Source organism: Pongo pygmaeus, chromosome 15, assembly GCF_028885625.2.
Source record: "Pongo pygmaeus isolate AG05252 chromosome 15, NHGRI_mPonPyg2-v2.0_pri, whole genome shotgun sequence".
NCBI classification, from domain to species: domain Eukaryota; kingdom Metazoa; phylum Chordata; class Mammalia; order Primates; family Hominidae; genus Pongo; species Pongo pygmaeus.
In genome coordinates, this window is record NC_072388.2 from 25,458,419 (window position 1) to 25,602,597 (window position 144,179).

At 34.8% G+C, this 144,179-nt stretch overlaps 1 pseudogene; it reads right to left on the bottom strand.

Moving 5' to 3' along the window:
• Positions 1-9,546: 9,546 nt before the first annotated feature.
• On the bottom strand, positions 9,547-56,518 carry LOC129013271 (ubiquitin-ribosomal protein eS31 fusion protein-like; annotated as a pseudogene).
• Between the last annotated feature and the right edge of the window lie 87,661 nt (positions 56,519-144,179).

Genomic DNA, 144,179 nt, shown 5'->3' on the forward strand with positions numbered 1-144,179 from the left:
ATTTGTCTATTTTCGCTTTTATTGCCATTGCTTTTGGTGTTTTAGTCATGAAGACTTTGCCCATGCCTATGTCCTGAATGGTATTGCCTATGTTTTCTTCTAGGGTTTTTATGGTTTTAAGTCTTATGTTTAAGTCTTTAATCCATCATGAGTTAATATTTGTATAAGGTGTAAGGAAGGGGTCCAGTTTCAGTTTTCTGTATATGGCTAGCCAGTTTTCCCAATACCATTTATTAAATGGGGAATCCTTTCCCCATTGCTTGTTTTTGTCAGGTTTGTCAAAGATCAGATAGTTGTAGATGTGTGGCATTATTTCTGAGGCCTCTGTTCTGTTCCGTTGGTCTATATATCTGTTTTTGTACCAGTACGATGCTGTTTTTGTTACTGTAGCCTTGTAGTGTAATTTGAAATAGAGAGACCACCATCCAGACAATTAAAGAAGCAAGGAGAGAAGAACCAAATAAACACAATAAAAACTGATAAAGAGGATATCACCACTGATCCCACATAAATATAAACTACCATCAGAGTATACTATAAACACCTCTACACAAATAAACTAGAAAATCTAGAAGAAATGGATAAATTCCTGGACAATACACCCTCCCAAGACTAAATCAGGAAGAAGTCAAATCCCTGAATAGACCAATAACAAGTTCTGAAATTGAGTCAGTAATTAATAGCCTACTAACCAAAAAAAAAGCCCAGGACCAAACAGATTCACACCCGATTCTACCAGAGGTACAAAGAGGAGATGGTACCATTCCTTCTGAAACTATTCCAAAAAATAGAAAGAGAGGGACTCCTCCTTAACTTATTTTATGAGGCCAGCATCATCCTGATACAAAAACCTGGCAGAGACACACCAAAAGAGAAAATTTCAGGCCAGTATCCCTGAAGAACATCAATACGAAAATCCTCAGTGAAATACTGGCAAACCGAATCCAGCAGCACATCAAAAAGCTTATCTACCATGATCAAGTTGGCTTCATCCCTGGGATACAAGACTGTTTCAATATACGCAAATAAATAAACATAATCCATCACATAAACAGTGTAAAAGTTATATTCCATTTTTATATTCCAAACTTACAAAAATTACTAGTGCACATGACAAAAATTACATGATTATCTCAATAGATGCAGAAAAAGCCTTCAATAAAATTCAACACCCCTTCATGCTAAAAACTCTCAATAAACTAGATATTGATGGAACATATCTCAAAATAATAAGAGCTATTTATGACAAACCCACAGCCAATATCATATTGAATGGGCAAAATCTGGAAGCATTCCATTTGAAAACCGGCACAAGACAAGGATGCCCTCTCTCACCTCTCCTACTGGACATAGTATTGGAAGTTCTGGCCAGGGCAGTCAGGCAAGGGAAAGAAGTAAAGCGTGTTCAAATAGGAAGAGAAGAAGTCAAAATGTCTCTGTTTGCAGATGACATGATTGTACATTTAGAAAACCCCATCATCTCAGCCCAAAATCTCCTTAAGCTGATAAGCCACTTCAGCAAATTCTCAGGATACAAAATCAATGTGCAAAAATCACAAGCATTTCTATACACCAATAATAGACAAACAGAGAGCCAAATCATGAGTGAACTCCCATTCACAATTGCTACAAACAGAATAAAATATACCTAGGAATACAACCTACAAGGGATGTGAAGGACCTCTTCAAGAAGAACTACAAACCACTGCTCAAGGAAATAAGAGAGGACACAAACAGACCAAAAAACATTCCATGCTCATGGATAGGAAGAATCAATATTGTGAAAATGGTGATACCACCCAAAGTAATTTATAGATTCAAAGCTATCCCCATCAAGCTACCATTGACTTTCTTCACAGAATTAGAAAAAAAAACTACTTTAAATTTCATATGAAAGCAAAAAATAACCCGTATAGCCAAGACAATCCTAAGCATAAAGAACAAAGCTGGAGGCATCATGCTACCTGATTTCAAACTATATTATCTAAGTTTTTAACCATCAAATTAGAAGTGCAGTTCAGAGTCTGTATGTGGTGACAGTGCAAAGAAGAGATCAATTGTCTGGTGTCTGAGAAGCCAGCTGTAGTTTCTCAGTCTGTCATCCATCCATCTATCCATTCATTCATTTGTCCATAGAAAAAAACATTTTTGTATGATTTTCTCTGCTTGACTCTAAGTTACAACGTGATTGAGCAAAGGCACTTCTAGGATCTGTCTGCAATACGTTGCATTGACAGCACAGCCAAAAACCCCATTTCCCCAGAATTGGGAACTCTCCTAGGGTAAGAATCATATCTTACTTGTATTTCTGTATACATTCCCTTGTACAGAGTAGGCCCTAAGTAAAAAATTTATATATATATATGATCTGGTTCCTTTCTTCCTCTCCAACTTTTTCTTGCCGCTCTGACTTTTAATCACTAATCTTCAGCTCCGTGGATTTCCATTCTGTTTCTGGGACTTGCCAAGCCTTATCCTAGTACGTTAGCAATTTTTCTTCCCCTTAGTTCCAATATTCTTTCTCTAGAAATGTTTAGTTTGCTAACTCTTGTTCGTCACTTCTTAGCTACAACATGAAATCCTCAGAAAGGCCTTTCTTTTCCCTATCTAAAAGGAGACACTCTTCTACTTTCTAAGACATCACTCTGCTTATTCCTTTATAGATTCCTGTAAAATTACAGTCTCACCCTGTAGAGCTCTCCTAGCTATCAATGCATTTCCAGAATCTGCCTATCATTGTTTAATTCTAGAGTTTTACAGTACATGTTTTGTTCTGTTTTGTTTAATTCCATCCTGAGTTTATGGTCGCTATCTGCAGAAAGGTTGCTATGCTGGAAGGTTATTACAAAAATGTTTTGATATTTAAAAATTCTGAACAAATTCTGTATCACTAGAACAGTACATGTTTCTTTAGGTATTTTCTTAAAAATAGAGGGCTAAAAGTATACATTTTCAATAATTATAATCTTCATATTTAAAATATTGAAGTCTATTTTCTACTATTAATATTTCCTTTGTAATACTCTGCTCCTAAGCTGCTGCCTTTCTTTTTTTTTGTACAAACTGTTATTTGTGGGTCACTTGAACTAGCAAAAACCTTAAATATGGCTAAGAAACTTACAGCATGGCCAGGTGCAAGGGCTCACCCCTGTAACCCCAGCACTTTGGGAAGCTAAGGCAGGAGGAACGCTTCAGCCTAGGAGTTCGAGACCAGCCTGGGCAATATAGTGAGACCCTGTCTCTGTAATTTTTTTTCAGGTAGGTAGACATGGTGGCATGTGCCTATAGTCCCAGCTACTCAGGAGGCTGAGGTGGGAGCATCGCTTGAGCAAGGGAGGTCAAGGCTACGGTGGCTGAGACACCACTACTACACTCCAGCCTAGGTGACAGATACTGTCTCATTAAAAAATAAAATTAAAAAAGAACAAAGAAAAAGAAAAAAAATTACAGGGAAAGTCTTAAGCATTAAGAGTATCTGAGTCAGTGACTAAAAGACTGCACAGACTGTGATAGCAACACAGATCCTATATTTCCAGAAAACATTTGAGTTAAAAACTCACTGATATATTCTGAATCAAGAAAATCATCCTGTCTATAACCCATTTTTCTTTTCCTTAATTACATTTTTATATTCCAAACTTACAAAAATGATTAGTGCACATTATGAGCAAATTACTTTCCAACCTCATTTTAATTAACGATGCTATTTTTGGAGATACCAGAGCAGTGACACACATAACTCAAATAGCTTTGATATTTATATTTTTGTTACTCTCTTTTTATGTTAAAATGACTATTTTATTCTCTTAGAATTTATCAAAATCATGACTCTCCTGAGCTCCAAGTTAGTATGCTAAGCTTTATTTTAGAGCAAATTTTTGTAATTGAGAACATTAGGGGTTTATAACGGCTAAGTCAGCAGACCTTTAACTATAGTTATAATAAAGGGCATCTCAAGCAGAGAGATCATGCTCCCAGAAAAGCCTCCACAGTAACAACTTCAAGCTAAAGAGGAACAAGAGCCCCTGATTGGCACTTTGTTACTTGAATGATCCCCCACTGATGAGGCAGAAAGGACATTAAGGATGATTTTAGCACAATCTGAAATCTCGCTGATGCCAAACTTAAAGCAGTGAAAGCCGTAATGCCATTTCTAAAATATGCTCTGGAATCATGAAAGCTTTGCTTTCCAGGACACCCAGGACATATTCTTCTTCCTACTTATTACTTGTAAAAGACTCTCTTTATCATTATGTCTCCTGTCTTCCACTGCTCAAGAAAAATAGGGAATCATCTTCATTTATATGCAGCACATCCTTTCTACCATTGATGCCACAATATAAGTGAGTTTTATTAAAAATTAAAAATATTGGTTTTACCTTCCATCAGAATAAAAAGTGAAGTCTCATTCCCATTTTCAGTCTTGTTTTCTCACTCCCATTTTTCTTGTATTGTACTTCAGGACACTGCTATTAACAGATAGGCCACATTCTCAGAGACTTTAAATTGTGTCAGCCTTTCCTGAACTCTCAGTCATGAGACAATAACAGAAGGCAAAGGACTTTTCAAAAAAATAGGTGAGGAGATGCTATGCTCCACTGGGAATAAACCTTTTTCTTGATCTTGTGTCAGAATGATGCTGAGAAAAATATATGTGGTGTCTTATCATCTTACAGCACATGGCTCTTAAAAGTCAAAAAGGCTTTTATACATTGAGGAAAGTTACAGGCCTAGAGAATTACTCCACTGTATCCAACTCTGTTTAACATATAAAATAACCAGGCATATCCTGCATGGCGTTCCCATGGATGTTTGTCGGCTACAAGGCATGATTGTTTCTCTTTGTAATGCTAACTTTCAGGCTTTTGTTAGTATTTTTGGAAAGTAGAGAAGCATGTATTCTTAGTTGCCAAAATTGGCTCCACAGAGCAGCATGCTTTGGAATGTGAAGGTTAAATTCCTTTCAAAGAGACTTGTTGGAGCTGCTCTTCTCACTCCTATTAACTAGTGGAACTGTCTGACCTTTATAAGTGCAAGTCAATATTCACACTGTCAGAGGAGTATCAGTGGGAGTAATCTTTTCAGTCCTAGAGAGAAACAGTTTGCCACAGGCAGATCATGACTAGAGAAGGGGAGTGGTGAACAGTGACATAAAACACTTTTAAGTGAATTCAAACAATGTCTTTGACACAGCTTGGAATTTTATCCAATTTTAGTTATAACAGTGCCTACTGGTCCCTCTAAACTGCAAAGATGTCATTTTGATATAATAAAGAGATAGAATTTAAAATGAAGCCTGTTAAGTTGACTCATTCCTTTTTTTTCTACCCGGGTTTTCCCCCAAATATATGCATTTCTGAAGGGCACTCAGAAATGAACATTATTATTTTTAATGGTTGCCAGTAATTCTCTTCTCCCTCCATGAAAAATCTGATACTGTGATGAAATTTTAATAATCTTGGGAGAGGGAATTCTAATTTTTTGCCTTTTGCACCACAAGTTGCCATAGGGTTTAAGTCCACAATAATTCTTTCAAGTAAGTTATTTTCCAAGGTGATGTTCACAAAAGAAAGATAAGGAAGGGGACACTATAATGTTGGTTTACATTCTGATTGGCTTTCTCTTGAATAATAAAACATTATAATTGCATTTGTGATTACCTATAGTATAGGTCTTATTTTAATTAAAAAATCTATTAGTAGGCTTATTTTGAAGATTGAGTGAACTGTTTGGTTACTATTTCTATCAATAGGTAGACTATATTTTTAAAACAAAAGAAATCTTGAGTGTTACTTAACATGTGTTTTTGGTAGTGGTATTAGTGCAGTAAGTTTGAAACTAGTTTGATCATGTATAATAGAATTGAGCAAATGATTTAATATGTTGATATTGTTGGGAATTAGGTTTCTCACCATGAAAAAACAAAGACTTGAAAAACTTAAAGGAGCTCTCTTTGGACAAATTTAGGACACACTGAGTGTCAAAATAAACAATAATAGAAATACATTAAAAAAAGGCATCATTATTCACAATAGCCAATTTATGGATACAACTTAGTGTTCATTGATGCATGAATTGATAAAGAAATGTGTGTGTGTGTGTGTGTGTGTGTGTGTGTGTGTATTATTCAGCCTTATAAAACAAGGAAAGTCTGCCCTTTGCGGCAGGTAGACGAAATTGAAGGACATATGCTTTGAGAAATAAGCCAGACACAGAAAGACAAATATTGCATGAGATCACCTTTATGTGGAATCTAAAATAATCAAACAGAGTGAAACAGAGAGTAGAATGGTTGTGGCCAGAGTCTGAGAGGTGTCGGGGAAATGGGGAGATATTGGCCAAAGTGGGAAGATGTTGATCAAAGAGTACAAAATTTAAACTGTAAGTTCTAGAGATCTAACATATAACATAATAACTATAACTTATAATAATATATTTTAGACCTGAAGTTTTCTTAAGGAGTAGATCTTAAGTGTTTCCACTATACATGAAAAAAGTAACCATATTAGGTAATGCATATACTATTTAGCTTGATTGTGAAAATCATTTTATACGAGGTACACTTATATAAAAATACCATGTTGCACATGTTAAATCTGCACATCTCTTATTTGTGAATCATACATCAATAAAGCTGGAAAAATATATTTATCTCAGTCCATTTGGGATGCTATTACAAACTACCTTGGACTGGGTGATTTATAAATATCAGAAATTTATTGCTCATAGTTTGGAAGTTGGGAAGTCTAAGATTAAGGTGCCAGCAGATTCAGTATCTGGTGAGAGCTCTGCCTAAAATATGGTGCCTGTTGCTAGCCTCATATGGCAGAATGGGCAAACAGGCTGTCTTCCTTCAAGACTCTTTGGTGAGGGCATTGATCCCATTTATGTAGTCAGAGCCCTCATGATCAAATCACTTCCTAAAGACTCTACCTCTGAATACAACCACATTGAGTATTAGGTTACAAGGTATGAATTTTGGGGGAACACAAAAATTCAGACCATATCAATATTGAATTAAAGATCAATCAATGAAGGCATACCAATAATTATTTAAAAAAAATAAAAATAAAGATTTGGAGACAAGCATATTTTTTATAAAAGTACATAAGGCTTGCCAGGCATGGTGGCTCATGCCTGTTATCCCAGCACTTTGGGAAGCTGAGGCAGGAGGATTGCTTGAACCCAGGAGTTCAAGACCAGCCTGGGCAACATAGTGAGACCCCATGTCTACAAAAAATTAAAAATTGGCTGGGAATGGCTTTTTGGTGCAATCATGTAGTCCTAACCACTCAGGAGGTTGAAGTAGGAGGATTGTTTGAGCCTAGGCATTTGAGGTTGCCATGAGCCATCTGGGTGACAGAGTAAACCTCACATCTACAAAAAATTAAAAACTAGTTTTTGGTAAACTCCTGCAGTCCCAGCTACTCAGGAGGTTAAAGTAGGAAGATCGCTTGAGCCCAGGCATTTGAGGTTGCAATGAGTCATAATCACACCACTGCACTCCAGTCTGGGTGACAGAGTAAGACCATGTCTTAAAAAAAAAAAAAAAAAAAAAGGCCAAATAAACTATTAAATATAGAAGAAATTAAAGCGATAGCAAATCACCATTTCATAATCACCATAGCAATAATAGACTCAGAAAAAAGTTTTCAGTAGATGAAAAAACAGTGAATAAAATATATTTGAAAAACAAGATATGCATGTAGGCTCAATGCACTATTTAACAAATTACTTATTAACTACAAAGGGAAAAAGTGATTTTTAGATAAATTTGGTGAAGAATATTTTAAGTGAGTTAACTTAATATTACCTGTAATATTAAACATTGATGTCACGTGCTTTGCAATGTGATGAACTAATCGCCCAAGTACCATTTGCACCTGAAATTCTTAACCAGAATTTAGAATTTAAGAAATAATAAGACAATTTAAATTAGAACAAATTCTGCAAACAAACAAACATACAAACTAGAATGGACTCTTTTATAATATCAGTATCTGTAATATTTATAAAAGAGAAAAGTTTGTGGGCAGTTTATAGTTTAAAGAAAACTAAAGAATATACGAGAACTAAATAAAATGCACAAACTCTATTTAGATTCTATATTTGTTAAAAGTTCATAACATATATCATTGGCTTAATTGATAGCGGGTAGAATTTAATATAGGCTGTATATTAGATAATGTCATTGTATCAATGTTAAATATCCTTGGTAGGGCAATTTTATAGTGGTTATGTAAGAGAATGTTCTTCTTCTTAGATGATTAATGTTTCACGCTGAATTAATTAGGGTGAAGTGTCACAATATTTGCAACTAATCCTAAAATGGTTTATTAATAGAATAGAAAAGAGAGGGAAAAAAATGTGATAATATATTAACAACTGACATATATAGTCAAAGGATATATGTGGTTCCCCTTTTGATATAAAATTTGTGAAAAATTCAAATGTTCAGTAATTTGTTTACTATGTTCTCTATTCTCTATGAAAGAATAAAATAATTTTATCAACTTTATCATATAATCTGTGGATTACTTGCATTAAGATAGTTAACAACAAATTCCCAATAATGCAACCATTTACATAGACAATTAAAATAATCATAGAAATTTAGAGGTGCAAGGGTTTTGAGAGTTAGAAGACATAGAATCATAAATTCTCACTCTTTACATTAGTCTTTTGATCATTCTTTGTCTTTCCTGCATTGTAAATCTCTATCCATTTCTTTTCAATCAGGATTCAATAAGCTCTAGTTTCCCTCAACATAAAAATAAAAAATAAACTCCTTTCTTCAACTTAAAGCCTGTCTGCTTATCCTACTCTCCTCTGTCCAACTAAACCTCTGTTCACTCTCCTCAGCTGATTCTTCTTCTACACATGGCACCTACCACTCCAGGGAATCAACTCTTGTCAGGGACACTGATGTCCCCATTGTTGATCCTATAGGTACCTTCCAGTCCTCTTCCTTTTCTTGTGTACCCCCTAAGGCTTATTTAATAAGGTTAACCACTTCTTTCTTCAGGAGGGGGGAGAAAAGAGAGGGAACAAATAAAACAACTTCACTTAGTTTTCACAATTCTCTCATTATTTTCTTTCTGCTTATTTTAGATATTTTCTTATCAGTGTTCTTATCAGATTCTATTGCTTCCTGGTTCTTCAAATGGTTGGGTTTGTCAGATGTCTGTCCTAGCTGTCTTTTCTTCTCCTAAGGTCCATGGGAAATTTTACGTGACTTATATTTTCAAAAATCATCTATATGCAGGTGCCCACAAAATCTTGTCAAAATAAATATCTGTACTAATTATTCCAGTTTACTATAATGCACCTTCTTTTGATACCTTGCAGAGATTTGAAATTAAACACGTCTGGCATTTTATACTTTCATTAATGTTTCCTATGTTAATGGAAATATTTTAATTAAAAATATTTATAAAGCGCCTAGTATAGTTCAGCTATTTTCCAAGGAACTAGGAGTACATCAGTCAACAAGGAGATAGATTTTGTGTTTTTTTAAGTTCACAGTTTTTATTAACTCATACACAATTACTTGTCTTCTGGTTTGCTGAAGCAGTAAGTCAGACCACATTTGCCACAATAATGTCTATTAAAGTGACTGGCCATGAAAACTTCAGTACTGCATTCATCTGAAGGGCATTGAAGGTGATTAATTTTGCCATTCTTATCTACCTTATACTATTTCAGGACAGCCAGCCTAACCTTTCTCTTATGCTTATTCTACTTGGAAGTGGTACAAGGCTTCTTCCTTTTCTTGGCACCACCAAGAAGTCTCAGCACAAGATGAAGAGCAGACTTATTTTTAATGTCCTAGTCAAAGTGCCCCCATCTTCCAGTTGCTTACCAGTAAAGATCAGTCTTGGCTGATCAGGAGGAATTCCTTCCTCATGCTAGATCTTGGCCTTTACATTTTCTATTGTATTGGAGGGTTCAACCTTACAGGTCCTCCCTGTAAGGATTTTTATGAAAATTTTACATTTTTGGTGGTAGTTGCACTGTAGATGGCAAATCAAAAAAGGAAGAACAAAAGAGATAGATTCTTAACATGACAGATCTCACATGAAGTCACACAAGCCAGAAACCTGAATCGCATGCTTAACATATTCCTCTTCTTTACCACCCCATTAAATCAGCATACACCCTGAATTCGCTTTTTATTTGCTCATTTCTCTCCAAGAATAAAACATTCCTATTCTTTTTTGTCCATAATATTAGGTAATCACCAGAAAAACTTTTAAACTCATGCCAATAAATTTGAATCCATGCCAATTGATCAATTACAACTTCATATTAGTAACTATGCTTCTGAAAGCCAGTCAATTAGTAGCAGCCAATTACCAATAGCCATGCTCCACACGTGCTCACTTTTGGAAGTCTGCCAATTCCTGAGCATTTAATATTATTTCCTTTGTTTCACTTTGCTTCTGTATAAAATCAGCAATTTGTTTGGTTCAGAGATACTATATCCCTACACGCACAGCTCTCCCTTGAATAGCAGGAAGTAATTCAGTTTTTAAAGAAATATCTTTATATTAAATATTGGCTTTTTCTTTACACATTTCTATTCTCATTATTATTACTTTAAAGCATATCCACCTGAGTTATTGCAACAGTCCCTTCATTGGTCTACGGGCGCTATCATTTTCTCTTTAATCCATTCTTCAAATCTCAAACAATTCACAATATGAGATCAGTATTACCCTGATAATAAAATCAGACAGAAGCATCATAAGAAAATAAAATTACAAACCAATATTCCTTATGAATGTGCCTATAGAAGTCCTCAACAAAATATAAGCAAACTGAATCCAACAACATTTAAAAAGATTAGACACCATGACCAAATGCGGTATAACCCAGGAATGATGCACTGGTTTAACATAGAAAATCAGTCAATGTACTTCATATTAATGAAATAAAGGGAAAAAATGGTCATCTCAATTGATGCACAAAAGGCATTTGACAAAATCCAATACTCATTCGTGATTAAAAACCCTTGATAATACTAGAAATAGAATACAGTTTCCTCAGTCTTATAAAGGCATTTATAAGTTAACATCATGTTTAATATGAAAGAACAAATACTTTCCCCCTAAGATCAGAAATGAGAAAAGGATCCCTACTCTTGACACTTACATTTAACATTGTATTGGGGTTCTAGTGAAGACAGTCAAGAAGAAATAAACAGAATGAAAATTGTGAAGAAAAAGTAAAACTATTACTATTTCTGTGTCATGAATGGCATGATTTGTATGGTTGTCCCTCTGTATCCCCGGGGGACTGGTTCTAAGAACACTGTGGATACCAAAATTGGCACATGCTTAAGTGCATTATATAAAATAACATAGTAATTGCATATGATCTACATTCTCCCTCATACTTTAAATCATCTCTAGATTACTTATAATATCGAATAGTATGCAAATATTATGTAAAATTTTTATGCTATATTTTAATTGGTATTTTTATTGTATCTTTTTCTCAGCAATAATTCAATTTTTGTTTGTTGTTAGTTGAATCCATGAAAGTGGAAGCTCTGAATACAGAGGGATGACTGTGTATGGAAAATCCAGGGTAATCCACAAAAACAAACAAACACCTTTTAGAACCAATAAATCAGCTTGTCAAGGCTCCAAGATATAAAATCAATATAGAAAGTTCATTGTATTTCTATACACTGGCAATGAGAAGTCTAGAAATAATATTAATAAAACAATTCCATTTACAATAACACCCAAATAATAACAAGGAATATATTTAACAACAGAAGTGTAATACCTGTACAATCAAAACTATAAAATATTATTGAAAGAAGTTAATGAAGACCTAAGTAAATGGGAATATATCATAAGGTCATAAATTGGGAGATTTATTATCATTCAGATAGCAATATACCCCAGATTGATTTACAAATTTATTGCAGTCCTTATAAAACCCCAATTATTTGCTATTACAGAAACTGACATGCTAATACTATAGCCAAATCCATCTTAAAAAGAACAAAGTTGGAGGACTCACATTTTCTGATTTTGAAACTTACTACAAAGCTATGGTGATCAAAACAGTGTGGTACAAACATAAGGATAGACATATAGAACAATAAAATCTAATTGAGATCCCCCCAAAAAACCCATACATTATGGTCAATTGATTTTTAAAAAGGGTTCTATGACAACTTAACGGAGGAAATCATGGGCTCTTCAACAAATGATACCGGAACAATTGGATATCCACACGCCAAATAATGAAGTTATACCTGTTTACCTCATTCTGTATACAAAACTAAATTCAAATGAATAAATGGTCTACATTTAAGACTTAAAACTATAAAACTCTTAGAAGAAAACATAGGGTAAAATCTTTGTGACCTTCGATATAGTTTTTTACAGGTGATAACAAAAGAATAAGTGATAAAAAATATGAATGCATTGGGCTTTATAAAAATTAAAAAGTTGTGTTCGTCAAAGGACACAATCAAGAAAGTGAAAACACATGACAGTTATATCCAGAATACATAAATAAATCTTATGTTTCAACAATAAAAGCACAAATTAACCCAATTAAAGCATACAAAAGGACTTGACATTTTTCCATAGAGAATATAGAAGTATCCAACAAACCCATAAAAGATGTTCAACTCCATTTATCACATGGGAAATTCATGTCAAAACCACAATGAGAAGCCACTTCCCACCCATTAGAATGGGCAAAATTTCAGAAAAGATAGACCACAGCAAAGAATATCATGCCTGCAGAGGAAATAGTATCCCTCATACACTGTTGGTGGGCACAGAAAATGGTATAGTCACTTTGAAAAATGTTTGGAAGTTCCTCAAAATGTTAAACCTAGAGTTACCATATAACCCAGCAAATACACTCATAGTTATGTACCTAAGTGAAATGAAAACACGTATCTGTACAAAATCTTGTCCAAGAATGTTCATCATGGCATTATTCAAAATAGCCAAAAAACGGAAACAACACAAATGGTCCATCAGCTGATGAATGGATAAACAAATGTGTATAGTCATACAATGGAGTAGTATTCAGTTATAAAATCGAATGAAGTACTGATACATGCTACAACATGGGTGAGCTTTGAAAACATTATTCTAAATTAAATAATCCTGTAATAAATAAAAACTAACTCAGAGTAACATATCTAAAATGAAAACTAACCTTATTAATCTTATCTTGTTTAACACTTTTCAACAGCCTCCCCTTATCAGCTTCTGATAACCCCTACTACAACAATCCAGACTATTCTCACTAAGTGGTTTAATGAGGGACTCTCAGCAGTTGGTCACTGCTTGCCCTGTCCCAAACTGAATCAGTCCACGAAATGTTTGTCTCTCTGTCTCTAACTTACTTCTTCCCTTCTCATTTGTCTAACAAATCCACTGATCTTTCTGTACCTTTATTCCATGAGTTACCTTAGAGTCTTTTTCCTACTCTTAGAAGCACACTTACCTGACACAAGGCAAAAAAGGGTAAAAATTAATAGTATAAGTTACTGAATGTTTGCTGAGGAATTCTCTATATAAACTCATTTCCAAATCGCTCTTAATGCCAAGAGAACACATAAACAATACAAGTAGTCAGGCTCACGTGGATAGCAAGAACAACCTGAAATTGTATATTGTCACACAATAACTCCCTGTCTCAAGTCAGCCTGGTCCTAGAGAAAGAAAGAAATGTATGGGATGGCCACAGCTTAGAATAAAAGGAATCAAGAGTACAGTAATGAAGCTCCACATAAGATTACGAAGGCCCTGCTCTTAGTAATGCCAGTGTTTGGCTCCCAATCCTTGTTCAGACTCAGACTGAATTCTGACATCTTGAGCATCGTATCCAAACTCCTTGGGATCTGGACATACTATCTTTATCTAATCTTAAATATTACTTCTACTTTTGTAATCCAAGAAAATATGGGTACTTTTCATTTTACTCTAGGATATCCTGTGCTTCTTGGCTCCTTTATATGTGCTAGCTCTGCTCTTTCTGTCTAGCTGACCCTTTAATTGATATTACTTGCTCACATTTTTCATTTTTTATTCAGTCTGACATCTTACATCCTGCCTTAAAACATGACCAAATTGTTTTTGTCCTAAAATAAATATATATTGAATGCTGGTCTTTCTCTAAACCATTTTCCTACGTTTATTCATGCAAAACATCGCATTATTGCCAGCAAGACAGTTGACTAGATATTCTAGCAAAAAATTTCTCCCACTGTAGACATCCTAAAAAATGCTAAGGAAAATATAACCACAAATTTTGTGTTCTCAAGAAAATGAGATAATTCTACAGGTGGTGAGAGTGATGAAATAGAATACAATTTTGTTATGAGGATCCTGAAACCACAGGTGTCTTGAGGCTGTTTACAGATCTTCTTAACCTTGAATCTTGGGAAAATAAAATCTTTCCTGAGATTTCACATGTACAGGTCTTTCTTTCTCCACTGGCAATTGAAATTTAGTATTTATATTACTGATGATATGTTCCAGGAATGTTAAAACATTTACTTAAAAGTTGTTATTGCCTAGTGCTGCCTAGAAGACACAAATGCAAATATTATCTGAAGGAATTCAACCTCAATTCAGAACCCGTAAGATTCCCACATGTAAAACCTACCATAGTTCAACTCACTATAGAAAATTTCCAAAAGGAGAAATAGACAAGTCACCACAATTAAGAATTAACACAAACAGGCCAGGCGCAGTGGCTCACGCCTGTAATCTCAGCATTTTGGGAGGCCAAGGCAGGCAGATCATGAGGTCAGGAGTTTGAGACCAGCCTGACCAACATGGTGAAACCCCGTCTCTACTAAAAATACAAAAATTAGCTAGGTGTGGTGGCACGTTCCTGTAATCCCAGCTACTCGGGAGGCTGAGGCAGGAGAATCACTTGAACCCGGGAGGCAGAGCTTGTGGTGAGCTGAGATCTTGCCATTGCACTCTAGCCTGGGCGACAGAATGAGACTCCGTCTCAAAAAAAAAAAAAAAAAAAAAAAAAAAAAGAATTAACGGAAATAAGAAGTAGCAAAATGAAATCTTTATCCAAAAACTTCAAATTTAAAAATTGGGAAAGAGAATATAAGCTAAGCATGTTCTAAAGATCTAACTAAATAAAATAGTTGAAGAGATAAATTAAGATGCTTTGAAAACATATCTAATAGGCAGAATTATTAAAGCAGATTCATGTAATTTCTGACTAAGCAAATCTGCAAAAAAAAGTTGGTTTATATTAAATTATTTATTGAATGATTGCTAGTAATTGAGTGATATTATAAACAAATAAATATCAGTAATTAGAGGGCTAAACAGATAAATTAAAGTATATCCACAAAATAGATTACTATGCATCTAAACCTTGTGCTATGCATCAGGAAGCTTCTTATGTACTGATTGGACACTATAGTCATATATTATTAAGTGGAAGAGTAGTGTCTATTGTATGCTACCATTTGTGATAAACGAAAGGGTGAGGACACCTATTTTAATTGCCTTATAGGTATAAAAAGGTCTCTGGTATACAGTATTAACAAAAAGTTATTATTAATAGTGGACAATGGGAATTGGATGAATGAAGTTCAGAAGAGAGTTTTCATAATATATTTTTGTACGGTTCAAGGTCATGTCATGAAAGATGTCAATCACGGTTTAACTGAAGATATACTTTTAACTAAGAGATTTTGGCCAAGTATCAGTAAAGTTGAATAAATTAACAAGGAATGTTGAGGAATCTGGAGATTAGTAACAGTGGAAAGCCATTATCATCCCTGCTATTGATGGAAAAAGGGAGAACATAATTTTGTAGGGACTCAGTGAGAGCTGCTGGAAGAAAGGATGACCTGATCAGATCTGTGATTGTAGTGGGGCAACAACTGAATCCCAAAGCCAAAGTAGAGAGAAAAAGGGAAACAACATTCACATCTCTCTTCCCTTTAGCCCTCCAATTGTCTGGTGCCTTTCACTGGACAAACTCAATCAGAGGTCAGATAACAAGGAATCCTGGTAACGTAGACCATAAGGGTATGCCCTGGAGCAAAGAGCAGAAGAGAGAAAAAGAATATATGGAGAAATGGATGACAGATGGTAATACACAGCAAAACCCCTTTTAAAATGTTTTTGATGTTCAAATTATGTGACTTATTTACTACTTAACAACAATACATTTTATATAGAAGTACACATAGAAGAAATTATTTATTATCTGGGAGTATTATCTTTTTAAGTAAAGTATTGATAAATGCAATACCATCAAAATTTAAAACTTTTGTTCATCATAAAACACCATCACTAAGTTAAAAACAAAATCTTCATATTGAGAGGACAGATTTATAATGCACATAACTGACATCAGATTAGTAGCAAGGATATACAATGATGATCTTCTAATAACTGATTGAAAATTATAAACAACCCCAAACAAAAATGAGCAAATATTTTAAAATGCAATTTAAGGAAAATGAAATGAAAGTAATCAATAAGAAGATAAAAAGCATGCTCAAGCTTGCTATTAATTATGCAAATGCAAATTAAGATCAGAATTAGATACCACGCTGCATACAGATTTTTTTTATTAATGAGAAGTCTGATGACTTTATATTAGCAAGACTTTGGCACAAAAGCAATTCTTATGCATGGCCAGTGAAAAACAGAACATTTGGAAAGCAATTTAGCAATATCTAGTTAAAGTTGAAGATTTACATTCCCTCTGAACCAGTAACTCCATCCTGAAATACATCACCCTAGGGAAACTCTCACTCATTCGCACCTGAAGACATTTGCAAGATTGTTCGCTGCAGCTTTGTTTGTAATGGCATAAATAATGGCAAATCACTTGAATATTTATTAATAGGACAGTGGAATTTTTTGCCATATTCATACAACAGAAGAATAGGCAGCAGTGAAAACGAATGAATTAGAGCTGCATTATCAAACTTAAGTGTCACGCAAAAAGGACAAACTGCTGATGATATGATGTATATAAAGTTGAACTGTATGCAAAATAATATTATATATTGTTTTGGTATAATAGTAAGGGTAATGCCATATTTAGGATAGAGATTAAGGCATGGCAGATGAATACACGAAAGATTTCACTGAAAAATTTTCCTTTTTTCTTAAACTGAGTATGATAATGTTCATTTTATCTCTATAAGTACTTAGGTATATCTGAAATATAACTACTAGTAGATAATTTTATTATGCTTTGACATATATTGTCAGTTAATATCTGCAACTACTCTATGAATGTCATATTAGTCACAGCTATTTTAGTAGCAATGACTGATAATAATATCAAAGATAATGTAGATTAACAAAAAGAAAAAATCATCTCAACTAATAATGAAATACAAAGAGGAACATAGAGCTAATGACATGTAAAAATATGTGTAAACGCAAATCTTTCTGATTATACACTTTCTATTGATTCTCAAATCCTGCATATAATTTCCAGCTCTATATTCCATTGACACCTCATACCTGCCTTTCCATTTTCTTTACTGCCTCTCATATTCTCTTTGCCATCTTCTGGGTCACTCAAGCATAAAACCTTTATATTATTTCTACTTTTTCTTGCTCTCTACATGCAGTAAGTAATTTTCATAATCCCCTAGCATTCATTGCCATCTTCCTTTTCCTGTTGGCATCACTTCTTGTAAGGCTGTTGAAATAATATTTTAACTAGATCTTTTGTTTCCAGTCCCCTTCCTCCAGTAGCTTAATTACCAAAGTAATCTTCCTAGAGCCTAAGTACAATCCTATGAAGTTCCTGATCTAACATTTCTATTGCTAGTCCAATATATTTCCAATGCCTCCAAGGAAAATTTATTTCAAGGCCCTGTCACAGTTCCTCAACTGCATCACCAATCCACTGTGATCGTCCATTTATGGTTTCAAACAAGTTCCTGCTTTGCTTCTTGATGGCCTTCCATTTCTATTTGTGAATGCTATTTTGTCCTAGTTAAATAATGTAATTGATTTGTAATTTATTGTAAAACAGTCTAATTTCTGTCTTCAAGTATCTGTGTATTAATAGATTTTTGGTTTGTTGCCAGTCACATATTTTTAACATCTCTTGAGTCATGGAATACTTTTTCTACTTGTTTTAGCCACCTGATTATTTGAGGGTGATTCAACAATTGATTTTGGGTTTCATTACATGTAGTCAGCAATACTAGGTCCTTTATAAAACAGATATAATTACATTTTAATATTTTCTCCCACTTACATATACTATTTCATGCCTTTTTGTATTACAGGAGATTATAATTTTATTTATACGGACTAATATCATAAATGAAAGCAGATTTAGACAATTTAGGTGCACATTTTGACACCCAGGTAATTCATTCAAGGCATGCACATTAGTTGCTGAAGCTCACCAGTTAGAAAGACTTTTTACTATACAGATTAAACATTCCAAATCTGAAAAGCCAAAATCTAAAGTGCTCCAAATTTTGAAGCTTTTTGAGTATTGGCTTGATGCTCACAGGGAATGCTCATTGGAACATTTTGGATTCGCAATTTCAGATTTGGGCTGCTCAGCCTGTAAATATGATGAAAATATTCCAAAATCTGAAAAAAAAATTGAAATTTGAAGCACTTCTGGTCTCAAGCATTTTGAATAAGGAATACTCAACCTGTGTTATATATTTGGTTATTGAATGCTATAGATAATAGTTCAACTTAAAAAATAAAAGAAAAAAGTCAACAAAAGCAATATTTTTAATATTTGTGGCATTTGTCACAGGCTTAGCAAAGTTAATTGATGAATTACCAACATTAATTGATCCTAAGCTTGTGAGTACAGGAAGAATGCCACTGTCACTTAACAATTCATTGTCAAGGGGATTATTCCTTTATACAATTTTTTTCTTCATTGTAAGATGCCAACGATTATAAGACATTCCAACTCTTTAATTATAGCAGGTTGGCAAAACATTTTTAAAAGTTACATTAAGTGCACTATTACTGTATAATACTGCTCAATTTCAGAAATATTTAAATAAAAAGTTATGTCGATTGTATAGTCAAGAATATGCAGAGCTTAGGAATTAGCCATTTATTTAAGAGTTTATTTAAGGGTGATTATATTTTGTACTTCTTTGTTTCTAGGTAGTATTTTCCGGTAGACAAAAGTTTTTAATTTGCTTCTTTCTAAGTAACAAGTGTAGAAGGGTGTTAACAAAGTGAAAGTTAAAGTAGGTCTCCAAGTAGGTATACTTATCTGTTAAAAAGCCATGCAGGAAATACCCAAGGATATAGGACAGGAAAAGATTCCTTTCCAATCCTGGTACATACAATTGCCCCTTTTGTACATATGTGGTCTCCATTAGAAAGAATTGGAATTTCATATGTGTGCTCCTGTACCAGCACTGAGGCCCCAGTTGTAAGATAGGTTCATTGTCTGCATATTATATGTACATTATCATGTAGAGTTTCAACGTTTTTAATACTATTAGTGGCAAACATCGATTTTCTTTACTTCTGGGGCCCTGCTAGGGTTGCATCACTATGAATTCCAGATGAAGAAGGGCTATTTTCAAGCTCATGAATGGAAGCCCGCCAAAGTTTAAACTAATATTCGTTGGGAGTGAGGAAGACCTCGGCAGTCTCCTGGAGGATTTGAAAAATATGTTTACACCTCCTGCTTTGCCAACAGTGACAGCAAAAGAAATAATTGCTCCCTTCACATAGCAAAATGAAAACATATTTAACTGAGGGGAAGTTAAAAACAAAACTGCTCAGATTACCTCAGAACAAGGCATTTTAAGAAGGCTCTTCATTTTTATCTGTTAATTTTTCAGAGATAAGAGAATATTCTTCACCACATTTTTTACTTCTCCCCCATGCTATTGTAAACAATATACCGAGCTCATAAAAATCTCTTCCCTAATTCCTTTTCTCCAGTCTTTCTAAAAAAGTAAAGTTAGAGTTTACAATTCCATAGCAAAGATATCGTTGACATGTTGTAATTAGCAAAAGGATGAAGACATGAAGCTGGATTCAGTAACGTGTTTAGCTCTTACTCCAATGTTAACAAGAGGCAGTACTGAGTTCATGGAGAGATTATTGGTAAAAGTCATAATAACCAGCCTGTTTTCCCTGTTCTTGTTCATTCAGTTCCTTGGTATAGGAAGGTAAGAGATGTGCTGAGATTTCAGGAAAACATTTCATGCATTTTATCTCATCTTTCCTCTTCTTCTACCCACTCAAGTGTATATTTATGCAACATGTCATGTTGCATTTCATGTTGCAAATTTGCCAGTCTGAACTATGAATTTCTCAGAAGTCCAATCCACAGTGTGGTTTTTAATCCATATTGAATTTAATCAGTCCTGTAGACAATTGTAAGATTGCAAATACAAGATAGAGCATAGGGGACACTCATAATAAGCCTTACAATGTACTTACAACTGTGGATGCAATATTAAACCCAAGTCTGTGTAAGTAAAAACCTATGCTCCATTTATGCAGTCACCTTTGATTTAAATTGTGTCATAAAACTATGCCAATACATATCTCTGTGAGAATTATTTAGCCTTCTGAATGGAAGAGCCCTTAGCAATCTCATACTTTTGTTACTGTCAAATTGTTTTTCAAAATAAGAGACTTAGGCCTCTTAAATTGCTTAAGTTCAAAAAATGGCAGATAATCAAAATCAAGTTTTGATAATGGCAAATTCACTAGCAGTTCAAAATTACATTGGTGAATTCTTTCTAGCAATTAGTGATAGAGAGACAACTCATGAAGTTACAAAGAGAATAGACTGCCGAAGGCCATCAAGAAAAAAAATAAGGTCTTTTGTAAACATACACTTACAGTACCTCTGAATACTCACTCCTCTATTGATCTTACAGATTGTATAGCATTCCATCCCTCTTTCCTCTGCACCCTCAGGTTGTATGCTGACTGTAGATTGTTTTCTCATTAAAGAGCATCCTTGATTTTCATTTAATTTTTAGGCTCAAAAAATTGTTGTAGTCCACAAAATACACCTCAATTAAAGGAAATGTCCAGTATTTAACTAAATAGTCAGATATGTCCAATAGTGCTACTTGTCTGTCTATAAAGAAAAATGCACATTAAATATAACAAGAAAATATTAAATGTGAGTTACTATGGGCCTTTAATCACTGTGTTTAGTAATTATGTGAGTTAGTCACATATGTAATCCTCTATTTGCTCAGAAATACCAAAGAATTTTATAAAAAGTTCTAAAACCCAAAAAGGCAAAATAATTAAAGATATTAATGCAATGTTTTAAAAAAGTTAGAACCAGATGTATACAGGGCAAATGACTTTAGAATCCTAAGAAAAAGGTTAGGCACAGTGGCTCCTACCTGTACTCTCAACACTTTGGGAGGGTGAGGTGGGAAGATTGCTTGAGGCCAAGAGGTCAGGACTAGCCTGGGAAGCATAGTGAGACTTCATCTCTAAAAATAATTTTAAAATTAGCCAGGCATAGTGTCATGTACCTGTAGTTTTAGCTGCTTGGGAGGCTGAGGCTGGAGGATTGCTTGAGCCCAGAAGTGTGAGGCTAGAGTGAAATATGATTGTGCCACTGAACTTCAGTCTGGGTGACACAACAAGACCCAGTCTTTAATAATAATAATAATAATAATAATAATAATAATAATCTAAAAGAGATCATTTCATTATTTCCATTTGACAAGGAGGAAAGCTGATAAGAAATCTGATGGCATACTATTGAACACTCAAAAAAAGAGCTCTAAGTGTCTTTGGAAGTGCAAGTAAAGGTGACGCCAAAATAAAAAGTTTGTTGAAAGATTAAATATTTAAACAAGAATTATTTCCCTCTTCTGTGAGCCATTACTCAGCTGTCAATGTCATTTACATATTTATGAATCTTATATAGGGAACATCGATATAACCTAAATGACAATCACAATACAACTATATTGGGAGGATATAGGTTTAGGAAGTGTATGTGAGTGTGTGGGGTTTTGGGGAGGGATATAAAGGTGATCTAGAGCCTCATCTTCCACGTAAGTATGCCAGTAGAAAATCCTTAGAAGTCAAAGACCAAAAAGTAGTAATATAAGTATTTATTTAGACATATTATCAAAAGAATTCATTTTAAAAGTTGAAAGAGGTTGCCTCTGGGGAGTGATAAACTTAAGTGGGAATTAAGAAATTGTTGATTTTTGTCATAAGTCTTATAGTATCATTTGATCCTTTAAACAATCTGTAACTATTACTTAGATAAAAATAAAAAAACAAATTAAAAGAAATAGTATCAAATTCCCATAAATTTGACATTACATTCCCAGAAGAGTACTTGGAGTGCTGATATTTCATATTGCATTTTAATTGTAAACACATATCCTTAATAATCAAGTGAGCTGAAGGTACATTTTTGCCCTTGTTTGAATCTCCTTGGCTTCACCAACTATAAAATAAATACTATGAAGGGCAGTCTTATCTTCTCTGAATGAATATTTTGAGGAGAGTGGACATACTATAAGATAGCAATGTAATCTATTTAGATCAACTGCAAGTAATTAAATTATAAAGATTATTTAGTCAATCTTTAGAAAAGAAATAAATGAGTCCCTCAGAGATTAATGATTCGCCTGAGGAATTTCTATTGGGGAATAATAATCATAATAAGAGGGTCCTTAGCAGTCTCATTTTCTTAACATATGCATCTGGTTATAATATTTGTATTCTCTTATTCATATCAAATAAAAATAGGGGCTACACATAAATTTTAATTCAGATTGCTTTCACAGAAATTTGAAAAGTATTTTTATAGAAATATCCTGGGATGTTTCATAAACACATCATATTGCATGATAGTTCCATTAAATTAATTTGAAAAAGTGTCAGCATGACAACTCTTTGATTCATGAAAGTTTTGAAAATACATCTCATGTATTTTTTTGTTTGTTTTATTTTGTTTTGACAAGTCATTGTTATATTAGTCTGCCACAACTTAGTCTAGATGATTGCTGTGAGCAGAGCCAACTAGCCAAGGATCATCCTTGATCTTCCTGCACACGTGCTGCAGAACCCTTTCTTCATCATCAGCTCTAGAAAATGCCATTTATCAAAGCCCCTCAAGCAAAGCATTCCTAGGGTATTGTGAAACACAGACTCAACTTTAAGAATATAGGAAAAATCTGGTTGAAATAAATATGAGGGAAAGATTCAAAGGGAGAAATACATCACAAAAAGGATGATGTATAAAATGGGGGAATATAAGGGACTTAAAGAGCTCTTTTTCATACCTCAGGTCCTTTTTGTTTTTCACTAATTTCAGAGAGAAATTTAAATATCTCTAATCCCTCTACTCATATATATATAAATTATATAAATTATTGGTAAGAAGTATTATTACTTTAGTCATATGCAAAATTTATTTTTGACAGTTAGGTTACTGTGAAACCTCAGTATTTCATGGGACGATTAAATCATCCCATGAAATATTAACTAATTAGTGCTTATTATTAGGGGTAAAGATTTGTTTAGATCAGGTGTTATAAACCTCTTTTAATAAATGTCAAGATAATAAATATTTTAAGCTTTATAGGACATACAGTGTCTGTGGTAAGTACTTTGCCATTGTATCATGGAAACAGCAAGAAACAATGCAAAACTGAATAAGCAGGGCTATGCTCTAATAAACATTTATCTACAAAATAGGCAGCCAGTTGAATTTGGTTCATGGGCTATGATTTTCCAGCCGCACGGCTTAGATGATATTATAGTCATGGAATCAGGGGTGACAAAATCTTTTCATAGATATCATAGCTATGACTTCCCAGGAAGTCTCCAAGAAGAATATTTGCAGTAGGAGTCAAATGAAAAACTAAATACCAGTTTAGGAGGGTAGAAGATGGGAAACTTTTAATGCAGAGACATGGCTCTACTTATCTGGTTGAATTAAATGAATAAGACTGTAGGCCAGAATGAGGTTTTCTTTTTTATCTATACTGAAACAAAATCTTATGCTTGAGATAGTATTGATCTCCTGGTGGTCACATGCCACAGGAATGAGAAACAGTGGCAATCATGAATAGAGAAAGAACATAGTCATGACTCCTGAAGACAGGTGGGCACCCACTAAGCCAACAATGATGAATGCAATAGAGATGGATGGGATAAAGCAGCTCCATCCACAGAACTGGTCATAGTTTAATTTAGTCACACAGCTTGATGCCCAAATAAAGTACAAGAGAGGTCATTCATGGATTTGTATGAATTCCTCTGATTTTTAGAACACAGTGATCATGATAAGTAATAAATATACTACAATAGATAATGTGTTTTGATCATCCAGATAATTAGTTCTCTTCCCTGCAGGGAAAGCCAATAAGTGGAATAAACAGAGCTGAAACTCCACCGGACAGATACAGTTAGAGAGAGGGAGGAAAGAGAGAAAGGAAAGTTTAAATAAGATCAACACAAAGAATCTTTCAAAATGTTTCCTAGCACTTGATAGTGCCTCATTATATGTTATGTATACGTCTCCCTGAGATAGATCTTGCCCTTTCACAGATTTGCTGCACATCTAACAATTTATAAACATTCCTAAGCCTCAGTTTTATTATCTGAAAGACATAAAAATATTAAATCAATCTTACCCAAAACCTATTCCTTGACACACTAGTTAAAAAATTTAATGAATTAAAAACAAAACAAACAAATAAAAAGGATAAGTCAAATAAGTTTGAAAACTCTTTTTTTGCAGTCATATTTTAAAATGAATTCATTAACTCTTACCTAGAATAATGTCATAACCTCCTTATTTCTCTAAGTTAAATCTCTACTTACCCCTCCTCTGACATTCTTCCAAGCCAGTCATCTTTTCAAAAGACAAGTATAATTTTGAAAATCCATTGCTCTAAGTAGATCCATGCCTTTTCTATTAGCTTCAAGTCCAGTTGCTGTATCGTGCTGCCTCTACCTATTCTCCAACTCTAAACTTCCATTGTTGTGTTTTTGCTCTGCTGCAGGTACTGTTCCTTGATAACTGTGTGTTCTTTACACCAATACCATCTTTCTTGAGCATGCAATTCCAACTCACTCAAATGATTTCTCTTTTGAGAAATCAGCACCCCCACTGATGTTCAACTAATTAAACTTTCCACACTCTTTGAATCTCAGAAAAGCCTGAACTGATCTCCTCCTGACTTGGAGAAATCAAACTAATATACATTTTTATAGTACTATCTACTATAGTAACATGAATCTCTGTTTTATTATCACACAGTTATCAGAGTGTCATTTTATATTCATTTATGTAATTCTCTGGTTATCAGCTATCTCCCCACTAAATCACAGGGTCTATTTGGGTAGACACATTATTCACTTTTGTGAACATATTGTCACCCTCTTGTACGGTTCCTGGAACTCTTTTCTAGTAGTAATTTCAAGTTATATATACCCAGAAAAAAATTATCAAGGATATTGCGAAGTTTTCATCCATGCATTCAATCATTCTTGTATTCATTTGTTGTGAAGCCACTTCCCACTTTATGGCCATTCATTGTGATGGGTCCTGTTGATACAGGCAAAGAATGGCAGAAAGGGTCACTATCTCATGGAAATAGAGTCAAGAGCAGGAAACAGAGTACATGTCAATATACACAGACTTATTCACGTGGTTTTAAAAAAGTCTTTAAACAAAAAATACAGGGCGATGTAAGCATATACAATTAGCAGTCTTGACCTAGTTTGGGAGTGGGATAAGAAGGCTTTGAATAAGAAGTGACATTTGAGTTTATACTTGAAAGATGATTGCTAGGTGAGAAGACATTAAACATTAGACAGACAGGTAGATTTCTCTCTCTCTCTCTCTCTGTCTCTCTCATACACACACACACACAGACACAAACACAACACAATGTATAATAAGTGCACATTTAAAGTATGATAACTGTAGTTTAGAAAAGACAATATCAGGATGTCCAGAAATGGTCTAGTATTAGAATTGAGCCATGACTTGTCTCAGATAAAGACAAAAAGTTAATGTCTGAATTTTGTCCCAGTAAGAAAGGCAATATAGTTTAGCTATTTCTCTATACTATGTATATATGTATGCAGAGATATCCACATGCACAGTTACCACAATACGGTGTGAAAAATCTAACATGCTATAAGAAAAATAGAATTCTTCAGATAATTTAAAATTTTGCTGATATAAAATAATTTATTCATAGTCAGATGATTTTAATTTTTTTAATACCCTATTTTACAACCATTATTTTCTGAGACCTGATTCTCCACATTATATTTTCTCTGAATTTTAATAAGGAATAATTTAAGACACAAGTTTTCTCCTTTGTCTACCTAGGTTTTTGCAGGGATGATTAAAGTAAATGTGGTACAATCAAGAAAGATTATTAGCTTCAAACCAAGAGTTTCTAAAATGGAAAAAAAATCTGAGTACTTTAGACTAATGAAAGAGAAGGCCAGTCTAACTTGTAAACTATTTTATAATACAAGTATTCCACTTTTTAAAAACTACATTCAGTAACTAAAACTGGACTCCAGGACTGTATGTTGAAAATTGCTTTAAGAAATAGATAAAATGATGTATTGGTAGACATATTGATAAAATAAAAATATTTTTAAATACTGTAGAGTTCTTAAAAAAGAGTTTATTACTGATATTGATTGAAATATTCAATCCACAATTTGTATTATTAGTTCTTCCTACAGGAAAATTTTTCTTCATAATTAATGGTAAGATCGGTGTTAACTCAGACATTTACTGAATCATCTGAAATTATTACAAAGTAATGAGGATTCTTCTTTTTCTTTGTATTCTTACCATGATATTATAAATCCTTGGTATTGCTCTAGGAGTTCTACAATGTTTAGCATGTTCAAAAATGAAAAAAAAAAGCAATTTTTAATGCATGTTCAATTCTCACCAAATCTAGTAAATAAAGCTCAACTGTAGTTAGCAATTTTCTTGTTTTGCTTAACTCTTCTGCAAACATGTAGATTATTTGATTGCAAAAATGGTCAGATGTGGGTTTTTCCCCTTTGAAACAAGTGGGGAGTAACTGAACAAGGGATAACATTTTACACTATTTTAAAGCAGCCTTTTGTGGGTTTTAGAAACAAACCTTGGGGAGAGTAAGAGGCCCTTGGGTGCTGAGTTGTCAATCCAGAGATAACAACGACACGTTTTCAGAACACTGCTGTTTCAGAAATGTTATAATGTGTCAGGAGTAAACAGCCTCACTCATTCTGTTAGTTCTGTTGCTTCTGGCATGTTATGATTAGAGATGTGCGTGGCTTTAAAACCAAAAGATTGAACTGCTTAACATGTTATGAACTGGAAAGCCTGGGCCAAATGGAAGCCTAATCAGCATTTTTCTTCTTTCTAAATGTAAATAGTATGATGCAGTGTCCTGTAAATGATGCTGTTTATCATATACTGTCAGAAGATGCTGCTGAAAATGCATTTCCATTTGTTTCCTTACTTGGGTTTGATTTGTAAAATCAGATTTAAACCGTGTATGAAATTGAATCTAAATTTCAAGGATAGACAACCTAATGATATTTATCATAACTAGGACAAAGTCTAAAAACAGTTATTCTAACACCAGCTTTTAGGATTTGAAAGAAAAATGTGCCTTTATTTTTAAATTTAAAATAGCTTAAATGTAATGAATTTCAGACTAATTATAGGCATTAATGTAGAAAAACCTAATCTCAGCCAAAATGCTTATGTGTAAACTGCAATTGGCATACTGAGTTACTACTGTCATCTTTTCTCTTGCACCTTCACGGCATACAAATAATTTAAAAATAAAGTGTGGTAAATATATTGCTTTGATTTATTAGTATTTTTATAATTATTATAAGCATTACATTAATTCCTCACTTGCTTGGAGAGAAGAAGACAGCTTATGAATACAGATCTTTTTGGCAGATTATCATGTGCCCACAAAGATTCAAAAACACAATTTGCCTTGTCTAGGTTCTCAGCTGATTATATCCAGTCTGAAATCAGTGTGAACCACATACACATTGCCAAAAGTCTGAAATTTTTAAGACTTCATTATGACTATTGTTACAATGACAATATTTCAAGATTGCCAATTTTAGAAATTAGGGCCGTACCATTCTCAGATGCAGGCATTAGTAGTAACACTCTTCGGAGATCCACTGCAAGTCACCAACACTCAAACACAATGGCGCTTTTCTTTTTTTCCTGTTATGCCCTCATGGGATATTTTTGAATGTTTGTTAACAAATTGCAATTATGTTAACGAGTCATTCAAATCAAGCTGATATAGTCTGTCCAGAGAATGAGAGATTGTGAGTTTTCAAATGTTTTAAAGGAAAGAAGAAAATTAGAGCTTTTCTCCTGGGAAACCCATGAGAGTGGTTGCTTCTGTTAAAAGTTGATTTCTCTAAGACATGCAAAGTGTCTGCCTGGTCTCTGCTACTTTATTCTTGGTTGAGGTAGTTATGGAAGCAGTCTAAACTGTTTTGAAAATGCTGTCAGAGAAGTGAAGCTGGTGGATAGGACCCAGTTCACCCTGGTTCATTATGAAGCTTAATCAAATCAGTTGACATTTGGAGTGGGTGTAGGTGCAGCCGCTGTCCCAGAATGTTGGCACCAGCATCACCAGTGTATAAAGATACACTGCTCTGCACAGGCTTCCTCCATGCAGTACCTAACACCCTTGGAAGTCATATCCTTTAGCCTCCAGATGTTAAGAGGGATACATGCTGAATGGACTGGAAGCCCTGGTTAAAGGTGCAGACCAGGTCAGAGGGGATAGTTGGATTTGTACATTAAACTCTTGGAATATGCATCTTATTTGTACTTTGGCCCCAGGTGTCAGAATTATTAGAAGTGGTCCTGAAACAGGAAATGTTCTTGGTATTATATTAAGACAGCATTGGATTATTTTAAAAAAATCACTCACTCCATATGTTGATGCTGACTTGGGGAAGCCTCTTTTTGTCTTAATCTCTTCACATTTACAATAAAATATTGAAAATGCTTTATTCTTCCAGGCTCTGACATTGTATGGTTATTTTCCTTTATTTTGAATACTAATCCATATAACAATAATAATATACACTTTCCATGTAGAATCCTACATTGCTAAACTCTACATGGTAGATATTTTTAAGGCTTTGGGAAACAACAGAGATTTAGATTCAATACCACTTGCTTGGAAAACAATAGCAATGTAATCAATAATTTACACAAACACATCTTATTAATAAAATTTTCAACATAGTGGGAAATGTACTTAAAATTGGGAAAATGTAGAAATATTACTTTTTGTTAGTACTTTTTTCTTTCATTAAATCTATTTTTGACGTTTTATACTTTTTTAAATTTACAGAAATCAAGGACTATAACATATTTACCTGATTTATTTTCATAAACCAATATAAGCATGGTTTACATTATGCTTCTACATCTTATTTTAGAATAGAATATAGAAGGATATAGAATATTAAGGATACAAGATATATAAGGAAATATATATATATGATATAAGTATATAGGATATTAATCCTTAATATAGGATATTAAGCTTATAGATCCTATTTTAAAATAGGATATACAAACATGATATAAATCTATTAACTTATGTAAATTCTATTTTAAAGTAAGGTATAGAAGCATAATAGATTAAAAATAGTGAAGAAAATTTTAAAAGTACAATTTATTCCACAAGCATGTATTCAGAAACTATAGTAATGGCAGACAACGTAATAAAAAACAGAAAAAAGAACACTTGAGAAGATTTATTTTTTAGAACTTAGTAGTTTTGGACAAGACATACATATAAAATTAGATAATTTTGCTACAAGGTGGTAAACAATACGTTGTAGAAAGGATAAAAAGAAGTTTGGGAATTTAGAGAAAAGTAATGACAAACTCTTCTGGGAAGAATCCAAAAAGAGATATTGTTTGCTTTCAGTGGAGCTAGGTGCCAGGGATAAATAGCAGTTTTCTGGGCTAAGAAAAGAGAAAGAACATTGCAAGAGCAAAGAACTGTAGCTACAAAGACTGTCAGGGAAAAATTAAGCAATTTCATTTATTTGGACATACAGTTGGGGGATTGTGGGTAAAAGTTTGGTAGGCAGTGCAAAATATAAAAAAGATGAAAATGGTGTTAAAAACGTTTGGCCTAAAGCTGCCTCCATCATTTTCATTCCTACATAGTGATCTACAACCTAACTCAGTTTGAAAACAAACAGCAATCTAAATTAAGAGAACATTCTTATAACAAATAGTTGAATCTCACACAATCACAGGCTACCAATTGATCAGACCATGTCCATACAAGGCAAATGCTTCATCATACCATGCCCAAATAAGGCAAACTTTGAGCCGCAAACATTCAAGCTGTTTCTGTATATCACTTCCTTTTTCTGTTGGTAAATACTGCCTGCCCATGTTGCTGCAAAGCTCTTTGAACCTCCCCTGGTTCTGAGTGCTGCCAGACTCATGAATCACTTTTTGTTCAAATAAATCCTGCTAAATTTAATTTGTTAAACTTTTATTTAACAAATGCGGAATCTGAGGGAGGGCCCCAGTGACCCTCAGGAAGACTGAGTGACCATGCACAGGTACCTGTTGAGCCCAGTGTGCCCACTAATCTTTTGCAGCAATTGGGAGGTCATGAGTGTGTCTCCTGTCAGACTCAAGTTCTGTAAACTCTCCAACTTTATTTGAACAACTTTTACTGAATGGGTAGTCAGGATTGGATTAGATTTGATAATTAAATGTATTGTGATCCAGTTAAGAGGCCTCAGGTAGGTGACTTTTGAAAATGGATTCTTCTGAATCTAAGTAGTCTAAGACTCTAGAATTTGGGACACCAATTTATGAAACACTGGCAAGCTTTGTATACAAAAATTATGAGCTCAGGAGAGGAGCCAAGATGGCCAAATAGGAACAGCTCCGGTCTACAGCTCCCAGCGTGAGGGATGCAGAAGACGGGTGATTTCTGCATTTCCATCTGAGGTACCGGGTTCATCTCACTAGGGAGTTCCAGACAGTGGGCACAGGTCAGTGGGTGTGCGCACCATGCATGAGCCGAAGAAGGGCGAGGCATTGCCTCACTTGGGAAGCACAAGGGGTCAGGGAGTTCCCTTTCCTAGTCAAAGAAAGGGGTGACAGATGGCACCTGGAAAATTGGGTTACTCCCACCCGAATACTGTGCTTTTCCGGTGGGCTTAAAAAATGGCGCACCAGGAGATTATATCCCGCACCTGGCTCAGAGGGTCCTACGCCCATGGAGTCTCCTGATTGCTAGCACAGCAGTCTGAGATCAAACTGCAAGGCGGCAGCGATGCTGGGGGAGGGGCACCCACCATTGCCCAGGCTTGCTTAGGTAAACAAAGCAGCCAGGAAGCTTGGACTGGGTGGAGCCCACCACAGCTCAAGGAGGCCTGCCTGCCTCTGTAGGCTCCACCTCTGGGGGCAGGGCACAGACAAACAAAAAGACAGCAGTAACCTCTGCAGACTTAAATGTCCCTGTCTGACAGCTTTGAAGAGAGCAGTGGTTCTCCCAGCATGCAGCTGGAGATCTGAGAACAGGCAGACTGCCTCCTCAAGTGGGTCCCTGACCCCTGACCCCCGAGCAGCCTAACTGGGAGGCACCCCCTAGCAGGGGCAGACTGACACCTCACACGGCCGGCTACTCCAACAGACCTGCAGCTGAGGGTCCTGGCTGTTAGAAGGAAAACTGACAAACAGAAAGGACATCCACACCAAAAACCCATATGTACATCACCATCATCAAAGACCAAAAGTAGATAAAACCACAAAGATGGGGAAAAAACAGAGCAGAAAAACTGGAAACTCTAAAAAGCAGAGTGCCTCTCCTCCTCCAAAGGAACACAGTTCCTCACCAGCAATGGAACGAAACTGGACGGAGAATGACTTTGACGAGCTGAGAGAAGAAGGCTTCAGATGATCAAATTACTCCAAGCTATGGGAGGATATTCAAACCAAAGGCAAAGAAGTTGAAAACTTTGAAAAAAATTTAGACGAATGTATAACTAGAATAACCAATACAGAGAAGTGCTTAAAGGAGCTGATGGAGCTGAAAACCAAGGCTCGAGAACTACGTGAAGAATGCAGAAGCCTCAGGAGCCAATGCGATCAACTGGAAGAAAGGGTATCAGTGATGGAAGATGAAATGAATGAAATGAAGTGAGAAGGGAAGTTTAGAGAAAAAAGAACAAAAAGAAATGAGCAAAGCCTCCAAGAAATATAGGACTATGTGAAAAGACCAAATCTATGTCTGATTGGTGTACCTGAAAGTGACGGGGAGAATGGAACCAAGTTGGAAAACACTCTGCAGGATATTATCCAGGAGAACTTCCCCAATCTAGCAAGGCAGGTCAACACTCAGATTCAGGAAATACAGAGAATGCCACAAAGATACTCCTCGAGAAGAGCAACTCCAAGACACATAATTGTCAGATTCACCAAAGTTGACATGAAGGAAAAAATGTTAAGGGCAGCCAGAGAGAAAGGTCGGGTTACCCTCAAAGGGAAGCCCATCAGACTAACAGCGCCTCTCTCGGCAGAAACTCTACAAGCCAGAAGAGAGTGGGGGCCAATATTCAACATTCTTAAAGAAAAGAATTTTCAACCCAGAATTTCATATCCAGCCAAACTAAGCTTCATAAGTGAAGGAGAAATAAAATACTTTACAGACAAGCAAATGCTGAGAGATTTTGTCACCACCAGGCCTGCCCTAAAAGAGCTCCTGAAGGAAGCGCTAAACATGGAAAGGAACAACCGGTACCAGCCGCTGCAAAATCATGACAAAATGTAAAGACCGTCGAGACTAGGAAGAGACTGCATCAACTAACGAGCAAAATAACCAGCTAACATCATAATGACAGGAACAAATTCACACATAACAATATTAACTTTAAATGTAAATGGACTAAATGCTCCAATTAAAAGACACAGACTGGCAAATTGGATAAAGAGTCAAGACCTATCAGTGTGCTGTATTCAGGAAACCCATCTCGCGTGCCGAGACACACATAGGCTCAAAATAAAAGGATGGAGGAAGATGTAACAAGCAAATGGAAAGCAAAAAAAGGCAGAGGTTGCAATGCTAGTCTCTGATAAAACAGACTTTAAACCAACAAAGATTAAAGAGACAAAGAAGGCCATTACATAATGGTAAAGGGATCAATTCAACAAGAAGAGCTAACTATCCTAAATATATATGCACCCAATACAGGAGCACCCAGATTCATAAAGCAAGCCCTGAGTGACCTACAAAGAGACTTAGACCTGCAAAGCAAGTCCTGAGTGACCTACAAAGAGACTTAGACTTTAACACCCCACTGTCAACATTAGACAGATCAACGAGACAGAAAGTCAACAAGGATACCCAGCAATTGAACTCAGCTCTGCACCAAGCGGACCTAATAGACATCTACAGAACGCTTCACCCCAAATCAACAGAATATACATTTTTTTCAGCACCACACCACATCTATTCCAAAATTGACCACATACTTGGAAGCAAAGCTCTCCTCAGCAAATGTAAAAGAACAGAAATTATAACAAACTATCTCTCAGATCACAGTGCAATCAAACTAGAACTCAGGATTAAGAATCTCACTCAAAACCACTCAACTACATGGAAACTGAACAACCTGCTTCTGAATGACTACTGGGTACATAACAAAATGAAGGCAGAAATAAAGATGTTCTTTGAAACCAACGAGAACAAAGACACAACATACCAGAATCTCTGGGATGCGTTCAAAGCAGTGTGTAGAGGGAAATTTATAGCACTAAATGCCCACAAGAGAAAGCAGGAAAGATCCAAAATTGACACCCTAACATCACAATTAAAAGAACTAGAAAAGCAAGAGCAAACACATTCAAAAGCTAGCAGAAGGCAAGAAATAACTAAAATCAGAGCAGAACTGAAGGAAATAGAGACACAAAAAACCCTTCAAAAAATTAATGAATCCAGGACCTGTTTTTTTGAAAGGATCAACAAAATTGATAGACTGCTAGCAAGATTAATAAAGAAAAAAAGAGAGAAGAATCAAATAGATGCAATAAAAAATGATAAAGGGAATATCACCACTGATCCCACAGAAATACAAACTGCCATCAGAGAATACTACAAACAACTCTACGCAAATAAACTAGAAAATCTAGAAGAAATGGATAAATTCCTGGACACATACACTCTCCCAAGACTAAACCAGGAAGAAGTTGACTCTCTGAATAGACAATAACAGGAGCTGAAATTCTGGCAATAATCAATAGCTTACCAACCAAAAAGAGTCCAGGACCAGATGGATTCACAGCTGAATTCCACCAGAGGTACAAGGAGAAACTGGTACCATTCCTTCTGAAACTATTCCAATCAATAGAAAAAGAGGGAATCCTCCCTAATTCATTTTATGAGGCCAGCATCATCCTGATACCAAAGTTGGGCAGAGACACAACCAAAAAAGAGAATTTTAGACCAATATCCTTGATGAACATTGATGCAAAAATCCTCAATAAAATTCTGACAAACCAAATCCAGCAGCACATCAAAAAGCTTATCCACCATGATCAAGTGGGCTTCATCCCTGGGATGCAAGCCTGGTTCAATATACGCAAATCAATCAATGTAATCCAGCATATAAACAGAACCAAAGACAAAAACCACATGATTATCTCAATAGATGCAGAAAAGGCCTTTGACAAAATTCAACAACTCTTCATGCTAAAAACTCTCAATTAATTAGGTATTGATGGGACGTATCTCAAAATAATAAGAGTTATCTATGACAAACCCACAGCCAATATCATACTGAATGGGCAGAAACTGGAAGCATTCCCTTTGAAAACTGGCACAAGACAGGGATGCCCTCTCTCACCACTCTTATTCAACATAGTGTTGGAAGTTCTGGCCAGTGCAATTAGGCAGGAGAAGGAAATAAAGGGTATTCAATTAGGAAAAGAGGAGGTCAAATTGTCCCTGTTTGCAAACGATATGATTGCATATCTAGAAAACCCCATTGTCTCAGCCCAAAATCTCCTTAAGCTGATAAGCAACTTCAGCAAAGTCTCAGGATACAAAATCAATGTACAAAAATCACAAGCATTCTTCTACACCAACAACAGACAAACAGAGAGCCAAATCATGAGTGAACTCCCATTCACAATGCTTCAAAGAGAATAAAATACCTAGGAATCCAACTTACAAGGGATGTGAAGGACCTCTTCAAGGAGAACTACAAACCACTGCTCAAGGAAATAAAAAAGGATACAAACAAATGGAAGAACATTCCATGCTCATGGATAGGAAGAATCAATATCGTGAAAATGGCCACACTGCCCAAGGTAATTTACAGATTCAATGCCATCCCCATCAAGCTACCAATGACTTTCTTCACAGAATTGGAAAAAACTACTTTAAAGTTCATATGGAACCAAAAAAGAGCCCACATCGCCAAGTCAATCCTAAGCCAAAAGAACAAAGCTGGAGGCATCATGCTACCTGACTTCAAACTATACTACAAGGCTACAGTAACCAAAACAGCATGGTACTGGTACCAAAACAGAGATATAGATCAATGGAACAGAACAGAGCACTCATAAATAACACTGCATATCTGCAACTATCTGATCTTTGACAAACCTGAGAAAAACAAGAAATGGGGAAAGGATTCCCTATTTAATAAATGGTGCTGGGAAAACTGGCTAGCCATATGTAGAAAGCTGAAACTGACTCCCTTCCTTACACCTTATACAAAAATCAATTCAACATGGATTAAAAACTTAAATGTTAGACCTAAAACCATAAAAACCCTAGAAGAAAACCTAGGCAATACCATTCAGGACAGAGGCATGGGCAAAGACTTCATGTCTAAAACACAAAAGCAATGGCAACAAAAGCCAAAATTGACAAATGGGATCTAATTAAACTTAAGAGCTTCTGCACAGCAAAAGAAACTACCATCAGAGTGAACAGGAAACCTACAAAATGGGAGAAAATTTTTGCAACCTACTCATCTGACAAAGGGCTGATATCCAGAATCTACAATGAACTCAAAGAAATTTACAAGAAAAATCAAACAACCCCATCAAAAAGTGGGCGAAGGACATGAACAGACACTTCTCAAAAGAAGACATTTATGCAGCCAAAAAACACATGAAAAAATGTTCACCATCACTGGCCATCAGAGAAATGCAAATCAAAACCACAATGAGATACCATCTCACACCAGTTAGAATGGCAATCATTAAAATGTCAGGAAACAACAGGTGCTGGAGAGGATGTGGAGAAATAGGAACACTTTTACACTGTTGGTGGGACTGTAAACTAGTTCAACCATTGTGGAAGTCAGTGTGGCGACTCCTCAGGGATCTAGAACTAGAAATACCATTTGACCCAGCCATCCCATTACTGGGTATATACCCAAAGGACTATAAATCATGCTGCTATAAAGACACATGAACACGTATGTTGATTGCGGCATTATTCACAATAGCAAAGACTTGGAATCAACCCAAATGTCCAACAATGATAGACTGGATTAAGAAAATGTGGCACATATACACCATGGAATACTGTGCAGCCATAAAAAATGATGAGTTCATGTCCTTTGTAGGGACATGGATGAAATTGGAAATCATCATTCTCAGTAAACTATCGCAAGAACAAAAAACCAAACACTGCGTATTCTCACTCATAGGTGGGAATTGAACAATGAGAACACATGGACACAGGAAGGGGAACATCGCACTCTGGGGACTGTTGTGGGGTGGAGGGAGGGGGGAGGGATAGCATTGGGAGATATACCTAATCCTGGATGACGGGTTGGTGGGTGCAGCACACCAGCATGGCACATGTATGCATATGTAACTAACCTGCACATTGCACACATGTACCCTAAAACCTAAAGTATAAATAATAATAAAATAAAATAAAATATAAAACAAAAACAAAAATTATGAGCTCATAATCTGTGTATTTTTAGAAAAAAAATGAGTTAAACTTACAAAACATAACTTAGAATTAAAGTGGCCAGAGTGGGGAAATGTTAACCAGATTAAATTGTTCACTTGCAAATTACATTAGAAAATAAAGCATCTAAAATGCCACAAAACCAATGGTATGCATTTTTTATTTTTTATTTTTTGAGACAGATTCTTGCTCTGTTGCCCAGACTGAAGTGCGATGGCGTGATCTTGACTCATTGCAACCTCCGCCTCCTGGGTTCAAGCAATTCTGTCTCAGCCTCCTGAGTAGCTGGAATAACAGGCACCCACCACCATGCCTGGTAATTTTTTGTAGTTTTTGTAGAGATGGGGTTTCACCATGTTGGTCAGGCTATTCTTGAACTCCTGACTTCAGGTGATCTACCCACCTCGGCCTCCCAAAGTACTGGGATTACAGAAATGCAGGGATTACAGGAATGCAGGGATTACTGGCCCTGCATTATTTAATCAGTACACAGGGGGTTAAAAATATTAAATGAGTCAAGATTGTCGCTTTAAAGGATTCCTTACAGACGGCAAATTTTAAAAATCCACAAATATAAGTCAAAAGTTTTAGCCATCTGGGAAGAAAGTCTAGTTGTATTGGCCAAACAAAACAATTTGGATCTAAATTGTCTTCAATAAATTGGTGAGTTCTGTATTATTGTATTTGGCACATGGCCAAATAATTTTAGAATGAAAGCAGTAAGATCTGTTTTTGTCTATAGGTTATGTCCATCTGTATGCAATTTACATACGATATTTTCCTATATTCTTTTGATATTGCCAAAATTAAATTGTAAAGCAATTCTATTTAATTGGCTTACAAAAAAAGTGCTTATATGAATTAAGTTTTCTCTCAGAAAAAATAAGAACTTCTCCAAATTATTTTTAAGTTCATGTAACTTGGGTAACCTTTGTTAACTAAGAACATTGTTGGTGTGATTAAAATAGGCATATCATCAGAGTTGTCAACATTAAGTATAACACAGATGTAGAACCTTTTCTCCACAGGTTTATTAGTAAAATAAGTTCAGGTTATCTCTACATTATAAAATTTATTAACAAAAAATAAAACAACAATTTTTTTAGAATATTGTTCTGTTCTTAATAGAAAGCTATGAAAGGTTCTTCTTTATCCTTTAGGAATTGGCCTAGAAAATTGAAATTCTAAATTTTACCAAGATAATTTCCCATGCTTCACATTGTCTTTGTTAGGTTTTTTGTCACTTAAGAAAACTGAGACCATTCTATAAAAAGAGCTAAACTATTACTACCATTATGGAACTTTCCATATTTGCCTTTCAAGTCTTTAAATTATTACTGTGGTTAAATGAATGGCTATTCTTCATAGTGACCTGTTATCCTATTTAGATCAAACGTTTTAAGCCTTAGATGTTTTTTATAGATTTCTCAAAATCAAATTCTAAATTAAGTATTTTTCTTGACCTTAAATTATCTTTAAAATTTTACAGATGGGCCCTTGGTGAATCTCAAAAGGCTATCTCTTTTTATACAAAAGATATTAAATGAATCATATTCATTTCATATAATAAATTGAGAAGCATTCTCAAATAATAAGTAATACTAAACCTTCTTTGAGTTATACTTGTATGTATGTATTATTAATATGTATTCCAGAAATTGTATGAAATTCTTACATACTTGATCATACCACTAGACTGGGTAAGAATTCCTGAACTTTAATTAAGAGACTGATTGGTTTCATCAAACTTCTAACCCAACATCATAAGAAGAATTAATTGAATACCAAAATAATTCTTTGGCAGGTTTTTATTCTAATTCAGCCAGTACTAAAAGTGTTAAATTATGTGATTTGAATTAACTACCTTGATTGATCCAAGTCAAATTTTGAATTAACTACCTTTATTGATCCAAGTCAAATTTTCTGATCTAGTTTGGATGTTTGTCTGATCCAAATCTCATGTTAAAATGTGATCTCCAATGTTGGAGGTGGGACTTAGTGGGAGGTATTAGATCATGGAGGCAGATCCCCCATGATTGGCTTAGCACCATCCCCTTGGTGATTAGTGAGTTCTCACTCTGACAGTTCTCACAAGCCTGGTCATTGAAAAGAGTGTAGCACTTCTACTTCTCCCTCTCTTGCTCCTGCTGTTGCCATGTGATATGTCTGCTCCTCCTTCATCTTCTGCCTTGATTGAAAGCTTCCTGAGGCCTCACAGAAGCTGATGCCAGTGCCTGGCTTCTTGTACAGCCTGCAGAACCATGAGCCAATTAAACCTCTTTTCTTATAAATTACCCAGTCTCAGGTGTTTTTTTATAGTAATGCAAGAACTGACTAATACAGAAAATTGATACCGAGAGCGTAGTGTTGCTATACAATATTTGAAAATGTGAAAGCAGCTTTGGAACTGCATGAGAGGCAGAGAGGTAGGAAGACTTTGTCAGGCTCAGAAGACAGGAAGACAAGGGTAAGTATGGAACTTCTTAGAGAATGGTTAAATGATTGTGACCAAAATGCTGATAAAGATTTTGGACAGTGGAGACCAGGATGAAGAGGACTCAGATGGAAATAAGGACATTATTGGGAATTGAAATCAAGGTCATCTGTTTTACCCCCTAGCAAAGAACTTGGCTGCATTGTGTTCATGCCATAGGGATGTGTGGAAATTTGAACTTGAGTGATGATTTACTGTATCAAGCAGAAGAAATTTCTAAGCAGCAAAGCATTCAAGATGTGGCCTGTGTGCTTCTAATAGCTGAAATAAGATGTGGGAGCAAATAGATTACTTGAATTTGAAACTTATAACTAAACAGGAAAGAAAACACAAATATTTGAAAAATTTGCAACCTAACCATGTGACAGAGAAAGAAAAAGCATGTTTTGTGAGAGAAATACAAGAAGGCTGTGGAGTAATCACTCGCTAGAGAGATTAGCATGACCCAAAGTGGGCCAAGTGCTAATACCCAAGACAATGGGAAAAAGACCTTGAAAGCATTTCAGAAGTCTTTGGGACAGTCTCTCCAATCACAGGCCCAGAGGCCTAGGATGAAAGAATGGTTTGTGGGTCATGTTCTGAGTCCACCACTGTCCTATACTTCCCTAGGAACCTGCTCCTCCCATCCCAGCTGTACTGTGTCCAGCCTGGGTTTAAAGGACTCCAGGTATAGCTCAGGTTGCCACTCTGTAGAGTACAAGCTGCCATAGCCTTAGAAGCTTCCATGTAGTATTAAGCCTGGGCACACAAAGAATGTAAGAGTGAATGAGGCTTGGCAGCTTCCACCTAGATTTCAGAGGATGTATAAGAAAGCTTGAGTACCCAGGCAGAAGTCTGCCATGGGGTCAGAGGCCCTATAGAAATACTCTACTAGCTTAATGCCAAGGGGAAACATGAGACGGGAGCTCCCTTATAGAGTGTCCACTGGGGCATTGCCTGGTAGACCTGTGGGAAGGGAGATGTGGCCCTCCAGATCCCAGAATTGTAGAGCCACCAACAGCTTCTGTCCTGAGCATGGAGAAGCTGCAGGCACTCAACTCCAAACTGTGGAAGCAGCCACAAGAGAATGAACCCTGCAAAGTCACAGTGAAGGAGCCATCCAAGGCCTTGGGAGCCCACTTTTCACACCAGGTTAGAGGACATGGAGTCAAGGATTATGTTGGAGCTTTAAGTTTTAAGGTCTGGCTTACAGGGATTTGGACTTGCTTGAGACCTTCTGACCACCCCCACCCCCATTTTTTTTAAGCCAGTTTCTGCCTTTTTGAATGGAAATATTTACCCAATGTATGTACCAGGATTGTATCTTGGAAGTATATAACTTGTTTTGATTTTGATTTTATGGACTCATAGGTAGATGGTGATGCATCTTAGATAAAACCTGGAACCTTGGACTTGATGTTGGAATGAGTTAAGACTTTGGGGGACTGTTGAGAAGGGATGATTATATTTTATAATGTAAGAAGTTCATGAGATTTTGAGGCCAAGGGGAGAAATAATATAGTTTGGTTGTATTTTTCCCTTCTAATCTCAAGGTAAATGTAATCCCCAATGTTGAAGGTGGGACCTAGTGGAGGTATTGGATCATGAGGGCAGATCCCTTATGAATGGCTTAGCACAATCTTCTTGCTGATGAGTGAGATCTTGTCCTGCTGGTTCATATGAGATCTGGTAGTTTAAAAGTGTGTGGCACATACCCCCTCCCTCCTTTGTTTTTGTTTTGTTTTATTTATATTTTTTAGACTGGATCTCACTCTGTCACTCACACATGGCATGATCATGGCTCACTGCACCTTCAAACTGCAGGGCTCAAGCAATCCTCCCACCTCTGCCTCCTCAGTAGCTTGGACCACAGGCATATACCTCCTTAGCCAGCTAATTTTTTAGTTATTTTTGGTAGAGACATGGTCTCATTATGTTGCTCTGGCTGGTCTTGAACTTCTGGGCCCAAGAAATCCTCCCATGTCAACCTCCCAAAGTGCTAGATTATAGGCATGAGCCACTGCAACCAGACTCTCTCTATCTTGCTCTCATTCTCACCATGTGACTTGCCTGCTCCCCCTTTGCCTTCTACCATGACTATAAGTTTCCTGAGCACTCACCAGAAGCAGATGTTGGAACCATGCTCCATGTACAGCCTGAAAAACCATGAGCCAATTAAAACTTTCTTCATTATAAATTACTCGGTCTTAGCTATTTCTTTATAGTGATCCAAGAACAGGCTAACATATTACATATGATAAGGAATTAAATAAACAGTGATATGCACCTGAATTGGAGAAACAAAATTTAAAAGAATGTAAACACAATATTAAGTGTAGGCTCATGGAGAGCTCAAATGGCCACCTGGCCCTTCCAGAGTATTTAGGGCTTCCAGTATTAAAACTTTGTACTCTGTGACTCATCATGGAGTATACAGAATTATAAGAATTATTTTAAAATATTAGTGGGGTGAAGTTTCTAAAATTTTTAAAATTATTTATAACCAATATTTGGTTTGTCAAACCCATAATCCTGGTAAGACAAAGAAAACACGTAATACAACCCTGGTACCTGCCTGATCATTTAAACACTTATAGATTTATTTTATTCAATTGCTACCTTCAATGCATGTTTCTTGTTATACAGAAGTTCTCTCATGTAGGAAAGCTGATGCTATAACAGTAGCTGAAATGTTATTAGAATATGTGTTATACTTATAGGATATTTCTGGAGAAATCTTCAATGGCAGAACTTGTTTCACAGGACATATTGTAAAATAGTTAAATAATATATTACAAATACAATGGCACTAGGTAAAGCTAATTTAATTGATTAAATTACCTTGGTAACAAGTATTACCCATTAATAGCAATCAGATCCACTCTCATTGGAAAATATAGTTTTATGAAATAGTTACTAGAAGTAACATGCCCTTAATACTAGAACTTCTTCTATCTCACACTCATAAACTCTGATATAAATTTGATGCATTATGCCAAAGGGTATTTTCACTAGATAGAAGAAGCCCTTTGTGATCCACCAACTGATGACAAACAGACTCTTCATGATCTAGAACCCAGAGATTGTGTCTTCTGGAAATTACTTCTGAAAAAGACTTACCTTGAGCCCCCTTAGAAGATACCATACAAATTACTTCTAACCACCCTCACTGCAGCAAAACTTCAATGCTTCAAGTGTTAGATCCACATGTTGGATCCATGCAAAAGGTCCCGTCCAGACTCTTGGGCCAATATACTCATTGAAGAATGTATTAGTCTATTCTCACACTGCCAGTAAAGGTATACCTGAGACTGGGTAATTTATAAAGGAGAGAGGTTTAATTGACACACAGTTCCACATGACTAGGGAGGCCACACAATCATGGCAGAAGGCAAATGAAGAGAAAAGTCATGTCTCAATGGTGGCAGGCAAGAGAACGTGTGCAGGGGAACTCCCCTTTATAAAACCATCATATCTCTTGAGACTTATTTACTTTCACAAGAACAGCATGGGGGAAACCACCCCCCATGATCCAATCGCTTCCCACCAGGTCCCTCATATGACACATGGAGATTATGGGAGCTACAATTCAAGATGAAATTTGGGTGGAGAAACAGCCAAATCATATCATTCCATCCCTGGCCCCTCCCAAATCTCATGTCCTCACATTTCAAAACCAATCATGCCTTGCCAACAGTCCCCTAAAGTCTCAACTCATTTCAGCATTAACTCAATAGTCCACAGTCCAAAGTCTTATCTGAGACAAGGCAAGTCCCTTTCGCCTATAAGTCTGTAAAATCCAAAGCAAATTAGTTACTTCTTAGATACAATGGGGGTACAGGCATTGGATAAATACAGCTGTTCCAAATGTGATAAATTGAACAAAATGAAGGGGCTACAGGCCCCTTGCAAGTCTGAAATCCAAAAGGGCAATAAGATTTTAAAGCTCCAAAATGAACTCCTTTCACTCCATGTCCTACATCCAGGTAATGCTGATGCAAGAGAGATGGGTTCCCATCATCATAGGCAGCTCTGCCCCTGTGGCTTTGCAGGGTACAGCCCCCCTCCTGGCTGCTTTTACAGGCTGGCATTGAGCATATGCAGCTTTTCCAGGCACAGGGTGCAAGCTGTTGGTGGATCGATCATTCTGGGGTTGAGGAGGACTGCAGGACAGTGGCCCTCTTCTCACAGCTCCACCAGGCAGTGACCCAGTGGGGCCTCTGTGTGGGGGCTCTTACTCCACATTCCCCTTCCACACTGTGCTAGCAGAGGTTCTGTATGAAGACCTCACCCCTGCAGCAAACTTCTGCCTGGACATCCAGGCATTTCCATACATCCTCTGAAACCTAGGTGGAGGCTCCCAACTCTAAATTCTTGATTTCTGTGCACCCACAGGCTCAAAACCATGTGGAAGCTGTCCAGGCTTGGGGCTTGCACCCTCTAAATCCATGGTGTGAGCTGTACCTTGGTCCCTTTTAGCCATGGCTGGAGCGACTGGGATGACTGGGACACAGGGTACCAAGTCCCTAGGCTGCACACAGCAAGAGGACCCGGGGCCTGGCCCAAGAAACCTTATTTAGCTCCTAGGCTTCTGGACCTGTGATGGAAGGGACTGCTGAGGTCTCTGACATGCCCTGGGTACATTTTCTCCATTGTCTTGGTGATTAACATTAGGCTCCCTGTTATTTATGCAAATTCTGAAAATTCCTGCAGCTGGGTTGAATTTCTTCCTAGAAAATGGGTTTTTTTTTCTATTGCATAATCAGGCTACACATTTTCCAAACTTTTATGCTCTACTTCCTCTTCAACTCTTTGCTGCTTAGAAATTTCTTCCACCAAATACCCTAAATCATCTATCTCAAGTTCAAAATTTCACAGATCTCTAGGTCAGGGGCAAAATGCCACCAGTCTCTTTGCATAGGAAGAGTGACCTTTACTCCAGTTCCCAACAAGTTCCTCATCTCCATCTGAAACAACTTCAGCCGGATCTTATCGTCCCTATCACTATAAGCATTTCGTTCAAAGCCATTCAACAAGTCTCTAGGAAGTTCCAAATTTTCCCACATCTTCCTGTCTTCTTTTGAGCCCTCCAAACTGTTCCAACCTCTGCCTCTTACCCAGTTCCAAAGTCATTTCCACATTTGTGTGTATCTTTACAGCAGCACCCTAGTACCTGGTACCAATTTACTGTGCTAGTCTGTTGTAATGCTGCTAATAAAGACATACCTGAAACTGAGTAATTATAAACGAAAACGGCTTAGTTGACTCACAGTTCCGTGTGGCTGGGGCAAGCCCTCACAATCATGGCAGAAGGCAAGTAATGAACAAAGTCACATCTTACATGACAGCAGGCAAGAGAGATTGTGCAGGGGAACTCTCCTTTATAAAGCCATCAAATCTTATGAGACTTATTCACTATCACAAGAACAGCACGGGAAAGACCCACCCCCATGATTCAATTACCTCCCACTGGGTCCTTCCCATGACATCTGGGAATTATGGGAGCCACAATTCAAGATGAGATTTGGATGGGGACACAGCCAAACCGTATCAAAGACCTCAAGGTGAAACTCATCAGGAAGGTTTTTCCTCAGAAACAGAAGACATCCTAAATATGGATAGTTTTCTCAGGATTACAGGTCAAGATTTCTTACCTCTGTCATTAGGAAACCTTTGTTCCCTTTCTTTTTTCCCGTTTTGTTGTTGTTGTTGTTATTGTTTATACATGGAAAGATAATGCAATAATTAAGACTTCATGATCTATAGTTTCAAGGATTCTCTGGCTTACCCTGTAACAAATTTCACTGATATTCCAAGTGCAATATTTGATTCTTTTTATAAAGTTAGGCTGTTATAGTCATAAATTTAGATTTTTTAAAATCTAATAGTAAGCAAAGTATATAGTGATATTTTTAACTTTAAATTATGCCAGAAAATGGATAAGAAAACCACAATTCAAAATATAAATTAAAAGTTTGTAGCCAAATTTATAACCCTAATCCTTTAATTATTGGTAGCCTCCGGCCATGAAATGATTCACTAATGAAGCCTTAGAGAACTATTACTAGAGCTTTCCTACTAGTGACACCTAACACACAAGGCATCTCACAGGGAACTGTCTGCTGTGCCCCTCTAGGATATATTGTTTGTCTGTGGAGCATTTAATGTTCAACGAAATATGTAGCCAAATACATGTCTTAATAACTGGAAGATAAGGGGCCAATGTGGATGAGGGATTCTGTCGGTACCACTGTCACCCCATGAACAATTGGAAGCTGAACACCTTTTAATTGTCACCATGGAATAAGGAACAATTTGCAAGCAATCATAAATCCCTGTAAATGGGCATCATTTTGTAGACACCTTCTTCCCTATTCTGTCATAAATCTAAATGGTATTATGATCAGAAATCTGTCTCAAACATTACTATAGCCACCTCTACTGCAATGGCTACAGTTGCCCAGAAAACATCTTTAAATTTTTGCTAAAGGTGTTTTAGATAACATGATTGCTTTGGACTGTCTGTTGGTTAAATAGAGGGAATCTGTGTAATAACTAAGACCTACTACTGCCCTTGGATAAATATACCTAGTATGATAGAAACTCAGAGGTAAGAAATCCACAAAAAAAACCTACTTTGTTAAAAAAAATGTAGATTCATATTCTGGCTCAATTTTGATGTATTTGATTTTGAGCTGTTCAATTTGTGGGGATTCCTATAAGGAAGCATACTTTGGACTCTTAGCATTATCCTTTTGATAGCCATTATAATAGTCTCCCTGTTATACCATATACTCTTAAGGGTCTTAAGCGCTTGAATGCAGTCATCTGTTATATGTAAAATGATCTTATTACAGAATAATCAAAAGAGAACATAAAGAAACATTCAACTGACCTGAAGCCATGAATTGTGAATTACACAGTGACACCAAACAAATTCATTATGATGGTGATGGAGAGTGGAATTAATGCCTAGGGTTTTGGTAAATCTCTCAAAATTGAGAGGCTGACAGAAATGAAAGAATTGTTAAATTAAACTAAATTTGGCCTGAGGTTGCATTTGTACTTTGAGTTCCTATGTAGTGAACTGCAACCTAACTTAGCATGTAAATAAATTGCAATCTAATTTAAGAGTATATTCTTATAACAGATAGCTGAGTCTCAACCAATCATAGTGTTACTGAAACACAAGGGGTTTGGTCTAGGTCTTGTTGCTCATGACAGAGAGCCAATGACTGAGATGGCCAGTATTGCCATTGAAGAAAGCTTTAATTAGGTGTTGCAGCTGAGTAGATGGGAGGTGAGTCTCAAATCCATCTCCCTGACCAGCTAAAATTAGGGGTGTATATAGTAGGAAAAAAATGTAACAATGCATTGGAAAACAGGGGCTAGGGAGGTATAAGGAAACAAAATGAGGAGTCTAACATCTCATTGTGTGAATACAGTTATCTAGTGAGTTTCAGTTCTTTCATACTTTTTGAGAGGCCTAGGTGTCCTTTCCTGAGGAAGGAACTCAGATAAAACAAATATAAGTTTCAAGCTTTAAGATCAGAAGGATCAATTTCTATGTTTTTATCCAAAAGGAACTGTCTATGGGACTATTGGGTCAGTTTCAATAGTAGTCAAGTTTTGTCCAATCACAAGATGCCAATTGATCAGGCTATGTCCATATAAGGGAACTGTCTCATCACACCATTCTCAAATGCAGAAACATGGATGAATCTCATATGTATAACATTGTTTGAGAAAGGCAAGAAACAAAAGAGTCATTATAGTCTTTTTTGTTTGTTTGTTTTTGAGATAGAGTCTCGCTCTGTCACCCAGGCTGGAGTGCAGTGGTGCGATCTCAGCTCACTGAAACCTTGGCCTCCCAGGTTCAAGCGATTCTCCTGCCTCAGCCTCCTGCGTAGCTGGGATTATAGGCGTGTGCCACCACATCTGGCTAATTTTTGTATTTTTAGTAGAGACAGGGTTTCACCATATTGGCCAGGCTTGTCTCGAACCCCTGATCTCTTGATCCACCCATCTCGGCCTCCCAAAATGCTGGGATTACAGGTGTGAGCCACTGCTCCCGTCCTCATTATAGTCTTAAAGTATTATTCCAAGGTTGTCCCAGACTAACATATATCAATTAGGGATACATGCAAAGGTAAAGAAATGCAAATAAGCAACCATCATAAAGTAAGAATAGTAATTACCTACAAGGCAATGCAGAGATTTGGGATCAAAAATACCCTGTTGGCAATGTTTTAATTCTTTTTTAAAAAATGTATTTACTTTTTATAGAAATGGGGTCTCACTATGTTTCTCAGGCTGGCCTTGAATTACTGGCCTCAAGTGATCCTCCTGCCTCGGCCTCTCAGTATACTGGGATTAAAGCAGTGAGCCACTGTACCAGGTCTGATGTTTTAATTATTGATCTGAGGGTAAGATCAAATAGTATATGATGTTAAGTTGGGTTATGAATGGGGTAAAAATTATACCTTGCTCTCTATGTTAGGACATTTGTCATTGGAATCCAGTTACCATGGTGGAAGGATGCCCAATTAGCCCAAGACAAGAGACTGCATGAAGAAACCATAGTGGAGAGAAACTGAGGCCTCCAGGAAACAGCCAGTATTCATCACAAGACTAATGAGTGAATGAGCTTCCAAGCTTCCATTTGCAGCCAGACACAGTGGAGCAGAGAAGCCATATCTTCCTGCCCTGTCCAAATTCCTTGCTCACAGATTTCATAAGCATAATAAATAAATGTTTTATACTACTAAGTTTTGCTATAGTTTGTATGTTCTCATAATAAGCAGAGCAGGTGATCACTTTATAAAGACTTGTGAAATTGTACTTACAGGTGTGTGTACTTTTCTGAAAATATGATCTTTTTTCACAATAATTTTTTTTTAAATCTGTATTTTAATCATGTGCCTTTTTCCGATTTGATCTTACATGGTATTTGTTATACTGGTTTTTCTTTAATTTTCACAGCTGATGGATAGCAAAACTTGATTCAGAATCACACTGCTGGTTTACGGATTCAAAAGATTCAACTCTAAAAAGCTCTTACTTCCCATTTTCACTGCTCTCATCCTTATTATTTATTTATTTACACCTTGAACAGACACAGCCTTAATATATTTTGTATGCCCATTCCAATCCATTATTATGTTATTTTCCAAAACATAGCTCTGATCATGTCACTTCGCTGATTACAAAAGAAAACAAAGGTGTCAATTTAGGATTTAAAATGGTAGATAAGGGACATATGTCGATAATCTCTTCTATTTCAGGATACAATAAAAAAATTATAACAGTAAACTAACACACTTCACAAATAATGTCAAGCATTTGCACGTAATTTATTTCAGTTAAAATTATAAAATATTTTACTTTTAAATATATAAATAAAAATGAAATTTAAATACAATACAGAAATTGCATTATAAAAAGTCAGAGAAAATAAAATTTTAAAAATACTATGCATATTGTGTGTGTAACATACCAATAAGGATACAATGTATTTGAAAAAAAATACATTAAAATAAGAGTATACTAGAAAAGTGTATTTTTCCATCAATAAAAGATATGTAATGAAAAATATGCATGAATAAGAATTTCTAAAAATTCTCAGGAAGACAAAAAATAAAATGAATGTACTGATAAAATAAAAACAAATTTGAAAAAAGCTTAACAATAACAGAAGATACAATTGAATGCTTCTGAAGAATACAGAGTGATTCTGAACCAGGAATACAGTGATAGCAGAGGCAGCTATGTGAAATGGAGGGTGGTAAATAGAGGTGTTGAACACATGGAAGTGTAATGGTTCACTCACCTTTGCCCCACCATTTCTTGTCCATTTACAAAATAATACTACTACTACTAATAATAATGCAGATTTTTTAAAAAAAAGTCATCACTAAAGAAGTTGAGCCAAAAGTCTTTGGAGAAATGGGTTAATAGAATATCTGAGTATCTGTACCACACAAAGGAATCGCCACATAATTTTGATGATACAGGTTGGGGGATTCCCTACATAATAACTAAATTTCTCACAGGTTACTATTAACCAAAGTTTACCTGCTTAAAAGTCACTGTGATTATTGAAAATAGGTGATTTTCAAAAACTAAAATACATGTAAAAAAGTCTTGCAAGACAAATAAGAAAATCAATTGCTGGCCCCAGATGAAAAGAATATTTGTAACATTGGAGAAGAAAAGTTATTTCTAATTGGTATCATTTTAAAAATTCTAGATTTTGCATATATAAAAAAGAATGTGCTTCTATAACAAATAGGAAAAATGATACAAAAATTGAAAATGAATGATGTTTGAAAAAGTGAGAGATGAATTGAGAAAAAATCTAAAATTTAGAGCAATGCAATTAAAGTATTAAAAATTGGGGAAACATACTTATACTTCAGATAGTGAAACACACAAATAGTATGAGTTTCTGAAAAGAGAAAATATAAGATTGACGTCAAAAATAATAGCAAAAAATGTATTAATAAAAAATGATGTGAGACTTAAAATTATAGGCTCATTAAGTAGAAAGGCATTAAGCACATACAAATAGACTGACTAGCACACATTAACTTCAGCTAAACAACACACAGTTTTTCCACATACCAGAAAGGAAGAAAGTGACAAATAGCTAACAGAGCTAAAAGCCCAAAACAACACAAAACAGGAATGAAAATGAAAACAAAAGTGAATAAAAATTACAATGGCATCAGAGTTTGCATCAGCAAATTGCATGTTAAAAAACAATGGACAAAGGAAATGCCTGCAAATGTTTAAATGGAAGTGATTTTTCTCTTTGAGTTGTGTGCCTTCCAAATTCAAATCTTAAAATATTAATATATTATTAAAGATAGGAAATCGTACCTGCCACATATCCTTATCTGAAAAGTTACTTGCAGACATACACCAACAAATTGAAAGAGTAAATCAAGAACAAAGAAGACAGAATATCCAAAGAAGTTTAAGTACAAGCTAGGAAGGCAATGAAAGGAAGGGAACGATGACAGTTACAAGCCTTTATATATATGCATATGTGTTATATGTATATATGTGTGTATATATGTGTGTGTATATATGTATATATATACATGTGCAAAATGTTAGGTTGCAGGTTTTATTTTGTTACCCCCAATTCAAACCTTTCTATGTTCCCCAATGCCTATCTTTTCCATTACAAACACTGAGCCTAATGTTTTTCTCATATTGTAGGTGTCTTTCAGAGCCTTCATCTCAATAATTACACAGTATTCTTTTGCACTTAGCAACTATTAATTAAAAGAATGATTTAACAATTAATGAAGTATTTTGGAATAGGAGATCTAAGCCTACCACCTTTCAGTTCAAGCAGTCATTGATATGCTGTGGAGAAGGCATCCGAAAGTTAAAGTTCTTTTTTCACTTATAAAAAAAATCCATAAAAGTGAAATAAAATCCCTGCCACCCTCACTCAGTAGGATACCACAAAGATTAATGAGGTAACGCAAAATAGTGCTTTGAGCTATTCATATGAATGGTGCTTTACAGAGGTACTTTATTGTAATTATTCTCTGCATTTACCTTTAATGCCATATCTAAAGAATTTGGGACTAGAAGGGAATGTAACTTTCCAGTACACAGAAGGTGTTTCAAAGTCATCTGTTCCAGTCTTAACCGTTAGCTATATTTTTCTTAAATTAATTAAAATCTGCATTTTATAATTCCTTTGTATTTTGGATTATTGCAATGAATTAAGGGAGGTAAGGGATTTAAAGTGTCTGGCTCTTGGTAGGACCTTATTAACTGTTTGTTTTGATAATGTTACTGTTTGCAGTCAAAACAGTTACACTAAAAATAGTTTTAGAAGTTCTAACAAATCAGGTCACAGGAGTATCTGCAAAAAAAGGGCTAAACTGCCTTTAATGGGGAACCCTATTAAAGTTGGAAAGCTGACACTTAATAGACTATCCAGGGTAGAATAAATGAATGACGATCACATTCTTAGATGAAGTTTCTTTGTTTTCTTGTTTGTGAGTGATCTATTCTCCAATTATCTCAAATTGAACTTTCAACAATTGTTTCCAATGATGGCCAGTTGAAATAGTTAAATTTGTTTGAGAAACAACATTGGTAAGTGAATACCTTTATTGAGGCCTTCCTGGAGCACAGGAGGCATAGCCCAAAGACATACAGCTTTCATTATAGTAATAAATTATATCTGTTATAGCCAGTGTTAAATAAGTTATGGGTTGTTTAATGTCTTTAAAAAAGTCATGATCATAAACCTATGAAAAGATCATAGATGGTTGATATTCTGAACCCAGGCAAAGTACAGATACATTTTTACATCTGTGGAGACCTACTTACGTTGCAGGTATACTTGTAAAATGGTTCCAAGTGATCCACACCTCCTGGTACTCATGTCCTTGTAGAATCAATACTCAAGACTTGAGTGAGAGAGAGACATGTGACTTGCTTTTCACCAATAACATATGACAAAGCAGAAGGAAGTTACTTCAGTGATTGGGTTATAAAATATCAAGACTTCTATATTGCTTACAGACTTTATTACCTTTTTGGCTTACATAATCAATAAAGAGAAACTGCCATATGAGAGAGCACCCATGGCAACAAATTAAAGGATCCTTTGCCTAACAGCCAGTGAAGAACTAAGGTCCTCAGTCTAACAATCTTCAGGAACTGAATGCTATCAGTGATCACTGAATGAGCTTGCAGTTGAATCTTTCTTTAATTAAGCCATCGGAGGAGACCACAAACCCTGGCTAATGCCTTGATTGCAGCTTTGCGGTATACTTAGAAGCAGAGGACCATGTCCAGATGCCTGACCCACAGAAATTATGAGATAAAAGTCAGTGGTTTTTAGCCATTCGTTATTGGTGTGATTTGTTATGTGGCAACAGACAACTAATGTAACCTTTTAGATTAATAAATTTGCTTGTTTGGAACTTGGTTGTTTTTGTTTTTTCAATAAATGTGTGACAAGAATTTTGAAGGGCTTGTTTAAAAATTCATTGGAACCAAGCCAGTATCTATGAGTTTTAATATTAAAATTTCCTTTTTTCTAAGGTAAAAATGTTATGTTATTTGCAATGTTAAAAACTCAAAACCTGCGTAAATAGCAGTAAACTGGAACAAGGGCTTTCAAAGTTTTTCAAGACACACATAACAGTGTTTGTTTAAATTGTGAAAGAACTCTGAGATCTTAAATTCATTTTGATGTAAATTAACCTTAGAATGTTAGCAAAAATACTAACAAATACACAAAAATTTACTTTGATGGCCTGAGTACATTCAATATTTCTAAGGATAACTTTAAACAATAATATTCCTTCAAGGCAGATTTCCTTTCAGTGGATAAACCCAACTTGGACTGATGAATAATGATCCTTCGTGTCGAACTCCCTTGTATTTTCACAACATACATCCTACTTGAAATAGCCCATGTGTTTTGTATTAGTCCATTCTTGCACTCCTATTCAGAAATACCTGAGACTGGGTAATTTATAAGAAAAGAAAATTAATTGGTTCACAGTTCTGCAAGCAGTACAGAAAGCACAGTGCCATCTGCTTCTGGGGAGGGCTCTGGTGCTTTCAATCTTGGCAGAAGGTAAAGGGTGAGCAGATAAGTCACATAATGAGGATGGGAATGAGAGACAGAGAGAATATGTGTATGGTCGGGGGGTGCCACACTTTATACAACCAGATCTTGTGAGGACAGTACAAAACCATGAGAAATTGCTCCCATGACCAAAAACACCTCCCGTGATGCCCCTCTTCCAACATTTCAACATGAAATTTGGTGGGGACATATACTCAAACTGTATCATTCTGCCCCAGCCCCCCAAACTCATGTCCTTCTTACATTGCCAAATACAATCATGCCTTCCCAACAGTCCCCCCAAATCTTAGCTCATTCTAGCATTAACTCAAAAGTCCAAAATCTTATCTGAGATAAGATTTCATCTATGAGCCTGTGAAATAAGATTAAAAAGTTACTGACTTCCAGGATACAATGGGGATAAAGGCATTAGGTAAACATTCCCATTCCAAAAGATGGAAATGGGCCAAACGAAGGGGGCTCAGGCCCTACACAAATCAGAAACCCAGCAGGGCAGTCATTAAATCTTAAAGCTCCAGAATAATATACTTTGGCTCCCTCTCCCACATCCAGGACAAACTGGTGCAGGGCTCCCAAAGCCTTGGGCAGCTCTGCCCCTGTGCCTTTGCAAGGTGCAGTCCCTGAGGTTATTCTCATGGGCTAGAGTTGTAGGCCTGCAGCTTTTCCAGGTTCACAGTGCGTGCTGCCAGTGGTTCTACCATTCTTGCATTTGGAGGATGGTGGCCTTCTTCCCACAACTCCACTAGTGAGTTTTCCAGTGGGGATTCTTTGTGGGGCCTCCAAACCCACATTTTTCCTCTGCAGTGCCCTAGTACAGGTTCTCTGTGATTAGTCAGCTCCTGCAGCAGGCTTCTGCCTGGACACACAGGCTTTTCCAACATCCTCTGAAACCTAGGTGGAAGCTGCCAGTAATCTACCACTCTTGCACTCTGTGCACCTGTAGGCTTAATACCACGTGGAAGCTTCCAAGGCTTATTTATGGCTTATGTTCTCCAAAGTAGCAGTCCAAGCTGTACCTGGGTCCCTTTTAGCCATGGCTGTAGCTGGTGCAGCTGAGATGTGGGAAGCATTGTCCCAAAGCTTTGCAGGCAGTGGGGACCTGGGCCTGGCATCCAAAGCCATTTGTTCCTCCTAGCCCCAGGACTTGTGATGGGAGGGGCTGCCGTGAAGGTGTCTGAAATGGCTTTGAGGCCTTTTCCCCATTGTCTTGGATATTAGCACTTGGATCCCTTTCACCTATGCAAATATCTCTAGCAAGTAATTGCTCTACAGCCTGCTTGTATTCGTCTCTCCAGAAATCTTTTTCTTTCTTTGCCACAGGGCTAGACTGCAAATTTTCCAAATCTTTATGCTCTGCTTCCTGTTTAAATATAAGTTCCAAATTTCAGTCTTTTTTTTTTTTTTTTGGCTTTTGCATCTGAGCATAGGTTGTTAGAAGCAGCCAGGCCACATCTTGAATGTTCTGCTGCTTAGAAATTTCTTCTGCCAGATACCCTACGTCATCAATCTCAAATTCAAACTTCTGCAGATCCCTAGGGTATAAACAGAATGCAGACAAATTATTTACCAAGGCATAACACACATGACTTTTGCTCCAGTTCCTAGTAAGATTTTCATGTCCATCTGAGTCCTCGTTAGCCTGGATTTCACTGTTTATATCGCTATCAGCATTTTGGTCACAACCATTTAATCAGTCTCAAAGAAGCTGCAAACTTTCTCTCATGTTCCTACCTTCTTTTCAGACTTCCAAACTCTTCCAAACACTCCCTGTTATCCAGTCCCAAAGCTGCTTCCACATTTTCATGTATCTTTGTAGCAACACTTCACTCCTCAGTACAAGTTTTCTGTATTAGGCCATTCTTGCATGGCTATATAAATACCTGAGACTGAATCATTTATAAGAAGAGAGATTCATTTGGCTCATGGTTCTGCAGGCTTTACAGAAAGCATAGTGGCATCTGATTATAGGGAGGCCTCAGGAAGCTTCCAATCATGGCAGAAGGCAAAGAGAGATCAGGCACATTATATGGTAAGACTAGGAGCATGAGACTGAGTAGGGAGGGAGGCACTACACTTTACAACGACCAGATCTTGTGAGATAACTCACTCACTATTGTGAGGACAGCACCCAGACATAACAGATCAACCCCACGACCCAAACACCTTTCACCAGGCCCCACTTTCAACAACGGGGATTACATTTTAACATGAGATTTGGGGGAGACATATATTCAAACCATATAATTTATATTTGACCCAACTTCTATCTGTGCTGAACAGCAGAGTGAATTCTATATGTTTTGCTACTGGCATTTTCACATTTAATAGAATTGCTTTCTGTCCTTCTGCCATATATGGAATTCACAAATTTCTTATCCCCCAATTGATCTTGTTATCAAATTAGATCTTTTCATAATTCATGTGGTAACAACTTCAAATTCCAGTCACACAATTAGTTGTCCTCCACACTTCTAATGAATTATGCCACCAGCCTACTATTTCAGCCACATTATCTTATGACCACAACCTACACATTTGCATTGCTGCTAAGTGGTCTGCCTCAGATATTTTAATAAGCTACCAACTGACATCAAATTTCAGGATGCGGCAATCATTTCTTCCCATTAAACTTATTATTGTTTTATTTTAATCTTCAGTTACTTTTCCACTTCATTTTATTCTAACCCATAAACTACCATTATATCACACATCTTTCCTTTTCAGTGTGATACATTGTATTCTTTTCAATTATTTACTCCCTTCCTAAAAGATCTTTATATTTCTTATGTTTGCCAATCCTCAGTGTAGAAGATGAGACCCTATGTCTTGGTCAAGTCTGATCATGTGAAATTGCTTCCTTTGGCCAATGCAATGTCAGTAGACATGACCAATGCCAATTTAGAGAAAATTTTTAAAAAAAGACAGGAGAAGTAAAACAGAGCCAAATACAGTTAATGCCGACCTGCATATCTGTCAGCAAAGAATAAAGCCTGTTGCCATTAGACACTGAGATTTTAGGGTTGTTGCCAAAAGAAAAGCCAACTCATATACCCGTGACTGAGTATCTCTTACTATCATCCTCTTTCCCAACCCCCTTGTTTTTTCTGCCTCACAAGGAAAATATGTATATATCCTTCAGAAGGCCTCTTTCCTAAAACATGCTTGTTCCCAAACTGGAATCAGTTCATGTTCTAAGAGCTTCTGATAACAATTACATAAAATTTATACTTTGTTGCCATTATACATTCTCAATCTCCACATACCTGATCTCTCAAAGCAAAACATTAATCTGTTCCCTTATCCTTGATCAGCAACTTTATATCCTCAATTGCTATTTCAGATGTCCTTCCCTGAAGTCTCCTACCCAGTCAAGGGACTGTTCTTTCTCAGGAGATTGCTTTGTGTCCATCTTCGCATATATGTTAGCTATCACTTAGGCGTATATTTACATCTGCATTTATTCTTTTCCTCTTTCTTCCCGTCTCTGGATTTCAAATCACTTTTCCAGCTCAAGAGTAATATAACTGTTCATGTTTTATCTAGTTACTACCTCGTTGTATCTCTTCTTGGATTTTGATAAAACTGTTATTCTCTCTGTCTCTCAAATTATAACTAGTTCATCCTTATACCTAATCTGTCCATCCTAACACACACAACATTTTGAGAGTGTGATATGTCCTTGTTCCTCCCTTCTCAATGACACCTCAACCCCCTTCACTCTGATTTTATCTCCTAACTTTCACTGAAGTCATTTTGATAAATAGTGATTAGTTCAAACTTTTAACTTTCTGAACATGACAGTTTTATTTTTATTTATTCAAATTCAGGGTTCTTCCGTTGGTTATTTAATTTATGTATGATTAATAAATGAATGGATTTTTATAATTTATTGGATTACTAATACAGATGTATCTCATGATTATTAAGTAGGTTTAGTTAGACTTTCTTAGGAAGCTCTAAAATTTCCAAAACTCTTTGTAAGCCCTATTTGACTAGGAATAAGTAATTTTACTTTAAACCATTAGAAAAATTTTCCTAAGAACAAAATGCCTGTAATGAGACTTGAAGGATAAAAAAAAGTGGACACACAAAGAAAAGGTCATTTCATGCAAAGAGAAAAACATGGGTTAAATTGTACCCAATAATGGTGGGGAGTTCAAAGTGTCTAGAGCACCCAGTGGAGATAGTAAGGGAAGTGGCAAATTAGGAGTTAAGATAATATTTGGTCACCATAGATTTCATTACTAAAGAGCTTGCCAAAGTTTTAGCTGATGATGGCCTGTAGTAAATTGGAAGTCATTGTAAGAGATTTTTGAAGGTATATTTCATGAATGGTTTATTTTTTAGCAGTGGTCCTCTGTAGATGAAGCATGCAGGCTTGATTATAGAGAAAAAAGCTTGATAGAAGTGAGGATGCAGGATGTTTGGTACAATACTGTGGAAAGATCCCTTAAAGAAGAAGTAAGGTGTGATAAGAGAGACAGACCATATATGAGGAATGATAGTTGGTGCTCAGGGCTCTTTTGCTTTGAAGGATGCTTTGAAGGATGGAAATTTGCTTTACTTTGAAGGATGGAAATAACGCAATGAAGATCACATGTGTGTGTGTATGCGTATGTGTGTGTGTATAAAACATATTATATTATGTAATATTATATAGTATTAGGAATGTCAGCAAAGGGAAAATCCCAATGCAATAAAAAGTTTTACAAATGTGCCTCATAAAAAAATGCCTAAAATTTTTTTCTGAGAATATCCTATTGTATTCTTTCCTTGAGTCTAAAACTGAAATAAACTAATATTTATTCCTGTATTACACAATGCTGAGATTGGTTACATTTTCCTTTTCCTATGCTAAATAATACTGAGAATAGCAAAAACAATAATAATAACAATAAGAAAACCTACTTGCTCCATAAAATGAATGCTCCTAGAAAACTATGAAGCAAATAAAATAACTTACTAAAAAATACAACCAAGCATTTCAAGTCTTGAATCTTCCTGTTTAATACAAAGCCATTATGTCATATACTTTGACCAAAGCCAAACATTTTCCTGACTTAGAAGATCCACCCATAATCACTCAGGGCAGGTTTTGAGACACTACTAAATCTTGGTCAAGATGGTGTTCTAGGCTGGGCAAGGTGGCTCATGCCTGTAATCCTAGCACTTTGGGAAGCTGAAGCAGGAGGATTGCTTGAGCTCAGGAGTTTGAGACAAGTCTAGGCAACATAGTAAGACCCTGTCTCTATGAAAAATATGTAAAAAATTAACCAGGCATGATGGTGTGTCCCTGTAGTCCCAGCCACTCAGAAGGCTGAGGTAGGAGTACCACCTGAGCCTGAGTGATAAAGACTGCAGTGAGCTGTGACTATGCCACTGCACTCCAGCCTGTGCTACAGAGCAAGACTCTATGTCAAAAAAAAAAAGAAAAAGAAAAAGAAAAAATGGAGTTTTACCTTACTCTAGTAAGTGTAATAAATGTAGATTTGCTTCATAGATACAATTTTCTGGAGGTCTTTTGGGAGTTGATAGTTGACTGAACTTCAGTTTATATATAGATGCCAGTAGTGTATTTAGGAGTACTATTATTATTGATTTATATTCAGTTAGCGTTGATAAACATTCACAAGATACATTATTTCAAGCAGAAACACACTAGCTTTGGAATAATCAATTTTTAGGACATTGGAAGCTAAATCATCAGAAAGAATATAGCTTTGAAGATGGTCTCCTTTCTCTGTCAATGGGATCTATGAGGAATGACTCTGTGTCTTTCATATTCACTGCATCTCTTATCTTGACTGGGACATGGTTGGGATTAAATAAATAATTGAATAAGAAAAATGAACCAATGAAGCCATTAGCATCCTAGTGAGTGACTTTAATACAGAATCCATAGACAGTGTTCCTTTATATCTAAAGTTGTAAGAAAATTGATTTCAGGAGATAATTATATGATATGTAGTTAGGCATTTACCATGACAAATTGCTCAATGGTTACCTGGTTTTCATAGAGTTGGGGGAGGATTTGATCTTGGAAAGCTGTATTACATATAGGTAATATAATCTACCTATTGTAAAATAACCATACTCTTTCAATATATTAGTCATTATAAGCAGGCCTTTTTTATTTTTATATTTTGTAGAGATGGAGTCTCGCTCTGTCACCCAGGCTGTACTACAGTGGTGCGATCTCTGCTCACTGTAACCTCCGCTTCTCTGGTTCAAGCAATTCTCCTGCCTCAGCGTCCTGAGTAGCTAGGACTACAGGTGCACGCCATCATGCCTGGCTAATTTTATATTTTTGTATAAATTTTGTATAAATTTTTATACATTTAAATTTTTGTATTTCAGTAGAATCAGGAATTCACTGTGTTGCCCAGGCTGGTCTCGAACTCCTGAGCTCAGGCAATCCACCCGCCTCTGCCTCCCAAAGTGCTGGGATTACAGGCGTGAGGCACCACACCCAGCCATAAGCAGGCCTTTTTAAAGTAAGCTGTTATAACAGAGAATAGTAAACATTGTCTCAAGGTCCAGCTATATAAGTACTTATAGTATTGACAACTAGAAAAATAATTTACCTTGAAGGATAGTAGTTTTTATTGAGAAATTTCTTTGATGGAGAGTAAGGGACATTGGCGGAGCCTAAATGGAGAGGGGAAATTAAGGAGGACTACATTTCTCTGCATCAGAAATAGAACATTTCATTTGCTTCTGTAATTTTTTTTTCACTATAAAAAAGGAAGAGAGAAAAAGGAAGAAAAAACAACCAAAAAGATGTCATGAGGACGGACACTATTTGAGCAGGCATGACAAGTAAGTAATTGTCAGTGAAGACTTGGAGAAAACCCAACTACTTTTAGAATAACAAATTCTGTTATTCAGTATTAAGTAGATTCTATTTTGGGGATAATTACCATTTTCTAAAATGTTCAATAAACTATGCAGAACACACAAATGCCACAAGTTTGTATGTGTGTGATGTGAACAGGCAGCTTTACATCCAAGTGTGTATATAGTGGAAAACATGGGTGGTATACGAAATTGATCCACCAAGTGAATGTATTTTGTGGAAGGAGAAATTCTGAGCAACAGATAATTATGAGGACGTAAGCCACAAAGTTGTTTACCCTAATCTTGAGGCAGAGGTGGGTGGACGTATGATATTGTCATATAATTTTTGTGCCATATAGAATGTGGGTTTAAGTCAATATCATGGATAACTTAAGAGTAGGGTGACATTAGATAACAGCTGAGCTAAAATTAAAATGAAAACAAAATTACGAAATTAAAAAAAACTACAAAATATCTCCACATATAGAACATGCTAAAAACAGTATTACCATACAGTATTTGTAGGTAATATATAAAAATATTTCCTCATCCTATACAAACTTAGTCAAAATTAGAGAATTGAATAAAGTATAGTCCATATATAGCATATTAGTGATTATTTATGATAATTTCATATTATAAAACATAGTATCTACTAATTCAATTTCATGTTTACCTGCTGACAATTTGTGGGTTTTTGCACATGTAAAATGTCTTTTAAGATGCAGATTTCATGGAAGAATGCAAAATGAAGAATTATACATTGAAATCCCCATATTCCAGCAAGCTATGATCTTTATATATTTTGCTATCTTGAAACATACGACTCCACCATTAAACATGAAATTCTACGCCATCAAATAATATTTGTTGAATACTCTCATTTTCTTATGTGCTTAGGCTCTTCAGTAAATATTTCATTCACTTCAATCCATTTGTAAATCTAAATGTTTAAAATCTATTTTCACAGCCAGTAGGCTATACCAAAGCAAGAAGAATAACATGTTAATTTATTTTTAAAGGATGACAGAGAAAATGGGGTATAAAGAAAGAAAGAGAAGAGAATAAAGAGAGTAAGAAAGAAAGAAGGAGAGAAGGTCTTGGTGTTGAAGACCAGATATGTGAGGGGATTAGACACATTTTGGATATATGATTACATTAATTTCAGTTATAAATTCTTAAAATAACACCTCTCAGTTTCTCTTTGTAGTAGGTTGAAATTTCCATGTCATCAATTTGTAAGCCTCAGAATGGATTACTTATGAGTCTGAAATGGCCAATAATAATTTTTCCAATTTAAAGCCAGCTATTTATCCATATTTTGGAAATAGAAATGAGTAAAAACAAACAAAAAGCTACAATTTTTAAATCGTAACATTTTGGATTAAAATCCAAATGAATAACCCTTGATTTAGTCACAATGAGAGCATTGTTTTTTTAGTACTTTGTTTTGAACGTTTTTCCTCTAGAAGACTAAGCTACTCTTTCCGTGGCAGAACACTACATGACATGATTCTTTAAATTGAATGCATCCTCAGGATCACTGGGCAGTCCCATCCAATGCCACTAAGAACAAGATTCCTTGATAAGAGATTTTGGGACATAACCCTTCCCTACATTTCGCAGCAGCTTGAAAGCAAGGTAGGAATCAGTCTAATTTACAAAATATTTGTAAATATTATACATGTTTTTAAGTTACATTAAATTTCAAGGAGAATCATTTAAGAAATCTGCACACACCTTGTCCTTAATTATGGAAAATATGACTTCAAAATTATAAAAAGTGAAAAAAATGATATCTATGTATTCTTATTTACTTTTTATGTGATAAAAGGAAGAAAAAACTACAGTTAATGATATTAAAAGACAAGAAACTTTTCATTATTAATATAACATATATATGGGATAATATTGAAACAAAGAGTTTATAGGCAATAAAAATGTATTTGAATTAGTGAATGGGAAGATTACCTGTAGTTATTTTAGCTGGGGATAAAATAGTTAAAGGCTATATGTTGACATCTAAAAATTAGATGCTTACCCGGGGAAAACTTGCTATTTTGCTTATTATAAGTAAATGCATTTTCGTAAACTAAAAGAAATTTTTTTTTAGGTTCTAAAATTAGAAATAATGACCTGTGACTATCCTCCTATCTGAAAATTCAAGTGTTTCTATCTTGATAAAAGTCTTATTCCTTACACTAATGTTACACAATGAAATGAATTATAATCACTTTTAACCTTGGCCTACATTCACCAAATGGTAAACCTGGGGGTAAAATGTTCTATATCCCATTTCCGATACTTCCAGCTGGAATCATCTAATGAACTAATCCATTTTTCTCTTTAAAATGTCCCAAAAGATATAAAATGTTCTTGTGCTTATAGTAATTTAAATTGTATTTTAAGGAATCAAAAGAAATTTGCTCTGTGAGCAGGTTTTAAAATTTGGCTTGAGGCCTCTTCTTCAGGGAACAAGCAGTCTCTTTCCAACTCTCTTTTACTGGAGTGATTTTCCCTTTCAACCTGTGCCTTTTGGCCCAATACAAATCAATGAACTCAAGACCCAATATACCATGTCTTAAAAATCCATTTAGAAAACAATTGCTCCATTCAAAGTTCATCTCCTTCCTTTATCAGAAATTGCTGGAAATGTAATTTTGCAGCAAGCATTTCATTTCTTGTCTTGAAATAGATTGACGTAAATGTAAAGTCAATGATTAGATAAATGCAATGTCTTGGGTTGATGCCACAATGCAATATTCGATGGTGTGGTCAGTACTGATGGATGTTTTGTATAGTTACTCAGCTGTATAATGGGATAAATTCCCATGACTCTATTTAAAATACCATGTGGCTCCTTTCAATTAATATTACCAAAAGTACTTTAGTATAAATACAAAAGCATGAGGGATTCCTGCTGAGCATGCAAGTGTAGTAATCTTTGCTCTGCACAGAGATTCTTCTTTTTACAATAAACTGTATCTGTGTACAATTTATTTACTGAGCCAGAGTGCATGGAGTAAATAACACTTTCAAGATTATTCTTCCTTCAGAAATCACTTTTATTGTGTTATAAATAGAAAGCCTGTGCAGAGTAATCTCTTATCGTATAGTTAAGAATTCAACCCTGATCAAGTAAATGCATGCACGCATACACACACACACACACACACACACACACACACACAATCCACAGAAACATGTTTATTGTTTATTTTAATGGCAATTAAATATATTTCTCTTTTCTATTCCCTACTATAAAGGTGCACATCATTCACTATGAAGTGGGGCATATCTTCCTCTAAGAGATAGCTTCCTCTAAGAAGTGAGGCAAGAAAACAGGGTCTGGAGGCAGGAAACATAAAGCTGATTCACACTTCAGCTACGACAGGAAATGTTCTCTCCATAGTAAATGACTTTGTAACTTTACTTCATCCTCCTCATTTACATAGGGCATACCCCAAGTAACCAATGGAAACCTCTAGAGGGTATTTAAACTCGCCAAAATTCTGTAACGGGGCCGTTGACTCCCTATGCTTGGGCCTGCTCCCACGCAGTGGAGGGTACTTTCATTTTCAATAAAACCCTTCATTTCTTCCTTGCTTTGTTGGTGCGTTTTGTCCAATTCTTTGTTCACAACACCAAAAACCTGGACACCGTCCATGGGTGACAGCCAGGAGGAAAAGGTAAGCCCAAAGATTGAGATTTATTTTTCTCCTTTCTCCTTTTCCTTTCTGCTCTATACAGAGGAATCCCTCTCTCTCTCTCTCTCTCTCTGTCTCTCTCTGTCTCTCTCTCTTTCTCTCTCTGTCTCTCTCTCTCTCTCTTTTCCTTTTCAACCCGGAACCCTTGGTGGGCAGAGCCTAAACATGGAAGCAACTACAGGTTTCTGGCTGTGGCCGGTGAAACTAAGGGGTTTCCATGTGGAGAAGCCTGACTGCCACTGCCTGGTTTGCTTAAGGGACCTGGGTCTTTTTCATTTCTTTTTCAGCGTTTCAGCGGCTATTTATAATTGCCCTGCTCCGAAGGGAGAAGGACTTCTTTTGTGTGTGTGTGTGTGTGTTTTCCATGCATGGTCCCTGATCCCTACATGCGGCACAGCAAAGAGCACACTCGCACATGTTTCAGAGGACTTAAACCTTTTCTTATGCTAAATTCTTCCCTTAAGGTTCTCAACTGGCTAAGGACAAAGAGGCCCACCTGGCATCCAGTTCTTATTATAGTACATGGCTATTCTTATAAAGCTCATAGTAGACTCTGGGAGGGAAAACCTGCATGTGACGCCTGTGCCCATCTAAAGTCAGAGACGTCTGACACTCTAAGATTGGACCCCCACAGAAGGTTGCTCTGGGGGTCTTGCAGATTTCAACCTGCCCAAAGGGGATGCTCTTGGCAGAAGTTCTGAGGTCCGGTACTAAGGCCTCCTTAGAATGTTCTCTCACAGTTGCAATGCTGTTTGGCCCCAACATTGTTTGGAATCTGGAGTTTACTGTTGAATGGGAAAGTGGAATGGTGTTGCGTGTATCCAGGCTTTCGTGCTGCGATTCTAAGCAGGGCGTCTGGTTAACGTGTGATGCCCTCCTTCGATACTGTTTGGCCCCAGTGCTCCTTGGAGTCAGGCGAGATTTGGCCTTTAAAACTCAAACTGCCGTGGACACTACTTTACCTGAAATTTTGGTTCACAGCCTTCATTGGATTATCAATTGGGGCAAAGTAAAACCGACAAGCTTATATTGCTACCTCATGGCCAAGGTTCCAAGCTATTGGATCTTCGTTTATGTGTGTGTGTACATGTCTGGATGTGTTTATTTGTATGTACACTTGTTGTATGTTGTGTCTACCAAACTGGCTTATAAATAAAAGAGCGCTCATAAATTATGTAAATAAGTCTAAGCAATTTTCAAGTTCATGTGACTTATAACTTTACTAAACAAGCTAGCTTTAAAATTCTTGGTGGAATAAAAACAAAAATGCCTTCAGAATTGTCAGCGTACCTTTTGTCTGAATGTTATGTTTGTCTTTCCTAGATATTTTAAAATGTCAGTGTTAATTCAAGCTGGGAGCTTCTTGGGGCAAGCCTGCCTTCCATTCTTTTCAAAGTCTCACTGAGATAAATGCGTATCTGATTGCTTCCTTTGGAAAGGCTAATCAGAAACTCAAAGTAATGCAACCATTTGTCTCCAGCCTACCTATGATCTGAAAGCCCTCAATCCTGCTCCTCACCTCGAGGCGTCCTGCCTTTCTGGATGAAACCAATGTTCATTTTACATATGTTGGTTGATGTCTCATGTCTCCTTTATTAAAAGTAAAAATAAAGTACAGTGAATGGGATTAATGTTTTAGGTAAACTTTTTGTGTAAAATAAAATCTTAAAGTTACTTTTGATGCTCATTTATTATCTGGGTCATTTCCAGTTAAGAAGGGGTTGTGATATGGGGAAATATTTTTCTAAAATTGTGGAATTGTTCTTATCTATAAATGTCCATAGGTGATAGTTCAGGATTTCTTGCTTTTTAGGGTTTCACAAGTTTTAGGTTACTAAGAATAAGAATTCTAGTTAACACATAATTCTGTATACAACATGTACCAGGAAGGGTTATGTTACTAGTGAAAAAAAGAATAATTTTGTCTAATTATGGAGTTACCTAAAAGTTAGTTCAAATTATAGATTTGAAAAGGTTATTTATGAAACAATGTAGTAAGGAACCATTAAGTAGGGGAGAAAGATATGGAAAAAGTTTAAATAATAAAATATTCTTAAAATCTTGATAAAGAATTGGAGACATTTGGCTTCTTAACATTTTCATAGTTAAAGCTCTTAGTCTTAATTAAAGTAAAATAAGAAGTGTTGTAAAAAATGCATTGGCAGTTTGGCAATTCTTTTTTAAATATAGTTAAGCCTGAAGCTGGATTTTGTGTAAAGCCAAATTTCACATACATTCTTGCATTGCTTCATACCATGTTTACTGTTTTGCATGTATAGAGCTAAAGTACTTATTGCTAATGTGCCTAAAATGAATTTCTTAATTGCACAGGATATATAATAATATTGGTGAACTTAAGGATATTAAATTGTGTATCAGGAATAAAATATTCATTATTTGGGTTTTGGGGGACCACGGTAATACTGTGGGCTCCAGGGTAAATTAAGTAAGAAAATTTAGGGTTGGTTTCCTGTTTATTTGTTTTGCTTCTAGTTTTTGTTCATTTGCTGTTTGTTCTCTTCTGGCTTTGCTTGTGTATGCATATATGGATAAAACCATGATTTTTTTATTTTCTGGTGGAAGACTTTTATTTGGTTCTGTGAATACTTATTTTGTTTCCTATGTATTTCTAGCAGTCATCATTCATTCCATTTATCTAGAATTCCTAAGCTATCTGTATTGGGACAGCAGGAATTAATGGAGCACACCAGCTTTCTATCTTTAAACTAACTTTTTGAATTTTAGGCTTCCTTATACTTTAAGTGTGTTGAGCTTACTTTCATAAATAGAATTGGAGTCATGTTTCTCTCTCTGCCTAGTTTCTCTAAAATTTGTAAACTATTTTTGAATATTCTTAATTAATGCAATGTGTTTGTTTGTATACTGTCAAGCAGGGTCTCCAGGGCTGCTCAGGGGGAGAGAACCCAGAAACCTGGCATGCTGGCAAAAAGGTAAGAATTTCTTACCACTCAGTCTTTCTCTCTGTGCAACTGGTTAAATACAAAGTAAAAATCACTGTCTATCTCCTCTGTAAAGTTTTACATTAATTGGTTTAAATAAGAAGAAGAGCTTACATTAAATATTTTGTCAGAAAAGTGAGAAATGTAATGCCTTTTATTTAGTTCATGTGACTTGAGTAATTTGTGGGAAATAGATGGCTTTATAGATTATTGGTAAAATACATATGTCTTCAAAATGTAAACATGTGGTCTAAATTACGTTTAAATATTAGGTTTCCTTAATGCATTAAGGTCATAAACTGCTTCTTTGGGTTTTGAAAATTGTTTAACCTGCCTGCTTTCCTGCTAGGTAAGGCCTGGGGACACGCAGTGTTGGCCATACACCTAGCTGTGCTGGAAACAGTCAAACCTTATCAGAACAAAACTTACCAGGTTTCATGTTAAAATTTGTCATATATCATGCAATTAAGACTACTAGAAACAGTTTTACATGCAAGGTGTTTAAGAACAGTAGAATTAGTGGGGTTGTTTTTGGTAAAAGATTATACAAAATTTTTTCTTCTTTAAAATTTCTGAGTCATCATTTTGGTAAAATAAATAATTTATGGTGATCTGGATTTCCAAAATCAAATTTCAGTTTCAGAATTGTCTTTCCTAGTGCCTGGCTTTTTAGGTGGATCAGAGGGCACCTGAAAACAACCAGAAGGGAGGTAAGTGGGATTATTTGACATGTTTGGGTACGTGGGATTGCCAAAATGACATTCAATCTTCTTTAGGTTATATTTTTGTAAATAATACTAATGTATTTTCTAGGATGATATGGCATTTCTAAAATTCTAATGTCTAAGTATGATTATTATGTTAAGTTATTGTAGACCACAGAAATAACCAAATTTCCTTGTATGAAGCTACTAACCCAAATAGAACAAAAAAATTAATTGAATGCCGGGAAAATACTTTGTCAGATTTTCATGTTAAATCAGCTGATATTGAAATTGTTTGAAACAGTTTATAACCAGTGCTTGATCCCATATTCCTGGAAAAACAATTACAGCATCACATACATTTGGTCATCTGGTGGTCCATTTAAACATTCGATAAACAGAATTCATTCAATTGTTATTTTCAATGCATATTTTCTAGTTGTATGAAGGCTTTCCCATACAAGAGGCTGATGTTGTAATAGTGGATTGTTATGCTATTGTGTGTTTTCACCAGATGGGGAAAACTTTTTATGGTTTGGGTCTTCTCAAGGCATCAGACAGGGACTGTCCTTGCCATCCACACTGCAACAAGACTTTGAGACCTTGGGCTTTGGGTTCGTGGTCTCACAACTGAGAGGGGTCACTCCACAGTCTTGGAACTGTACACCCATGGGAACCCTTGGGGTAGAACTTACCAGGGAGGTTTCTCCCAGGAGAAGGATGCCATCCTTGATGTGAATATCTTTTTCCAGGTTCATGGATTAAGACTTCTACTCTCATGAAACTCTTATCCTTGAATATTTTTTCTTGCTTGTGCCTCTATGAACAAAAGAAGTGGAAAGGAGGTCTCTTATGTGCACTAATTGGGTGTACTTTTATTTGTGAAGGAGTGTGCAGCCAGCCATATACATGGATAACCTTATACTTTGATGGATAAAACATGAAGGCCCAATGTATGTAAGAAACTTTAGCGGTGCATACGTTGCCTCAGAATCAGTCAAAAACAAAACATTTGTTCACTCCTCTTAGCCCACATCATGGGTTAAGGAGAGCATTGCCTGGAGACCTGCAGCATTCTAGAAGGGCATCATTTGTTGCATCCTTTTTCCATGGTTTAAGGTAAAGGAAGCAATGACTGGAAGTGTGTCACTCATGATAGGCTCTATAGCAGATTCTACTCTGCTATCGGTGCTATCGGTGCACAACAGACTTTGCCTTCTCTTATGAAAGTTGTGCTAAATAATAGAATTGGCTAAACAGAAGATTACTTGTGCAGCTGCGGACACTGTGGCCTATGAGAAATACATCAAATGTAGATTATAAAAATTCAGTTATAGGGGATTAATGAAAAAAACACTTAGTCAAGCGAGTAGACTCTTCATCTAACTCCTTTTTTAATCTATTAAATTTTGAGTGGTTTTGTTTGTGGGGACCCTGGTTGGGGAGAATGCTCCAAGCTCTTGGTGTTGTCCTCCTGATGGCCATGGTGGTGGTCACCCTGGTGCACTGCATTCTCTCAGAGGTTTTGAACGTTTGCATGCAGCCATCTCTGGAACATCAAATGGTCTCTCTTCAACTAGAATGACAAGAGCTGAGGGAGATGTGCAACCATGAGACCACCATAACCTATGAGTGACATGCTGAGACCGGAGGCACAAAGTGGTGATAGCTGAGTGTGGCTGTAAGGCCCTAAGTTTTGGTCACGACCTAATGTGTTTGTTTGCATACTGTCACACTCTCATCTAAGTGGTCACACTCTCACCTAAGTGAGAACCTGACCAAAAATGGGGAATTTTTTTAAACAAACTACTGGAGGCCATTGTTTTGGACTAAGCTCATGCACTAGGCCCCAACAGACCAAACCAAACCAAACCAAAATGGAGTTGTTTGTGCTAAGACTTTAAGGAAACACATAGATCCTAGAATAGACCGGGTGTTGTTTTGTCTCCTGCAAGTCTCTATAAGAAACATTTTTGACTGAATAGGTATCCACCCCATGAAGTTCTCATTAAATCTTTTAACCAAATTCATTTCCTCTTGCCTAGAGACCGTCAAGCTTCAGATGATCATGCAACAAAGGTTCCAGCCAGTTCCAGGTGAAGACACCACCCCTGGGTATCAAGAAGCTAACCCGTCTCCACTAGACAGAGCAGGGCGAAAGTTCCATGATCCCCTATAGTAAGGACTGTGCCCCAAGCCAGCATGAAGCAGTTACAGAAAAAAGACCATTGGTCCGTCTGCCTCCCATAAAGATTTATGTGGATCACATCTCTCAGGGGGAAGATGAGGCAGGAAAACAGGGTCTAGAGGCAGGGAACTTCAGGCCAATTCACACTTCAGCTATGACAGGAAATATCCTCTCCATAGTAAATGACTTTGTAACTTTACTTCATTCTCCTCATTTACGTAGGGCATACCCCAAGTAACCAATGGAAACCTCTAGAGGGTATTTAAACTCCCCAAAATTCTGTAACTGGACCCTTGAGCTCCTATACTTGGGTCTGCTCCCACACTGTGGAGGGTACTTCCATTTTCAATAAATCCCTTCATTCCTTCCTCGCTTCATTTGTGCATTTTGTCCAATTCTTTGTTCACGACATCAAAAACCTGGACACAGCCAGGCGCGGTGCCTCATGCCTGTAATCCTAGCACTTTGGAAGGCTGAGGTGGACCAATCACCTAAGGTTAAGAGACCAGCCAGGCCAACATGGTGAAACCCTGTATCTACTAAAAAATGTGAAAATTAGCCGGGCATGGTGGTGCACAGCTGTAATCCCAGCTACCTGGGAGGCTGAGACAGGAGAATCGCTTGAACCTGGGAGGCAGAGTTTGCAGTGAGCCGAGATCACACCGTTGTACTCCAGCCTGAGAGACAGAGTGAGACTTTGTCTCAAAAACAATAACAACAACAACAACAAAAAAACAACAACAACAACAAAATTTTGGACACCCTCCACCAGTGACAGAAGGAAGAAAAACTCAGAATAAAGGTAGCCTTTAAACCATATTTTTGAGAAACGTTTCTTTTGGGAAACGAATTGGAAAGCACAATTCATGCCTTGATTAGGAGTCAATATCATGCTAGTATATCTCTTCAGAAAATAGTTCAGGCTAATTTCAGATGTGCTAGAATTAACCCTCACAGCATGGAAGCTTTCCCTAAACAAAAGTGTGGAACAAAAATACTGACTGAAACTCTGGATACATGTGCATGGCACATAGTCTGGTAGGCTTTCCTTTAAAGACTAGTGAACACGCCTTTTCATTGGAAAGAAAAACAAATGGAAGTTTGGAGAATTTTATTATTTGAGACTATTCGTATTTCATATACTTAGAGAAGGTTATCCCAGTCTCATCCCTGGTTACATTAGCCTGTCTCAGTGTTTTCAGTAGAGGACAAGGGAAGAGGTTTGGAAACTCTCCCTGCACAGTGTGCAGGTTTTACTTCATTACCTTATTTTCAACCTGTCACTTTGTTGCTTTTGCCTCTTGTTTAGGTGAAGCTCAGTTTGGCTCTCTCTAGTTCATGTATTTAGATCAATACCAGCAAACATTTTTTCCTCTAAAGAACCAGATAGTACATGATTTTGGCTTTGCGGAACATATAGTTTTTGTGGAACTACTCAAGTCTACCCCAAAGCCTCCATAGACAATATGTAAAGGAAAGGGTGTGGCTATGTTCCATTCACATTGTCTCTACAAAGTCAGGTGTCAGGGTGGCTTTGATCAGAAAAACTTGAGTTTTCTGCTTGGTGAAAGATAAATAGTTGCAATGTGGAGAGAAACTTAACTGTTTTACACATACTACTCAAAATTCAAATTTTAACTTCACAGCTCATTACCACTTTCTGTAGTTTCTGGTTCCCACACTTCCTGAGCGTCTCTGGGATTCTGTAAAAATATTTATTTATCTCTTATTAATTTATGCCCATCTAGAAATTCTCAAGTACTGTAAGAGGTTCCTTGTTTTGCAAAGTCAGTAACTTCCCATATGCCTGTTTTCAGTCTTGCCAAAGGCCAAAGGCCAAAAAAAAAAAAAAAAGACAACCTTTCTTGACTATTTTAATCTTTCTTTCGCTTTTACCATTTGGATTTTGCACTTTACATCTGTACTGTATTTTATTAGAGTATCAGTAAGAAGAAGGAGTAAAGGCATGTCTTTAACTGCTTGTCTTCTGTCAGAAGCTGACCTCTTCTTTTTAATTTCAGATTTCTACTAGTTAACTTCCTTAATGTTTGTAACTTTTTATTATACTCATATCTACTTATTGATTATGGATTTAATCTCTTTATGAAGTCTGTCTGCCCTCCCTCCCTCACTCACTCCCTCCCTCCCTCCCTTCCTTCCCTCCTTCCTTCCTTCCCTCCCTTCCTTCCCTCCTTCCTTCCTTCCTTCCTTTATTTTTTCCTTCTTCTTTTCTCTCTCTCTCTTGCTTGCTTTTTTTTGGGTGTATGTAACCGCCGTGAATACATAGTGAGCATGACAGTCTACCGGTAGTTATTTGAACTATAACTAAATCATGAATATGAAATTTGTCTTAATCTTTTCTTCTTTTAGAATGAGATAGACGTAACAAACATGAAAACAACCAGAGATTTGGGCCTGTGTGGCTTTTTCCCTACCTAGTTAAAGAAGGTAAATTAATATGGCTACACTAGATTTCACCAAGGTGTGTGTTAATAATTAACCCAATTTGGTTCAATTTAATAACTGTGGCTATAATGAATAACAAATATTTTGATTGACTTAATGTTTACTTTTAAAAATGTTGGTGCTATTTGCACTATGATATACTTGACTTAATTGTTCAAATCAAATATTTAATATTATTCATGTTAGATATCATATGGATATAATATATATTGAAAGTTGTATATAACAAATTTTCTAATTCTGCTGTAATAAACTATTTAATTTTAAAAATTATTTGCCACTGATATTTTTGCCAATAGACACTTTACTTCCAGAGAATACCTACAAAGGAATAAGACAAATGAGAAAGGCATTTGTTTTCACTTTCCTCTAATAAAAAGAGTGAGAGGATATTTTAGAATATTAACCATTACCAAAGTTAAACTGTTCAGAGTAATTTCTGCATATCTTGAGGTTTTATTTCATCTTAGAGTACTAAGATTAATTAATATAAATTAAATTTGATCCAATCTATGGCCCACCTTTACTGATACATACTAATGTGGCAAAATATATATATAGTTTTATTACATTCATTTTATTTAGTTATACAGGACAGGAAACAGCATACTTGTATTAAGGCATGTTTATGATCTAAAGGAAACTTTTCCATCTCAGCAAGCTGTGGGGACTGATAAGTTCTTGAGCTACTCACCCATAAACCACTGTGCAATGACAAGTTTCTCTCAGTGAGATATTCTCTAGTATTCTACACAGAAACCAGCATGCTATAGATAGAACTGAGAAATAGTGTGCTCAGTCTGAGACCAATTGATCTCACGGTAAGAATTTGAGTAGATACCCTAAAACTAAAATCACTGAATTTTTATCTTGCTGGCACACACATGCATGGACAGATGATTCACTGACCTGCAGTATTAACTAGACGTTCCACCATATTTGTATTATTTTTATGGAGAACTTAGTTCCTAGTAAATTTCTTGTTTCATTGCATACATTTTTAAGAAATATGTTCAATGTTTTCTATAAAACTTGGTCTGAAATATAAGCAGAAACTCATGGTACCCCTTACAGTATTACTACCAAGAAAGTTAGGAATTTTATAGAAAAATTAGCAATGCAATTGAAATGGAAGTCTCTAAGCTTAAGATATTTTACCACCATATGCCCTATCAGGCAGAAATTGCTGACCCCACAGAATGGTGGATTGCTCTATTAAGACTTTATTAAAATGCCTACTAAAAGTGGAGGGATATCCTACAAAATGCCATATATTCTTTGAGCCTGCAACCAATAAATGGTTTTTCCCCCGCCACTATACCTGGAAAACATGAGTCCAGGAAGCAAGGCTAAATGTGGAAGTGGTTTTCACCTATTGATTCTATTGACCCAGTCACAAAATATTGCTTCCCAACTCCAGATAATTAAATTTTGTTGCTTTAAAAATATTCATATTCAAATAATGTTTTCACTAAAATAACCAACATTTTCATCAATCTACTTGCTAAGACTACCACCCAATTCTTTATGCCATTGAACCAATAGGGATGTTAATATAATTCAGTACTCCTGTCATGACATGAGTGATTAACCTTAGTTATTTTAGAACATATCTTCATTTTCCCCTCCTGATCTATTTTTCACCTCCTCCACTCAATTTTTTCCTGGGATGCTAACTTGCATAAATGATATAAAAAAATCTCTGCTTTGTTGTTGGTTTCAGCTAATGGAGGAGTCCTGGCAAAAGACCTGAAGGAGAGAGTGAAGTCAGAATATTTGTATTCCAGGGCTCTCCCTTTAAGGTTGCTTCATGCTAAATATTCACCTGCACTTAAGGCCACTGCTTCCCTGAAGACAGGTCATTACATAGAACCTTTGCTGTTTCATATTTACTTCATTGCATTGTCCTTTTAGGCATGAGCGTTTCAACAGCTCAGTTGCAACAGAACCACTGGTTATGCACTGTCCATTGTGCTTTCCACCACCCACACCTTTGTAAACAGGAAGCTTTGTAAATAAAACTCTCCTATTCCAAGTGTGCACCTATTTCCTTTTAAGACACTAATAACATTTTAAAGGAATTTCTGGTAAACAATGAAACTAAGAAAGGCTATATTTAAAATCCAAGACAGTCTCTTATGCCTCTTAGCAATTCCATGGCCAATGGTAAATTTTAAGGGACAACTGCAGTTACCCAATACAGGCAGAGTCACTAATATGTTTGTGCCTTTAGAATGGAAGGTTTGTGTCCAACAGGTAAAAAACACAACCCATCGACGACAAAGTAAAATATGATTAGTGAAAGGAGGACTTATAAATACCAAGTCTAGCCTATTGATCATTTGCAGAAATGAGCATTTATAGTAGCTATGCTAAATGTATATACATATATTTAAACATACACACATATATACACACACATATACCTATTAATACATATACATATATACACACACACATTTGAATCCAATAACAGGTATAATTTCTACTCATACCTTTACTTACTATTTTGTATAAAGTTTGTTCAGATCATTTAACTTGAAATTTTAACTTTAAAATTTTTGGATCACATGAAGGAATTAGAATTGAAATAAAAGAGGAAAAATATCACTCAGAAGTGGATAGGTTTCCATTTTAGGATTGTCAAGGGTAAGCATGTCTGCACTTGTTTAAAATGGTTGCATTTTGATAGCCAAGAATAATGAAGTTGTGATTGTTAATTGGGATGTAATTTTGGATGGAAAGAGCAATAGGGATGCTTATAGCCAAGGTGGTGGAATGTGCCTGGTTGCCTTTGACAGTGCAGCAGTACTTTCTTCTCTTTTGTACTCTCTGCAATATCACAAGGAATGCAAGATTGAACATTATGTTTTCAGAATCCTTGCTAGCAAGACTCTAGGTTAGATCCTGCCAGGTATTCATTTAGGATTTGGAAGGCAGAAAAGAAGCGGAGCCATATTAATGTACCTCCAGCAGTGGCAGACATGCTCATGGGTCTTGATAAACAAGCATCCTGGAGGAGTTTATTGAAGAGAGCTGCCTTAGTTATGCAGGCATCTTTGATCTTACTGGTGGTTTTCCTGTGATTCCCAAACTATCTAGTTTGATCATAATTAGCTGGATCTACCTTTCTGATCTTCATATTTCTGGCTCTCCAACACTTTTGGGAGCATCTAACTCCCTCAGCAAAATCTTTTCCGTGTGAAAGGTATAGAGTGGTTGCAGTTTGCCTGAGCAATTCTGATTAGCACTATTGGTATGTATCTTCTTTCAATAAATATTGATATGAAGTCAATGGCATTATCATTTTTGCCGTAGAGATCAAAGATTTCCAAGTGAAAGTCTGCACTCACATTTGTTATTTTGTTACTAGGCTTCCCTAACATTTAATATTTCACTAATTTAGCCAAAATCATTTTAATAGTATTTCTATATTTGATTGTAAATTATATCAATAAGTTATATACATATATAAAGTAATCTGTAGTCTGGTGAGAATATCGATCTATTGGAAACATCCTGTAATAGATAATTAAATTAAAAACGTTAGATATTTAATTTAATCAGCCTTTATTACTCTATTCTTGGTGTGCTGTAAATAGAAAAATAAATTATAATGCCATACTACAAGTATGCCTAGGTTCTGGGGCTGGCAAGAAGATGAGACCAGTTAGATTACTCCGGTTTAGAGTATTAGAGATGGCTTATCCCAGGTGATTTTTAGCTCAGTCCTAATGCATGACCGCAAATTAATAACACGAATTTAACCAAGCCAAAGAGAGTCTCGGTGAAGGAACACCATGAGAAATCTGGCAACGGAGTAAGAAAGAACCAGGTGTGTGTGAGAACTTCAGGCATTTTCATATTGCAGGTACCTAGCATGCACATTTCAGAGTGGTGGGAGGTGACACTGGGACAACGTAATGTGGAGATTTATTGCCATCTTAAAGCCTTTGGACTTTGTCCTAAATGCCATGTGAAACTAAAACTAAAAGTTTACTGGCTAGAAATGGAATAAATGGATTTGAGGCTCATGAATTAAACAACATCATCAAGGGTTTGTGTTACAAGCATGTCAGCAAATTTTATCTTGCTTTTTTTAAAATAAAAAGCACTAACTACAGGACACATTGAATGTCCCTTAAAATATTACAGATTAGTTTTATATGAGTAAAGTTTTGTATGGGCTTCTTCCCATAACTATACAATAAATTAGGAACCGACTGTAGTCATGAAATATGATGACAGGACTTAGACCTTTCATTGGCTAATTAAATTTAAGTTATATTTTTGAACTTTTGCTCTAGTTGGTCATTTATCACAATTATAGCAAAACATTCAGATGGGAAGCAGTTCTAACTAGAAAGCTCATATAAGATTCTTAGTTACATTTTTAGACAGTGTAGTTTGATTGTACATAAAATCATTGTGAATATATTCTTATTATTTAACTATTTATATACCATAAATAACAAACACAACTACTTGATTTTTCTTCCTTTGGCTATGCAAACAATAAATATATATTAAGTATTGCCTACAAAATATCTAGGAGGTAAAATAAAATATTTTTAAAGCTTTAATTTTTGTAAAAAAACATTTGTACATGATTAGGTAGGAACATATCCTGAATTTTTCATTAATTCTTGTAAGTTGAATAAACACATAGGTTCAAAGGGTGAATATTTAAAATTAACACAAGAAAAAAGTGTTGTAAAACCAAACCCTAAAAGTACATTTTCACATTGAAACTTATCTAAAAATGACAAGGTATTGTTATTCAGTTGTATAAAAAATGATCTATCAGTATTTAATACATAATATTTATTCCAGTTTTACTAAGTAGCTGTTAGTAAAACTTCATGCTTCCAGAAAAATGTTTATAATTCAGAATTACACAAAATTATTCTGATCATTTTAATCCTTGGTTGAGGAGGTTTTTATTATGTTTTACTTAGTTTTCTGTCATAACCAAGTGTAACTCATTAAATCTATTCATTTGGATAGCTGGTTCAGGGTGTGAGCAGAAAACATATGGGAGGCATTTGACACCTAGTATCATGTGTGAGAGACTGTTGATTAAGTTATGTCAAAACTACAAACATGATTATAATTTTACAAGTGTCTAGTGTCATGCTTTCCTTGAAATCAAAGCATGCATTAACCAACTAGAAAAATAATTACATTTTGCAGATTAAGGGACTGAAGCAAAATAGTCCATATGAGAATATTTTCAGAATGAGCATTACAGTTCTTCTATTTGAAAACATAAAGAGAAGGTGAAAAATTCTGGCCATAATTCTGATAGTATTCCTCACTGTAATTTATAGCTCTGTCAAGGTCAGTAAATTGAGTAAGTAGATGTCAATATGTCTAGTAAAATGGAGTCAGCATTTAAAACACTGTTACATTAAGGACACTATTTTCAAAATTAAATTTCATAAACTCTTTCTTGGCAAGCTCTTAACTTTTCTTGGAAGCAGCCAAAAGTGGTTACATATTAATGTGAGAGCAAAATTGTAATGCAGATGTGAAGGTCTTTTCAAAGAACAATCAATAGAAATGAGGTAACTGAATGAAAATCACAGGCTTAAGCTGTCAATTTATCGGTAGATTTCCTTTGGTAATAATCAAATTTAAAGTTGTGACCTTCAGTGGAAATAGATGTTCTGACAAGCTCTTCAAAATTGAGAGTTAAAATCTGAGACCCTAAAAAAGTCTATTATTCCTCCTCTGTGTATTTTAAAACAAACACATATACAAACTAAAAAAATACTAAATAATCCAGTTACGTGACTTGGATATTATGTGTAGTTTTGACCTGATTAATTAAAGGGCCAAAAATAGTTATTGAGATAGGGAAAAACACAAATCACATTTTAGATTTGTTTTGATATGGATTAATAATATAATTTTCTTGGACTTTCAACCCAGTACAATATCATCTTTAACTTTTACTAAGAAAATATTTGCTTTTCTATTATTGAGTCAAACTACTTCAATTTACTGTACATATCTTATCTCACGTTATTTATAGAGCATCCTTGGAGGAGTTTCTCTAATTAAATTAAAATAAATTTGCTTGGGGGCATAGGCTTTTTCTTCTTCCCGAAAGCACTGTATTTACTGAAATATTTCAAATATCTAATGCGACTCTGATCTGTGTGGTGAAATATAGGATTATATTTCTCCCACACAAATATTTTTCTAATCTAAGATACTCAGATCACAGTTCTAACATTCTAAAGATTTGGCAAGAACAATTCAATATCTGCAAACTATGATTAATTAAATGTCCACATTATTATGTTTCGCACGTTTTAAACTCTTTTTGTTGAGGTGTTAGAGACAAGGCTATGAAAAAAATATTGCTAATGGGATTCTTAGTAGATGGCAAATCAGATCTATGTGCCAGTTCTCCTGGCTCAGGAAGCAGCACCACCTGATGGTGCCCTCTTTCTTGATTCCACGGCCCAACTGAGAAATAAGTGGAGATAAAAAAAGCTATGTCATAAAATTAGCCATGAATTATGCAGTCAATAGTGTTAAGCATTACATTATAGAAAATGTTATTATGATTAAGACTCAGTTAAACATTAGAAATTTTGAGATCTAAATGTGGTCTTATTACTCAACATGCTATTCTGATATTTTTGAAGGTAAGGACAAAAACAGTAAGAATTTAGTGGAAAATAAAGACAGCAACATTTTGAAGATGATAATATTAATATAATATTTCTTGTAAAAGAGGCTTTCACGTGACAAGCCTGGAATATCATCCTAAGGAAAATTCTGTAAAATATAATGAAATGTAATTGTAAGTTAAATTCTTTAAAAGTTTGATGGCTAAAACTATAATACAAAATAATAATATACATATAAAACATACCCATGATTATATTTAAAAACTACAAGTGATATATAGATAGATTCTGATATGAATTTCTAGGTTTCTGTCCTTTTATATAAATTATTTAAAACACTAACACAGGAGCAGCACATATATGGAATTTCTTCAGGTTGGGTCTTCCGTGTTCTGCTCATTGACTTCTATGAGTCCTGAATTATTGTGTATGCTCTTCATGAAGATAGAGCCATACTGGTCTGGTTTATTGTTGAGTCCCCAGGTCTAATATAAAACATAGAATACAGAACTCACTTAGTAAATATGGTTGAGTAAACAATCCATATTTGGAAATGGCTGCCACCTTTTACATAAAGGGTAGAGCCATAATTAAATCCATAATTTCTAAAAATTTATTAAGTAACATAGTTTTGGTATTTGATATTCCTAAGAAATTATATCCGGTAATCCTTCTTTAAATGATTTTTAGTTTAATTCTTTGGAGTCTGAGAGCAAACATATTCTTTTAAATTATTTTATGTGTGTATTGTTGCTCATAATGTGGCCTTTTTGAGGGAGTGTTTCATAAGAACTTGAGAAGAATGTGAATCCTGCTGTTGTTGGGTAGTATGTAGATGTTGATTTTACCCAGTTGATTGTTGGTGTTTTGTTCAACTATGTCATCACTTATTTTCTACTTGCTGGATTTGCCCATTTTCCATTTTTGATAGTGGGGTGTCAAAGTCCCCAACTGTCACAGTGGATTCATTTCTTTCTTCTCACAGTTTTGTTAGTTTTTGCCTCACATAGTTTGATGCTTTTTTTCATTGTCTACATATTAAGGATGGTTATGTCTTTTTAGATAATTGATTCCTTTCTCATTATATTATGCCTTTTTTATCCACAATAATTTTGCTTGCTTTGAAGTTTACACTATTCAGAATAATATAGCTACTCCTACTTTCTTTTGATACGTGTTTGTATGGTTTATTTTTCTCCACTGATTTACTTTCAATATATATGTGCCTTTATATTTAAAGTGAGGTTCATTTGTAGACAACTTATAGTTGAGTATTATTTTCAGATCTATTCTGACAATCTCTGTCTTTTAATAGGTACATTTAGGAAATTGAAAATAATCAGTTCCAACTGACTATTGATACAGTTAGATTAATAACTATCATATGTGTTTACTCATTTTTTATTTGCTGCACTTGTTCTTTGTTCCATTTTTTTCTTTGACTCTTTTTCTGTCTTTCTTGACTTTAATTGAACATTTTATATGATTTAATTTTTTTCCTTTCTTAGCATATCAATTATACTTATTTAAATACTTTTTTAAATGGTTGTTTTAGAGTTTGCAATATACATTTCCAATGAATCAAAGTCCACTTTGAAATAACACTGTATCCCTTCTTAGGTAGTGCATGTGCCTAATAATAACCTAATAATCCTAATTCCTTTACACTGTCCTTTGTATCATTGCTATCATTCATTTTATTTATAAATAAATATATGTAACCCACAGTCTTTGGATACTCCACTCCATTTTACTCAGCCTGTGTTCTCTTTCTTTCTAGTTTCCAAGGTTTCTGTTGCTAATTCTCAAGCTCATAGATTTTGTCTTCAGCCATGTTGAGTCTACTGATAAGTTCATCAACAACATTCTTCATTTCTACTACAGTATTTTTTTTTTATCTCTATCACTTCTTTTTGGTGTTCAGATTTCCATCTCTCTTCTGACATTTCTTATCTGGTTTTGTATGCTGTCTACTTTATCCATTATAGCACTTGGCATATCAATCATAGTTGTTTTAGATTCCTGGTGTTATAATCCCAGCATTTCTATCATGTCTGGTTCTGATTCTGGCTCTGTATCTTCAAATTGTCATGTTTTGCCTTTCAATGTGCCTCGTAATTTTTTCTTGATTGTGAGACATGATGTACTGGGTAAGAGGAAATGCTATAAGTAGGCTCTTAGTACTGTGACAGTAAAATGTCGGGGGAATGGAAGCATTTCACAATCCTATAGTCTCAGTCTTGTAGTGAGCCTGAGCCTCAGAACTATGAACTTCACACGTGTTTCCCCATTTTGTTTTGTTTTTTTCATCTTTCTCAGCAAGGGCAGGATAGCTAGAGTGGGCTGGAGTTGGGTCTTTCCCTTCCTCCAGATCAATTAGACTCTGATAATACCCCAACAGGTTAGGATGAGGTAGACTAGTTTCTCCTGAGAGCAGGCCTTTCTAAGAACAGAGTGTTTTGGCGTACTTCAGTATCGCTCATTTTTCCCTCCCCCTGCCGGTAGCACCAGGAGATTTTTCTCCAATATTTACTCTGGAAACCTGGTTGATCTCCTAGAGGTAAATCTCACACTGTTGTGGGAGACCCTCATATGACTGGATTCATTTAGAGTTTTTAACTGCCAGACTTATCCACACTAAGCCCCCAACAATGGATCAATTACAGTACATATTTTGCTAACCCACCATGGCACTGGTCCCCATGGCGGTTTCTGCCCCAGTAAGCCATTCTTCCCTCTATTCACTTGTCTATCACTTCCATCTTGAGGGCAGCAATTTGCCCTGTGTCCTCACTGCTCTTAGGCAACCAAAAAGTGTTTTTAATTTTTCGGTCTGTTTGGTTTTTACTTGTTGTTAGGTTGGAGTGGCAATATCTAAGCCCCTTATATACAGAACTGGAAAGTGGAAGTTCTTTGCAAACGTATTTGTTGTTGCTTTTTACTGACTGACCTGAGCATGCTGGGTCCTATTTTTCTGCACATTGATGCAGCAATGGAGAATTTTGTTGTTGTTGTTGTTTTGTTTGCTTTAATAAAAATAAATAACTTCCTGAATGAAGTCTGAGTAGAAAATTGATATTCAGTAAAAACATGTATTCTGTGATATTATAAGACTTTCTTTTGCTCATTTAAGTCTTTTTTTGTTTTGTTTTTGCTTCTGATTTTCAGGATGAAAATGGTTTCTGTGGCTTTGTACTGAACAACTGATGCATTAACTCACACCAGCAGTGGGTGTCTTGTGCAGAATAAAAGGTTACCTCTCCAGAAAGGGATTCTTACAGTAACCAATTTTTCATGTCGTGGCTTCACTGACCAATTCATTCTCTAGCAGAACTATAGTGCTGGTCACAGAGCAGCAGTCCACATTACAACCTTTTGGTCACTTTGAAATACTCTTATCTGCTTCAGATAAATTAGTTTGGGTTCTATTTGGAGGGAAAAAATGGAGTTTATGGAATCTCAAGCTCATTCCCATTTTGTCATTCCATGATAAATCATGTTGGTTACAAAGCCAATTGTCCTTTAGGGGCAAATATAAAATTGCTCTACAAATGTATCAGAGCCATACATCTATTGCTCCTGGTAAATGTTTGCTTTTTAAACTCAGTCTCAATGTAGATACATTTCAGATATGTAAAACAACTTGGATGCTGGTGATAGCTAAAAATAAAAAAATACTGTCCTTTATTCCTTTAATTATAGACGTTAAGTGGTATTACTAGAGAATGAAAAAAAAAACCTTCATATTGTTTTGTAAACTCAAAAAACCCTCTTATTGTTTTGTAAACCCAGGCCCAAGTCTCAGTCATCATATATGTAAGTGGACTGGATATTTTAACTGAAGTCTTTTGTTTATCCTAAAACTTATTTGAAAAAGAATGAGACTATTTACTGACAACCACTTTACCGAATCAAACATAAAAAGCTCTCAGGTTTTGATTCTCTTTAGCTAAATAAGAATACAGATTAGTAACTTATATGGCTCAGGTTATATGGTATGTTTATTGTGCTATAAAATGCTATAATTGGAGTTAAAGGTATATAATTCTATAAACAAAAATAGGAATGTTTTTACCTATGCCAGTTTTCTGACATCTAGGTAGGCTTTGCCCATGTTTGGTAATGAAAGAGATCTATATTTGTAGCCCGTCTCCAATACATTAGCTGTAAGAATCATAGCATGTTCTGTGAAAATTAACTAAGATAAAATACTTGAAATTGCAGAGCATACTGCTTTTATATTGTAGTTTTAAAAATTGTAGGTTTATTTTGTTTTGTTTTGCAATTATTCAATTCACTGTCTTTCACCTTAGCCACAATGAGATCAGCAAGAGAGTGCTAAGATACCATGTTTTCTATTTTCACTGTGGAGGACCTTTGGCTATGAATAATACTTGTGAAATATAAAGAACAGTACCCACTTTCAATAAAGCTATAATCTCATCATGACACAAATAAATGTCTGTATGCCCAATGACACAGGAAATAATCAGCATGAGAATTAAGAGAAGCAAATGAACCACTGTGGGCCACAAGAGTAAAATAATTATAATAGCTAATATTGAAGACTATCTATTATGTCACCTAAAACAAAGACCCAAAGAAATGGATCTGAAGTATTAATAGTCATTTTACGACAGTGGAAATCAAGGTTTAGAAATGGTGTCTTGGCTGAATATGGTGGTTTACGCCTGTAATATCAGCCCTTTGGGAGGTCGAGGTGGGAGGACTGCCTGATGCCAGGAGTTTGAAACTAGCCTCGTCAACATATCAAGACCCCCGTCTCCACAAAAGGGGAAAAAAATTAGCTGGGTGTGGCAGCATGCATCTGTACTTCCAGCTACTCAGGAAGCTGAAGCAAAAGGATTGCTTGAGCCTGGGAGTTTGAGGCTGCAGTGAACCACCATCACGCCACTGTACCCCAGCCTGGGTGACAGAGCAATATGGTATCTGGAAAAAAGAAAAGAAACAAAAGAAAGGAAAAGAAGAGGAGAGGAGAAGAGAGGAGAGTAGAGGAGAGGGGAGGAGAGGAGAGGAGAGGAGAAAAGCCATCTTGTCTATAGTCACTGAGTGGTACAGCAAGATTTGGAATGTAGGAAGTCTGACACAAGAGTTTGTGCTTAATAATCACAAAATAAAATTTTCTTTTGGTTAAATATTTTTAGGCAACAAAGGAGGCATCAAGTTAATCTATATAAACCACAGAGCCAGAGCAAAGCAAAAGGTACCGACTCATTCAAAATGTGGTACTGTGGGAGCAGCCAAAGTCTTGTCCTATTATAGGGGAGGGTTTAGATTGAAATATTCAAAATGGGAAATGTAGAAATGAAAGAAGAAACCTTTGAATTCACATAATAGATAAATTAATTCAAGCTTCATCTAAAAATATGCATGCAAACATATACCTTTTCAAAAATTATGACCACAAGTTTGCAGAATTATTTTGCAATTCTAATTCTTTAACATCTTTCTTTGCTTCAAAATTAGCTGGGAACTTCCAGAATCAACTGTCATTGATGGAATGTTATAACAGTAGTGCTATGGCTTACTGCATAGGGTACCTCAATTCAGTGAAAACTGGCCCACTATACTGATAACTCATTATCATTATGGTTACTCTGAGGCAAAGCAATGTAATAAATTTCTACTTGAACCTGCGGAAAAAAATTTAGTACAATTTAGGAATGTGCTATTTATTTTGAAAGTTTGTTTTTCATTGCTATATTACATAAGATTTGTACTAATAATTTTAAATTCATATTCTAAAAGTACCATTTCCAGATATATTAGCTATAGTTTTTTGTTGTTGTTGGAAAGATGAGACCTGTTTGAGTCAGGAAGGAAAGCTTTTTCATATTACTATTAATATCTTAACATCATACAGCACAGAAGGCTGTGTCCATGTAAATAGTATAGATGTAAAAAGTTCATAGAGATTTTCAAAGAAATAATAACTTTGAATAAGACTCTAGCTGTCCCCCAGATTAATATTAGCTCATGTAATCCGAACATATTCCATTAACTCTATGGTGATTTCATTTTCATGAGCTATTCTTATATTGACTTTAATGTATACCATCAATGATGAAATTCAGTCATCCATGCACTCAGTTAATCTGTTGTGCAGGCAAAACAAACAAACAAGAAAACAAACAAACAAAAATTATTCTCTTTCTCTCTTTGGAGACTAGCTGCATGCATTAATAAACGCTAGGAAACTTAAACATACATTCAAAGGGAAACAAAAATCTATTTGAATAAGGCCGCATCCTATGACAGTTTCTTTCTCTCTAGATATATTTTTCTATATATCTACATATATATTTCTCTCTGTGTATATATGTATGTATGTGTATATATATAGAGAGAGAGAGAGCAAGAGAGAGAGGGAGAAAAGAGAGAAAGGACTTTCAGAGGATACAGTCTTATCTAAATAATTGTTCTCTCTTTTTTGAATATATGCTTATCAAGCACCCTGGTGCTTTATTAATGCCTACAGTTTTATTCTGTCATATACTCTTCACTTTTAAATGATAAATTGATGAAATTCAATAAAGCTTCCTTAGAGTTCTTTTATTCAGCACCTGTTATTTTTGGCACTCACGAAGAATTTTGTATTTAGTATAAATTATCAAACCAAATTACATAAACACATCTGCTCATCTAAGATACTTCATAAACAATAAAAGATGGTTACAATAGGCTGGCTAATTTCTCAACAACATTAATTGTGAAAATTCTCTGTTTTTAGAGTACAAAGGCAAGATTATACTTTTCAGTAGGTAAGAAGTTGAAAGTATTTGCACAACACCTTTACTCTGTTTCACTCTTTTAACAGCAGCGTATTAGATTATAACTGTTTGATTCTGAAGGCAAAAGCAAAATATGAAAATCTAATTACACATAAAAGCAAAGATAAGATGGGAAGAGACTTTGAAAGACCAAATTAGTCATTTTATTTATAACTAGAACATATTTGTGCTTATAATACCTGATGATATGCATACTTTTATAAAAAGATAGTGATTATACGAGATCTTGAGTTTGTTTTCCTTCCTGTAAGGAGCTTTCTCTCATTGGCTTTATGTTATTTTCATTAATGAAGGAAGACTTCATTGATGTCCCTCAGAAAAACTTTCTTCAAAATCAACCACTGGAAACTTGAAATCTATCTAATCAAAATATTCCACTTTAGGAGCAATACCCACTCATTTTATTACTATAAGCTTCATGGTTTCAGAGGAATAGCATTTAATATTCTCTTTGAATCTGATTTTTCAAAATCAATTAATGCTTAATTCTAATTTCAGTTCTTCTGGGCCATTGATTCTTTTCCTCATTAGGTTCTTTTAATCACTTGACTTCCTCAAAAAGCTACAGTTCAAGTTTCTAACAGAAAATTTTATTATGAAAAAAATTAAATAAATATAAATGTAACTACCTAAATATGCCTTCACTATTAAATTTTTCCCCTGCATTTGTATAGTGTAAAGAACTGTATACCGGACAAAACAAAATATTACCAATTCTTTTTGCGTGTATCTCTTCAACCTTCAAGAGCAACTTTAGTGCAATCTGGGACTTTATAAAAATAGTAAATAGTAAATACAACGTTAATTGTGACCAAGTCCTGTCATAAGGAGGACTTTTATTCAAGGTATTGAGACAGACTAAAAATATCACTTTATACACTGTCAAATACATGAATACCTATTTTCTTAAATGGTGATAGTCCTTCACTTAATTTGGATTATGTGCATGTGTGTAAATTTTGTTGTCATCTCTATGGAAGGTATACTCATCCTTTTTATTTTGCTTAATGTCTCAAAAATATATCTTCATAAATGTTTCCATTTTGAGAACATTGTTTTACAAGGTCATTTCTAGAACTAATCTCCATATTCTGTCAAATCAATTCAACAGTCTGTAAGATCCATAAACTACCAGAGATTTAAAGGCAAATAATTATTGATCAGGCTTAGGGAGACTGACAAAGTCAGTGGTGATTGACTTAAAACACTCATTTAGTCATTGATTTATTCTTTCAACAGCTTGAACACCTTCTATGAACGTAGCAAATGGCTGAGATGTTTGCATGGTCTTATGAAGTCTATTATCTCATGTTATGACATTAAGAATCTGGAGCAGCAAAAATAACGTATCTCTTCTCATCATTCTTTTCTGTCCCCTTGCCTGCCTCACACAAACACATTTTTTCTTATTTTATTAGTTCATAAAAAGAGATGAAAATTTACTTGATGAGAAATTATTCCTTTAATTGATGAATGTCATTGTGAATCATTACTTCTTTTTTCATAGCTCATTGCTGGTATACCTATTAAAATTACTTTCATATGTCTTTATTTTCTTATCAATTTTATCACAAATTAATTTATATTCATCCTCTTCTACCAATCGTCACAAAAGTTCCCAGAAAGCGAGGTATTTTTCAAATCTAAAAAACTTTCCCTACATAGCACCACACAACGGTCTCAGATGGAATGGAAGTTTGTCAAAGAAGAGCCAAGAGCTTAATAAGAATAAATAATATTCAAATTATCAAGTCATCTGGAGAGCACTTTCTTTCTAAGACATGTTTCTATAGATCTATTTTCAAGAACAAAGATAACTCTTGCTTTTTCTAAGTCATTTATCTACCTTACTGCCATTTAATGTCTGTTCTCTAAAAAGCTCATGGCCAAATGTTTTTCCATATATATATGGAAAAGAATATATATATATATGAAAATATATTTTTATATATATTTATATATATTTATATATATTTTATATATATTTTATATATATTTATATATTTTATAAATATTTATATATTTTATAAATATATTTATATATTTATATATTTTATATATATTTATATATTTTATAAATATATTTATATATTTATATATTTTATAAATATATTTATATATTTATATATTTTATATATATTTATATATTTATATATTATATATATTTATATATTTATATATTATATATATTTATATATTATATATTTATATATTTATATATTATATATATTTATATATTTATATATTTATATTTTTTATATATTTATATATATTTATATATGTATATACATATGTTTATATATATTTATATACATATATTTCTATATATTTATATATTTATATATATTTATATTTTTTATATATTTATATATTTATATATATGTATATACATATATTTATATATATGTATATACATATATTTATATATATTTATATATATTTATATATATTTATATATGTATATACATATATTTATATATATGTATATACATATATTTATATATATTTATATATATTTATATATATTTATATATGTATATACATATATTTATATATATGTATATACATATATTTATATATATTTTTATATATTTATATATATTTATATATATTTATATACATATATTTATATATATTTATATACATATATATTTATATATGTATATACATATATTTATATATACATATATTTATGTATTTATATATGTATATACATATATTTATATATACATATATTTATATATATTTATATATGTATATACATATATTTATATATACATATATTTATATATATTTGTATATTTATATACATATATATTTATATATACATATATTTATATATATACATATATTTATATATATTTATATACATATATATTTATATACATATATTTTTATATATTTTTATATATAGTTATATATTTATATATATTTATATATATTTATATATATTTATACATATATTTATATATATTTTTATATATTTATACATATTTTTATATATATTTATATATTTATATATTTTTATATATTTTTATATATATTTATATATATTTATATATATTTATATATATTTATACATATTTATATATATTTATAGATATTTATATATATTTATAGATATTTATATATATTTATATATTTTTATATATATTTATATATATTTATATATATTTATATATATTTATACATATTTATATATATTTATATATATTTATATATATATTTATATATATTTATATATATTTTTATATATTTATATATATATTTATATATTTATATATATTTATACATATTTATATATTTATATATATTTATATATATTTATATATATTCATGTATATTCATATATATTCATATATATTTATGTATATTTATATATATTTACATATATTTATGTATATTTATATATTTATGTATATTTATATATTTATATATATTTATACACACACACGCACACATATACATATATATTGCTCATAGAATTCTGAAGAGAACAGGAAGGCACTGCTGGAAGGAAATACACTCTTGATGGAGAATAGTGTGTTACCATTCTGTATATAATGTGTTACCAACTGTATATGAAATTCAAACAGGAAGCACAACCTCAACCAAAAGAACAGGCCTTCAATTTTGGAAGTTCCAGCATAGGAAAACTACTGTGAGATGTATTCTTGAGACATCATGCAGCTTCCGCACTCCTGATATTATATCAAAGTACCTAATTTTGTCAAGCAACTTTAAGATAGTTTGATTCGGTCTTACAAAAATTCTTTCACATAATCCTAGAGCAACACTGTAAGAAGGGTATTACCTCAAGTTTCCAGAAGAGGAAGGTAGCATCAAAGAGACTAAGAAATTACCTCAGGCCACACAGTGAGTAAGTGGAGGACTGATATTGGAACATAAATTTATTTGATTCAAAATCTGTGTTTTTCCACTGATATATATGTTTACTAGATTCAGACAATTACTAAAAATGAGTTAGGTGTTATTACAGAAATAAAGATGAGTCAGCTGGTGTTTTCACGTCTATTATTATTACTTAATGTTATTATTTATTATAGAACATATGTACTGTAAAACTATTTTCCTAAAATTTTGACATATATTTATCCAAAAGCAAGCAAACATTTCAGACTATAACTGTACTCCATAGTGGTTCTTAACCTTCAGTATGAACCGGAGTCAGAAGAACTTAAAAAATCTAGATGCCCAAGATCAAATGAAACATTGTGATTTAATTAATGTGAATTGAGAGGTTGATATAAAAACTAATGTGAATGACATATATATGAATATATATATATGCACATGTACATATATATTTCCCAGGATTGAGAATCACAGAACCACCATATTTGTAATGCAAATGTGCACAGTATATGATGCAGAAAGAGCCCTTTAATAATGATTTTTGATGTGCCCTATTTCTAGAGTAGATTTTTGAAAATATCGATTTTTTGATTATCTGTGAACATCATAAGTATGAACAGTATATGGTGAGTCTCCCTTTTTTAGTAAAGCACAGACGGAATAGGTTAGGGTATTCTACAACAGCAAACAGCCCCAACATCTGAGCAGCTGAACATAATGGTTCATTTATCATAGGTGGTAAATCCATGGTGATTCCTACTACCTATTCAGGACCTCAAAACAAGATGGAATTATGCTAATTGCTTCTATCTTGTGATCTCCTTGATTACTGTGATGAGGTAAGAAATTACACAAAGAGCTCATCTCCACTATTTGTCAGAATATGTGTGTGCCAATCATAGCCTATTGATTTGAAATATTCACAAGTCATCACGTAACTACAGGTAGGTTAGGTAATGCAGTAAAAAACATGGAATATGAGATTGACATGACAGTACTATCTCTGCCACAATAACTGAACTAAAGGGACACTTTCATTTACATTTAATTAGAGAGATGATATAGATGACAGATAGAGATATAGACAGAGATATATAGATGATAGATAGATAAATGGAAGATAGAAAGGAGATAGATGGACATATGTTGAGGTGCTGAAAAGCTGTGAATAACAGTACAACTAACAGAATTCTGAAATGATGTCCCACAATAGCTGCACTGACCTGAAGGTCCAGGATTTTAGAAAATGTGGAATGGTTTGTTTTGTTTTGTCTTCCTGAATGAACTGCTATTTTTGTTCCTGTTTTCTTTCTTGAAAAATTATCCCTTGCTATTGATAGGATTTTATCTGTATTTTAGGGTGAAATTAAAGCAACCAGCTTACTCTTTATAGCTCAACAAATACATGGTCTGTCAAATGGCAAAAATAGTGCAAGTCAACAAATGGTTATGAAACTCAGGTGATTTACTGAACAGTATTCCACTGTGATTGGTTGATGATGATAGAGATGAGTTAAAGTTGGATCTCCAATTAGTTCCCCTTAGATGAAAATAATAATCTTGCAATAAGGGATTACAAGGCATGAAACATTTATATACTTCCCATCCTGGTAATTGTGGGACATGCCTGTAAGTTATGGAAGCACATACTTCATTTAGATAATTTGTTTAGAGTAGCCAACTCTAGCTACTCTCTGGTATATACTTTCTAATGACTTTCTAAATTTAACCGAGAGTTAAATATGGAAAATATTTGGCTAGCAAAAAGAATCACTATTTTGAGCAACAAGCATAGGCATATTATTTTTTCAGTGTCAGATGCTCAAAATCAGTGTTTTATCAATTAGCAATTGGATTTTTCTGCTAATGTTAGATATATTTTAGGGAATGCTGTGTACTAGAGGTTTTCCTCTTTTGAAAAACCTTACCTTACATCCATTCCTTATTCTGTTATTATTTAGCTTTCTATTAAAAAAAAATTCTAATTTTCTATCCGATTGCTCAGTCTGATTCTCAATAAATTATTTCATCTGGATAGTTTTTGAGTTATACAAAGCTGAACCAGAAAGAGCTCCTCACTTCAATAGTTAACAATCAACTGATGAAGAAAGCCAACATGATTACTATAATGTAAAACATATGAACATCATGTATAGTAGTATGTAGGCTTAGAAAAAAAGTATTTGATAAAAGAAATGGTGGGATGGTGGCATTTAAGCTGAACTGTAAGGGTCAGGCAAAATGACTAGAGCAGTATCAATGTAAGTAATTGGATAGATATGGAGAGACGTATAAGGTGTTGGGAAGATTAAGTGATTCAACTTAAGTCAACAAAGTCTGCATGAGCAGGAAAGTATATGTTACAGCTTGATTAAGAAGTATATACTATTTTGTTTTTAAGGTTTAAGCTCATTCTATAAGCAAAGTTTCTTGAGCTATGGTTGATATGATTGTGTCAGTCTTTTAAGAAGTTAATAAAATATGGAAAAGATGTGTAACAAGAAAAACTTCTAAGAGGTTATTGAAGTGTCTTGTAATAAACGATGAGAGGTGAAACTAAATCAATACCATAAAAGAAAGGAGATGAATGCCAAATACATTTGTGGGTAGAAGCCCTTATCTATTTATCATGGAAGAGAGTGAGAAATTTAAAAAATAGGTTGTGGATTTAAGCATGGGTGATCGTGTGTTAAATCAGTGCCTTTATCAAAGACAAGATAATTTAAAATACAGACTATATTGTGTGGATGAATACAATGAATTCAACTTTATATATTTCAGAATACGGGTTTGGAAAAGAGAATTGCTTTAATTCAGCAGTCAGGACTTTCCTTACCCTGATTAGTCAAATTCAGTGAATCCTATTCCAGCAAGATACAGTGAAAATTCTGTACCTCTCTGAGGTCAGATTTGACTTAAACCAAAGGTCCTCAAATCTCTTATGTGCTGTATCTGATTTTCTTGTCCAAAACCTTATCTGAGTTTGACTAAATTGATCCCCAGCATGAGCATACTTCCCGATGTCTGACTGCTAGACTGTTTCTGAACAACATTTCCTTCTTGACCTCTACATTTTTCAAACTTCTTTATCTTTATCTGTACCATCACACCAGCTTGCTATTTATTACTTTTGTTAGTACCTCTTTCTTATATCTACTTCGATTCCCCTGGACCTGGATATCACTATTTTATTCTTAACACTGTCTTTGACCCAGACACAGGGCTTTCACCTCACTCTTAGATTATATAATACATAACAAAGAAACATCACGGTAGAAATTTAAGATAGAAACAGACCACCTTGAGAAGCCTATGAGGCCAATTCACTACCTTAGTAACTTTTTTATCTAATTGGAGGCCATAAATAACATCTTAGGATAGAATTGACCAAAAAAAAGGGCCTCATTTAGATGCCTGGTAAGCATGAGCATTTGAAAAAACTTAAGTTATTTAAAAGTATTTTAAATAACAATTTTAGTTCTCTTTCATACCCTAGTCAGACATTGAAAACAACTAGTATTAATTGGCAAGGGCATTTAAAAGCATCAATTTATACAATTCTTGTAAATCAGTATGTTCCAGGATACATAAACTCATGTATGAAAGTTGCAATGATCCTTACATGCTAATTCTGTAATTTATTTGAGGATAGGATGGCCACTTTTACTTTTTCAGTTCTGCTGTATGTATCTACTGCTCTAAAAACAATAAACACTAAATGATGGGTTTATAAGTGGGACTTATATCAATAAAATACATACATTATCTTAGCCTGAATTTCAGGCTATTTTTTCATGTGCTTACTTTTCTGATGAATCATAAAACAAACAGAATCATTTGAAATATAGCAATGCTCTCCGTAAAGCACATATAACTCCCAGAGGATGGGATTTATGTTTCTTTGAATGACAGTCAACGCTGTAAAAATTTAGTTAGAAGAATTGCAGGTCAGAGATCTTGGATGTGAGTGACATTGGCAACATAAAGAAATGATCAGGGAATAAGTTTTTTTGAACTTTGTCAGTCAATTTTTTTGAAGTCAGAAGTCTTATAAAGAAACATAAAGGAATAGTTTGTCAAATGCAGTTATATCCTAGAAAAATGGAAACAATATAAAATAATTAAAACAGAAAACAAAAGACATAAGCTGAGTGTGAGCTCACAATTAGTGATAAAAAGAATATTTTTCACCTTTTATTTCGATACGACTTTTGACTTACTGAAGAGTTGCAAAGATAGTACAGAGTTCCCATGTGCTCTGCTTCTAGCTATTCCTAAGGTTAACAGCTCACATAATCTGGTGTGTTTATCAAAACTCAGAAATTAACTTTAGTAAAATGTATTAATTACAAACTTCTTTTTGTATTCAACAAGTTCGGTCACAAATTTTTTTTTGCTGGTCTAGGATTCAGTACAGGATATCATGATTCACTCAGCCATCAGGTCTTCTTAGTCTCCTTTAATTTGTGATACTTTCTCAGTCTTTCCTTGCTCTTGTTTTGGTTTGGCTTGTTTCCGTTTTTGTTTTCGTTTTTTATCTTGGCATTCATTTTTTATGCCTACCAGTAGAGTAAAATGTATTTCAGTTGAATTTCTCTAATGCTTTCTTAAAGAATGTGGTTATGGTTTTGGGGTAAGAATGATAGAGAGATGAAGTGCTTTCTTTTCTTACATTGTATCAGGGGAGAGTTTCGTGATAGTAACATGAATGTTACTGGTGATTTTAGCCTTAATCACTTGGGTAAGGTGGTATTTTCCTGGTTCTTTCCTGTAAAGTTTTGATTTGTCCCTTCCCATATTTTATTTATTAAAGAAGCAAACCACTAAATCCAGCCACCACTTAAGGAGGAAGAATTAAGCTCCTCCACCTCCTTGAGGGAAGAATATTAAATAATTTGTGGAGATATTTTAAAACCACTAGAGTAATTATTAAATATTTTGAGCAAGATCCCTTGAGACCGTACGCATATCTTATTCTCTTTAAAGTTTTGCTCACTCATTTTAACATTCATCAGTAGATCTTGCCTCAAAGTTGACATTTCCTTTCTTTCTATTACTGCAGTACATTCCAAGATGAGCTTGTATTTTCTGTCCTAGCTTCAGACTCAGCCATTTCTCCAAGAATCTTCTATAACAGTTTATCAGAGAATAGTATTTAGAAGCCAAGATATATGTGGGTGTTAGCTGTGATAATTTCTACTGAAATTTCATTGTTTCTAGGCCATCTTAGCACACAGAGCTAGGACATACATGTATATATACTAAATGTATGTATGCAAATAAATGTATAGAAACATTTCTTTAAGTATCCATCTGTACCTCTCTCTCTCTGTCTTCCAGGGCTTATTCTAGCTTTCTCCCTCATTATTTGTGACTTCTACCTCTTTCCATAGTCACCTAGTTTCTATTTTCTACAATTTACTTATTTATTTGCTCAACTCTAGTATACAAGTAATTTCAGAATTATCAACTAGGGTACAATGTTTATGGACATTTCTTTTTGTATTTAGCTCTACGTTATTGGATGAGGATGGGTTAGGGTAAGACCCTGCTTAGAGCCTTTAACTTTTCTAACTCTTTTGTACTATATGTCTAATTTGAAATTTATTTAAAAATTATATAGGTAAAAAATTGAAAATGCAAAATCACAAATTAAATCTCTTTTACTGAAACTGCCATTTCCCAATTATGTTATATTTATCTCAAGCCAGAAGAGGAGGATATGAAAAGATCATTTTCTATGCACTGTGCTCTCTAGGGATTTGCAATATAATATGTATTTATTTTTCCTATACTTATATGATTGCAAGCCTTTAATAACAAAAGTCTAGTGAAAAACACTTCATGGGCCTGAGATAAAGGTACTTCCTTGGGGCATGTAAGGACCACGACTTTTAAGGACTTGAATCTCAAAAGCCTTGAGTAATATAATTACAATGGGGTTATTGGATTGTTTGCCGAATGCAGTTCGGTTCTAATAAAAACTACAAGCACAACAAACTCTACCCAGATACCTAAAAGATAAAATTAGACCACACTCATGCTTAGAAATAACCTCTAATTTTGGGACACATTTTCTCCATAATACTTTCATTTATTTGATTGGCATTGGATTTGGTGGCTAAATCAGGAAAATGTTTTATTTCAATTTAGAAGATTCTTAAAAGAGGGCTCACATTCTAGAGCCTTAAGTCAAGCTAGATTTTTCATTCATACTACTCACATTTAAGTCTTTTAAAAAATGAATTGTATGTCCAAAGCTTTTGCTAAAATGCATAAGGTAAACGTTTGCAGATATATCTGGTCTGGAATTAAATTTCCTCGACAATAAGTATCAGGTTAACTGGTCAAAGTATTGCATTCTCTTTGATGCCAAAGTTTAATATCTTGCTGCTTCCATTAATCCTCTTTTTTCCTCATGAAACAATTTTCATTTATTTACTCATTTCAACATTTTTATTTGTATGTGAGACAGTAACTTTGACCAGGAATTGCTAGAAAGAAGAGACTGGACCCAACTCACCCCTCATATGTCCTAAAACTCAATCTGTGCATTACCTTGTGGCACTGTTTGACAATATCTATTTCCAAATTCTGCAGTTTAGCCCACCAAATGTCATATTATTAGTTAACTGTAGATTTTGAATTTTCTTACAGCAGTCTATCCTCATCACTTCTGTTGCATTAGATCCTTAACGTAAATTATATTCATAGAAAGTTCATTGGTAGAGTGGAGAGGAACGTCCCAACCTGTCTTTAAAGGATTGTTCTAAAGGTCCTTTTTGAGTGACATTGAGCTGGCTCATTATTTATGTTCCCTGAAAATATAAATTGAGGTATCTAATTTAGAGAGTTTCATGAGTGTCAAATGTGATAATAAATGAGGTTTATATCATACAAACCTACCACAATCTCAATTTAAATGAAATTTCAGTGATTGCTCCTCATACAAATGCTTATCTACCTTTCAACACTGAAAAATCATGTGAAATCTAAATAGTGGACAGTGGCCTTTCTGAAATTCTCTATACTAAAATTAGTTCTACTATACAATGTAATGAAATATTTGGTAAGACATTGGAAAATTCAAGTTCAGGGAAAGAAGGGCTCAGTAAATTATGCAATACTCCCTATTTTTTCTGCTTTACATTTCTGTGTTTTAATTAGTATTCTCTATTTGATTATTTTCTATTTGTTTTATACATTATATTTGAAAGTAATTGAAGAAAAAAATTAATAGTTTCTAAAAGTAACTGAAGAATCCATTTCAAAAGCTACCATATGACATATTTTCAACATGATTAAGGCTTTTTTCATTTGCATGCTAATTTATGCATGTAGATACAATTCTATGTAGGTAAAATTCAAATTTTTTAAATGTTGATATTAAGATTTTGTGCCTATATATTTTCATTAATAATCCTGATTTTTTTCTTTTCTTTTCTTTCTTTTATTTAATATTAAGAAGATGTTTAAGATTGATATGGTTTGGCTATGAGTCCTCACCCAAATCTCACCTTGAATTGTAATAATCCCCATGTGTTGGGGGAGGAACCTGGTGGGAGGTAATTGAATCATGGGGTTTGGTCTTTCTTGTTCTCTTCTTGTCATAGTGAATAAGCCTCATGATATCTGATGGTTTTATAAAGCAGAGCTCCCCTGCTCATGCCCTCTTGTCAGATGCCATGTAAGATATGATTTTGCTTTTCATTCGCATTCTGCCATGATTTTGAGGCATCCTCAGCCATGTGGAGCTGTGAGTCTATTAAACTTTTTTCCTTACATGTGCACATATATTTATTGCAGCACTAGTCACAATAGCAAAGACATAGAATTAACTCAAATGCCCATCAATGATAGACTAGATAAAGAAATGTGGTACATATATACCATGGAATACTATGCAGCCATAAAAAGGAAAAAGATCATGTTGATTGCAGGGACATGGACTAAGCTGGAAGCCATTATCCTCAGCAAACTAACACAGGAAGAGAAAAACAAACAATGCATGTTCTCACTTATAAGTGGGAGGTGAACAATAAGAACACATGGACACAGGGAGGAGAACAACTCAGTGGGGCCTGTCAAGGGGTAGGGTTGGGGAGAGAGAGCATTAGAAAAAATACCTAATGCATGCTGGGCTTAATACCTAGATGATGGGTTGATAAGTGCAGCAAACCTCCATGGCACATTCTTACCTGTGTAACAAACCTGCACATCCTGCACATGTACCCTGGAACTCAAAATAAAAATAATAAATAATAAATAAATAACTCTGCCTTGGGTATGTCTTTTTAGCAGCATGAGAATGGATTAATACACTAAATTGGTACCAGTAGAGTGGGGCATTGCTGTAAATGTACCTGAAAACATGGAAATAACTTTGGAACTGGGTAACAGGCAGAGGTTGGAACAGTTTGGAGGGCTCAGAAGAAGATAGGAAAATGTGGAAAAGTTTGGAACTTCCTAGAGATTTGCTGAATGACTTTGGCCAAAATGCTGATAGGAATATGGACAATGAAGTCCATGTTGAGGTAGTCTCAGATGGAGATGAGAAACTTGTTGGGGAGTGGAGTAAAAGTCACTCTCGCTATGCAAAGAGACTGGTGGCATTTTGCTCCTGCCTATAGATCTGTGGAACTTTGAACTTGAGAGAGCTGATTTAGCGTAATTTGTGGAACAAATTTCTAAGCAGCAAAGTGTTCAGGAGGAAGCAGAGCATAAAAGTTTGAAAAATTTGCCCCTGACTATGCAGTAGAAAAGAAAATCCCATTTTCTGGGGAGATATTCAAGCTTGCTACAGAAATTTGTATAAATAAGTAACAAGGATCCAAATGCTAATCATCAAGACCGTGGGGAAAATGTCTTCAGGGCATGTCAGAGACCTTCATGGCAGCCTGTCCCATCACATGCCTGGAGGCCTAGGAGGGAAAAATTGTTTCCTGGGCCAGGGTCTGCTGTGTACAGTCTAGGGACTTGGTGCCCTGCATCCCAGATGCTCCAGCCCTGGCTAAAAGGGGCCAAGCAAGGTACAGCTTGTGCCTTCACTTCAGAGGGTGCAAGTACCAAGCATTGGGAGCTTCCACATGGTGATGAGCCTGCAGGTGCACAGAAGTCAAGAATTGAGGTTTGAGAACCTCCCCCTAGATTTCAGAGGATGTAAGAAAACGCTTGGATGTCCAGGCAGAGGTATGTTGCAGGGGCAGAGCCCTCATAGAGAACCTCTGCTAGGGCAATGCAGAAGGGAAATGTGAGGTGTGAGCCCCCACACAGAGTCCCCACTGATTCACTGCCTAGTGGAGCTATGAGAAGAGCGCCACCATCCTCCAGACCACAGAATGGTAGATCCACTGACATCTTGCACCCCACATCTGGAAAAGCTGCATACACTCAATGCCAGCCAGTGAAAGCAGCCAGGAGGTAGGCTGTACCCTGCAAAGCTACAGGGGCGGAGCTGTCCAAGGGTGTGGGAGTCCACCTCTTGCATCAACATGTCTTGGATATGAGACAGGGAGTGAAAGGAGATAATTTTGGAGCTTTTATATTTGACTGCCCTGTTGGATTTTGGAGATGCACGGGGCCTGTAGCCCCTACATGTTAGCCAATTCCTCCTGTTTGGAACAGTTGTATTTACCCAATGCCTGTACTCCCATTGTATCTAGGAAGTAACTAACTTGCTTTTGATTTTATAGGCTCATAGGCAGAAGGGATTTGCTTTGTCTCAGATGAAACTTTGGACTGTGGACTTTTGAGTTAATGCTGAAATGAGTTAAGACTTTGGAGGATTGTTGGGAAGGCATTATTCATTTTGAAATGTGAGGACATGAGATTTGGGAGGGACCAGCAGCAGAATTATATGGTTTGGCTCTGTGTCCCCAGCCAAATCTCACCTTGAATTTTAATAATCCCCACATGTTGTAGGAGGGATCTGGTGGGAGGTAATTGAATCATTGTGGAAGGTTTTTTTTTTCCATGTTGTTCTTGTGATAGGGAATAAGTCTCACAAGATATGATTGTTTTATAAAGGGGAGTTCCCCTGCACATGCTCTTTTGCCTGCCACCATGTAAGAAGTGACTTTGCTTTTCCTTCACCTTCTGCCATGATTGTGAGGCCTCCTCAGCCATATGAAACTGTGAGACCATTAAACTTATTTCTTTTATAAATTACCCAACTTCAGGTATGTGTTTATTAGCAGCATGAGAATGGACTATTACAAGAAGTTACGGAGAAATTACCAATTTTATTTAGAATTTTTTTTTCTAATGCTTGTTTCTGGTTAATTCTCAATGCTAAACTAGACAGATTAAAATAAGACAATTTAGTGTTCTATAAAAAAACCACAATGTATTAATAATTCCCCCTACTTTACTGAGCTGGCATTATCAAAGTTTTTATATTATTTTGATACTTGAGAAAATTATTTGTTTCCATGAAAAAATGAATACAATGCCCAATGATAGTTTATATTCTCATGGTGATTAATTCAATACAATATTTGTGGAGTATTTGCCACATGCAAAGTGGGTTACTTGGTGCTGTGGATGTAGCAAGGAACAAAGGAGATCTGGCTCCTGCCTGTGTGAAATTTACAGTCTATCTATTCTACTGAGGCAATCAAATACTTAGTAATTATGAGTGACTTAGGTTGATCTCTGGAAGGTGACTTGATGGAAACTGTGGATGGGTTGTTCAGCCAACATTCCATCATCCTTATGGAGAACCAGCTTCACAGACTTTATTAGAATAGTTTTAAATGCAAATTTGGTTCTACCAATAAAACAGAATCATATGAGATTTGGAAGGTCTTTTATTTTCCACTCTTCGGCTCTTGATGGTCAAAAGTCATTTGTGTGATTGCAATGTCTTGATTCTGGATTACTGACACCTAACTAGTTTAAGAACTAAACTAATAAATAATAATTCTTAAGGAGCAACTCATGCTCCCCTTTTCAGGTAGTTTCTTAGAGGTAGTAGTATCCCTGATTCATTGATTCTGTTTTGTTTTGGGAGGTTTTCCTCCATGCCCACCCAATATTCTAAAAAGACCCACTTTTGCTGATACAATCCCTTCTTCATGTAGATAGCTAAAGAGGTTCCTGTTATCATCAATAAGCCTTGGGAGCTATGGTTGACTAAGAATTAACAGTCAACTTAGTAGACAGAATTTTAGGCAGTGAAAACATTAAGTGCAAAGGCTGAGAGACAAAAAGGCACACAGACTGTGTTAGCAAAGGAAGGGTGCTTATGTGGCTGGGCTGCAGAGAGGCCAGTTAAGTATGCCATTCCAGGAGAAAGATGCAGATCGCTTCTATGGATGCAGGATTTTGTGTGTTGATCCCCACACAAAGGGCAGTGTCAGACATAAAAGTTGTTGAGCCTAGAAATAATATGATAAGTTATTTTTTAAAGGTCATTTTAACTCAGGATAAAAATGAATTTAAATGACTTTAGAATAGTGCTGGGAAATGGGTTATGGATTTTTTACAAATAAACAATGTAGAGATAATGGTTACATGGACTAGGATGGTGGCAATCGAGTTAAAGAAAACTCCATGAATTAAAGAAATACTTAGATATGAAGTTCATAGGATTGTTATTTGAATAGCCATGGAAGTTAAATGTAAATGAGGTATCAAAGATGATGTCAGGTTTCTGATTTGTAAAACTGAGTTGAAGGTAGTGACTTTTGCTAAGACATGGATCACAGAATACCAAGATTCTTGAAAAAGATTAAATGTTCAGATCGGGACAAGTTGAATTTGAATTGCCTGTGGAAAATCAGAGAAAGAAAATACATATTTAAACATTTATACATTAGTAGTCAAGACTGGTTAAATGGTGAAACAGCATAAACATAAGCATAAAATGATGATGTCACCTTAAATATTAATCACAAACAGTAAAAGCAAATTAATAAATTATTATAATTTTAAAATCTATATTTTAGATTATTGGAAGGTAAAAAAATAAGCAAAATAAATAATTAAATCATAATTTTAAATTAATGAATGAGATGTCATCTAATTTTTATTGTCTCCAAGGAAATAGTTCAGGTTTATACATGAGTATTAGACTAGGAATATTTGTGTCCTAAAAAAAATCAACATAGAGTTAAAAAGTGCCTTAAATAAAACAAAACTAATATAACATGTTTTTAGGTTTATGACTAGGCACAAAGTGATGTTGTTCATTTGTATTATTAGGTAGACAGACAGGAGAAAATAGATATTTGGCTGTTTACAAATTAAAAAAACAAGTCTATTATAAAAATCAAAACTCCATCTTAGTACAAAAATCATGTGATTATTCTAAAGTCAAACATTTAAACTACTAAAAGGAATAAAGATAAAATATAAATTAATTTTTAAAGAGACACCAAGATAATTTCCTTTCATTCGTTTGCTCACATTTTGTCTTTTTATGTCTTTCACTCTCTTGGCAGAGCAATAAAACGCTTTGACATCTTCTTGGCCTAATAAGATGTATACATCAAAACCCACACTGCCAGTAACATTTCTCATATTTCAGAATGTAACATTTTAATCATAAAGAAATAATAGAATGAAGAAAGATATAATCTTACATAGGATGTGATGACATTAATTCTCACACTAATAATTTGTATAAATCAAGGTGAAAGAATATAAACTACGTAAAATACTTGAGAGGTTTAAGAAAATTTACGGTAACTTACTTGGTATCTAATGAATTTTTAATTCATGCAAGTTTTAATAGAAGGCATATAGCAAGCCATTTCAAAATTTATGTTGAGATACACTCAATTACAATTAATTCACTGCACCACTGAAGCAGAAAACAGTTGACTTTATGAATATTAGGAATAGTGTCTGATTGCATGGTGCCATGTCCATTACATTTGACTTCTGGTACATTGTGTAGCACCATGGAAATAAAATTGAATTGAGATCAACATAAAGTAACTGCGACTATATACACAATGGCTGTTTTGATGTAATTTAATAAAATTAAGTGCTGCATTTTTTTAAGATAACTTAATTTGTATTTTTTTGTTTTGTGCTAACATGCATTTGAATAAAAATAAGATAATTGTATACTTAAGCATAAGCATGAATTTAAAACTACAAAAATATTTTTCTTAAGAAATTAATTGCTATTAGTTTGGATATTTTAAATAGCTGCTATTTTGATAATGAGCATTTTAACGTATCTATTGAAGGTGATTTTGATATTTTTCATACGTATTAAAACAGATCATTTTGAAGTTTAAATATGTCATTAAATATACTTCAATGACATTTATCGAATTGATTGTTGCCATAGATGTGAAATAAATTTTGCAAAAAATCAATTACTAATGATAGATAATTTTTATAAAAGTTATTTTATAACTTTTGCATCATTGTTTGGGATGTAATGATGTAGAGATTCTTGCTTCTACTTTTTTTTCCTTCACATTTTATTTTAGATTTACAGGGTACACCTGCAGATTTGTTACATGAGTATATTGCATGATGCTGAGGTTTGGACCCTGTCACCAAAGTAGTGAGCATAGTACCCAGTAGAATAGTACCCAATAGGTAGTTTTTAGAGCCTCTACCTCCTCTCTTCCTCCTCCATCTAGTAGTCTCCAGTGTCTATTGTTTCCTTCTTTATGCTCATGTATATTCAATGTTTAGATTGCGCTTATAAGTGAAAACCTGCAGTATTTGGTTTTCTGTTCCTGTGTCAATTTGCTTAGAATAGTGATCTCTAGCTGCATCCATGTCGCTGCAAAGGACATGATTTCATTTTGTATTATGGCTGTATAGTATTTGATGGTGTATATGTATAATATTTTATTTATCCAATCCACCATTGATAGGCACCTATATTGATTGCATGTCTTTGCTATTATGAATACTATTGCAATGAACATACAGATGCATATGCCTTTTCGGGGGAAGGATTTATTTTCCTTTGGGTAAATACCTAGTAATGGGATTGCTGTGTTGAATGGCAGCTCTGTTTTAAGTTATTGAGAAATCTCCAAACTGCTTTCCACAGTGGCTGAACTAATTTACATTCCCACCAACAGTGTACAAGAGTTCCCTTTTCTCTGTAGCCTCACCAGCATCGATTATTTTCTGACTTTTTAATAATAGCTGTTCTGACTGGTGTGAGAAGGTATCTTACTGTGGTTTTGATTTGCATTTCTCTGAAGATTACTGATGACAAGCATTTTTTTTATGATTTTGTTGACTGCTTGTATGCCTTCTTTGGAGACGAGTAGGTTTATTTCCTTTGCCTATTTTAATGGGGCTACCTTGTTTTTTTCTTGTTGATATGTTTAAACTACTTATAGATTTTTGTTATTAGACCTTTATTAGATGCATAGTTTGCAAATATTTTCTCTTATTCTGTAGGTTGTCTGTTGACTCTGTTGATAATATCTTTTGCTGTGCAGAAGCACTTTAGTTTAACTAGGTCTCATTTGTAAATTAACTAATTAATTTATTTTTGAGATGGAGTCTCACTCTGTCACCTAGGCTAGAGTGCAATGGTGTGATCTCAGCTCACTGCAACCTTTGCCTCCCGGGTTTAGCGATTCTCCTGACTCAGCCTCCCGAGTAGCTGGGATTATAGGCATGTGGCACCACACCTGGCTAATTATTTGTATTTTTAGTAGAGACATGGTTTCACTATGTTGGCCAGGCTGGTCTCAAACTCCTGACCACAAGTAATCCACCCACCTCGGCCTCCCAAAGTGCTAGGGTTACGGGTGTGAACCACCGTGCCTAGCCCCTATTTGTAAATTTTAATTTTTGTTCCTTGCTTCTACTTTTGAGGAAAATTGCATAAATGCAGTTGTTTTTCAGATGTTCTAAAGGAAATAGATAAGATCACGCTTACATGTGGAATCTAAAATAGTTGAACTCATAAATGTAGAGAGTACTATGGTGGCTATCAGATGCTGGGGCCATGGCAGAGACGTTGGTTAAAGAATACAAAAGTTAAGTTAGATAAGACAAATATGTTCAAAAGATCTATTGTACAACACGGTGACTACAGTTAATAACACCGTTGTATTCTTAAAAATTGCTAAGAGAGTAGATTTTAAGTTTTCTTAATATGTGAACAAAACAGTAATAAGTATGTGAGGCTATATATGTTAATAAGCTCAATTTAGTCATTTCGCAATGTATACATATTTCAAAATATGTAAATGACAAATATATACAGTTTTATACATTCCACAATGTGTATATACTTCATAACAATATCCTGTACATAGTAAATACATACAATTTTATCTGTCCATTAGAAATATATATAAAATAAATATTAAAAAGTACACTCAGTAAAAAAGTAAAATGTATTTCTTCCTCTTTTCTTTAATATTGGCAATCATTTCTTCCCATCTATGTACACATATACTATGATCATCATTAATAACATGGTAAAAGATAGTGATTAAATACCTAGTATGTTCTTGCCACTCATTTAGGCAATGTAATGATTAGAAAATTATTAGGAAAATATTTACATGATCATATAAACTCAGTTTAGTGTGAATATTTATTGCCTTATCCATTCATTGTGTGCTGCCTGAATAAGCAGGTTCGAACCAAACATTGAGATAACTGCTGGAAAAAGTTTATACATTTCCTTTTCACATACATTTATTTTATTTATTAGATCTTCCTCTATCAAAGCCTACAATTTCCTCCTAGTATTTAATGGTTTATATCCAATATCTTTAGTGTTCTCAATGTCACTACATATTTGCCCCATTAGATTTACCCATTCAAGATAATTTTGAATGCTTTCCTAAATCCGCATACTTTTTAAATCAAAATTTGTGATGTTGCGTTGCTTATGTTTAGAATATTCCTCCATAGACAATAGTCCTGAGTCCTTTAAGATCTGTATTCTGAAATTACCCTCCCATTCAGAAATCAGCACCTCCCTCTCTGAATTGCTTGAATTCTGCCATGGTCACATCCTAAAATGCTTGAATTATAATTATTTATGCACAAAGACTTACAGAGAATTCGAGTTGAGAGGAATATCGGAGCCCCTTACTCCGCAGATGTGAAAACTTGCATTCTTGGGAGTGAAGTGACTTTGAAATAACAGATTAGAAGTTCACTTTATCTAAACATCCATATAAATAATAAAATCTTCTCTGAGTTCAAGGTGAGATTACTGACAGTCCTTAATATATATTAGTGACAAAGGCCTTCACAACTGTAAAGACGGCCCCAGGTCACAAACACAACAGTGGAGCCACATCCTCTCAGTCTCAGTTAATGTTTGCATTTTCTTCTACCACAATGAAGTTTTATATTTTAATCAATTGGAAAAAGATCTCTCACTTCCTTTGCAAACTGGAAAGGTAGCATTACATTTTCCTCAAAGCCAAATAAAAATGTATTATTCTATTACTCTATTTTTTTCTTTTTCTTTTTTTTTTTTGAGATGGAGTCTCGGTTTGTTGCCCAGGCTGGAGTGCAGTGGTGCGATCTCGGCTCACTGCAAGCTCCACCTCCCGGGTTCATGCCATTCTACTGCCTCAGCCTTCCGAGTAGCTGGGAATACAGGCGCCGCCACTGCGCCCGGCTAATTTTTTGTGTCTTTAGTAGAGACGGGTTTTCACCGTGTTAGCCAGGATGGTCTCTATCTCCTGACTTCGTGATCTGCCCGCCTCGGCCTCCCAAAGTGCTGGGATTACAGGCGTGAGCCACCGCGCCCAGCTAATCTATTTTTTTCTAAATTCTAAAAGCATGACTTTTATGGATAAAAACATCATTCCTTTTTTACACCAGGTGCTTTTAAGGCACTGCCAATATGGCATTACTCTCTTGTACAACCTAGTTATGCTGTGCTTAAAAACTATGGGCCAGGCTCGGTGGCTCCTGTCTGTAATCCCAGCACTTTGGGGGGCCCAGGTAGGTGGATCACTTGAGCCCAGGGATTCTAGATCAGCCTGGGCAACATAGGGAGACCCCATCTCTACCAAAGAAAACTGAAAATTAGGCATGACAGTGCATACCTGTAGTCCCAGCTGCTCAGGAGGCTTAGGCAGGAGGATCGCTTGAGCCGGAAGGTGGAGGTTGCAGTGAGTTGAGTTCATGCCACTGCACTCCAGCCTGGGTGAAAAAGCGAGACTCTGTCTCAAAAAAACAAAAAACAATACCAACGAAAACCCAAAACTATGGATGATTCCATTTTAACTTCTAATATATATGTATGTATGTATACAAATATATATATATATACTTTCTTTGTGTAAAGACATTGTATATTAATTTTCAGTTCTCTATTACATTGAACACTGTAACTTTGAAAAAAGTGTCAGTGAGATATATATTGAAAATACATTAGATGACATAGGACAACAAGTTGAATGACAAAAGGAATAAAATATGGATAAATTCTGGATCTATATACAAATAACACAGTAAAATGTGCACAATGCAGATTTGCAGTTACTACTGCAAAATGACTGATAGTGAGTGAAGAGATTTATCCTCATGAGGTATTGTAAGTGATGGAAAAAACCAATCTGCATTCATTTAATTAAATGCATTTTTAAGCAACAAAATATTTCAGTAAATCTGAAAACAATAGGAGGTTATTTCTATGATCCAGGAATATTCATGGACCATAAGTATTAAAAGATGTAAGGGAGCAGTGTTACAGGAGGCAGAAAATAAATAGTAAAGGTCTATATTCAGCTAGTATGAAATTATGCAGATTTGTAGATGATATCCATAAATCACTGCATCACAGAAATTTGGAGCTGGAAGGAAGGTTTGATATAAACTGTACCAAGGATTAAAAAAAAAGACCTCCGAAATTTTAAGAAACAAAAATTTATGAGTTTCTGTATTTTCTTACGGGAACTTTCTTCAGGTACTCAAGTGATGTGTACACAAGAAGGAGGACCAGAAACTAGTTCAATATTTTTATTTTGTGCAAGACATTTAAAATTTGAAAAGAAGTGAGCTGCCCAATTGTATGTTTGCACAATTTCTAAACACACGTGTTTACATACATGCACACATATGAGCAAAATTGATAGTCATATTTATCTTGTGCCTATTAATCTTGATAAATTTACTAATTATAAAAGTTTATCTGTAATGTACTTTGAATTTTCTAAGTACACAAACTTGCTATCTGTAAATGATGATAATCTTAGTTATCTGTTCCTTTTCAGTTCTTACTTAAACACGTTATTTTTCTTACCTTACAACCCTGTCTAATATTTTGCTAGACAATGTAAAGTATAAGTGGAGATATTGGAAATCCTCATCTCACTCATGGAAAATATTTTAACATTTCACTACTAAATATAAAATTTGATGTATGCACTTTATGGATATTCCTATTTTTAGTTTAAGGGCATACCTTTTTAAATTTAAAGTATTTATCATTAACTGGTGTTGGATTTAGCATGTACTTTTTCCATATCTATTGAAATTATTATATGTTTTACTATATTCAATTAACGTCTTGAATTACTGAATTTTTGAATGTTAAACCCAATTTTTCATTGGAGAAAAATGCACCATGTTCATGATATATTTTTTTCTTTTCACATACCATTGGAATTATTTTGTTAATATTTTAGTTAATTACTTTCTTATGTATTCATGGTAGCAATTAGACTGTAATTTTTTTATTGTAATTTCCTTGTGAATTTTGTGTGCCATTTTTTTCTCTCATATAAAGAGTGGAAAGTATTCCACATATTTTTATTTTATAGAAGAACCTATTTGTGAATTTTCTTATCTCTTCCTTAAGTATTTGTGATAACTAATTGGTAAAGGCATTTGGGACTAAGATATTCTTAGGGAATATTTTTAATTAATTGTAAATTTATTTTTACAAGCAGATACAGATTTACACAGGTTTCCTCTTTATGCCAATTACAGATTTGTTTTCCTAGGATTTTTCTCATTCTTATAAAGATGCTCTTAATATTTTTCATTAACTTTTTGATGTTTGTAAGACACATAGTGCTTTTTTTATTCCTGATATGAGAAATTTGTGCCTCCTCTCCCTCTCTTTCTTTGTAAAATCAGAGTTGCTAAGTGTTTATTGATTGTATTAACATTTGCAAAAGGTGAAATCTGGTTTAATTTTATTTATATTCCGTACATTTTTCTATCTTATTAACTTCAGTATGTATGATTTCTTTTTATATTTCGGGTTTAATTTGTTGTTTCTTTTCTTACTTCATGAAATATCATTTATTTCAGCCTTTTATTTTCTATTATTGTGTGTTTTTAAGGTTACACATTATTCTTCTAGTAGATTTGTTATAATCAAATTTTAATTTATCATATTTTCATTATCATCATTTTCAAAATCTCATAATTTCTATTGGAATTTTTTCTACCTATATATTATTTAAAATTTATGTTGTTAATTCTCAGCTTTGGGTTTTTAAAATTTTCTTTTTATTATTGATCTTAATATTTTACAACTTTTGGCAACTAGGTTTGTGGCCAGTATGCAGTCAATTTTCCATGGATACTTTAAAAAATAAATTTTGTTTTGGCTATAGATATTTCTGCATGTAAAACAGGTGAAACCTGATAATAATTTTTTTCAGTTCTTCTGCATATGTTTATATATTTTGTTTGCTTTTTCCATTAATTATTGAGAAAGTAATATAAAAATTCTCACTCTAATTTTGGATTTGAATTTTTCTTTACATTTTTATCAATAAAAATGACATAATTTTAATAGATTTTATTTACCAATTACATTTTTATAATTGTCATAAATTTCTGGTAGTTCCTATCATTGACTCATTTATTATTATGTAATGTCCCTATTTTTAAGTACTGCTTTCTTTTGCTTGGTGTATTTACAGTATGCATTTTTTAAATCTTCCTACATTTAGCTTTCTTTTCTTACATTAAAGATGCGAATCTAATAAGCGGTAAGGTCATTGTTATTTTCTGATTTGCTCTATAAGCATTTAGCCTATTTAAGTTCATTATAATTACTTACTAATTTAGATTTATATCAGCCATTTTAGTATCTGTTTTTAGTTTGTCCCACTAGCTTTTTCCTTTTTCTCCCTTTGAGATGTTTTCTCTATGAATTTTATTTTGATATTCAGCTTGTTACTATTATTTTCATAGTTGTGAGTATAATTTTAACAAAACTTTCTGTCTACATGGGAAATTGACCTGAGGTTAACGTCTATGTACCTGTTTTCCTAGAAGCCTGATGATAACGGCATTTTAGTGTCATACTAAGTAATAAGCTCCTGGAAGCTGGATTAAAAGGACCATTTATGAATTACAAATATCATGTTGGAAGACACAGCTTTGATTTTTCTTGTATGATGAATGACATACAGAGGTGTTTCATTGTGGGGGTCGAGGATTATGCCCAGTGCTTCTTATATGGAACCTACAGCTTCTAAGATAGAAATGTTTCCACACTCTGAAGTGCTGCCTTACATCTCAGCATTCATTTCGTAGTCCTAAAAATTGCCCTTGAATTTTGTAAGAATTCCCACTGAAGAGACATACCTAATACTACCCTATTGGCATGCTGAGTGTTCCAGCAGATTGGGTATTGCAGTAGTTGCCACATAATTACAATATGAATCTTTAATAATAATAATGTAAAATCACTTCTCAAATAATGCCATGGCCTTGGAATACTTTAACTTTATTTGTCCCATCTTTCTTTTTTGCTGTGTTTGCCATGCATTTTAATTATGCATTTGTTTTAAACATTGCTATATTTGTTATTTACAGTCAGTATTAGGCTCTTGATTTACTTCCTGCATTTCTGTTTCACTCTCAGATCGTTGTCCTTCTGTGTAAAGACTTTGATTTAATATTTGTATAGTTTCTGTTTACTGGCAGTGAATTATCTCAATTTTTATTCATCTGGAATTTTTATATTTTGATTTTTTATTTAGTATTCAACCTTGAAGGATATTTTCACTGGCTATATGATCCTATGCTTGCAGTAGGTTTATTTTAGCATTTTAAAGCTGCATTTTATTGTTGTGTAGGCTCTATGATTTCTTTTAGAAGTCAGAAGATCAATTACACAGCATGACGAATATAGCTATTAGCTCAGTACTGTACATATGAATTTTGCTAACAGAATAAGTTTATAATGTTTTTAATCACAAAATTCTTAAATATTTGAAATGATAAATATGTGAATTAGCTTTAACCACACCAAACTATATTAAAAATTATAACACCACTTTGTGCCCCATAATTATATACAGCTATAATTTGTCATCAAAAATTAATAATAGTATATAATTCCTTACAAAAAAAGCAACCATAAGTCTATTTTTGCTAATTTTTTTATATATCTGGTGACTCTTCTGCCTCGTGATCATGGTCTTCCCCTTATTGCTTTGTACAAAACATCCTTAAATGCTGCAGGGAAGGATGGCAAGTGGAATACCAGCTTACTTCTCTGTGATCACTTTCTCATTTTGATATTGACCCCTCATTTCTCATTACCTCAAATTCCTCATATATTTTATTTCATTAGTCTTTACTTTTTCTTCCTGGTAATGTTGGTCTGAAGCAAAATAATTATGTATCCATCATACCTAGAAATGGAAATCTGTACTTATAAGCAAAGTCTGTCCTTTTACGTTTGTTGGTTTTACTTTGTTGCTTAAAGTATGATCGCCTGAGAAGTCACCAAATAAAGGTAAAATGGGAGCCATAGTATATTCTTTGCCTGGCTATATTTGCTATTGTCAAATAATGGAATTTTGTGCCAAGTCATTGCCTTGGGTCCTTACTGGATCCAAACTGCTTAATTTATTCCTTGGGTCTATTAATGATTAGTTCTGTGACCCGGTTAACATCCTTTAGGTCTCTGTATCTCAGTTTATTTGTATGTAAATTAGGGATACTAATTTTTTTAACTATGGAGTTTTTGTGAAAATTAAATTGTTTAATGTGTATTGTTACCTATTTTGATGATGGCAATAGTATAATTAAAACATTAATAGCTGTTGATATCACATATATAAAACAAAAGTTGGTGTTACCCTGTAGAAGAAAGTTATATATGTTATATATTGTTATACAGTTCTATATCTTTACCTATACTAATATATGTATTAATGTAATGCCTGTGTTGTAGCAACAAATTTCTATACGTCATTTTTATAACGTAGTCAGAGACAAAGTATACACTTTTATTCCAATCAAAGTTTGAAGCTAATATTTACATATACCATGTTTCCCCTTATTTTTGGCATATTGCAGGATTATTTTTAAAAATATTATACTTGAACTGCTAATAATATTAATTCTAAATATCTAGGAGAATATTTATATATCTGAAAATTTTATTATAAATTAAAAAATATATCATTGTGCTGCTTGAATATATTCACTAACAAAATTCTTCTGTTATCTTGTTCAGCTGTTTTCCTCATTCAGTACTAAATGTTTAAGAAGAATTGCTAAGCTATGAATTACATTCTCTGGCATCTCTATGAAGTTCTCTGGAATGAAAATATCAATTTAGTGCAGCAGTTATGCAATTTCTATGCATTGAGCATAAAGTAGCAGTTTTCATTAGCAGGTTTTCACAGTCAAAACTGTTATTTCTCTACCAACGTTTCTAACTCAAAATGCAAGCTGCTTGTTTGTAAACAGAGAAATTGGAACTTGTCAATTATGTTAATCATCACTTATAAAATTTCTTGAATGTCTCATAATCTACAGAACAATTGAAAATTCACTTTTTATGCCTTGTCTACAACTATTTAGTTATCTGCCTATCTATCTCAATATTTCTCTCATTTTGATTAAATAATGAAGGAATTTTTTTTCAAGCCATGTTTTTCAGTCATTAATGGTGTTATTAAGGGATTTAGCTGGGTTTTGTTTTGTTTTTTGTCCCTGAATCAAAGTACTTTAAGAGCTCCATGAATGAATAGAAGTGATAGAATAAGCTACAGAAGCTTAGCTTACCCTTACTATTCTGTGTAATATCTGGGCTAGAAATTTGATAGGTATAATGTCTTTCATTATATCATATTTCAGAGGCATTTAAGATGTGTAAAGTCTAAATCGCTAATTTAATACAACATTATAATTTTATTGTCATTATTTTCTGTTAGATCAGATTAACATAACATTTTAATTGTTCATATCAATGATAATAAATCTTACTTTTTTATTATTATACTTTAAGTTCTAGGGTACATGTGCACAACGTGCAGGTTTGTTACATATGTATACCTGTACCATGTTGGTCTGCTGCACCCATTGATTCATCATTTAGCATTAGGTATATCTCCTAATGCTATCCCTTCCCCCTTCCCCCACCCCACCACAGGCCCCAGTGTGTGAAGTTCTCCTTCCTGTGTCCAAGTGTTCTCATTGTTCAATTCCCACCTATGAATGAGAACATGCAGAGTTTGGTTTTCTGTCCTTGCAATAGTTTGCTGAGAATGATGGTTTCCAGCTTCATCCATGTCCCTACAAAGGACATGAACTCATCCTTCTTTATGGCTGCATAGTATTCCATGCTGTATATGTGCCACATTTTTCCAGTCTACCATTGATGGACATTCGGGTTGGTTCCAAGTCTTTGCTATTGTGAACAGTGCCTCAATAAACATACGTGTGCATGTGTCTTTATAGCAACATGCTTTATAAACCTTTGGGTATATACCCAGTAATGGGATGGCTGGGTCAAATGGTATTTCTAGTTCTAGATCCCTGAGGAATCACCACACTGACTTCCACAATGGTTGAACTAGTTTACAGTCCCACCAACAGTGTAAAAGTGTTCCTATTTCTCCACATCCTCTCCTGCATCTGTTGTTTCCTGACTTTTTAATGATCACCATTCTAACTGGTGTGAGATGGTATCTCATTGTGGTTTTGATTTGCATTTCTCTGATGGCCAGTGATGATGAGCATTTTTTCATGTGTCTGTTGGCTGCATAAATGTCTTCTTTTGAGAAGTGTCTGTTCATATCCTTTGCCCACTTGTTGATGGGGTTGTTTGTTTTTTTTCTTGTAAATTTGTTTGAGTTCATTGTAGATTCTGGATATTAGCCCTTTGTCAGATGAATAGACTGCAAAACTTTTCTCCCATTCTGTAGGTTGCCTGTTCACTCTGATGGTAGTTTCTTTTGCTGTGCAGAAGCTCTTTAGTTTAATTAGATCCCATTTGTCAATTTTGGCTTTTGTTGCCATTGCTTTTGGTGTTTTAGACATGAAGTCCTTGCCCATGCCTATGTCCTGAATGGTATTGCCTACGTTTTCTTCTAGGGTTTTTATGGTTTTAGGTCTAACATGTGAGTCTTTAATCCATCTTGAATTGATTTTTGTATAAGGTGTAAGGAAAGGATCCAGTTTCAGCTTTCTACATATGGCTAGCCAGTTTTCCCAGCAACATTTATTAAATAGGGAATCCTTTCCCCATTGCTTATTTTTGTCAGGTTTGTCAAAGATCAGATAGTTGTAGATGTGTGGTATTATTTCTGAGGGCTCTGTTCTGTTCCATTGATCTATATCTCTGTTTTAGTACCAGTACCTTGCTGTTTTGGTTACTGTAACCTTGTAGTATAGTTTGAAGTCAGGTAGCATTATGCCTCCAGCTTTGTTCTTTTGGCTTAGGATTGTCTTGGCAGTGTGGGCTCTTTTTTGGTTCCATATGAACTTTAAAGTAGTTTTTTCCAATTCTGTGAAGAAAGTCATTGGTAGCTTGATGGGGATGGCATTGAATCTATAAATTACCTTGGGCAGTATGGCCATTTTCACGATACTGATTCTTCCTATCCATGAGCATGGAATGTTCTTCCATTTGTTTGTATCCTCTTTTATTTCATTGAGCAGTGATTTGTAGTTCTCCTTGAAGAGGTCCTTCACATCCCTTTTAAGTTGGATTCCTAGGTATTTTATTCTCTTTGAAGCAATTGTGAGTGGGAGTTCACTCATGATTTGGCACTCTGTTTGTCTGTTACTGGTATATAAGAATGCTTGTGATTTTTGCACGTTGATTTTGTATCCTGAGACTTTGCTGAAGTTGCTTTTATCAGATTAAGGAGATTTTGGGCTGAGATGATGTGGTTTTATAAATATACAGTCATGTCATCTGCAAACGGGGACAATTAGATGTCCTCTTTTCCTAATTGAATAGCCTTTATTCCTTTCTCCTGCCTGATAGCCCTTGCCAGAACTTCCAACACTATGTTGAATAGGAGTGGTGAGAGAGGGCATCCCTGTCTTGTGCCACCTGTCAAAGGGAATGCTTCCAGTTTTTGCCCATTCAGTATGATATTGGCTGTGGGTTTGTCGTAAATAGCTCTTATTATTTTTAGATTCGTCCCATCAATACCTAATTTATTGAGAGGTTTTAGCATGAAGGGCTGTTGAATTTTGTCAAAGGCCTTTTCTGCATTTGAGATAATCATGTGGTTTTTGTCTTTGGTTCTGTTTATATGGTGGATTATGTTTATTGATTTGTGTATTTTGAATCAGCCTTTCATCCCCAGGATGAAGCCCACTTGATCATGGTGGATAAGCTTTTTGATGTGCTGCTGGATTTGGTTTGGCAGTATTTTACTCAGGATTTTTCCATCGAGGTTCATCAGGGATATTGGTCTAAAATTCTCTTTTTTGGTTGTGTCTCTGCCAGGCTTTGGGATCAGGATGATATTGGCCTCATAAAATGAGTTAGGGAGGATTCCCTCTTTTTCTATTGATTGGAATAGTTTCAGAAGGAATGGTACCAGCTCCTCCTTGTACCTCTGGTAGAATTCGACTATGAATCTGTCTGGACCTGGCCTTTTTCGGTTGGTAGGCTATTAATTATTGCCTCAATTTCAGAGCCTGTTATTGGTCTATTCAGGGATTCAACTTCTTCCTGGTTTGGTCTTGGGAAGGTATATGTGTCCAGGAATTTATCCATTTCTTCTAGATCTTCTAGTTTATTTGTGTAGAGGTGTTTATAGTATTCTCTGATGGTAGTTTGTATTTCTGTGGGATCGATGGTGATATCCCCATTATCATTTTTTATTGCCTCTATTTGATTCTTCTCTCTTTTCTTCTCTATTAGTCTTGCTAGCAGTCTATCAATTTTGTTGATCTTTTCAAAAACCAGCTCCTGGATTCATTGATTTTTTTGAAAGGTTTTTTGTGTCTCTATCTCCTTCAGTTCTGCTCTGATCTTAGTTATTTCTTGCCTTCTGCTAGCTTTTGAATGTGTTTGCTCTTACTTCTCTAGTTCTTTTAATTGGTGTCAATTTTAGACGTTTCCTGCTTTCTCTTGTGGGCATTTAGCGCTATAAATTTTCCCTACACAGTGCTTTAAATGTGTCCCAGAGATTCTGGTTTGTTGTGTCTTTGTTCTCGTTGGTTTCAAAGAACATCTTTATTTCTGCCTTCATTTCCTTATGTACCCAGTAGTCATTCAGGAGCAGGTTGTTCAGTTTCCATGTAGTTGAGCGGTTTTGAGTGAGTTTCTTAATCCTGGGTTCTAGTTTGATTGCACTGTGGTCTGAGAGACAGTTTGTTATAATTTCTGTTCTTTTACATTTGCTGAGGAGTGCTTTACTTCCAACTATGTGGTCAATTTTGGAATAAGTGCGATGTGGTGCTGAGAAGAATGCATATTCTGTTGATTTGGGGTGGAGAGTTCTGTAGATGTCTATTAGGTCTGCTTGGTGCTGAGCTGAGTTCAATTCCTGGATATCCTTGTTAACTTTCTGTCTTGTTGATCTGTCTAATGTTGAGAGTGGGGTGTTAAAGTCTCCCATTATTATTGTGTGGGAGTCTAAGTCTCTTTGTAAGTCTCTAAGGACTTGCTTTATGAATCTGAGTGCTCCTGTATTAGGTGCATATATATTTAGGATAGTTGGCTCTTCTTGTTGAATTGATCCCTTTACCATTATGTAATGGCCTTCTTTGTCTCTTTGATCTTTGTTGGTTTAAAGTCTGTTTTATCAGAGACTAGGATTGCAACCCCTGCCTTTTTTTGTTTTCCATTTGCTTGTTAGATCTTCCTCCATCCCTTTATTTTGAACCTATGTGTGTCTGTGAACATGAGATGGGTCTCCTGAATACAGCACACTGATGGGTCTTGACTCTATACAATTTGCCAGTCTGGAGCATTTAATTGGAGCATTTAGCCCATTTACATTTAAGGTTAATATTGTTATGTGTGAATTTGATCCTGTCATTGTGATGTTAGCTGGTTATTTTGCTTGTTATTTGATGCAGTTTCTTCCTAGCATCGATGGTTTTTACATTTTGGCATGTTTCTGCAGTGGCTGGTACCAGCTGTTCCTTTCCATGTTTAGTCCTTCCTTCAGGAGGTCTTGTAGGGCAGGCATTTGCTTGTCTGTAAAGGATTTTATTTCTCCTTCACTTATGAAGCTTAGTTTGGCTGGACATGAAATTCTGGGTTGATAATTCTTTTCTTTAAGAATGTTGAATATTGGCCCCTACTCTCTTCTGGCTTGTAGAGTTTCCACCAAGAGATCCACTCTTAGTCTGATGGGCTTCCCTTTGTCGGTAACTCAGCCTTTCTCTCTGGCTGCCCTTAATATTTTTTTCCTTCATTTCAACTTTGGTGAATCTGACAATTATGTGTCTTGGAGTTGCTCTTCTCAAGGAGTATCTTTGGGGTGTTCTCTGTATTTCCTGAATTTGAATGTTGGCCTGCCTTGGTAGGTTGGGGAAGTTCCCCTGGATAATATCCTGCAGAGTGTTTTCCAACTTGGTTCCATTCTCCCCGTCACTTTCAGGTACACCAGTCAGACATAGGTTTGGTCTTTTCACATAGACCCATATTTCTTGGAGGCTTTGTTCATTTCTTTTTACTCTTTTTTCTCTAAACTTCTCTTCTTGCTTCATTTCATTCATTTGATCTTCAATCACTGATACCCTTTCTTCTAGTTGATCAAATCGGTTACTGAAGCTTCTGCATTCATCACGTAGTTCTCGTGCCATGGTTTTTAGCTCCATTAGGTCATTTAAGGACTTCTCTACACTGGTTATTCTAGTTAGCCATTTGTCTAATCTTTTTTCAAGTTTTTTATCTTCTTTGTGACGGGTACTAACTTCCTCTTTTAGCTTGGAGAAGTTTGATCACCTGAAGCTTTCTTCTCTCACCTCATCAAAGTCATTCCCTGTCCAGCTTTGTTCCGTTGCTGGTGAGGAGCTGTGTTCCTTTGGAGGGGGAGAGGCGCTCTGATTTTTAGAATTTTCAGCTTTTCTGCTCTGTTTTTCCCCATCTTTGTGGTTTTATTTACCTTTGGTCTTTGATGATGGTGACATACAGATGGGGTTTTGGGGTGGATGTCCTTTCTGTTTGTTAGTTTTCCTTCTAACAGTCAGGACCCTCAGCTGCAGGTCTGTTGGAGTTTGCTGGAGGTCCACTGCAGACCCTGTTTGCCTGGGTATCAGCTGCGGAGGCTGCAGAACAGCAAATATTGCTGAACAGCATATGTTGCTACCTGATCGTTCTTCTGGATGCTTCGTCTCAGAGAGATACCTGGCCGTGTGAGGTGTCAATCTGCCTCTACTGGGGGTTGCCTCCCAGTTAGGCTACTTGGGGTCAGGGACCCACCCACTTGAGGAGGCAGTCTGTCCATTCTCAGATCTCAAACTCCATGTTGGGAAAACCACTACTCTCTTCAAAGCTGTCAGACAGGGACATTTAAATCTGCAGAGGTTTCTGCTGCCTTTTGTTCTGCTATGCCCTGCCCCCAGAGTTGGAGTCTACAGAGGCAGGCAGACCTCCTTGAGCTGTGGTGGGCTCCACCCAGTTCGAGCTTCCTGGCCACTTTGTTTACCTACTCAAGCCTCAGCAATGGCGGGCGCCCCTCCCCCAGCCTCTCTGCCACCTTGCAGTTAGATCTCAGACTGCTGTGCTAGCAATGAGTGAGGCTCCGTGGGCGTGGGACCCTCTGAACCAGGTGCAGGATATAATTTCCTGGTGTGCCATTTGCTAAGACCCTTGGAAAAGCACAGTATTAGGGTGGGATTGACCTGATTTTCCAGGTGCTGTCTGTCACGGCTTCTCTTGGCTAGGAAAGGGAATTCTCTCACCCCTTGCACTTCCCGGGTGAGGCGATGCCTCGCCCTGCTTTAGCTCTGGCTCTGTGGGCTGCACCCACTGTCCTGCACCCACTGTCTGACAATCCCCAGTAAGATGAACCCGGTACCTCAGTTGGAAATCCGGAAATCACCCGTCTTCTGCATCACTCACGCTGGGAGCTGTAGACTAGAGCTGTTCCTATTCGGCCATCTTGGAACCCAATCAATAAATCTTACTTTAATATTTATTACACATCAAATGCCACTAGCATGTTAGATTACCTTTGTTTTCTCATTATATCAAATCAGTTTTACATCTTAAAGTCTTATTATATATATTTTTAAAGAATCTGGTAAACAAAGCAAAACCTATATATAAAATATAATGTGATATTTGATTAGAACTCAATGTCAGCATTAATTGTTTAAATCAAAGTTAATATTAAAATCATGTATGCTATGGAGAGTTATCTCTTCAATAGCTTCTGCTTTCCTAAAAGAAAACATATCTAGAAAAGCAATACAAGTTTAAAAGTGAAACATTTTTTGTATTACTCTCCCTGTCTTTGTTCAAAAATACTTTTGTCTACTTAAAAAAATTTTTTTATCATAATTTGAGTGATTTTTAAATGCTAATATCAAAAAGTAAGTTCTTTGGAGATAATTCAAAATTATACTTCATTTATATTGTTTTCAGGGAAATTTATAAAATTAGTATATCATTTATTATGTGCTGTGAAGGGATATTAACATTATACTAGTAATACTTTCACACTACCTATAATATAAATTAAGCAATCTATACTGGCTTCAATGTATAATTTATTTGCTACATTGGGGATATACTAGTCCTCAGTAATATACATTTCTAGCTTTACAGGACCCTGCAAGACTCTATGCTTTTCCTCTCCTTGAGGCAATAATAATCATCACTGTTCCCCATCCCCTATGAATAACTCAGAAGTATCTATTTAGATCCTTTGCTCATGTTGAATTGGGTTATTTGGGGTATTTTTCCCATTGAGTTGTGTGAGTTCCGTATATATTTTAAATAAGAACCCATTACCAGTTAGAAGATTTGCAAATATTTTCTTCCATTTCATAGGTTGTCTTTTCATTTAGTTGATTGTTTCCTTTGCTGTGCAGAAGCTTTTTCGCTTGATGTAGTTTGACTTGTTTATTTTCGCTTTTGTTTCCTGTGCTTTTATTGCCACATTAAAAAAAAAAATCATTGCTAAGACAAATGTCAGGGATATTTGCCCTATGTTTTCCTCTCAAAGTTTTACACTTTCACATCTTATTTTTAAGTTTTCAATTCATTTTGAATTGTATAATGTAAAATGAAAGCCCAATTTCATCCTTTTTCATGTGGATATTCAGATTTCTCTGCATAATTTATTGAAGAGACTATCCTTTCCCCATTGCTTTCTTAGTACTCTAGTCACATAACTGACTGCAGTTGTATGGGTTTATTTCTAGGATCTCTTTTTTTTTCCATTGGTCTACATGTCTGGATGTCAACATCATATTGTTTTGATTTCTGTAGTTTTCCAGTCGAATTTGAAATCAAGGAATGTATTGCCTCTAGCTTTGTTCTTCTTTCTCAACATTGACTTGGCTATTAGGGGTCTTTTGCAGTTCCACATATATTTTAGGATTGTATTTTCTACTTTTTTGAAAAATGGCATTAGAATTTTGATAGGAATTGCATTGAGTCTGTAGGTCATTTTAGGTAATATAGACATGTTAACAATAATAATATTTCAATTATTTAACACAGGATATTTTTCCATTTGCTTGTGTCTACTTCAATTTCTTTCATCAATGTTTTATAGTTTTCAGTATATAGATCTTTGGCCTCCTAGGTTAAATTTATTCCTAAGTATTTTATTATTTTTGATACTATTGTAAATGGGATTAAGATATATACATGGTCAACAGGCATATGAAAAGGTGCTCATCATCACTATTCTTCAGGGAAATGCAAATCAAAACCACAGTGAGATATCACATCACACCTCTTAGGATGGCTAATTATTAAAAAAAAAAAAAAAAAAAAAAAGATGGCTGGGCGCAGTGGCTCAGGCCTGTAATCCCAGCACTTCAAGAGGCCAAGGCAGGGGGATCATCTGAGGTCAAGAGTTCAAGACCAACCTGGCTAATGTGGTGAAACCCTGTATCTACTAAAAATACAAAAAATTAGCCAGGTGTGGTGGCATGCACCTATAATCACAGCTACTTGGGAGGCTGAGGCAGGAGAATCGCTTGAACCCAGGAGGCAGAGATTGCAGTGAGCCATGATGGCGCCATTGCACTCTGGCTTGGGCAACAAGAACAAAACTATGTCTCAAAAAAAAAATTAAAAAAAAAGACAAGAGATAACGTGTTGGCAAGGGTGTAGTGAAAGGGAAACTTGTACACTTTGGGAGGAAAGTAAATTGGCACAGTCATTATGAAAAACAACATGAAGGTTTCTCTAAAAATTTGAAAAAAATAGAAGTAACATGTGATCCAGCAACCTCACATCTTTCTAGGTTTGTATCCAAAGGAAATAAAATCAGTACCTCCAAGAGATATCTGAGCCACCATATTTATTGCAGCATTTTTCATGAAAGCCAAAGTATGAAAACAACCTAAGTGTCCACTGATAGATGAATGGATACAGAAAATCTGGTGTGTTTGTATGTGTATGTGTGTGCGTGTGTTTGTGTGTGTGTGTGTGTGTGTAAGAATATTGTCCAGCCACAAAAAGATGGGAATCCTGCCATTTGCCACAACATGGATTAACCTGGAGGACATTGTGTTAAACAAAATAAGCCAGCCACAGAAAGGCAAATACTGTATGACCTCACATAAGTGAGATGATAAAAAGGTTGAACTCATTGAGACAGAGAGTGTTTGTGTTTGCCAGGGACTACAAGGTGAGGAAAATGGAAGAGAGATGTTGGTCAAGGGGTACAAGCTTCAGTAACAAGACGAATGAATTCTGGGGACTGAAAGCGCAGCATGGTGACTGTAGTTGGTAATACTGTATTGTTTACTTAAAATTTGATGAGAGAGCAGATTTTAAGTGTCCTCACCTCCCACCCAAACACACAAATGGTAACTATGTGTGGTGATGAATGTGTCAATTAAAATGACTGCGGTAATCTACACACAGTCTAAACACTTATCAAATTATTACATTGTGCATGTTGATATACAGTCATGCATCTCATAATGACATTTCAATGATGGACTGCGTATACAAGGTGGTCTCATAAGATTATAATGGAGCTGAAAAATTCCTATTGTCCGGTGACGTGGGTGCTGCTGCAATATCATAGCACAACTCATTATTCACATCCTCTGGTGATGCTGGTGTAAACAAATCTGCTGTGCTGCCGGTCATATGTAAGTATAGCACACACAATTGTGTATAGTACCTAATACTTCCTCATGATAACAAACAATTATGTTACTGGCTTATTAGTTTACTACGATATACTTTTTACTGTTATTATAGGGTGTTCTCCTACTTATACAAAAATGGTTAACTGTAAAACAACCACAGGCAAGTCCTTCAGGAGGTATTCTAGAATAAGGCATTGTTATCACAGGAGATGACAATGAATAAGGCGTTGTTATCATAGGAGACAACAATGACACCTCCATGTGTGTCATTGTCTCTGAAGACCTGGTGGGACAAGATGTGGAGGTGGAAAACAATGATATTCGTGATCCTTATCCCGGGTAGGCCTAGGCTAATGTGTGTATTTATGTCCTAGTTTTTAACAAGAAGGTTTACAAAGTAAAAAAAAAATAAATTAAAAATTGAAAAATAGAAAAAAGCTTATAGAATAGGACATAAAGAAAATATTTTTGTACAGCTATAAAATATTTGTGTTTTAAGCTGTTACTACAAAAGAGAAAAAAGTTTTAAAAATATAAAAGTCAATACAGTAAAATAGTTACGGTGAGTTAAATTTAATTTACTATTGAAGAAAGACAATTTTTAAAATAAATTTGGTGTAGCCTAAGTGTGCAGTGCTTATAAAATCTACAATAGTGTACAGTAATGCCCCAGGCCTTCACATTCACTCAGCATTCCTTTACTGACTCACTTATTGAAACTTCCAGTCCTGCAAGCTCCATTTATGGTAAATGCCCTACGTAGGCATTCCATTTTTTTAAAAAAGTTTATATCCTATTTTCACTGAAAATTTTGTATGTTTAGAATGTTTAAATACATAAGTCTCTCTGTTTTCCAATTCGCCACAGTATTCAGTACAGTAACATGACGTACAAGTTTGTAGCTTAGGAGAAATAAACTACACCATGTAGGTTAGGTATGTAGAAGGCTGCCCCATGTAGGTTTTTAGAGTACACTCTATGATGTTTGGACAACAATGAAATCACTTAAGGGTGCATTTCTCAGAACATATTTCTGTCATTAAGCAACCCGTTACTGTATATAATTTGTGTTTGTCAATTAAATATTTTAAAATTTAAAAAACTCAGATTGATTTGAAAGCTGGTGCTTATGTTGATTTACAGCTTTTGTTTGTTTTGCCCGAAGACTCCAAATAATTTGTTTTTCCTCTGTATTTTTTTGAGATGGGAGTCTGGCACTGTCACCCAGGCTGGAGTGCAATGGCATGATCTCAGCTCACTGCAACCTCCGCCTCCTGGGTTCAAATGATTCTCCTGCCTCAGCCTCCCGAGTAGCTGGGATTACAGGTGCCCACCACAACACCCAGCTAATTTTATGTATTTTTAGTAGAGACAGCACTTCACTATGTTGGCCAGGCTGGTCTCGAACTCCTGACCTCAAGATCCACCCACCTCGGCCTCCCAGTGTACTGGGATTACAGGCATGAGCCACCGTGCCTGGCCAACTGTTATTTCCCTGTTTTCTAGTTTCTGTACACCTAGAAGGGTATCTCTCAAAAAAGTCCTAGGATCATTGGAAGCGTGTTTAATTGCTAGCAATAACAGGTAAAACCATAGATGAGCTACTGTCTTTTACAGAACATACGGCAAGAAAAGTAAGCAAGGATGGTAGATGAGTTAAAAGTTAAATGAAATAGATAGTCTTGGAATATAATATAGCCTAATTATCATATATTTATACATTTTCTAAATATGTTTTATTGGTTGATACATAGAAAGAGGATGAAATGGAAAAGTGAGATATGCCATTCTGGAAATTAGAGAAAACATTACTAGACTTACATAATTTGTTTTAATGAACTGTAAGCTTGGAGTGGCATAAGAATGTTTCTGTTGAGAAATTGGAAAATTTATCAACCCTAGAAAAGTTCTTCAATCTTACTGTGCCTCAATTTTTCTATTTGTAAAATGTCAGTCTCTCATGTACATGAAAAATTCTTATTCTCACTGTGTGATAAAATTTTTTGTAGACAAATGTAGAGATGTGGTAAAGAAAAATCAGATCTCAAGAAGTGAGAAAAAAACTAAATTTTTTTAGATGTGTGACTTTTTTATAGCAAAAAAGGTCAGAAAAATGTAAGTACAACGTTTTCTAAAAATATTTAATGTCACCTGGTGGCTTCCTGTTGACATAAAGGGATGTTTTAACCAACAATAAATGTTCCAGAATTAAATGTCTCAATCTTGCATATGGAAGACAAATGGGAAAAGGAGGAAATTTTTTGCTACTCTTTTCTGCTTTTAGCTTAGAAGTCATTGCCTATAATGAGAGTTCATTTTACCATATCCCCACAATGCACATATTTAGATTCAAAATTAGAGATATGGGGTGACAGTAAAGTTTCTGGAAGATCCTCAGTACAATGATGTGTGAATTGAACTACACTCACAAAACAAATTGTTATCACAGAAACAGTCAACTTCCTTAAGAGGCTAAATAGTACCAAGACTAGATAAAGAAAGACTAGATAAAGAAAGATAAAGACTAGATAAAAAAAATAGTACCAAGACTAGACTAGAAAGAATTCGATTAATGTTTTTAAACATCTAAAGAAAGAATATGTACATCAAAATTTTTCAAACCCTTGACAGCATGGAATCTCAGAAAAAAGAAACATTGAAAAGACAAATTAACAACTGCTTTTCTAATCACTGCCTATAGCAAAGGGTTCTGTACCCTAGGAGTCAGTTACATCTGTTATCAGATATTACTGACATCTGATATCTGGTATCTGATATTAGAAACATATATTTTAAATGTTGGTGGTGTACGAAGCTTAGTGTATTAAAATGCTGATTCATTTTACTCTAGTCCATACTTACTTACCAAGTCATTAGTGAGTTGTAATTTAGTTCTCCTTATGTCTTCTATAAACAGTGTTAGTGTTCTTATGCCTTAGAAGGTAGATTTTAAAGTATAACACGGCATTATTGTTACATACTTTAGCACCTACTTACTCTAATTATCAACATGAGTCCTCTGTCCAAGAACAGTCAAATCTGGAACTTGACGACATTATGTTAATTAATCAGTTGAAAACATTAACAATTAATTTACACACACACAACTATATATATTTGGGCTGCCTAATACGTGTGAGATATTGGGACTAAAACACGGTGAGGAAAATATTCAAGAAAGGTGTTTTTTTTTTTTTTTTTGCATCCTTGCAGTACTGCTATATGTTTAGAATCTTCTGAAAAGTTAGAATCTGTTGAAAAATTATAACTACATTCTGACCTTAACATCATAAATTCATATCCTCATTTGTACTGTGGATTGTAGTCAGGGAGTTCTATTATATTTAGTGAAAATTTCTGAAAAAAAAAATAAAAAATAAAAAGACCCTATGACACGCCACAGTGAGTGGAGATGATAGTAACATCAAGTCTTTGAATTCTCTTGGACAGTTTGTAGTTTACAAGTCATAGTGAGTCTTTACACCATTGATAATGATTTATGAATAGTCACTACCTAAGCACGAGCACTGCAGTATAAAAAAAAATCATTCTACTTTGCTACAAATCAGACCCACTGAGATTCTGCCTCCTTGTTATTTGCTTGTTTGTGAGGCCTAAATTGACTACAGCCTGCTCAAAAAGGCATCTAAATATCTCAGGACTGTCACAGCCAAGAAGAGGCTCTAGCTTTCCAGGGCATTTCAGAGACAAGTGAATGTCAATAAATTTCCTGTAAAAAAAATGCCACATTTGAAAACTTTACTGAAATATGGACAATTTATCATGTTTCTCCATGTTTACCTTAGTTTATCTGTAATGTTATTTTACTTTCATAAACATTATTCTATTTTTGTTTGAAAATTATACATCTGTGTTTGATAGCATGTTTTTGAAAATAGACATTTAATGTCAAAATAAAAAAGAAGCATGAGCAATATACCACTATTCAAATTATTTTTTAGTCCTTTGATGTTGGTTTGTTTGTAGCTGTTCAAATAGTCAATTATGTAAAAAATGTCCTTTGAGAAATGTTTTCATATAAAATCTGTAGTGCAGAGTGTAACTGACAAGGCCTATATACAGACACACTATCAGCCACTTTATGATTGATTTTGTATTTTTAGTGAAAATGACAGTTGGTTATGATTTAAAACTGGAAGCATTGGCAGAAGATATGCTAATACTTTGACAACACTTACCAAGCTAGCAGGAAAAGTGACAAGATAAATAGCACTAGGCAAAAACCCACTCAATAAATATATGACTAGTTTGGGGCTAATTAACCCTTTTATAGAAGCTGAGTCTTATGGGCAACGAGTAGTGCCAAGGCACAAATGCTGAGAGACATGGTGAGAACACTTTACATCTGCTTTTTTTTAAGCATTTTTCAAATATATAATACATTGTTATTAACTATAGTCACCATGTTGTACAAGAGATCTCTTGGACTAATACTTGCCATCTGGTTGAAATTTTGTAACCCTTGACCAACATCACCCCAACCCGCTCCGTGCCACAACACACAACCACCCCAGCCCCTGGTAACCAGCATTTTACTCCTTAGTTTTATGTGAAAACTACGAGGTCTCATGCGTCATATGTTAATTACCTGGATTTAGTCATTCCATAATGTACATGTACTTCAAAACCTCATGTTGTACATGTGACTTTTTTCTGATAATTTTTTTAAGCATTAAAAAAAGATAGGTAGTGGACTCTTTTGCAATTCAAGCAACCATAAACCCTTATCCAGGGTTAAGACAAAGCAAGACAAATCCATGGTTCTGTTATTATAAATATTGAAGAACTAGGTAGGCAGTGTTCAGGGTTCTCAGAGACATTTGCATGAGTGGAAATAGGAGCAGGTAAAGGTTGAGGGGATGCTGAGCCACCAAGGCAATGGGACCTTATATGAACTAGACAGTTCACCAGTGTCTGGCCAAGTGCGCTATTGCTGAAGACTTGAGTGCTAGTCATAGTGAGGAATTACAATATTAGCACAGGAGATTAGGACAATTGCAGACAGCACCTACCCACGAAAAGAATAGGAGCAATGGGAGCTATAGGAAATGTTTTGCCTCAGAATCTGCTCATGTGTGACTCACACTTGGGCTAGGGAACCTCAGTTTTGTTTCAAATAGAAATGATTTGGCCAAGAAAAGTAAAGGATATATTGGGTAATTGATAACCAAGAAAAACAGGGTATCATCAATTTGCAGAGGCAATGTACTTTATTTTCTATGATTTTCTAATGTGTAAACAACAACAACAATAAAAAGCTGATGATAATACTGACCCAGCATATCATACATTTGGTCCATAAAATACAACAGGAGGTAAAATAACTGATAGGATAATACAGTTGCTAACTGAGGGCCTCACCTCACAAACACAACAACGCTAAAGGCTCATTGAGATAGTGATTGTTAATAGACTTCTACCATAGAGTATTTAACTAGATTGTTAAAATGCATTAGAGTCACTTGGTGACTGACTGCAAAGTTAATTTACTCAGTGTAGGAATATACTCCCCACCCTTCCTGTAATTATAAAATTTATACTATGTACTCTTTGCTGGCTCTACATTAATTTTAAAAGTAGGTGGCATGAGAAAAAAATAATAAAGTGAGAAGTCCCAGCCACAACCATTTTCTCTATTTGCTTTGCAAGTCATTAATTCTGCAGAGTTTGAAATCTATTCTTCATACGGTTTATGTGGATTTTAGCAATGTTTTTTGAACAGCATATGGGGTGGCAATTCCAAATGATGGATAGCATTTGCAAAGATTAAAAATTAAAATAATTGAGTGTTTCCTTGGGAAAAGTCATTCAGAGAGGATGCTACCTTTAATCTAGTTTCCCTGCTCAATTGTTTATAAATTTAAATATTTTTGGGATCACTGGAGGAAAATAAAGCTCTCCAAAATTATGCTGTGATAAAAATGAATTGTATTTTTTAATGTTTCTAATGTACAGTGTTTCTCTTTCAAGGAGTAAATATCATTTAATTTACAAAAAATAATAATTTAAAGGTCACAGACTACCTTTTTTTTCTCTCTTTGACACTTTGTGCATTCATCTCATTGTCTGACTGTTTACCTCATTCATTCAGTAATATAAATTCCTTGGCATTTAGCTGGATCTTTTTTCCCCTTGTGGTTTGAAGTTCTTTCCCTTTTTTAATTAGATTGACCTTTTGGTACACTTGAATGCCCTCAACCTGACAAAGAATAACTGTTTTCTTCTAAGGCAACCAGAAATGAACAGAGAAAGAGTGAAAACACTGACATAAAATAAAACTTTTGATGCAGTGATCTGGGTAGTATAATTGTATAGTTGTTACTTTTCACAGTCACTAATATACAGAAATACCTGGTTTCCCCCAATTCTCAGAGGTTAATGTAATGAACTGCTTCATATCTTACTAAGTTAACACTTTTATGGAGCCCCTTAAAACTAATGTATTTAAAGTGTTTTAAAAGTATTTAGTAAGAGCTGACCTGCCTTACCTTTTCTAAAACCCAATGTGTAGTATGGAATAATTAAAAATATGACTCATCCTCTTGGTCATTCATTATTGTGTACATGTGCACATGACACACATATACACATGGGCACACACATACACATAACATATTTTTCTTTTTGTAAAAGTAAATTTTGAATAACATTTAGTATATAGTCGTCTGTTGAGGGTTGAATCTACACTGCCCAATTATCCTACAAACATTCAAATACTTATGATATGCCCTCCCATACATGACCCATAATATATAACTGATATAATTATAAGGCTACGTAAACTAATCCATTTTGACTAATGCCTCATGGGTCAAAGCTTGAGATATGAAGTAGGCAAGAAACAAACTCTGAAAATTTGTGATAAGTACAACAGAGTCGTAATAATATCAATACCTATTATTTTTAATTATTCTGACATTGTATTTCTATCTCCAAGTGCAAAAAAAAAACTTGTTAAAATGTATACGTTTAGAACAAACTGACTGATGCATACTCCATTATTTCAGAGTTATAATTGACCATTTAAGTACTGTAATTGCTTGGTCAACCTGGTCTGAGTACAGGAAAATATGATAATTGAATCCCTAAATAGGTAAAGCAATTATTTTAAAAAACACCAAAGATATCTTTTTCAAATTTATAGCCCAGATAAAATTATATCTGGAATATGAAATTGGAGATAGAAGAGATATTAGAAAACTAGTAAAACAATCTAATAATTTTAAAGAGTGGCATGTAGACACTGATGTCAGAAAAAAAAAAACTCTCTGATAGAAAATTATTAAAATTTTATGGCAAGCTTCACATTAAAGAGTACTGTGAACCTATAAAACTAATTTATATAAAGACTAGTGACATGAAAATATATTTATAATTTGAGTAAAAAAAAAAAGCCACATAACAATTTTAGTAAGATCTTTGTGTGTGTGTGTGTGTGTGTGTGTGCGCTCATGTGCATAGGTATATATGAAACTCAGGCATTTAGTCTATCATTATTCATAAGTTGAATTGATTAAAAAAGTTATAGATCACTGTTTTATATAATATTTTTATTATAAAATAATTATAATAAAATTTTTTCTAGTTCTGAAAAAATTGGGTAGATGAAAGATTTTTTAATGTTCTTGTGTTATTTAAATGAAAACAACTGGTGACAACATTTATGAGTCTTTATAGGCTCTCAATGCTAATTTAAGATATGTCATGCTAACAAATGCTGGTTCTAGTAATGATAATAGTAATTTTAATAATAAGTTCAAAAATCTCAACAACAATAACAATACCATGTGCTTGATTACTTTAAAGATGTTTAAATACATGAACCAAGGATGCCAAGGTAATTTTATGAAGATGTAACACCTTTTACAAAGGTGTACATTTTTCTCCTATTAGGTGGAGAAAAAAATGGTCTTTTCAAGAAATGATTCTGATACATCAGATATCCACATGTAGAAAGATGAATTTAGACCCTTAGCCTATACCACATGCAAAACTTAACTAGCATCAATAATAGCACTAAATGTAAAAGCCAAAACTAAATAATTCTTAGAAGAAAACACAGAAGAAAATTGTTGTGACTTTGAGGTAAGCAAATAATCCTTAGCCACAAAAATTAGACTACAATCCATAAAGACAACAATGAGTAATTGGATTTCACGAGAACTGAAAACTTTCGTGCTTCAAAAGACATCAGTGACAAAATGGAAAGACAAGCCAGGAACATGCAGAAAATATTTGCATGTCATATATCTGATAAAACCTTGTATCTAAAAAAAAAAATCTGACAACTCATTAATACGACAAATAACAGAATTTAAAGGTGGGCAAAATATTTTAATAGTCCTTTCGTCAAAAAAAGACATCAAAAATTATTAACATCATAAGTTATTAGGAAAATACAAGCTAAAACCCCAGAGAGATACTACTTCACAAACCGACATTGATCAGACTGTGAAGAAAAGGAAATTCTCATATTTTGCTTATGAGAATGTCAAATATGCAAGCCACATTGGAGCATAATTTCATAATTGTTTCATATTAGCAATTCTAAATCTAGCTATCTATCTGGGACAAATGAAAACATATTTTCACACAAAGCCTTGGATGCAAATTTTTCTAGCAACGTTATTCATAAGAATCAGAAACTGGAAACACTCCAAATGTATATCAGTTGGTGAATGAATAAACAAAATGTGATATATTCCTACAGTGGAATGTTATTGAATAATATAAAGGAATATGCTACAAGATGGATGAGCTTCAAGAAAATGTTGCTAACTAAAAGAAGCCAAATACAAAAATATAACATGTTATGATAATTTTAATATAAAATGTCTAGAGGAGGCAATCTATTTCTAAAATCGTTGCAGAACGATTTTAAAATGGTTGTAGAACTCTGAAAGTTTTTGAAAAGTCATTGTATTGTATACATTTTAGGGTATTTAATTATCCTGAAATATAACTGGTAAAAAAAAGTAAACCATTTAAATTTCCCCTAAGAGTCCACATGATGTGATAACTTCTATCACCACTTGCATACCACAGTGTAACAGAAGTTACAACCATTGGAATGAAGCAAGAAAATAAATAAAATGCATGAAGAATCCAAATAATCAAGTACCTTATTTTTTTAATGATATCTTTAGAGTGATGTCAGTGATAATGACAGATTAGAAAACTTTAAAACTCTATCTCTCCATAGAAAGTAACGTATACACTGGCAAAAACTGTGAGAATCAACTCATTTTTAACACTAGAATCTAATAAAAACCTTACAACAACCAGAGAATTTTTGACAAGAGAGCTTGGTGGTATTTTAACACACTCTATTACCATTCCTTAATCCCCAGCTTGGAGGCAACCTTGACATCAGCTCCTATTCTTAGTGCAGGTAGATGCAACTGAGGGAGCAATACAGGCCTCATTCTCCAAAAATTGTAATTGTGTGTTATAATCTGTTAGGGATCTTTACCTGATGGTTCCCTGAAGGGTTTGCCTTTATTTGGCCTTCCTTAGACCGTTTCCAGGGCTGAGGGATCATATGAGTCACAGGAAAGCATTTGTTGAAAGCATTTAAAGACAAATGAAATTAACCACTGACAACTGTAAATAAGGCTAACATTTAGGGCAAGCAATAGAACAAAAACCATGGGTAGGCAGAGGTTAGGGAAGGAGGTACATGAAGAAATTAGAACTTTGAAAAACTCCCAAGTATTATGTGAAACTTAGAGAGTCATGCGTGTTCACAGAGTTGGACATATACTCAGAAAAGACTTGAGAAGACCCTAAGATTTTACTATTGGCCAAAAGGCACCACACAGTAGGAAGTGAAGGCTAAAGAAGAGTTGAAAACTGTCTAGATAAGCAATAAGGCAGTGATTCAACAGACAACTAATCTGCACAGATTGGCTGACTTTTTGTTTGCTATTATATATATATATAACTTTTGGGGCTAGTCAATCGTTAGAGATAATAAATGGCTGAACAGGAAGCATGGGTTTAATATGCAAACTAACCAATTGAGAGCCATATCTCTTCTATCTGGCCCATACACCCCAGGGGAAATTATTCCTCTAAATTAATCATCCCAGGACCAGACACCAGGCAACTAGAGACCATATCTTTAGCTTAGAGCCCACCAGAAGTATTCAAACTAACCAGTCCTACACTGTTCACTTTGCTCTGCTTTGCCTTTCCTGCAGAAACCCCAACAAAGGCTCTGGCCTAATGCTTTCCCTTCACCCCATCTTCCGCCTCTTGACTGCCCCAGTGTCTTTCCTATGCTGCTGTCCATGGCATGCCATGCCTCCTGTCTCAAGGATTGTGAGTATAATAAGCTTTGTATACCTGAGCTTCTCTTATGTCTCCTCTTGTGCCTTCACACAACTAGCCATCACTAATAGAACAGAGATCTCAGTGGCCAATATGACAAAAGAATAAAAGAGAAAACACACTTCATAAAATTAGCTGGGAAAAGTCAGTAAACGAACAACAATCACAACAAGCAGCAAACACACATCATGGGGATGGGTGAGAATCTGATTTCCAGAGTTGCCGTCTTATACTATTCAAAATATCCAGTTTTCAGCAACATGAAGCATGGCCCATTTCTAAGGATAAAGAAAGCAATGAAAATTTAGTCCTGAAGAAGCCCAAATACTAGTTTTAATGATAAAATGCTTTAAAACTGTTACAAATATGTTTGAATGGCTAAAGAAAACCATGGTAATATAACTAAAGGAAACCAGGAGAATAATATTAATACAGCACTAGATAGAAAGTATTGATAAAGAGGTTAAAAAAAAGTTTAAAAGGAAGCAAATAGAACTTCTAAAGTTGAAGCACGGAAACAGAAATGAGAAAATCACTCCAGGGGTTCAACAGCAGATGTGGGCAGGCAGAAGAAAAAAGTCAGCTAACTTAAAAATAGATCAGTTGAGAGTATACAATCTGAGGAGCAGAAAGATGAATAAAGACAAAAAATAGAGCCTAATAAACTTCAAGGTCACCATCAAGTGCTCCATCACATGCATAATGGGAATCCTAAAAGGAGAGAAGAGATATACGCATAAATAATAGTTGAAGAGATAATGGATGACATATTTAAAGTCTTGACAGAAAAAAAAAAAAAAACTATGAAACAAGAGATCTGGCCCAATGCAGTGGTTCATGCCTGTAATCCCAGCATTTTGGGAGGCCAAGGCGCATGGGTCACCTGAGGTCAGAACTTCAAAACCAGCCTGGTCAACATGATGAAACCCCATCTCTCCTACAAATACAAAAATTAGCCAGGCGTGGTGGTGTGCACTTGTAGTCCCAGCTACTGGGAGGCTGAAGCAGGAGAATCTCTTGAACCTGGGAGGTGAAGGTTGCAGTGAGCCAAGATTGCACCATTACACTCCAGCCTGGGTGATGAGAATAAAACTCCATCTCAAAAAAAAAAAAAAAAATCTATATTTGGTAAACCTATCCTCTAAAAATGAAGGAGAAATTGGGACATTTGCAGATAAACAAAAACTGAGGGCACTCGTTGCTTGTAGACATGCCCTGTGAGAAATGCTAAAGAGAATTCTTTGGACTGAAAAGACAATAGAAACTAATTTGAAGACATATGAAGAAATAAAGAACATGGTAAAATATAACTCCATAGGTATTTATTATAGCCAGAATTTTTGTATTTTTGGTTTGTAAGTTATTTTCTTTATAATTTAAAAGACAAATGAACAAAATGCTACCTATGTCAAAGGGCTAACAATGTATAAAGATATAATATGTGATAATTACAGCAAAGTGGGTGGTATAAGCTATATCTCAGCACATTTTTTAATGTTATTTAAATTAATTTGGTATTAGGTCATATAAAATTGTTATAATTTAAGATAATCTAAATACTCAGGATAACCACTAGGAAAATAACTAAAAAAAGTACAATAAATAAACTAGAAGAGAATAAAAATAGCACATATATAAGAAATGGCACATACACAAATGCAATTAAACAAAATGAAGGTAGTAATAGAGAAATTGAGGAACGATCCCCCTACCCCGAATATATGGCATAGACAAAACAAACAAAAAAAAAACCAGTATTCTTATCCTTATCAGCAATCCCAATAAATTTAAATGAACTAAATTCTCAAATGAAAAGGCAGAAATTGGAAGAATAAAAAAATTAACAAAGAAGCAACTATGCTGTATACAAGAGATTTACTTTACAAGCTTAGAAAAGATCTTCTCACTTTTAGAAAAGCATCAAATAATTTGAAAGTGAAGTATGCAAGAGACACATTCCATGCCAGTAGTAATCAAAAGAGTGCAGAAACGGCTATGCTATTATCAGATGAAGTATCCTGAAAAAAAAAATTACAAGAAACAAAGGCAGTATATATTGGTAATATAGTCAACCCATAAAATCTTTAAAATTTACAAACATATACATATCCAACAACAGTCTGTTAATAGATCAAACAAAAACTGCAGGACTGAAAGGATAAATATATTGTTTTACAATAGTATTTGTAAACTTTAATACTCCACTTTCAATAATGGATAGAAAAACCAAATAGCAAAAAGAAAATAGAAGACTTGAACAACACTATAAACAAACTAGACCTAACACGTACACACATATGTAGGAGAGTCCATCAAACAACATCAGAAAATATATTTTTCTCAGGTACACATGAAACAGTATCCAGGATAGACCATATTTTAGGCCAAAAAACAAGTCTCAAAACAAGTAAGAAGACTGAAATAATACAAAGTAACTTTTTCAAGTTACTTTGAATAAAATGAAACTAGAAATCAAAAAAAAATTGCAAATATATGGGAAAAATATCCTTAAACAAGTAATAGGTCACAAAAAGAAATTTTAAGGTAAATTAGTTGAGATGAATGGAAACAAAAACACAATATATCAAAATTTATAAAATGCAATGAAAGCATTGCTCCAACGGAAATTTATAGCTGTAAGTGCCTACATTAAAAATAGAAAACAGTGGCCAGGCACAGTGGCTCTTGTCTGTGATCCCAGCATTTTGGGGGGCCAAGGCAGGTGGATCACTTGAGCCCAGGAGTTCAAGACCAGCCTGGCCAGCATGGTGAAATATTGTCTAATTGAAAACAGATATCAAACCAATAGCCTAACTTTCAACCAAAATAAAATAGAAAAAGAAGAGCACACTATACACAGAGCAAGCAATAGAAAATAGTAAAGATGGAGATTAATGAAACAGAGAATATAAAAACAATTAATACAACCAAAAGTTGGATATTTGAAAAGATCAAACAATTGACAATCATTTAGCTATACTGACCATGAACAAGAAAGAAGATTCAAAGTACTAAAATCAGAAATCTTGGGTACTTTATTCATGAACCTACAGGAATTTTAAAAAGAGATTATAAGACAGTACTATGAACATGTGTTACACCAATAAAGTAAATAATATGGATGAAATTGACCCCTTTTCAGAAACACACTAAATACTGAAACTGACTCTAAAACAAACCCAGAAAATATGAATAGATACTTAACAAGTAAAAATATTGAATAAGTAATCACAATTTTCCCAGCCAAGAAATGACCAGGGTAAGATAGCTTTGCTATTGAGTTCTATCAAACATTTAATGAAGAATTAACATCAATCCTTCTAAAAATTTTCCAAAAAAAAGAGAAGTTGACATTCATTACTCAGATACTGAAGCCAGACAAAAGCATTATAGGAAATTTAAAAAAGCTATGAACTAAAAGTTTTTATGAATGTAAATGCAAAACTTCAACCCAATTCCAATCCCAGGCACATATAAAAATGATGATAAATCATGAACAATGGGTCTTATTACAGGACTGCAAGAGTAAATTAATGTGTGAAAAGCAATCATTATGATACACCACATAGTGCAATAAAGGGAAAAAATTGCCTGATTACCTAACTTGATGCAGAAAAAAAAAAAACACTTTATAAACATCAATAACCTTCCGTGATTAAAAAACAAAACAAAACAGAAAACTTGTAATAGAAGGGAACTTCCTCAATATGCTAAAGGGCTTTAAATGAAAAATCCACAACTACTCAGTGATGAAAAACTGAAAGCTCTTCCCCAAGATCAAAAACAAGACAAGAATACCCACTTTTACCACTAGCACTTAACATTGTACTGGAATTTCTATCCAGAGCAACCAGGCTACGAAAATAAATAAATAGATAAATGGCACCCAAATCAGAAAGAAAAATGTAAAATCATCTTTATTCTCAGACTATATGATCTTATATTTGAGAAAATTCTAAAGAATCCACAAAAACCCAATTAGAATTAATGGATGAATTCAGCAAAATTGCTGGATACAAGATCAACATACATAAATCAATTGTATACACTAGCAATGAACAATCCAAAAAAGAAGATTTGAAAGCAATTTTTGTTAAAATAGCATCGAAAAGAATAAAATACCTAGGAATAAATTTAAGAAAGCAATGCAAGACATATATGCTAAAATCTGTAAAATGTTGCTGAAAGAAATGTAAGAAAATCTAAATAAATGGGAAGGCATCCCACCATCACGAATAGAAAAACAAATATTGTTGAGCTGGCAGTGCTCTACCAATATTATCTACAGATTCACTTTAATCTTTGTCAAAATTCCAATGGCTTTTGTTACAGAAATGGAGGAGGTGATCCTAAAATAATATGGAAATTAGAGTAACATATATATTTATTATCACAACTATCATGATGGATGGTACACATATTTGAAAACTTATGTGATTTATTTTACCCAGTATGGGTATTAAAAATCAACATCTTTTTGTCCTAAAATATAGTCATATGTCACTTCACAAGGAGGGTATAGAGATAAAATGATAGTGTACCAATTTGCAAATCAAGATGACTTTTTTCATATCAGACTCATCTGATTTCTTGTAAAGTAGTAGTCCTGTTACTTTATCTTTCTTTTAAATACCTCATATTTTCAAGGTAAATATACCACTCAAATAATGTATGCTTAAACTTTTTGGTAGGGTTTAAAAAGGTAAGTCTTTTAGTAATGTATTCTGAATATTATGCTACATTTGAGAGTTGTTATTCGATGCAGGTTTTCAGTGCTTTCTTCTACCAGGGTCTCTTTGACCCATTTGTTCTAGGCATCATTCTGGGTCATCCTATAGCCAATGGGCTAATGAGAGTTGAAATGATCAAAAGTTACAAAAGAACAATAGAGTAGACTCAAAGTGTTCTGGACAGTGCCTAGAGTAAATAAACTTTTATTGATTAACTCTTGATTAAATTGTTTAATAATTAAATATGGTTACATTAGCAAGATGAAATCTATCTCTTGAGGGGGACATCATAAGTAGAAATACTGGAACAACTATGATTTCAGAACCCCTTTGAAATGAAAACTACAGTCTGTTATGGAGATATGAATCCCTACTTTCTCACTTAAACTAATAGACAATGCTTCTAATTCATTAGGCAAAATATAGATGAATATTAGTTTTAATATCAGTATTGCAGGCTACATTTAATTAGTATGTAACTGGTGAATGTTTTGAAATCTCCATTGCCATAATAAAAATATTAGTTTTTTTTATTTATACATAAAGAATTATTGAATCTTATCTAGGACTGATATTGTATATGGTATTTTGGGTTCTCTGCTGAATACAATATTGTTGTTTTTTGCTTTTTTATGGAATCTATATAATTTACTGCTGCAAAACTCAGCACTTATCAGAGTGAGGAATAAATTGTAATGATGGTGATTAAGTTCCCTGCATAGATACATTGAGGTTTTAGTGTCATGCTAAGATTCTTTTCATAATATTCTTGACTACAAAGAATATATGTTAACTGAACTTCACATCCAATGCCAACTAAATTCATTAACAGAGCATTAGCTCATTTGAAAAAGAAAGAAAATAAGAAAAGAGAAAGAGAAAAAAAACCTACAACCTTTATTTGGGGATCAAGTAAAATATTTATAATTATTTTTAAAGTTACCTCCAAAGAAATAAATAAATATTTCTATATTACGTCATTTTTTTTCCTTTCAATTCTTGGCACATATTACCTGTATCTATCTATCCACCTATCTACCTATTATCTATCTATCTATCTATCTACCTATCTATCTATCTATCTATATCTATATTTTTTAACCAAGACAAAGGCATCTCATTTTATAATTTTGTCATATAATATTGACAGAATACATTGTTTTGGGAAAAAATTCTTGTTAAGAAATAATAGTAATTATATGGTTTCTTTTTTGCAATTTTACAGACTGACTTTTTCTTAACCTAGCTTTTCCTGTCATGACCACCACTGCTTCTTGTAGATGCCATGCAAACTTCATGCTTATACTATATCCCATTTTAAAAGAGAAGAAAATGGTACACACAAATTACATGGTGAAAATCTTGTAATGTATTGAGAAGAACCAACACATATCACGTGCATTTTTAAGTTAGTGTTTTCTTTAGCTAGACTATTAAATGCTAGAATATATTGTTTTATTGTTTTTAAAAATTAATCTTATTTATCCCACTATCTTACGTTTTAGAGTCACTAACTCTGAGATTGCTATCTAATTGTCATCCCGCCAAACTGTTTCTTCCTGAAAGAACACTGATTTGATTAGGTATCTCTCTTCTTCCTTATAGCTTGTGACACAGGAGAGGCTGGAACAATCCCCTGCTCTAACGGCAGATCCTAATGAGTTTGAGCTGATGATGGTGATCCCTTTCTCTTGGTAGTGCTTGGTTTAGCTGTAGGCATATACTGTCAGTCCAGCAGAACAGACATGACTGTTGTGCTACTAAGAAAAATATTCAGAAAAAAAAACCCTATTTCTCTGTAACCCAGTGAAAGTTAACAATTATGCACACAAAATGAGGCCATACTATAGATATTCATTTACATCAGCTTTTTCATGTAACAATATATTGTGAATATTTATTCTGTGGTAGTACATATGAAACGGGGAAAGTTCCCTTGTTCCCCTCGCAGGGCGTGAGGGAGTGGCTCGTTTCTTCAGTGCCCGCTGCTCAAACCTCTAGGGGAGCATAGAGGCAGGCAGGTTGTGGGGATCTGTCCCCATAGCAGTGGATAGGGGGTGAATGTTTCCAGCTCCTGACGCCCCAGTGGGCTTGTGCTACCGTGTGCTCTTTCAGTTTTGCCATCTAGGCTGCTCCTGTTAACCAGCTCAATTAGACCCTCTACCTTGTAGCAAGGACAGAAGGCTTCCTGTATCTCGGGTTCTTGCCTTGGTGTACTGGAAGAATTGGATCACACCTGAGCTTGGAGAAGGAATGCAAGGTTTTACTGAGTGGAGGTAACTCTCAGCAGATGGGGGAAGCGAGAAGGGGGTGGAGTGGGAAGGTTTTCCCCTGGAGTGGGGCCACTCCTTGGCCTGGGCTCTCCTCCCACTGCCCCAGCCAAACTCTGCATAGTTCTCCCAGTCCATGGCCTGCCAGCTGCCGGCGTCTGCCAGTGCCTGTTGGCATGCTCTTCAACTGATGTGCTTCTCTAGACGTCCAGCCGCCTGTGTGTCCGCCTGCTGGGGTATGGGGGTGATATTTATAGGCACAGGGTGGGGGTGCGGCAGGCAAGGGTGGTCTTGGGAAATACAACATTTGGGCAGGAGAACAAAAAAGCCCTAGCCAGGGACCCGCCCTTCCCTTCCCAGCACTTCCGTGCCCCACTTCCGTGCCCCACTTCCGTATCACATACAGAGCTACTTCCTTCTATTTTATGACTATATTATCTTTAAATGTATGGCTCTATGTAACCAGTCTTCCGATGTAGGCACTTGAGTGTTTCTAATATTTTGTTATTACAGATGGGTCACAATAAAAATCTTTGTTGCACATGCACACACACATACGCAGAAATCCCCAAAAATGATTTCTCTCAATTTTTTTCACTTCTGGAACTGACACACAGAATGCTTAAATTTGTCTAGTCTGAAGAGACACCTAAGATTCAAAAGATGTACACAACCTACTTCCTTTAGGATATTTTTGAGCATTGAGTTAATGAAGTCTAGATTTTTTTCTATGCTTAAACTTTAGTGATATAAGGTAACAAATGTCCTTATTGTTGAAAGCCACGTTAAGCTCTTTTTATTGTTCCTTGCAACAGAATGTATCCTAACCAGTATGCACTTACTAAATATTTTACTGTTTGTAACCATAATAATCAGTTACTCCAGGCTATCCTTAGAATTATTTTGCTGAAAAAAATCACTCTAGTGAGTGAAGAAGAAAAACACAAATCTGCATTCCAAATACTTCAGTAAATTCAGGTATATTTAAAAAATATATTCTTAACAAATATTTATGAAACATTTTAATTTATTGGTAATAATGTGATTAAAAATAGACACAGGTTCAATCATCTTGGCAACTCTGGTGTATATGGAGAGGCAGAAATTAAAAAAAAACAATGAAAAGGAAAATAATCATAATTGTGACAACTGCTATCAAGGAAGTGCTTCGTGTGTTTGAAAGAATATAATCAAAGTAAAGGTAGGGTGGAGTGAAAAGAAGATCTAGAAAGCCTAGACACAGAATAGGATGCATGACAGCCTTGGGGTAAGCAATAATATGGCATACTTAAGAAATTAAAAGCAAGTTTGCCAGGTTATAGTGTGGTAGCAATCTGGCCACATGAAGTAACAAAGGGAATCACATCATGGGCCTTCAAAAGCAGCAGAATCTCACCAGAATCAGCACACTGTTTCATGCACCCAGGTGGTTTCAATCATACCCCACAGAGAAATAAAATAATTTAATATTGTTTTTCAGCAAAGCTATCCTATGAAAGCCAATAGAGTCTAAAAAATATTATAGCAAAAATGGTTTGATTATACCTTACCAAAAGTCAGTGCATGCTTGTCTGCAAAGCTGCTGCTGAGCAGGAAAGAAACTAAAAGATGAATCAGGGTGGATATGGAAACTGATTAGACTGCTGTTCAAATGAATGCACTTTTTGTGTCAAATATGTTTCTTTTTTCTTTTCCATGTTCTTGAACATTGCCTGATCTATTAGAAACCAGTGATAACATATGAGAAAGCCAGTGCAATAGTTTCCATGTCTGTGTCCCCACAAATTTATATGTGGAAATGTTTAACCCCGAGCATGGTAGTATTAAGAAGTGATGTCTTTGAGAGATAATTACATCATAAGAGTGGAGCACTAATCCCATGAACGGGATCCCAGAAACTTCTCTAGTCCTCTCTCTGTCATGTGAAGATACAAGAGAACACAATAGTCTGCAACCCGAAAGAGGGCTCTCCCCAGCAACCAGCCATGATGACACCCTGATCTTAAACTTTCAGCCTCTAGAACTTCAAAAAATAAATTGATGTCATTTACAAGCCATCTAATCTATGTTATTTTTGTTATAGCAGCCCTAACAGATAAAACACCAAAGTATTTCAATATCACATTTTTCTGTATACAGCACAAATAACTACATTTTTTTTCATGCTAGATTGATTTAGTTGTTTTACTAGAGTTGAATTTTGATCAAAATATTGAATGGCTTAAAAATTAGTTTAAAAAGTCATTTCATTGAACTAAATGCTGTCTATTGTTTTGGACACTTTTTGCATTTCAACTAAAATGTGATAAAGTAACTCCATATGTAGGCAGTTATAAATTTGTCTTGAACACATGTAAATAATATCGTTTTAAAAGTCTGTGTGTGTAGAAGGTAAAACGTGAAATTAGCTGGGAAGTAGCTTCAGTGGCAGCATTTGCAGTGAATATTTTGATGTTTTACAGGTGACTCATTTCTTCTTGATTTGCAGACGTATACTTATGATCTAGATAAAACACTAGAATGTGTGAAGTCCATTGATTGGCAACTTGAGATAAATTCTTCAGTGTTCATATTATGAAATTAAGCTTGAAGAAAACATCTGCTTATGGCCTCTCACACACCATAGCTAAGGACATCATTTGTCATACTTTGGGGCTTCAAACACAAGATAGTTGGGAGGAATCTTTTCTAAAACCTATTAACTACAATAATCAGATATGGGAATAGGAGCACTCTCATTAGCAGTAAGGGCAAATTGAATTGTGTGTATTTTTAATGCCATTAAAATTTATTTATCTATTTATGACCGTTAATTTGAGGATGCAGTGTTCCTTACAGTTAGGAACACAGGTGGGATAGTGAAAGTGAGATTGTTTGAAAGGTATCAACTATGAAATCCAACTATCTCAAGAAGCAGTGAGAATGATAAACATGTTCTACCTGCCCTGGCAGTTAGAATGATGTCCTGGAATTGCTAAACTAAGATTTTCGGGAGTCAAATCTGAGTATTATTACAAGGAAAATAACCCAAAATACATTTTTTGTATGATTAAAAAAAAAAGCAGTTGTCTCCCTATTTCACTGATGCCTGAGATCTCAAGATGATATCTGGAAATTTTCCATTTTATATAAGTCAGTTAAGAATTATAGGACCTTGATGTATCTCTTCGCAGCACAATTTTAAGGGGCAGCTAAATTCGGGTTTTCTATTTTGGTTCCTACTATTTTAGCTTTGAAAGTCATGTTAAGCAATATAAAAATGTTGTTAGATACCTTTTTTCAGGAGGGATTGTCGATTATGGGGAAACGTGAACTGATAAGAAATAGTAATACAACTTCAAATTAACAAATTTTCAAATTAAAGTAAGAATTTCTTCTAAAATATCCAATAGATAAAAAAGATCAAATTTATTCTTCACATATGACTAGTAAATCAAACTCTGATAGAAAAGTCTAATGCATTCTTCTGTAAAATGATCATTTAAAATGAGAAAAGTAGCTTGTCTGAAGGCCTTAGTTTATTCTTAATTATGTCTGGAATGCAATTGCTTGGAAAGCTTGCAGAGCGATTTCAGAGCAGTGATATTTTATATATTGTGACAGACTGAGCAATCAGCAGGATGCTGAACAAAACAATGTAGAACCAAATTTGTTCCTGAACCATCGCAAAAATTATGGGAATATTCTTTTCCTTAGAAGAATTCCAAGCTCAAGATTTTGTTTCCTCTTAAAAGTGAAGAGACATTTTACATCTTGCTCTCACTTTACCTGATGTAATGAGAGTACAGAAGATGCTCAGTGAAATGCATCATTGCTTAGAGAGTTTAAAAGTCATAGAAATGAATGCAACAGATAGTTTTGATTCCACTATGAAATGCATTTGTGCAAACAAGTGGAGAAAAAGATGTTTTATATTTACTTATTACAGCCATTAAAGTTAAGGTTTTAATTTCTTAATTTTAGTAATTTTATCAGACAAATAGAACTGCCCCAAAACCTCAGGCTCTATGAATGTGTATATGTGTGTGTACATATAAATTTAAGTTCTGTTTTAGAATGGATTCTGAAATTCTGTAAGTCATATATGATTGTGCACTAAACAGTTTGAAGATCTCAGATATAAACCCATGATAACAAAGCTAATAAATATTTTAAAGAATTTAGCAGGGAAAGAGCCTTTAAAATAACATAAAATCAATGAAACAAATCATTTCAAGTGAGAAATATCATGTTAGCTTCCTAAAAATGAGAACAAGAATTTACAACATGAATGAGTTTAGTATTGCTTTTAAAATGGTGTCTGAATATTTGAGTAATTATAATTATTATGCTTAAAGAAGCATCAATATCTTAAAGATTAATATCAATGCATCATTAGCAAAAGGGCATGACAAAGGAAATTGAATGCTAATAAAATTTTGAAAAGTATTAGCAGTAAAATCCAAGTTTTCGAAAATCGTCTAAAAATAAAGGCTTACTTCATGAATTTCCATTAAAATAATTATAGTAAGATTGTACTTCTTAAAATCTTTATTTCATTTTTATGTTTTAATCTAGGCCCCAAAGGACCATTTTCTTCAAAAATATCGTTTTATTTAATTAACATACATATGAAAAAGCCCATAAGGCTAAACTTTAATAGGGTTTATATTTACTGTATTTAAGCCAGAGAAAGTAAAACAAGAATGCTGTTTTTAAAATTCAGAATTCTCTACATGTGTACAACATTTTACAAAGTGAACTCTGTTAGATGAGGGGCAAAAAAGTTGTAAGCTAATAGTTTTTCATTAAATTTACCTTAGTTTCTTTCTTTTATCAGCAAGTGGCCTTTGTTGTAGTGTTCTTGGCATCTTTTCTGTCATGAATAACCTTACACCATTTTCTATCCTATTTAATTATCCTCTCTGGCTTAAAGCATAATCAGCATCAAACCAGCTGTGCAACCTTGAATGAATACCATTTCAATAATGCATTGATTTTTTAAAAAGCACAAGGTGGCTATTAATTTTACTTGAAACCCTCCCTCCTGACTATAGCCTGTACACAATTTTAGAAGCTGTATCCATTTGCTGCTAAGTAGTACTATC